At 46.3% G+C, this 123,431-nt stretch overlaps 7 protein-coding genes and 1 long non-coding RNA gene across 15 annotated transcripts; 5 read left to right on the forward strand and 3 right to left on the reverse strand.

Moving 5' to 3' along the window:
* Positions 1 to 450: 450 nt before the first annotated feature.
* HNRNPLL (heterogeneous nuclear ribonucleoprotein L like) lies at positions 451 to 32,194 on the reverse strand. Its single transcript, XM_033054703.1, has 13 exons — positions 31,879 to 32,194; positions 22,992 to 23,110; positions 22,641 to 22,878; positions 14,111 to 14,196; positions 12,296 to 12,392; positions 12,128 to 12,200; positions 8,177 to 8,248; positions 7,042 to 7,259; positions 6,755 to 6,876; positions 5,928 to 6,129; positions 5,012 to 5,069; positions 4,797 to 4,895; positions 451 to 3,675 (listed from the first exon to the last, which is right to left on the reverse strand). Exons 1-13 carry the CDS (start codon positions 32,080 to 32,082, stop codon positions 3,620 to 3,622), a joined length of 1,644 nt encoding a protein of 547 aa, XP_032910594.1. The 5' UTR covers positions 32,083 to 32,194; the 3' UTR covers positions 451 to 3,619.
* Positions 32,195 to 34,559: 2,365 nt separating this feature from the next.
* Positions 34,560 to 41,272, forward strand: LOC116993759. Its single transcript, XR_004417354.1, has 5 exons — positions 34,560 to 36,333; positions 36,617 to 36,838; positions 37,439 to 37,513; positions 39,825 to 39,928; positions 40,210 to 41,272. It is a non-coding gene; the product is annotated as an uncharacterized LOC116993759 (long non-coding RNA).
* A 4,668-nt stretch (positions 41,273 to 45,940) lies between these two features.
* On the forward strand, positions 45,941 to 59,896 carry GALM (galactose mutarotase). 2 transcript variants are annotated; one of them, XM_033054747.2, is made up of 8 exons: positions 45,941 to 46,250; positions 46,720 to 46,874; positions 49,594 to 49,800; positions 51,102 to 51,183; positions 52,126 to 52,267; positions 52,360 to 52,534; positions 53,012 to 53,122; positions 59,716 to 59,896. In XM_033054747.2, exons 1-7 carry the CDS (start codon positions 46,055 to 46,057, stop codon positions 53,087 to 53,089), a joined length of 1,035 nt encoding a protein of 344 aa, XP_032910638.1. In that variant the 5' UTR covers positions 45,941 to 46,054; the 3' UTR covers positions 53,090 to 53,122; positions 59,716 to 59,896. The 2 variants fall into 2 exon arrangements, with proteins under 2 accessions (XP_032910638.1, XP_032910637.1); XM_033054746.1 differs by lacking the exon at positions 59,716 to 59,896 and adding an exon at positions 55,792 to 56,214 and having other exon boundaries at positions 45,942 to 46,250.
* On the reverse strand, positions 54,092 to 61,737 carry LOC116993758 (serine/arginine-rich splicing factor 7). The gene is made up of 9 exons (XM_033054749.1): positions 61,665 to 61,737; positions 61,160 to 61,340; positions 60,853 to 61,029; positions 59,890 to 59,964; positions 59,701 to 59,802; positions 59,281 to 59,334; positions 57,325 to 57,369; positions 56,710 to 56,745; positions 54,092 to 55,829 (listed from the first exon to the last, which is right to left on the reverse strand). The coding sequence occupies exons 1-9, from the start codon at positions 61,690 to 61,692 to the stop codon at positions 55,775 to 55,777; spliced, it is 753 nt and encodes a 250-aa protein (XP_032910640.1). The 5' UTR covers positions 61,693 to 61,737; the 3' UTR covers positions 54,092 to 55,774.
* A 63-nt stretch (positions 61,738 to 61,800) lies between these two features.
* GEMIN6 (gem nuclear organelle associated protein 6) lies at positions 61,801 to 66,834 on the forward strand. Of its 3 annotated transcripts, none has more exons than XM_033053978.2 (3): positions 61,801 to 62,044; positions 63,324 to 63,466; positions 65,883 to 66,834. In XM_033053978.2, exons 2-3 carry the CDS (start codon positions 63,342 to 63,344, stop codon positions 66,274 to 66,276), a joined length of 519 nt encoding a protein of 172 aa, XP_032909869.1. In that variant the 5' UTR covers positions 61,801 to 62,044; positions 63,324 to 63,341; the 3' UTR covers positions 66,277 to 66,834. The 3 variants fall into 3 exon arrangements, with proteins under 3 accessions (XP_032909869.1, XP_032909867.1, XP_032909868.1); XM_033053976.2 differs by lacking the exon at positions 61,801 to 62,044 and adding an exon at positions 62,069 to 62,155; XM_033053977.2 differs by lacking the exon at positions 61,801 to 62,044 and adding an exon at positions 62,367 to 62,742.
* Positions 66,835 to 67,575: 741 nt separating this feature from the next.
* LOC116993432 (serine/arginine-rich splicing factor 7-like) lies at positions 67,576 to 73,854 on the forward strand. 2 transcript variants are annotated; one of them, XM_033053974.1, is made up of 9 exons: positions 67,576 to 67,684; positions 68,035 to 68,215; positions 68,356 to 68,532; positions 69,488 to 69,562; positions 69,685 to 69,786; positions 70,295 to 70,348; positions 71,571 to 71,615; positions 72,223 to 72,258; positions 72,899 to 73,854. In XM_033053974.1, exons 1-9 carry the CDS (start codon positions 67,663 to 67,665, stop codon positions 72,921 to 72,923), a joined length of 717 nt encoding a protein of 238 aa, XP_032909865.1. In that variant the 5' UTR covers positions 67,576 to 67,662; the 3' UTR covers positions 72,924 to 73,854. The 2 variants fall into 2 exon arrangements, with proteins under 2 accessions (XP_032909865.1, XP_032909866.1); XM_033053975.1 differs by lacking the exon at positions 71,571 to 71,615.
* A 1,118-nt stretch (positions 73,855 to 74,972) lies between these two features.
* On the reverse strand, positions 74,973 to 90,432 carry DHX57 (DExH-box helicase 57). Of its 4 annotated transcripts, none has more exons than XM_033053969.2 (24): positions 90,375 to 90,432; positions 88,897 to 89,081; positions 88,034 to 88,186; positions 87,596 to 87,760; positions 86,439 to 87,241; positions 84,880 to 85,076; positions 84,638 to 84,759; positions 84,179 to 84,374; positions 83,337 to 83,461; positions 82,134 to 82,267; positions 81,903 to 81,957; positions 81,413 to 81,609; positions 80,855 to 80,971; positions 80,457 to 80,553; positions 79,817 to 79,990; positions 78,763 to 78,963; positions 78,038 to 78,314; positions 77,412 to 77,507; positions 77,230 to 77,313; positions 76,972 to 77,109; positions 76,461 to 76,535; positions 75,914 to 76,048; positions 75,347 to 75,547; positions 74,973 to 75,254 (listed from the first exon to the last, which is right to left on the reverse strand). In XM_033053969.2, the coding sequence occupies exons 2-24, from the start codon at positions 89,070 to 89,072 to the stop codon at positions 75,111 to 75,113; spliced, it is 4,062 nt and encodes a 1,353-aa protein (XP_032909860.1). In that variant the 5' UTR covers positions 89,073 to 89,081; positions 90,375 to 90,432; the 3' UTR covers positions 74,973 to 75,110. The 4 variants fall into 4 exon arrangements, with proteins under 4 accessions (XP_032909860.1, XP_032909862.1, XP_032909863.1 ...); XM_033053971.2 differs by lacking the exon at positions 90,375 to 90,432 and adding an exon at positions 89,445 to 90,217; XM_033053972.2 differs by lacking the exon at positions 90,375 to 90,432 and having other exon boundaries at positions 84,880 to 85,067; positions 88,897 to 89,271.
* Positions 90,433 to 97,835: 7,403 nt separating this feature from the next.
* ARHGEF33 (Rho guanine nucleotide exchange factor 33) lies at positions 97,836 to 120,651 on the forward strand. The gene is made up of 16 exons (XM_042779139.1): positions 97,836 to 97,857; positions 101,128 to 101,177; positions 106,587 to 106,751; positions 108,349 to 108,470; positions 109,312 to 109,454; positions 110,457 to 110,516; positions 110,967 to 110,978; positions 111,119 to 111,331; positions 111,946 to 112,075; positions 112,802 to 112,934; positions 113,716 to 113,799; positions 114,545 to 114,628; positions 115,347 to 115,495; positions 116,399 to 116,557; positions 118,205 to 118,966; positions 120,513 to 120,651. Exons 1-16 carry the CDS (start codon positions 97,836 to 97,838, stop codon positions 120,649 to 120,651), a joined length of 2,427 nt encoding a protein of 808 aa, XP_042635073.1.
* The last annotated feature ends 2,780 nt before the right edge of the window (positions 120,652 to 123,431 follow it).

A 123,431-nucleotide genomic window follows, 5' to 3' on the forward strand; every position in this document is an offset into this window, starting at 1 on the left:
CTGGTTCTAAGGAACCCAAATGGCACCCTAGAAACATCACATTATCACAGGAGTGAGCACATCTGATCACCCCTCCCCACAAGTGTCAATATTAATGGTGCAACTGAGAAGATATTTGAATTTTACAACAAATCAATCATGCAGCACACTTCTCTCTGACTGTTAGACATAAAAACAGACATAAAGTAGATATGAAACCCTGGAATGGCTCAAAAACCCACTGGTAGCTACAGATGTGGGAATGCAAGGTATTTTCAAAAAGAGAAACACACAAAAGAATCCCAAATATGTTTAAACACATCCTTGGGATGAAAAAAATAATTGAGCAAGAAGTGTTCATGTTCCCAGACTTTGATGCATTATTTAACAGAAGAGCCTGAATGTCTCCTGCTAAGCCACCAGCACATTCAAACAACTTTAAGAGCTGTTCACAAGAAAACACACAGCAGGAAAAGGAGCAAGTCGCATTTAATTACAACAAAAGGGTTTCAGCCAGTAACAAGCCAGCTTGCCCCAAACATTATCCTTTTCTAAAAGGATAGTGACCCCACATCCAGTTGTATCATGACACCCAAACACATCCCCAATGGTTTCTTTTAAAACCTCTTTTTCATCACCCTAGCAATACACTCTATCTTGCTGTGGTGGTATAGAAAGTCAAAAAACAACTCTTCACATTTCTTGCATACAACGAAAAATAAATATAAACAAGAATCAGAGTACCATGAGAAGAGGAACATATCTCAACCTCAATACATCTTTACCCCCAATGAAAGGTGATCAACTGGAAAAACAAACAAAACATCACTAACAAACAAAACCTAACAAAACAAACAGTGGGACAGACATGAAGATAATACATTGTGAATGACAGCTGCTTACACACAGGGAATGTGCATAGCAATGTTCAATGTTTTGCTTGTATGACTTATGAAACGAGACAGGAAAAAAAACCCTGCGTTAAGAGACCTTGAAGGTTTAATTTTAATCTAACAGCTATGGCAGAACCACTGCCAAATGAGAGACAAATTTCACTCCCTCTGGAGCAACTAATTGTTCACCTGCCCCACTGCTTGGGCTCTGTTCTAAAGAGCAAGATTAAAGGCGAACACAGAGCTCGTGTATGGAAGAAGACCAACCTCATTCCTTCCTGAGGACAAGCATCCACTCTTGTAGGCCCAAGAGAAAACACTGCTTTCTTTTAACAATTTTTGTTTAACAACAAAATACCAACAAGGAATCTTTCCTATTCTCATGAATAAGATGATTATTTTGTGGAGAAAGAAGCTTGCACAATTATTCAGTCTCCTTTTCTGCCCCACATGGCACAGGGGGCATATGGCCTTCCAGCTGCTATCAAGTCAGTCCTCTATAGTATACTCAGAACCATGCTCCATTTGATCTGGGAAGACACAGGAAAGATGCTTTTCACCTGAACATCTTAGGCACTGAATGCTGTGATCCACTGAGGATACCAAAACATTAAAGTGCATTTCTTTTTCTTTTTTTTAGATGAAACCTGAATGTTTTAAGGGTCACTCATCCCACACTGCAATTTGAAAACAGACTATTTTTAATGCTCAACTATAAACAACTTCTGGAACTACATTAATACAACCAGCAATGGAAATTATGACCGAAGAAACGGGATTCCACAGAACATTCAAGTTGATAAAAGAGAAATAACAGACTGGGAGATCTTTTACAATTAAAACACTAAGCAGCACAGAGCATTTCACTAGCAGCAAGATATGGCACGGGGACTTTTGTGCTGGAGCTGTCTGGAAGCAATTTCTGGGGAAAGAGCACTGAGGCTGAAAGTCTCAGCAGTGTCCCTAAAATGGAAGTCTCTTTGCCACCTCACAGACAGGAGGCCAGCATTATTCCAAACCCTGTGCTGAAAGAGCTGCCAAAGAGCAGCTGGTTTTCAGCTCCCAGTTCAGACAAATTAAAAGCCTGATGTGACTACCTAAAACACTCATTACCTGAAGCATGAACAAAATGGAGGTAGACAGGGCAAAAATGAATAATTGCAGATGAGAAAACCTGAAGGACAACTGACACATTTTTTCCCTTGTATGATAAGGAATATTTGCCTTGAAATTAAGAATGGGGAAAATCCAATCTCTAAAGAAAAGATGTGCAACGCCCACAGCCTGTAAACATCCTACAACATAACCTCTCAAGGTCAAGCACTCTGCACAAATCATCTTGCATAAAGGATGGATATAGATAACATCCATAAAGACACAAAAAAGAACTTGTAGGATAAAGCATAAAATAGCTGATAAAGTAACTTCTCTGCAATAACTAAGAACAGAACTGAAAGAAGCCCTCAACAATCCACTGCAAATTCAGATAGGGGATCACCCACAGAGCCTAGGACAACAGCTCCCAGACTCCACTGCTTGGATTCCCATTTCTGGGGGCTTAGCCCAAAAAACACACAACTCCAGTTCCAGAAGGCAGGTTTCAAAGTACTGGGAAAGAACAAATCATCTTCTCCAAAGTGAAAGATTTCTCATCTCATTAATTTCACATTGCAGAGTAAGTTATTTTACCTGAATCCCACTGAGATTACCTCATCATTACAGACAAGCCAAGAATATTCACCCAATGAATTCTTTCAGGGTCGTAACAGATGTTTAAGATTATTTAGACAAAAGAAAACATTGAATTAACTGTCCAGTTAAGGGACATGAAAGGATATGGTGGGGGCTTTCTTTTTGTTTTAACAATTTTTACCACATTGGTTTCTATTGCGATGCATGTTGTCATCCCCCCATAACTTTTACAATTTAGTATGTCATAACCACTGCTTTAAAAAAAAGAGTCAAAAGGATATGCTAAACACCAAAGATTTAAGTTTAAATCATGGAAAATGAGGATGAACACATTGATACAGGCTTGCAATTTTAATTTTTAAAAGGCCCCTACGGTGGGACTAGCTGTAGATGGCATCATGCTAATGCAAATGGAAAATCAGTTTTTTAAAAAAAAAAACAAAACCACTTTAAGTATGAATTAATACCATACACATGTACATACTTAATAATTTTCTATGTTAGCTCAGTTTGAACGATAAATCAAGTCTACACTACTAAAAGTTCAGTATGTGCAACATTAACCCGATCAAAGCATTTTATAAATACAAGCTTCTTTTTAGTATTGCAACATACTTCACTACTTAACATACTGAAAAACAAGTTCTACATTTAAAATTCTGCTGTAATAGTTCTATCTGCCAATTAAGACTACAAATGGAAAAATACTTGCTAATCTTTAACATTTTGAAAATGCAAATATATTTCATTTTTTTTGAAAAGAAACAATCTTGTTTACCCTACTGGTGCTTCTTTAGACATTTGAAGATACTACACTAACAAAATACAAACTTTGTAGTAAGCTTACAACATGTACTTCTCAGAGGCAAAAATAAAAAAAATCTGGTTTGTATTTATGAAGGAACATCCATTTATTATAAAACAAGACAAAAGATATTAGAATTAAGTTGAAACAAGGCAACATTAGAACAACCACTTTAGAGCTTTGTGAACGAAGTGTAGTTTTTAACTTGCAAATCCAGGTGAACGTAGCTTTTAACATGCTGTCCTCTTGTCTATAAATGGGATGAAGTAGAGAAGCAAAGCTTCAAGGTGTAAGGGTTGGAGCCATCTGTGAGGAGACAACACAGAACACATCGTGGGCACAGCTCTCCTGCTGATCTACCTTCCACAACCTGGCAAGTTCACCAGTTCCATACATTTCACAATCACACCTCCACTAGGGTTTGCCTTTTTCACATGGAAAAAAAAAGCTTTCCTGCTGTTACCACCTCTTCAAACTGAGACAAAACTGAAATTGTGAAGAGTGTGTTATCCATACTACCTTCAAAAACATTCTGCCCCTGAGGTCCACTATTAAGAAGGTGGACCAAAGGAGTGGGGGAATAGAAAAGATTTAAACTGTTAACATTTCACAAGGAGATAAACTCATAACAGTTAGGAGGAGGTAGTTTAAAATCATATTAGACACTGGCCTGGATTCAAAATTATGTCTGGGAAAACCTGGAAAAATTCCATTTAATCCACTAAACTGTTTTAATTGTTCAGCACAGACCTGGCCTGTTGTGTACTTGTTTAACAAGTGAATTCACTCCACTCTATTCTTGCTAGTTTGGAGCTAAATTCAGCTTGGCTTCACAATTTCTGCTGGTTTCAAAGGAAACGTGCTACAGAAGCAGCAAATGGAGAGCAATGAGCTGAGTAACTTAGAGAATCCTCTGTTCAAGACATTGCAGAGTTCTCTACATTTATTGTGAAAGAATCATAGAAGGGTTTGGTTGGAAGGGATCATCTCTTTGTATCATCCAGTTCCAACCTCCTGCCATGGGCAAGGATGCCACACACTAGACCAGGTTGCTCAGAGCCCCATCCAGCCTGGCCTTGAACACTTCCAGGGATGGGGCATCCACAGCTTCTCTGGGCAACCTGTGCCAGTGCCTCACCAGCCTGACAGTCAAGAACATCTTCCTAACATTTAAAACCCTTACTCCTTGTCCTACCACTATTTGCTCCTGTCAGAAGTCACTCTCCCTCTTTTTTATCGGCCCACTTTAATGTACTGGAAGGCCACCATAAGGTCATCCTGGAGCCTGCTCTTCTCCAGGCTAAACAACCCCAGCCTTTCCTAACAAGAGAGGAGCCCTCTGATCATTTTCATGGCTACCAGAACCCTAAAGTCCTTCTCCATTAAAAAAAAAAAATCTAGCAGTAAAATTAAGAAAGTTTACTTACTTGGGACTCTTATCTGGTAGTGATTAAGTACAGTGAGAGCTTCCACTGCATCTGTCTTACATTCCCATTCCAACAGACCAGACAGTGTTTTGGCAGAAGCTGTCAAAATGAGAAATAAAAATGGGAAGGATGGGATCAGTAACATCTCCTGACAGTGCATACTCAGATCAAAACTGGAATCAAGTAACTTCCCAAACTGGGGAAATTTTACTTACGTTTTGGGTCAAACACTTTGTATTTAATAAAGCTGAGAACTTCATGATCCTCACATAACTGTCACAAAAATAAAATTAAGAGGTAAAACTCTAGCAAAGTGCACATAAATTAGCAAAAATTCCAAGTTCCTGGAAGAGACACATAAAAATGAATATTCTGACTTTTTAAGACAGTTTGCAAGAATTTATGGCAAATAATTAAAAAAATATGTTTAGATTGGTAATTCTTTAGAATACTATTCTGTAGTGTGTAAAACAAGGCTCTTGTATCTGTGATATCACTAATATCCCCAAAAACATATTTAAATAATAACAAGTTCTACTTTTTGACATTCCTACTCCAATACAGTAGCTCTGAAGTTGTGCACACAAGGACACCACTTGGGAACCAGTGTTCACTTTCAGACAGTTGGAAAAATATATTTTACTGAACTGAAAAAGAACACACTGAACTGTCAGCAATCTTACCACTGCCTCCACTTAGAGAGGCCCACTACTGCATCCAGAGTTCATTTAGGATACAACTGTGCCAAAGGTCCCAGGTGCATGCTTGTCTCCATTCCAAAACATCCTAGCAGTCATTACAGGAGTCAGTAAATCCTTTGTGAGTTGTAGTCCTAACTTTAATGTATTTGGCTTTGTGTCTTTTCCCTCTCCCCCAAAAATCCTCCACATTAAGCTCAACTTTATTTTCAAGATTTTGTTTCTCGGATTAGAAAATATAAATTAATAAAATTGGGACAGTAACTCCAGAATTGTGAACATATCCAGAGGGGCTACAAATGTATTTTAAGGAACAGCTGTCTTCCAGTGGCTCTGCTATAACCCTCCCAGTTACTAATTTTTAAAAGCAGCACCATGAAAAGCCAGGACAGAGCCCAGAGAGTGCTGGATGTCAGGCACTCCAAGTGCTTACCTTTACAAACGTTTCCTCAGTCACACACAGGGGAACATTGTAATAATGCAGCACACAGGAGGGTGGTTGGATGATGTTCTTGGATGCTTGGCCAGCACTGGTGAAGCGATTGTTCTTACTCATGGCAAAATCCTTGTAACTACTCGTGCCATCCTCCAGTTCAAATATCTGGCTTGGAACTACTGAGTGCTGCTTGGAAACACTGGAATTTAAGGATAAAGTTTCTTAAATAATTAAGGCTATCCTACTTTGCAGATTATTATCTAACTAGAAAAGAGCTGATATTTCTTTAAAATAATTTGAAATAAATACAGTAACAACAAGATGGTTTGGATTTGACACCTTCCTTAAAAAAATGCAGAAAGAATGGATAAGACACGTTAGGGAATGCAGCTTATTAGTGGCCAATCCATGTATTGACAACATGCTTTATGAATGTAAATAAATAAAATTATAAATAGTAATAAATGTTAGAGTGGTTGGGGTTGAAAGGGACCTTAAAGATGCTCTCCTTCCAGCCATGGGCAGGAGCAGCTTCTACTAGAGCACGTTGCTCAAATCCCCACCCAACCTGGCCTTGAACTCTTCCAGGGATGGGGCATCCTCAGCTTCTCTGGGCAATCTGTGCCAATGCCTCACCACCCTCACAGGAAAGAATTTCTTAATATCTAACATAAATTCACCCTCCTTCAGCTGAACCCAAAATAAACAGGCACAATTGGAAATCGTAACTCCAACAAAGTTAACAGAGTAATTTGATATTGTCCCTTTGAAACCTCATTCCATCTGCCCACTGGTGGGCTATTAATCTGATAAAACATATTTACCAGACATTAAGTCTCTTTCCAAATAACTTGACATTATTGAGATGTGTGACTGCTCTTTCAACAGCGTACTCATCACCCATTTCAACCAGTGCTGTGCCCGGAATAGTCTTCATAAATTTCACCTAAGACGGATAAGGTAAAAAAAAAATTACATTGCAATAAAGATCTCAACCAATAGTTTTTTATAAAACATTAGGATATATTTTTAGACTATCTCAGAAAGGCTTTTTTCAAAGCATTTGTAAGAACCATAGCTGTTTCCAAGTTTCTAATAAATTATGCCTTACCTTCTCAATGTTTCCATACAAGCAGAACAGGTTGAATACCCTTGAACAGTTCATCTTGAGCTGATGCAACCCACTAACCATGACAACTGACCCAGAAGGATTTCCACCATGCATGTAAGAGGAGGATGCCTGTGGCAACGGATAAGCAACGAGTTCTGGAGTGTCCCGAGATCCCATTCGGTACCGGCTTGGCAAGGGCAACAAAGGACCATGGGAGCCTAAGGAGATGAGAGACCATGTTTTTATGTTGTTTGAGATAATCTTCACTACTTAATCATGCATCAAAGCCCACATACATAATGCATATTTAAAGGAGGGGTAGAAGGCTACAGCAATTGCTGAAAAAAGATATCCCAGTAATTACAAAAATCATTATCTTCCCTGCAGTGTGCAAAACATTTGAACATAAAGTTATCAGAGGAAATTATTAAAATCAACATTCAGAAATATTCCCATCTAGTTACAGAGCCACATGACACTGAGAAAGCATATTATAAGTCAGGAAAACAAATCAAAAGGAGTGAGACAGAGGTCAGGAGATGACACAGCTCTTTTTCCCAGAGACATGAGATTAAGTCAGAAGCCTGCCTTTCTACAAAAAGGTCATTTGGAAGTAGCAGGAATACTTAAACCCCACACTAATGCAGATAAAGTGACAAGGTTCACTGAAATAGACAATTTCCTTTTTTTTTTTTTCTTTTAGTGATGAGACACTACTAGTAAGCAATACCTCTGTTCATAGAAAATGTCAGTATTACAGACCAAGGGGAGGATCCCTGTGTTTCTGAGATAAAAATATTGTGAAATTCACATAAGCCAAGTAGAAGTTTTCTAGAAGAAAACTGCTTTCCCAATCCAGATATCTTTTTCTACCCATTGCCAGGGTGATGGCAACTGAAAGGAAACTTCTTCTAAAGAAAAACCTGTAGAGCTGAATGCTTTGGGTGACAGGAGGAGGTGAGGCAATGAGTGCACGTGGATTTCACTGAACCAGCAGTGTCGCAGAAGGCAGACTGACAGCACTGCAGGTGAACTGCTCATGCTGAAGGGAACCACGGCCAAGCATTGATTAAATATTTAGAACTCCACAGAGCATGTAAGAAATCATAACCAGCTGTCATCCCACGTTACTTACCATAGCCATCATGTCTAAAGGATGATGGGTGCTCTCCCAAAATAGCTTGTCTCTGCCGGCCCTTCCCTCTGTCTAACGTGGGAAGGGAAAGAAACCAGTTTAGTATGCACAACCAGGCACTTGATTTCTCCAGTTAAGACACAAAGCTTCTAGTTAAGAAGTGAAAAAGTAATTTGAGTCCTTGTTAATTTTATAAACAATTTCTCATTCACTCTATGTCTAAAAACACAAGCTGTAGCCCTGGGACACCAAAATTAAAAGACTACCATCTGTATAACAAATTGCACTTAAGTTGACTGGGGGCAGTGGCCAATGAGGAGATGCAGACATTTAAAGTTTATGGAGATACCCAATAGTTCTCCTAAACATACACCACACATTAGTATAGAAAACACCATACAGCAGGATTTACCCATGTGTCTCTTAAAACAAATTTGAAATGCAGTACTTTTGAAAGACAGTACCTGAATCATAATATTAGCTTCAACAGCAACACATTTTCAAAGTGGGCTTCTTTCAAGAAGTTTCAGCAAAAGCCAACAACAACCTGTATTACATGGTTTCATAATCAGTAAACAGAGAGCATTACATATGTGTACATATATATTTACAGAACACCTACTGATTTATGGGCGTGCTGAAAGGATTGCACATTGTGGCATTATCAGCAGCACATAACAGTTCAACTGAAGGAAAGCATCACTGAGTAATGCACTTAAACAACAGTCAATCCTTTAAGAAAACCCAGTTCTCTAGGATATAAAGTTAAGCAAGGGGTCTACATTAATGGAGGGAAGCGATGCCTCACAGCCAAAGCTGTTTTTTCCAATCAAGATCCATGCTGCATGACAAAAAAATCTAAACTCCCAGATTTCTTTGTGGCAAGCAACAATTTTCTTACAATTTAAAGAAAAAAAGCCACATTAAAAAGATGGGGCATGGTATTTACCAGTTTACAACAATTGTCAGGAAATTTAAGTATGACTGCTGAAAATAGTAACTCCAGCCCAATGCAGATGGAGCTTTTCCCCCAAAAAACAGGAACTATTTGATTACACAACAGTGGTAGATGAAAACATGTGGCCCTTTCTGCTCAGGATTTTGAGGCCAGGTTCCAAGTCAGATATTTACTTTGGCAGTAAAATCTGAAGAGAGAGCAGTCCTGAGCACTTTCAAATATATAGAAGCAGGATTACTGTTGTCAAGTTTACTTTTCCACTCCCTTTTCATGGTAACAGTACCGGTTCTTGGCTCTAGTAAGCAAATGAGCAGTCAGGTCAAGTGTTTTGAGCATTTAAACTGTATGCAGTAATCATCTTTCAGAAAAATCAGTTTTGTAATTCCAATCTGTGGAAATAAATGCTTTTAAACTGCTCATGATAAAATATACTCAAATAAAGAATTCTGTGAGAAACGTTTGACAAATATTTCCTCCTTGTGGTGGTGCAAGTCTCTCCTTGCTCCATACTTGTTTCTTCTTTGAACAAAGTCCCTGGATTGTGCCAGTACAAATACTTGTGTAAACAAGCATTGAAACATGAGAACTGACCTGTGTTAAAAATAATTCTGAAAGGAAAGGTTCTTTATAATCTTATTTAAGCTTGGGTTCCTTGATTTTTAGTTTTGTTTTTACATCAAGTCCTTGAGTCACTGAGCAAGCTGGTATTAGCAGCAAAAGAAATGCTCCAAATTACAGCTTGAAATTTCTGGCTAAAGGCAAATAGAATACTAAGTCAAGTGGGTTTATTTCACTCAATCTAATGCAATATGAGTTCATAGCAGCAGACACTTGGTAGGAAGTTTACTTTAGTGGAGAAACACTGTGGGCAATTTATTACCATAAAGAACTACAAACAGTTCTTTAAAAAAATCATTAGTAAAATGCATTTCCTTCCTAACATTTGGAAGGCAGGTGTGAAATTCTGAAAGGATTTATTGGCATGTCTGTCCTTGGAATGAAATTCCTTTGGGATAAGATCTTTGCTGCAGTGAGAGCCCTACAGCTCAGGTCACACAATGTTCAAAACCCAACTAATGCTGCTGCAAGACTAAGTTGAAGGACAAATGCACAAACTCTTTCAAAGAAAACCCCAACTCCTGGATTACTTTATGGGTGAAACTGCTCTAGATGCTTGTTTTCTCAAGTGCATTTCACTGTTCATTCAACAATTTATATTCCTGTTGTCCACATAAATGGATGTGGATAATAGTAAATGAAAAATCATGCTACATACAGTATGTAATGATTGAGATAGATATATATATAATACAGGTCCAATTTTTTTCCTTTTGTGTGTACTAGGGTGCTTATATATGGAGAACAGAGACAGTAATAAAAAAAAACAAAAGAGCAGAGTTCTTGAAAAGAGCAAGCCACATCTATCCTGAGTTTTTCATTTTCCACTGTTTGCTCAAGTTTGGGGAAGTTTTAGTTCATACAGTCATACCTATCTGCAGACAAATTATTTAATGCATTTAGATGCACAGTGTTACAAGTCAACCTCCAACACTGCAATGATCAAAAGATACATGAGTCAAATTAATCCACTCAATTTTTCAAATTCAAACCTTTACATTTTTTTCCTTGTTCTTTAGTTTCTTCAGAATGCCTTTGACTCAAGAATTTGAGAAAAAAATTGAATCCAAATAAAATTCATAATCTACAAGCTGCAACCAATACTGTAGCTCCCTTGTTAACTTTTTACAAGAACTTCATTTTGAAAAGCCAAGCTCTAAGTTTTTAGTTGTACAATAGTTTCACAAGCCCAGTGTCTCTGCAGAATTACTGTGAAAGTGAAAATCTCTTAAGACAGCCAAAGCCCTGGTTCTCATGTAGCCTTTGATAAGTAGATACTCTATCTTGGTCACATTGTCTTCACTTTTCTAACTTTACATTGAACACATTATTGTACATAGGTTACTGAACACTGCACTCGAGTTACAGATTTTTGGTTATTTTTAAATAAACACTTTACAGGAGTTAGGCTAGACAGCATTTTGACTGTACATATATAATCATAGTTTCCACTGACATGAGTTAAGCTCTGAGAATTTTTACAGCTGAGTACTTAAGAGACAGTATCCCTGTACCAATTATGAATCTCCCTATTTTATCACTTAAGTATAGCTGAGGGGACTTATTGGTATTGCACTGCTCCAACTATCTGTGTATAAGGATTTAATTTCCCTACTACTAAACAATATTTACACTTTTAAGTCTGAATGCAACTCTCACATACAGCAAGTAATAAAAAGATTACAATGTCAATGATATCAACAAGAGGTTCTTAATTTTGGAGGTTCTCGATTTTTCAGTGGTAATTTTAAGGGAAATAAGACCAGCATACATACAAACTTGAACAGAATGGGTACAGTCTATCATGTTATTCATCCCATACAAATCTGAAGTACTGAAAATGTCCTCCTTTAAAAACTTGTGGTGGTGGTGCATGCAGTATGCAGACAAGGTGAACTGCAAGTCTGAGGTTTTTCAGAGGGTTTTTTTGTTTGTTTGGGTTTTTTTTTTGCTGATGCCGATGTGGTGCATGATGAAGTGTAGAGTCAGCCTGCTGAAGTCCTCTATCCTTCTTAATGCCTTGTCCAACATAGGGAAAAGAATCCTTTCGAAGGAGAAGCAGTGTGCAAGTTTGTAGTTTATAAGTAATAGTCTGTGCCAGGTTTCCTCTCCTCCAAAGAGAGAGAGCTGCTTGGAGAAATGCAAGTCCTTGAGAACTGCGAAGGTGCTTGGAGGTGTGGGCTCCTTGTTGCACTAAGTGGCTCAAGCACACGGCAGTAGGGGGCACTAGGGCTCAGGGTGAATTCCCTGCGGTGGCACAGCCTCCAGCAGCACTGGCCTGCTTTGGAAGGACTGTTGCCACACAGCCTGACCACGTGTGAAGGGCTGGCATTAGTACAGTCAAACAGCTACAGTGAGAATGGATCAGAACCTACCTCGGCGGCCCAGATATGGCTTAGTGTAGTCCCAACTATCGTTGTCATTCCTAATGACATTAAGTCGAGTTGGCTGTTCAAATAAAGTAAAAGTGAAAGAGGTTAAGCCTTGACTATATGCATTTTAAATTTTTTAAGTAAAATTAAAAGAGAAGGTCCAAGCATTACCCTTGCATATTCAATTTTTAGTGTGCAGCATCCTGCATAGATATCTGCTCCATTGAGTGCAGCCTTCGCCTTCTGGGCACAAAATACCGATTCAAACATACACATCATGTTAAGGATCTTTTCCCCAGGTGTCTCATTCATGTCCCTTTTATCTGATAAGTCTTAACTTTTGTAGCCTTCAGGTATTTCACTATTGTATGCACTACAATAACTCCACACAAACTCATCACAGTAGTTACTTTACAGAAAAAAACCCTAAGTGTACATCCTTTTTAGCTCATTAGCCAAAAAACCCACATAATTAAAAGTGAGATTTTGAGTGAACAAATAATCATCTTGCCTCAAAAAATACAACAGGCAGATGCATGTAGCAGGCTCCAAAACCTAAGTTATTTCATATGCTCCCCATCTTCCAAGACTAATTCTGTGATTAGCAGAAAAATGTGCCTGAGCCTTGGCACATCACAACCCATGATCTCACCCATACACAAAAATAAATGGTGTCAGAAAGGCTGAGCTCTGCAGCAGAACAGACCTTTTGCACCACGTCTTGATATCAGTTATTGACATTTTAGAGTAAGTCCAAAACAACAGAATGTGCCTTGGTTTTACCAAATTCCTGCAACACAACTTCTTCCAAAGTGACTCTGGTTCACTGTGGAACTTAAAAATTAGGAAAGTTAAGCTTCCCAGATCTATAAGATTTCAGATAAAGCTTGTCTTGAAGCTTACTTTCCTTGCCACCCCAAACTGTTTACCTTGCTGCTGCATTTCTTCATTCACATTTGTGAGTTTTCTTTCAATTGCTGGCTGGTTTCATTTTCAATAAAACGCATGTTACAGAACTTAATTCAAAGGACATAAGGATGGTGGTTTCTGAGCGTGTGCAGGATCCTCCCCACAACTTCCCTAATCTCTTATAAGATGAAGAATAACCCTCAACTGTGCAAGTCATCTGATCCTGACAATTCCATTTACGACAAACTTAGCACATATAGTAAGTCAAATTACTGTCTGTTAGGACATACAGTTTAAGTTTTCTACATAGATAAATAGCAATTAGCTTGATTTAATAGAAGGTGTTCCCTTTGCCTGGAAAATCAGCAATGCAGCCATCACATTGGTAGCATCTGAAATCACAAAATAATGCCAAATAATTTGGCAAATTTTGTCCAGGTAACAGCTAAAAATTGGATGTTAATACAGCTTTAGGAAGAGGGCGGTTAGAGTTTCATAAATTAAGGTTTAATCATATCAGACTTTGGTCTTCACAAACCACAGCAACACACAACAATTTTAAACATTCAACCCAAGAACAACTTAAGGCTGCAAATAGAGTAAACAGCGGGATAAGAGAGCAGGGAATTTCTTCAACACACAATGCCCAAGAATTAAGGTCAAGGATGCCTAAGCTGGGGTTTGCTTTATAATGTCAAAATACTAAGACAAGCAGAACATACCGGGACTATTTTAGAAGAGTCTGAAGAAGACAAACTGCACCTCTGCAAACCCTTACCCATTTCTTGAGTACCAACACAGGCAGAAGCCAGGAATTCATGTCTGCAGTTATTAGGTCTGAGGGACTATCAATGTGGTTATCAACCACTGCTGATGATGCCATTTTCCTACAAAGATGAAATGTGTAAATACTAGTTTGTCTTACAGACATACAAAAAAATAAAAGTTAACATATCTTAGACAGAAATTAAGAATAATTTTGTCTCAAAATCACATGGTATTTTTCTGACATTTGCATGGTAAACCCATTTGAAGTCAAGAACCTACAGAAAAAAAAATCACACTCTAAAAGGATATTCAACCATGGCTTGTATTCCATTCCTCTTGAATATAACAATGCGCTGAACTTTTCCAACAGGGTTGCACACAGTGTACAAAACATCCTAAGGAAGAAGAAAAAAAAATTTAGTCAGATGTGAAATTTCAATCACTTTTGGACACAGAACATTTTCTTGCAGTGGCATTTCAATGCCAAAGAGCAAAGAAAAGACTTGTTAACTTTCCATTTCTTATATTCCTCTCTACAATTAATACATTCATGATTGGCATATTTATGGACCAATATACTAGAGGAAATAAAATCTGAAAAACTATAGAAGTACTCATACAAATACTGGTTTTAACAAGTATCTTCAACTATGTTAAAACCCAGTAACTGCATCCATGTCTCAAGCTCTGCTACCTTTGAAGCATTGCCCTGCAGTAGTTCTAACACAACAGAGAGAAAAAGTGACACTTGTAGTTGTAACATATTTCACGAGTTCATGTTCTTTTTCAGAGTAACTGGGAATAGTTCAAAATGTAAACTTAGCTCATCAAAATGAGAATTTCAACAGTTTTCATTCACCTGAAGCAAGTGGCTGCTATGCTCCTTCCTTCCTTTTTATCTAAACCAAATACCTTCAAAATGATCATTCCAAGATCTTGGTGTACATCCTCAGGTTTATTTGGGGGTCAAGAGAGAGAAATGCCAAAGGAAGTAGGTATAATATTTGTTATTATGTTTTCCAGAGTAGAGGTGCAATTGGGAGGCAAAGGAGTAGGGGGCATGTGGATTTCTTAAAACTAAAACAAACACAGCCCACACAGCCTGAACCCATAAAAAATAAGACCTATGAGATCATCTACAGCACACTTGGCAGCATAAAAGGCTGCCCTCCATCTCTCCTGTTTGGGAGAAAAGATTCCTAGAAACTTTCCAGCTCCAGGAGGCATTAATTTTCATATGATTTCCTTCACAATTAGTCCCTCAAAAAATTTCTTCACAGCCACTTAATTAAAATAAAAAAAATTGTCTTGCAAAATGTAAGCTCTACTCAAAACCCCATCAGTGTCATTAGCCAGCACACACAGAGCTGCATTTTTAAATTACATTTCATAATTCAGCTACTTTATATTACCAAATCAGTCAAGTGGTTGACAAGACACAGTAATGAGGGCTATTTATTAAAAACTTAAGCACTAGTATAATATACATACTAGAATGTCATAATTCAATTGCCAGGGTACACCACACCTTCCTCATGCACGTACAGAAGGTTTGGAAGTGAGAACTAAGAGGAACAGCAGAGGTATGGCTGAACAGACAGCAGTGACTGCAGCAGCACAAGCCACTTTGGGAAAGTCTCTTTGAACAGACAAATCCCTGAGATGAAGTTCTGCCCACAGGTAAGGAAATGAGGAAACTGAACTTCAAAGACCTGTACATGACATCTTGGGCAAAACTTTTCAAAACACCAACACCCCCTATCAAACAAGGATTAAAAGCAGCTAGGAATTAAATACAGTTAATATGCCCTTTGCTGTTACATCCCTCAAAAATTAAAAAAAAAAAATAAATAAAAAGTTCTGTGAGAGAAACTGGTCAACAATTGCAATGGAAGAAATAGACTACAGCAGAACTATAGAATAATTTTGTTTCTGCCACAAGACGCCTTTAAACAGACCAAAATCTCTCCAAAACACTATCTTGTTTGTCAAGTGAAGCTCTTAATAACTACCAAACAGTTTAGTGAAGTTATTCAGACTTGCCACTTCAAACTGGTTGCAATTTTTCATCTATTTTTTCTAACGGTAGTTCAAATTTAAGAAGAGAAGAGTTGAAGAGGAAGAAGTAGTATTGAGGTCTGTGTCATTTTTTTTTTTTTTTTGAGAGGGAGGGATGTTTGGTTGATTTTTATTTTCTTTCATTGGGGGTGGGTTTTTTTAATAATGCAGACTTTATCTGAGGCATTATTAAATTAACTATTTCTTAACCCACTGGACAAGTGCAAAATTTGTATTTTTCCCACCACATTTTTAGCTGTTATGGGCACAGCTGCTCTCCCCAGTTGCTGTGACTACGCTGCCTTCAATGAGCTCTGCAGCTTCCAAGTACAGTAATTTCACGAATACAAGCCGCAGCAATTTGACAAAAATTTTGGTGGAAACCCGGAAGTGCGGCTAATAGTCAGGGGCGGCTAATATGTGAATAATTTTCTGACATTTACAACCCCAGATGTGCCAGCCAGGGTGCCGAGCCAAGCACCTGCCAGTAAAAGCCGGCATTCGGCGATTGTTACAGTGTTATTGTGTTGCCCTGGCTCCCTGCAGGCAGCACGGGGGGCAGGGAGAGAGGCGGGAGAGCTCTCTTCCTCCCTCCTCTGCCGCAGCCCAGGGGAGGACGGGGTGGGGGGGGCGCGCCGCCATTGCCGCAGTTCGGGGAGGACGGGGGGGGTGGGGGGGCGCGCCGCCATTGCCGCGGCCCGGGGAGGATGGGGGGGGGGGCGCGCCGCCATTGCCGCGGCCCGGGGAGGACGAGGGGGGGGCGCGCCGCCATTGCCACGGCCCGGGGAGGCGGGGGGAAGTGCGCACAGCCATTGCCGCGGCCCGGGGAGCCGACGGGAGCCCCGCGCAGCCATTGCCGTGGCTCGGGGAGGAGGCGGGGTGCTTTGTCCGCGCCCGCCGCCGGCGCCACGGGCGCGGGAAAGCTCCATCCCTGCCCGCCGCCGGCGCCACAGGCGCGGGAAAGCTCCGTCCCCGCCCGCCGCCGCTGCCGTAGGAGCGGGGGAAGCTCCGTCCCTGCCTGCCACCGCAGGGCAGCGCCGACCCAGGGTGACCGAGCCCAGTGGCAGCGGCGGCTGGCCTGGCCCCGTCAGCGGCCCCTAGCGGGCCGAGCCTGCACAGCCTTAGCTCAGCCAGTAAACCCCGCCCTCCCGCGGTTCTGTTACTAATTGCACGCGGGTCCTCGCTGCGAACGACAGAGCGGCTTATATTCGGGTGCGGTTTATTTATGGACAAAAACCGAAATATTTGCCAACACCCAGAGATGCGGCTTATACTCAGTGTGGCTTGTATTCGTGAATTTACTGTAATTCTGGAAATCTGCCTGCTTCTAGCACTCATTTGTATATGCTAAAGAAACAGCTGGGGGCAGTGGGAAAGAAGAGGCTGGGGAGAGTTGTTTGTTTTTAAAAGGGAGCTACTGTGCCAGAGGCTTCATCCTCAGAATTCCCATGGAACTCTCCTAGCCCAGAACCAGGCTTCTGCTCCCAGCTTCTTCAAGCATCCACCTTCAGCTCAGCAGTTCATGCAAGGCAAATTTAAAGCGCATGAATGAAACAGAGTTTCCAAAATTTGTATTAAAGTATTCTTTGCACATGACTGTAACTGAGTCAGTGGATTTGTTCACACAGCTCAGAGCAGGTTTGTTTTTAAACACTGAAAAGCAACTCATACTATGGCATGCTTTTCTATTAAAAAAATTGACAGGAGAAACAAAATTCATCACTCACTGATGAATCAACAGACAAAAAGCTATCAATACTCACAGGGCAGAGAAGCAGAAAGCAAAGTGGAACTGACTACTTGAGGTAAATCAGGATTACTAACTTGCAGTCAATTTGCTCTCATAATATACAGCACATTAAATGAAACTTAATGATCCCATGAAGTTACTTGGTTCCACACACCCCAAATACTTTGACTGATCCATATCATCCCACATACCTAAGAAAAAGTGATACATACTTGTATCACAGTACACAATTTTAAATACAGTAATTTCACGACTATAAGGCGCACCCTTTTGACTAAAATTTTCCCCTGAACCCGGAAATGCGCCTTATAGTCCGGTGCGCCTTATCGGATCTACAAAGTTGCAACATTTGCGACCCCGGAAGCGTGAGTCACAAGGGGGCGCGGTACTGCGGGAGCGCCAAGTCGCGAGGCGGGGGCGGGAGTGGGTGGCCATGGCCGGCAGGAGCCGCGCGGGGAGGGAGGGGGGGAGTCAGTGCTGGTGCCGGCACGGGGGAAACAAGGAACCACCGACCGCGGGGGGAGCGAAGCGCCGCCGGGTGTGGGAAAGCGGCGGTGCAGCCCCTGCGGCCGCGGGGAAGAAGCGAGAAGCGGCGGTGCCGCCGAGCTGAGCGAGGGACGGGTGTCAGGGCAGCCATGCCGCCTAGTCGAGCAGGGACGGGCACCGGGGCAGCTGCGCCGCCATGCCGAGTGGGGACAGGCATCGGGACGGCTGTGCGGCGGTGCCGAGCGGGGACAGGGGCCGGGGCGGCCGCGCAGCTGTGCTGAGCGGGGACAGAGGCTGGGGCGGCCGCGCGGCTGTGCTGAGCAGGGATGGGCACCGGGGCGGCCGTGCGGCTGTGCCGAGCGGGGATGGGCGCCGGGGCAGCTGCGCTGCCTTGCTGAGCAGGGACAAGCACCAGGGCGGCTACACTGCCGAGCCGAGTGGGGACGGGTGCCGGGGCAGCTGCACTGCCATGCCCGGAGAGGACAGACGCCATGGTGCCCACGTTACCGTGCCCCGAGAGGATGGGCGCTGGGGCGGCTGCACCACCGAGCCGAGCGGGGACGGGCACTGGGACGGCTGCGATGCCTTGCTGAGCGGGGACAGGCGCCGGGACAGCTGCACCGCCATGCCGAGTGGGGACAGGCGGCCGGGCGGCTGCACCGCCGTGCCGAGCGGGGACAGGCGCCGGGGCAGCTGCACTGCCGTGCCGAGCGGGGACAGGCGCCGGGACGGCTGCACTGTTGTGCCCGGAGAGGACAGACGCCATGGCGCCCACGCCACCGTGCCCCGAGAGGACGGGCGCCGGGGCGGCTGCACCGCCGAGCGGGGAAGGGCGAAAGGGCGGACGCGCCGCCTTGCCGAGCGGGGACAGGCACCGGGGCAGCTGCACCGCCGTGCTGAGCAGGGACAGGCGCTGGGGCGGCCGCACTGCCATGCCGGGAGAGGACAGACGCCATGGCGCCCACGCCACCGTGCCCCGAGAGGACGGGCTCCAGGGAGGCTGTGCCGCCGAGCCGAGCGGGGACGGGCACTGGGGCGGCTGCACCGCCAAGCCGAGCGGGGACGGGCACTGGGGCGGCTGTGATGCCTTGCTGAACGGGGACAGGCGCCGGGGTGGCCGCGCAACTGTGCCGAACGGGAACAGGCACCGAGACAGCTGCGCCGCCTTGCCGAGCAGGGACAGGCGGCCGGGCGGCTGCACCGCCGTGCCGAGTGGGGACAGGCGCCGGGACGGCTGCACCACCGAGCCGAGCGGGGAAGGGCGAAAGGGCGGACACGCCGCCTTGCCGAGCGGGGACAGGCGGTCGGGCGGCTGCACCGCCCTGCCGAGTGGGGACAGGCGCCGGGACGGCTGCACCGCCGAGCCGAGCGGGGAAGGGCGAAAGGGCGGACACGCCGCCTTGCCGAGCGGGGACAGGCGCCGGGACGGTCGCGCAGCTGTGCCGGGCGGGGACAGGCACCGGGACGGCTGCACTGCCGAGCCGAGTGGGGACGGGCACCGGGACGGCCGCACCGCCGTGCCCGGAGAGGACAGACGCCATGGCGCCCACGCCACCGTGCCCTGAGAGGACGGGCGCTGGGGCGGCTGCACCACCGAGCTGAGCGGGGACGGGCGCTGGGGCGGCTGCACCGACGAGCCGAGCGGGGAAGGGCGAAAGGGCGGACGCGCCGCCTTGCCGAGCGGGGACAGGCACCGGGGCAGCTGCACCGCCGTGCTGAGCAGGGACAGGCGCTGGGGCGGCCGCACTGCCGTGCCCGGAGAGGACAGACGCCATGGCGCCCACGCCACCGTGCCCCGAGAGGACGGGCTCCAGGGAGGCTGTGCCGCCGAGCCGAGCAGGGACGGGCACTGGGGCGGCTGCACCGCCAAGCCGAGCGGGGACGGGCACTGGGGCGGCTGTGATGCCTTGCTGAACGGGGACAGGCGCCGGGGTGGCCGCGCAGCTGTGCCGAACGGGGACAGGCACCGAGACAGCTGCGCCGCCTTGCCGAGCAGGGACAGGCGGCCGGGCGGCCGCACCGCCGTGCCGAGTGGGGACAGGCGTCGGGACGGCTGCACCGCCGAGCCGAGCGGGGAAGGGCGAAAGGGCGGACACGCCGCCATGCCGAGCGGGGACAGGCGCCGGGACGGTCGCGCAGCTGTGCTGAGCGGGGACAGGGGCCGGGGCGGCCGCGCGGCTGTGCCGAGCGGGGATGGGCACTGGGGCGGCCGCGCGGCTGTGCCGAGCAGGGATGGGCGCCGGGGCAGCTGCGCTGCCTTGCTGAGCAGGGACAAGCACCGGGGCAGCTACACTGCCGAGCCGAGTGGGGACGGGTGCCGGGGCAGCTGCACTGCCGTGCCCGGAGAGGACAGACGCCATGGTGCCCACGTCACCGTGCCCCGAGAGGATGGGCGCTGGGGTGGCTGCACCACCGAGCCGAGCGGGGACGGGCGCTGGGACGGCTGCGATGCCTTGCTGAGCGGGGACAGGCGCCGGGACGGCTGCACCGCCGTGCCGAGTGGGGACAGGCGGCCGGGCGGCTGCACCGCCGTGCTGAGCGGGGACAGGCGCCGGGGCAGCTGCACTGCCGTGCCGAGCGGGGACAGGCGCCGGGACGGCTGCACTGCTGTGCCCGGAGAGGACAGACGCCATGGCGCCCACGCCACCGTGCCCCGAGAGGACGGGCGCTGGGGCGGCTGCACCGCCGAGCGGTGAAGGGCAAAAGGGCGGACGCGCCACCTTGCCGAGCGGGGACAGGCACCGGGGCAGCTGCACCGCCGTGCTGAGCAGGGACAGGCGCTGGGGCGGCCGCACTGCCGTGCCCGGAGAGGACAGACGCCATGGCGCCCACGCCACCGTGCCCCGAGAGGACGGGCTCCAGGGAGGCTGTGCCGCCAAGCCGAGCGGGGACGGGCACTGAGGCGGCTGTGATGCCTTGCTGAACGGGGACAGGCGCCGGGGTGGCCACGCAGCTGTGCTGAACGGGGACAGGCACCGAGACAGCTGCGCCGCCTTGCCGAGCAGGGACAGGCGGCCGGGACGGCTGCACCGCCGAGCCGAGCGGGGAAGGGCGAAAGGGCGGACATGCCGCCCTGCCGAGCGGGGACAGGCGGCCGGGCGGCTGCACCGCCGTGCCGAGTGGGGACAGGCGCCGGGACGGCTGCACCGCCGAGCCGAGCGGGGAAGGGCGAAAGGGCGGACACGCCGCGTGGCCGAGCGGGGACAGGCGCCGGGACGGTCGCGCAGCTGTGCCGGGCGGGGACAGGCACCGGGACGGCTGCACTACCGAGCCGAGTGGGGACGGGCACCGGGATGGCCGCACCGCCGTGCCCGGAGAGGACAGCCGCCATCGCGCCCACGCCACCGTGCCCCGAGAGGACGGGCACCAGGGAGGCTGTGCCGCCGAGCCGAGCGGGGACGGGCGCTGGGGCGGCTGCACTGCCTTGCCGAGCGGGGACGGGCGCCGGGGTGGCTCTGCGGAGCCTCGAGGGGGAACAGCACGGCAGGAGCGTCAAGCCGAGCGCAGGAACGGCACGGCAGGAGCACCGAACCGAGTGAGGGAACGGCACAGTGGCTCCGCAGAGCCGCGAGGGGAAACAGCATCGCGGCAGCACGGAGCCGTGAGGAAGAGGCGGCCCCGCGGCTGCGCCAAGCCACGCCTGCCGGCACCAGGGGCAGGCGGGAGTGCCAGGGCCCACTGCACGAGGAGGGCGCCTGGGGCTGCCTTTGAAAGCCTACACTCTGTGAAAAATGTTTCTAAATTGTGCTCCTTCCAGTAAACTCCACGATCTCGGGTTTCCGTTACTAATTCATTACTTTGTTGCGCATGTCTCGTATCTTTGCGGCAAAAAAAAAGTGCGCCTTATAGTCCGGTGCGCCTTATCTGATCTACAAAGTTGCAAATTTTGCCGACTCCCGGGGGGTGCGCCTTATAGTCCGGTGCACCTTATGGTCATGAAATTACTGTATTTTCCTGAAATACTTCCGTGCAGTTTAACATCTCTGTAGCTATAAAATCTCCCATGAAAAACATAAGCATTTAATGCATGATAAAACATAAATTCTTAAATAACAACAAAAAAAACCTGCTGTATCTTAAAAAAATATGTACACGTGCCATTAAAAGATGGCAATAAATTATGCAACTGTATAAATAGTACAACTTGCAATACTAAAAAGGAAAAGATATTGGCCCAAATTGAAGTGAGGGAGATTCCACCAAACTGGAGTTGATCATTAGAAGAGAAAGGTTTCACCTTTCCACAAAGGAAATACTTAAGAAATAAAATACCCTTCCCTGCTGGAAAAATCACATGCTCTTTAACATACTCAGAGCCTAAAGCAGCCTCAGGAACAATCTTAATGTTGTGGCAACACATTTGGAAATATTCCAGAAGCATGCAGCAACTGAAACATTTCAAAATCCCTCACTACCAAAGTCTTCAAATGTATTGCAAAACATCTGTACAAGACTGAATCGTCTTGAAAAACCTTTATTTAAGAACATGCATGTTACCTATGTGAAGATACAAAAAAATGAATAAAAGAAGAAGAGGAAACGTACCACTGTAATTGGGTAGAGAGGATTCTGAATAGACAACAGGAGAACTTTATTCCCTCCGGATGGGTCATCAGTGTTCCCTGGCCGGGTGATCCTCTTGCTTGTGGAGTAGTTGAAGAAGGCCTGCTGCCCAGCAATGTACACAGGTTCATCTGCTGCAAATGTCACACACTTCTTTGCACTCTCCACGTTCTCAAACTCCACCAGAGCCTGGCGCTTGAACGGCATCATCATCACATAGCTGGTGAGGGAAACATCACACTCAGGTCTCCTGCTCACTCAGAACAACTCCCAGGACCCATCATGGTGATTTATGACATATTTTTTTCCAAACCATGCCTAACTAGGACCTACCATATGGTTCCAAACTTCTCAAGAGCTTCCACGAGATCTGCTTCCACCACGGATTCACACAGCCCTCGGACATGGACCACAGGAGAAACAGAGACTTTGTGATGACTTCCTCCGGCCTCCTAGCAACAAAATGACATTTTAAAATTCAACAGAGAGCAAGGAACACTCCTATCATTAACTAAAATTAAATACTGGGTAGACACTACACTGGGTCCAGAAGCAGCCATCCAAATTCACAATCTAAGCATGTGTTAAATTATTTAACTTTTCTTTCCAAACGGATTGCCAAGTTCAGTTGCTGAAGTCTACTTAAAATAAAAAGTTTTTCAGATTTAATTAATCTGTTTGCACACACAGGATTTTTCTTGTATTTAAAAAAAAAAAGGAGCCATTTAGCACTGATTGAATTGCAGGAGGTCTTACACACACCCTATTCATTAGGAGCATAAAAAAAAAAAAATTAGGACATGTCCAATAGCTAAAATATTTCTGACACTCTGCTTGCTGGTATTTTTTGAGACAGTCTGAGAGAATAAAAAAGCAAGAACAAATGAGGACTATCCATAAACTCAATGCAAATTGAGTATTTTTCCAATGTTCCACAATGCAAGAATATGCCACCTCTGGATTATGGTAGAAATAAACCCAAGCTCCCTTCTGATTCTGAACATACATGTTTTTAAAACTCACAATTTCTGTAAATATGGAGTTCTTTTCACCCTAAGGCTGACTACTATTAATTGATCCAGACATCATACATCAGTACACAGAATTCCCACCATAAATATTATTCAGAGCGACTTTCAGACAGGCTCAGTTCTGTTCAGCTGAAGAATCAGCTCATCTTTGAGAAATCATCTTTGTTGAAATCAGCTCATCTTTCCACAAAAACCCTGAAGTAAAGCTGAAATTTACCTTAAATATTCTAGGACAAGGAGGGGGAAAAAAAAGAAAAAAAAAAAAAAAGAGGTAACCCAATAATGGGAGATGATACAGAAAATATTAGAGATAATAAAGGGCACACTAAAATATACTGCAAATACCCGGCATACAAATTTCATATTTGCAACAGCAGTATGAAGTTGATGTATTCAAATTTAGGGACTACATCAATGTGTTCCATCTAACAGATCAAGTATTGTTGATTTTTCACTTTTCCTTAAACAGCAGCACAACATCTTCTAGAACTTGAGAGAGATTCTCATTTGTAGCACAAAGGAGCATTGAGCTCCAATAATTAAGTACCCACAATGATTGCTCCTACTGTTAGGCATTCCTCTCTTCTCTGTCCATTTGAACTACAGATGCCAGGAAAAAACACATTCCAGATAAGTACAATTTGAGTCTTGTGTGCTTAACTGCTGTGTTCCATGCACAGTTCTCACTAAACAATTACAGATTTTTTTCTTTAAATCATGGATTTGACGATTCTGTTTGAATCAAAAGCCTGCACTTCAGGCTTCCTCAGATGTCAGAACAATCTGCTGTGTAGTATTTTAAGCCTTTATTTGTTTGCAATATGAAAGCACTTTAAGTGGCAACACATTTCTTTGAATAAGAACTGTGGCAATGCTGGGAAAACACCACTGATGATATTTGCATAAGTTACCTTGTATCCTGAATCAATCAGTCCCAGTGTCGGGCAGGAGCAGTGATCAAAGTAGTCACGAAAGGTTAATACTTTGAACTGCAAATGCTTAGGCAATTGTAGAAGGAACAGAACTGCAGAAAGATTTTATTTTCAGCTTATATGTTCTTAACCCACATACACACTTTTCAAAGCTGAAAAAAGCACCTGAGGAAATCTTCAAGAGAAAACTAACAATAGCTACCACTATTTCCTACAAACCGTATTATCTTAAGATGCTGAGATAACAGGCACCTTTACTTTATTTACAATCTACAGAACAATCAAAAACTATCACATCAATTATTCATTGCCCTGCATACTTGCTACTATATTAAGATCCCAGTCAGTGCCTGGGGATGCATTTCCTTTTAGGTTTCTTTAATACACTTGAGAAATCCCATCTAATAATATTTCTGTCTCATCACATGCTGAATACAAGCAATGATTTGCTCATTGAAGCAGACTCACCACAAGGAATAGTTACTAGCAACTTAGTACTTGCTACTCACTACCTTTTTGACCTAATATCTCCATAAATCACATCAAGCTTTTCAGAGAATGGATACTCAGAAGAGTATTTTGCTCTCCCTCCCCTTCCCAGCTCAAACTTCTGGTTTAATTTCAGTTCATCTTTCTTTGTTATGCACATCACTTTGTATTTTTATCTACTAGCAGGCATTAGTAGATACACATCTTTCTCTCAAAAATTAAGACTTTTACACTTGTATCTTCAAATCCATTATCCATGAGTTACATTTACATGTACAGGTACCTCTGCAGAATATAAAAAAATACAAATTTTGCTTTCTGTTGTCATTAAAGCAACGTTTGGCTTTCCAATCCTGTGGATGATACAATTCCTCCAAAGCCATCTTCCCCTGGCCCCTGGAACTTGCTATAATAGATAAGGTATCCTAGATACCAAGGTTGAGCCAAATTCCTTAAGAATTTGGTCACTCTCCTAACACTTTGGAAGATAATTGGTTAGAAATTAATATGTGTAATTGGTCAGTTTACCTTTAGAACTTCTCACTTAGATTGGGTGCTGTTCTTTGTATAAACTTTTATTGGTTGTAGTTTGAATCCTCCCTGAACCTATAAATATGGCTGTCTGCCCTTTGTTCTGAGAGAATCCCTGCTTGACCGCCCTTCGCATGAAATACAGACTCTTGTGGAACTCGTCAAGTAAGGTCTCCGGTCTTTCTCTGCTGGCTAAATGTGAGCTTTTCTGAGAGACTGTTACATGTTAGCACTCTCTGGTCCTGGCAAATACCACCAGGGACCAAAAAAGAAAAGCCACATGATCCCAATTTCCTTCTCCCAAAACATCATACAGAAGGTGTTATTTTAGCAATGTTTAGCAAGAGATTTAGAAAGAACCAAAACCTGCCTTTATAGTAACCTGTGCAGAAGCTTGGGAAACACGGAATAAAAAAACCAAAACAGTCCCCCCAAAACAAACAACAGAAAAACAACCCACTCACTCCCCAAAAAAACTCAAACACAAACGAGTGATATCTCAGCCCCCTGCCAAGAACTTAAGGACTTACCTACAGAGAATTTCAGAACCACTTTTGTACACATAAAACCACTGAGGTGGCCAGATCAGAGCGTTTCTGCTTTACTCCAAATAGTTTCTAGCCAGCAGCAGTGAACAGCAGCATATGAACCAAGCACAAATCAGTCCTGAGCCAGGAAGCCTCAAATTAACATTCACAGAGCACATGGGTTGGTGAAAGATGTGCCACAGGTGTGTATTTGGGTGCAAGAAAAATCCTCAAAAAGGCAGACACATATTATTGTCAAAGAAGTTTTGCAGCTGCAAAGCTGCAGTATCAAGCAAATCTATAATGATCCTGGATTTCCTCTAGAAGGAGAAATAAAACCACCAGACCACATGAGAAATCAAACGTGTCTGCAGAGTGTAAAGTGTACAGCTGAGGTCAGAACATCACAGCTCATCCAACTGCTGCTGGAATTTCTCTGCAGAGATGAACAATGCAGGATTTTGACCAAGATCTCACGGCCACTGTATCCTGAAAGCTACATGTGCTACAGTTGGCACACACACAAAGGTTACATCAAAGCATCTGCTCACACACTGACTAACAACCACCAGTATTTCCCTGCCTACAAAGGAGTCTTTCAGTAACTCAGCTCCCACGAGAGCACAAAAGCCCCATGCAGAACTCCAACACCACACTTGCACTCCACAAAAGCCAGGAGAACAGAGTAGCTAATGTTATGGCTGTACCATTTTTATATATATACATATTTTTAGGGGGTTTGAAAGCTCAATAATGATTTCTTGAAGAATCATTAGGCTGGACAGAAAATGCAGTTAATTTAAATAGATAATGGAACAGACTTCCTGCTCAAGACCAGTAACAAGGACAGAAAAGGTTTCCCTTGAGAAAGAAACCAAGGATCATAAAAATGCTTGCCCTGAAACAAAACTGAGGCACAAAGGGAAGCACTGACATATCCAAGCAGTGAAGTACAAACAAGTGACTTCACATACCTAAGACTGCAACAAAAGCAGCTTCAAAGAACAGCTGTGGCATTTTAACATCCATCTTTTTGGTGACCTATATACCTCTAGATAACATTTGAAACGTAGCAATGGTTTCTTGCCAACTAATTACAGTTTGCCATTCCAAAAAGGAAGAAAGTCATCATGGGCTGTAGGACGGTGCCTCTCTTGCTCATCAAACCCAGACTAAAATTTTCTCACCAATCATTTGCACTAAAGTGTGTCCTTTATCCTTTCTCCAGTCAGCATACTCATATTAGTGCTATTAATTTGTACTACCTTTTTTTAAGCTTCTTTGTCTTTTCACTATTTACCTCCTCCATCTCTTTTTTCCTTGCTGCAAAAGGATGGCACTTCTTCATATTCCCTCTGCCAAGTACCTAAATATACTCTTATTTAGTTTCTCACTGCTCAGATTATCTTATTCACTCTCAATTTTCTCCTCTCTCTGCATCCCTCTTAACAAGTCTGAAATTGGTTTTACAGATAAAACAGAATGGGTGGTGGGTGGGGGGCAGTGTCTCAGAAGAACCAAGCAAAGACAAACCCAAGGTTCCACAGCAGTGCAAGCATGTACCAGTTTTGTATATCCTGGATCTGTGCTTTTTTTACTGTTGTTGGTTGGTTTAGGGGCCTGGGGGGCAGGGCTACACAGAAGAAGGGGGGTAAGATTAATCACACCCCATACTCTGGAAGGTTACCTGGCAATTTAGTTTTGTTTTGGATGAGTAGTTTAGGTATCCTTTCTGTTTAATGTATTTCTACCACTGTGTCCTTTCAATGATTTCAACAGAAAGAATATCTGCACCATGACCCCTTCTGCTAACTCTGAATTGGACCTGAAACGGTCAGGTATTTGGACCATATGATTGTCCCAAGTCCCTTCCAACTGAAATAGTCTACTCTGTTTTCCTCTCTGCTCATGACAATCTGAATAGCCTTAAAATATATATATACAAATAAATAAATTTTAAAAAACAACCAAGAAAACACCATTAAAAAACAAAACCCTACACAATACAACATCATCAGGAGATTCTGCCTGACATACTGGAAGAAGAACCAGCCTGAAGGTAATGTTTTGGGTTTGGTTTTTTTTTTTTGAAGGAGGACAAAGGATGCAAGATGATTTACATGATGATTTACATTTACTCAAAACCAGCTGCTAGGATGGACTTCATTTAAGAAATGGATGTCACTGCAAAATAGGTCAAGATCTGAACTCATTGCATTTAGCTGCTGTTACCACACTGCCCATATCAAACATGAAGCAACTGAGTTGCAAGAAGAGCTGTTTTCCATTTAGCACCCAGGAAGTTTACACGGAGTGGCTGAGAAGTTGCAAGATCACATCCCCGTTTTACCTTGCAGCAGCTCATAGCTCTGTTTGTGTATTCAGACACCACATCTCACTTCCCCAGCTGTAAGAATGGGGCTAATAGATGTTCCTGACTTCACAAGAACGCATAGCAATAAGTATGTCAGAGACATACTTATTGGAAGTGCATGCTACAGGTTGTATAAATATGACATTAATCCATAAAACTGACATTTAAGGGAGGGAGAGGGGATGGAGCTGAAAGGCCCTCAAAATTCCCTTAAAAACAGCTCTCAGCCCACATTATCCCAGTGTCCTGAGCCTCTGCTACACTGCAATCCTGATTCCTCTGACAGGGCTTCACCACCACTCAACACTGCTTCAGTAAAGGTCATTCTTCCAAATCACACTCTCTCCCACTGAATACTTCTGTAGGAGCACATCCTGCTCCTTCCCTAGTCAACAGTCTGGTCTGTTCCTGGCTTTCCAGCCTGGAGATGAGCCATGAAGGAGAGGGTGCACCTCTGGTTTACAAGAAGCATCCACACAAGTGGGAAATGGAGGAAAACGAAGACCAAAATAAATGTTGGATTCCTTCTGGATCTCACATAGAGATTTCTAGGCAGCCTGTTCAAAAAATCAGACCAAATCAACAAACAACAACAAAATACATCAACTAAAACAAAACAACAACCACAAAAAATACGTAAGCACGAAGGACTTCTTCAGCCAAATGCAACAATCCCAGAAGAGGAAACTGCCCCAATAATAAATACAGCCCAAGAGGGTGACCCCACCAACCTGCCAGAAGAGTCCTAGCACAAAAGAGCTTTTATACAGGGGTATATAATCCATAAGAGCATAATAGTGTACTGATATTCCAGGGCATGAGTGAGGGAAAAAATAAATTCAAAATTAAATTAAATTAAATTTAAAGGGGAAAAAAAAAAACCCACAAAAATCCCAACAAATAAGGTTGCCAGACTCCTATCACTCTTTACCCCCGATCATCAGTTCACCACCATTTCCCATTTCTCCTCCTAATTCCCCACTCGCTACAGCTCCTCCTGTTTATTTTTCTGCTCTCTTCTGAGCAATCCAGGACACTTGCACTTCTTCCCTCCTCTCAGCCTGCCCTCATCTTGTATGTCTGAACCACATACAACTTTTATAACCTGAGAACATTTCCCTGCAGAGGAATGAGGAAGATACGTCACAGAATAAGTACGTTTCCTGCACATTTTTGTATCTGTTACAGAAAAAAACCCCATGAAAATTCAATTAACTGACTCTACTTAATAGAAGTCGGCATTTCACTATTAAAAGTTTTACATAAAATTACTAACAAAAGCACTCAATCGTTCACTTTTCATATCTCCACTTGATGTTACAGCTTATGCCTAAGAAACCAGTTTGATCTCCAGCATAATGACAACTTCTGCCTCTCCAACAGTGAATCTGTGAATAGCTTTGCCAATAAATTGCCAATGACACTGCCACAGATGCAGCCAGCGGCCAAAACCCCTCATGTTCTCGACTTGCTACACATTTGTTTCAGTTTCTTTACTCACAAGCCTCAGCACATGCCATACTCGAGATCCAAAAGGTGAAGTTACACACCCCAAGCTCTCATTACCGTGAAGGGTAAACTTGGATAAACTGAGACATCATGAAGACACTGAGCCAGACCCCAGATAGAAAGAAAAAGGGAAATTAAGAGTTGATTTCATAAAAGTACTGCAGAAAAGAGGAAAGGCAGAAAAGTAGAATCTCCTTTCTACTTGAAGCACTCCCTGCATGGCGTTCAGCTCTCCTACATGACAAACTTTCCAGATAACTTAAGCAAGTGTAAGGAGTTCTTTCAGCACTGGCCTTTAAGACAGAGCACATTACTAATTCTTGACTGCAGCAGAGATGATGAGATGATGAGAAACTTGAGAGTTTAAACAGTTCTCTCCGGAAATGTATTTTGTTAGTTTACCAGGAAACTTTTGTAACAATGTGCTGGTTTGGGCTGGGGTAAAGTTAATTTTCTCCATAGTAGTATGGGCTATATTTTGGATATGTGCTCGAAACAGTGTTGATAATAGAGAGATTTTCCTTCCTGCTGAGCAAGAACCAGGATTTTCTCTGCTTTTCCTGTGGCTCCACATGTGAGCACAGCTGAGACAGTGACCCCAAGTGACCTAAGGAACATCCCAGACCCTATGAAATCCTATTTATATGCTCGGTCAGCACATAAAGTGGAGGAAGAAGAAGGGAGAGTAGGATTTTCCTCACTTGGACCCTTTTGATTCCTTCCCCCATTAGCCTGGGCAGGAGTCAGCTCTGCAGTGCTTGCTTACAGCAGAGGGTTAAACCACGACAATAAATTTAGCAGGCACCTTCTCTTTCAATGGATTTAACTGATGGAGAAATGGCAACAGCAAATGCTCCCTCATTAACTCATCCCAGCGATAAGCAAGTTCATTTTAACAAATCACAAAACATGTATTCCAAATTCCAAGCTTTGACATTCAATCAATGTTTTCTTGATTTGGCTTATTCAAGTAGGAAACAGAAAGAGCCATCAAGGAGAAAAATGGTTCTAATCAGATGGACAATTAGTTAGACAAGGAATCAAACAGTAGACAGAAAAGTATCGTTACCTCAAGTTTATGGGTCAAGGACTGACTACCTTGATACTTAGATGCAAATTCACGATGAAAAGATACATAGCAAAAAAAAAAAAAAAAAAAAAAAAAAGAAGAAGAAGGAAAAAAAGAAGTTAACCATCGTGCCTATAGCAGTGTTCGTGAGGAAGAAAGCAGAATTTGCCATTTCTTTTAAAAGGAGGCGATGGTTTAAGATCAGCCTTATCGCGGAATGGGGCCAGACACAAAGGTAGAACGGAGGATGAAAGAAACCCTCGGCCGCGGTTTGAGCCCCCGCCGCCCTCCCCCTCTCGGTGTTTCTATAGTTACGCTCAGCAACAGGGCCGGCACTAAACTTGCAATGGCGATAGCCCGAAAGGCACGCAGCTGCCGAGAGCTCCCAGACCCGCATCCATCACGCCGTGCATCCCTCACACCGTGCATCCCTCGGGCTGCGGGCTCAGCCCGTGCCCGAGGCCGGGCAGGAACCCGCGCCCGCCGGCGGCGGGGAGCGCGGAGCGGAGCGCGGAGCCAGCCCGGAGCCCCCGCCATTCCCACCCCGCCGGAAGCGCCTCCATGCCTGGGAAGCGGGCGGACGGCCCGACCACGGCAAGGCCTCGCGGCCGAGAGAAGCCCCCCGCCCTCCCCGGGGAGCAGCGGCGGGGGGGCCGGGCCTCGCCCGCGGTAGGGGCGGGGCGGGCCGGGCCGGGCCCCCTCCCCCCGCGGCAGCCTGAGGGGACCCGCCCCCCGCCCGCCGGCCCCGCGTCCCTCACCCCGCCCGAGAAGCCGCCGGCGCTGCCGCGCGACGCGGGGGGCTTGTCCCGCCGGCCCTCGCTCTCCTCCGCGCCGCTGTACTCGATCTCGCCTTCCTCGGCAGCGGCGCTGGGCTTCAGCCGCTTGGCCTGGCTCTCGTAGGCGCCGTCTTCCTCCTCCTCCTCCTCCTCCTCGTACCGCTCTCCGGACGACGGCGACGACATGTCCGCGGGAGGGAAGGGGCGGCCGGCGGGGGAGACGATGCGGGAGCGGGAACGGAGCCGGCGGCGGCACCGAGCCCGAGCGATGCTCTGTGCCCCGGCCCCCGCACACGGCCCGCCCCGCGCCGGCACACGGCCCCGCCTCCCCGCCCGCCGCCGGCGCCGCCATTGGCTCCGAGCCGAGGTGGGAACGGGTGCGCCACGACGATTGGTCAGTACACGTGTCCATCAGAAAACAGCGCGATTCGATTGGACGGGGAGCGCGCCCGTCACCGCACTGTGGGGCCGCCTCGGTCCCGCCCCCCCGCCGCGGTGCCTGAGTGAGGGCTCGGTCGAGGGGAGGCGGCGGGAGATGCGCTGAGGGTCCCGCAGCGCCCGCCCTGCGCCCCCGGCCCCCGGGCATTGTCCTTGCCGATCACCACCTCCGGCCGTCCCGGCCGCCTTTGTCTCCTTCCTAGACAGAGCCACCGGCTGATGGGGCAGCGGGGTCCGCCAGGAGCGGCGCGGCTGGCGTGTCCCGGCTGCGAGGGCCACGGCAGCCGTGAGGTACCAAGGTCACAGAGGCCTCGGTGAGCCGTGAGCCCGCTCCGCAGCACCCACACCTGGCCCTCGGCCCCGAGCAGAAGTTGGTGCTGGTTCACGTGGCCGATGGGGTCCGGTGTCCAGCGGGTGAGAACCAGCAGCGCCCTCAGCGCGGTCCGGGCGGGCTGAGACGTGTCTGGGCAGCTGGCGCTGAGGTGCACGCAGGTCCCACAAATGGTGGGGCTGCTCTGGTTCAGGGCGATGCTGGTGAAGATGGCTACAAGAGCCCGTGCCTGTCTGCACAGTCATGGAACCGTGGAACAGCCCAGGCTGGAAAGGAGTTGGAAAGATCATTGGTCCAACTTTAGTGGGAGGGAGCCCAAATGAGGTTATCGAGCACCCTGAAACCTCCCGCGACAGGGACTCTATAATTACATCCCTGTGTTCCAGTCGTTGGTTGCTCTCACATAAGAAGATTTATGTTGTGCCTTGTCTGCATGCAAGTCCTTTGTAAGGAGAGCCTCCACCCTCTTTGTAGCACTCTGGAAGAGAGAGATTAGCCCTCTGCCTCGCAGCCTTCTCTCCTCCAGGGAGATAAAGTATAACTCCTTCGGTCTTTCCTGTCAGGGCAGGTCGTCCTCACCACCCACTTTAGTGATATCAGCAACCTGAGTGAAGGTGCTTTCAAATCCATCACCCAAATCCTTGTGAAGATGGACAGTGTGGAGCCCAGTGGTAATTTCAGGGAGTCCCCACTTGCAGCAGGCTGCCAACCTGAATTAAAAACATTGATCATGACCCTCTGAGTGCAGCCTGTTGGCCAATTTTCCGTCCATCTTGCAAACCACCTAACCATCTGTGTCTTGCCACTTAGTTCAAGAGAAAGCTTCCTCTTCAGTGGAAGGAGAGTGAGAACACTCCCAGTGTTGTAAGTGGCTTACAGGACTTTCTAGCTGAATTCGTTTCTGTGGCTGCCAAACCCAGAGGGATGTGGAGTGGACCCCTGCTGGAAGTAGATCAGTGGAGAATGGGTATAGGATTGCTTTTTCAGTTGAGCAGCCAAATAAGAGGGAGGGAAATAATTCAGAAGACAGCCAAAATAAATATTATTTTCTTCTTCATTTGCTGTGTGTGTGGGGAAAAGCTCAACCCCCCACACTTGCATCAGATAAAATGTTGTTCATTCTGAAATGGTGCTTGTAAGCTTTCTAAGCTAGAAAGGAAAGCGAATGGTGTGCTGTTTACTCATTTTCTGTTATCCTGAAACACAGTAATAAAGGCACTCCTCCAAGAAGCTGGAGGAGGTTCATTTCCCATTCTGCCTGGCATGATCTGAATTTGCATCTCTCAACTCATCTCATCATCTCGTCTGTGAACACATACATCTGATTTAACTCAACTTGCTGCATTTCTCACCTGCTTGTTTTCTCTTTGGTCTTTGTTTTTCAGTTTGTGTTTTCCTTTCATTATTTCTTATACTTGTACCTATTTTTATTTTTAACAAAAAAATAAAAAAACCCTTGCAACTCTGAGAGCACACAGCCCACTGGGCTGGAGCTATGCACACATCTCTTGTGGTTGAAACAGTCAATGAGGAACATGCCATCTGTGAGCATGAAGCTTTCCTTTCTTGGCACTTCTTTTCAAACACACCACTGAAATTTCTGCTGTGAACAAAAATGCTAGATAACATTTCTAGTAAATTAGTTTTGTGTGACAGGACTCTGCGATTTTAGCAGACAGTTCCGCCATAACACTGCAAAAAATAACAGCCTGAGAAATCACAGAATGTACCAGAGTCAGAAAATGGCATTGGAACATTGCAATAATCAGATTTTCTTTAATAATTCAATTTTCCTTGCTGCATGTTTTTTAGAATTGCTTTTCTGAAAATGAGGAAATGACATACTGTTTGACCAAATTTTATTTACTCATTGTTCCCTGACACAGAAAAGTTTCACCGTGCTTCTGTGCAGCAGATGGACTCCAGTGTCACTGGGCAGCAGACCCTGCTTTGCTGACTTAGTACAGTATTTAATTATCCTACTGGGGAGAGGTTAAGATATTTTAAATATCTAAGTTGCAGCATTGAGGCTTCCACACTCAGCTGCTGTGAGCAGCCTTGGAGCAGGCATTCCCTCTGTCTGTGCCTCGTGCCCAGGAAAGGAGGGAAGGAATATGGAAATACACCCCAATTATGTAAGTTTGAAACTGAGCATCTGACTCAGCAGAAGGATTTCACTTGTCAGACCTGCTTCTTTTGTATAGAGAGAGAGAAGAAAGATGCTAAAGCTGCCTGAAATAGATCTTTTCATACAATTTTTATTACTTGGAGCTGATAAACAGAATTCATGGTTTCAGTCCACTACCCTCCAATAGGAGTAACAATTAGTGTTATTTGCTTACCACCATGCAGTCAAGTACAACCACATAATTGCAGAAAGAGGAGAAAAATGGCACAAAAAAATTCCCCAAATCTGGGAGAAATTTAAATCACATGGTTATGCTCATAGTTTGGAAGAACATGTTGTTATTAGGACATTTTTGTTTACTCTTCCTTTTGTGCCTTGTCTTTCTTACATCCTTTACAGTAATTTAAATTACATTATTAGTCCACTGTGGCAGAGAATGTGTCTCACAATGCTAAAGCATTACACTCCAGGGCTTTTGTTCCTTCTTTAGGGTTTAGTCTCAGCAGTTTAAGAAAGTAGTCCACTGATCACCCTCCTGTTGAAAGGTAGCACTAGCTCGGTTACAGAGTGATGGTGAAAATACCAGCATACCTGGACAAACTGAACTAGAAATTTTTTGTCAGCCTTTATTTTTTATTATTTTCAGTTTGTCCATGCTCTCCTCTAGACTGGGCAACACTTATTGCTCCTTGACACTCGCTACTCTGCATCAGACTCCAAATAACTCTGAGTGTAATTCTCTAAGTAAACTTGGTCTAGTGAGTACTTCTGAAAAAAAAAAAAAATCCTTTTCCTTTGATTCCAACTGAAAGACATTGTTTTTAAATGCTCCCATGCCAGGGGAAACCCAGCTGCAGTCACCAGAACTGAGTGCCAGATAAAATTGCGTTATCTGTGAAATCAGGTCGTAAGCATTCCAAACGGTCCCTGAAAAAGTACATGGCTGGAACATAACTGGCCCAAAGCTGTCTACACATCGCTCTTCTGCCCCTGCAGCACAGAAAGGCAGCTGCTCACCTCCCATGACAACGCTGCACTTTTCCTGAGGCAATGAAAAATACTCAGAGGAAAACAAGGCAGCTTTACCAGCGGAAGGAAGAGCTGAGAAGCTGCTCTGGGCACGGCCTGGGCTCTCTGAGTGGGAGGAAAGCAAAACCTGAGCACCTCCTGGCTAGCTGGGCACAGCCTGCTAGGGAGGCTGAGCCCCACGAGAAAATGAATCAATGGCTGTAAAACTGAAATCCTTATCACAACAAGTGAGGCACGAGGGGACAAAATCAGTCTGCTTTTGCAACTTTCATCTTGTCATTTTCCATTTTGCGTACTTTTGACTTTGCACGCTTTGTTCTTTTTCTTTGTTAAGTACAGGGTATGTGATTACCCTCTGTAGAAATGATAAAAAGGCAACCTGACGGGTTATTCTGTGGGATTTTTCAGATGTGAATGCAGCAGAGATACAGCTGATAAGAGCCACCACACTTGTTTGCACTAGTGCAGCCACAGCAAAGATAAAAATCTCAGTGTCTCGGCTTTTACCCAGGTATGAGGCCCCTCAGCGGGTGGTGGTTGTTTTTTTACCTTTATGGTTTCTTTGGTTACCAGCATTCCTGCTCGGATGGACAGCGTAACCGTAACCAGACAGTCCAGTCAGTACTTCCTCTCTCTGGGTCATACCACTTTTCTCTGCATAAACACTAAGACAACATTTGTTGCTCAAGACACTGGAGTGGTACTTTCACATCCCCATCTAGGGATGGCTTTGCTTCTTTGGAGCTGTAACTTAAAATCACTGCAGTTCTGAAATGTTTTCCTTTTGCTGGCAGGTCGCTGAATTGTTGGTGTATTTGGAAGAGGTGGATGCCTCCAGTGACCTATGGATGTGCTGCACACATCTGTGCCCTGTGCAAGGTCAAGTGCTCAGAAAGAAGCCCAGACAGCTTCGTTATCCTGCCTGGCTCAGGAAATGTGGACACAGAGCCATGAGGAGTGAGCAGGACATTGGAGTGATGGAGAGAAAAGAGGAGTGACCCACGTGGTTTGCAAGGGTAAGAGGCCCTGGCTGCCTGTCAGTGTAATGCTCTCAGGACTGCTCACACAAAATAACCCTGGGGCAGCTTGTCTTGGTGAGGAAGACAAAAGCCTTCCTGTCCCATGGACACAAACCGTGCCCTTAGCCAGTTCTGACCTTTGCTTACACCCTGAACTACCATCTAAGAGGACAGTTGTATCCAGACACACAGACTGTCCTCCCTATCTTAAAACAGCTGCTCCATTTTAAAGAGATTTTGGAAGCATTTATTTGTTCCTGAGTGTTGCGTCCCCAGAGAAGGAAGCAGTAACAATTCTGTACTTACATTAGGCAACAGTTCCTAAAAATTGTCAGTGCTCAATTAGTAAAGTAGGGGTTGCTTCTCAGAATCACCATTTCGGTAAGCACCTGTAAAGAAGAGCTACCAGAAAGGATGTGATTGACTAAAATAGTAATTTAATTGATGTCTGGTGGTTTGTGTTTTGCTCTTTAATGGTGAAAATTTAACTGAAGCATAAAGCTCATTGTCAAAGCAAGAAAATTTCTGGGAGCCAGGTGCTTTCCTATGAGTTTTTCCTATTTCTAATTTTGATCTCCTTTGTCTCTTTCTGTTCAGGATGGAGCAGCAGCACTGGACTACTTTGCCTGCTGTGGTAGGAACTCAGACTGGTGATGGATTTTGATCTGACAGGTATGCAAGGATGTCTACAGGGTGAGGCTGGGTACAGTACAGAGGTTTCCCCACTTCTGTGCTGGCTGGAGATGCACCACCCTAGAGCACAAACCTGTCTTTGCTTGGGTTCCCAGAGTGGTTTAGTGCACACAGCATGAATGCTTTGTAAGGCCAAAGCAGCTCTGCTTGCTGATGTCCTTGTGCTCAACGTGGTACATGAGGATTGGTTCTATTGATTAGTACTAAAATGTTGTCTCTGCCTATTTTTGCCTATTCCAAAGAAGGTTCTGCTGGCTAAAAACAAACATTTTGTACCATTCCACCTGGTTAGCTGCAATAGCCTTGATGCAAATCCCATGTGATTTCCCTATGGTATTACTTTTGCCACCTCCCTGCGCTCTCTGAGCTTGACACTAAGCACAAGGATTTTGACTGTAACAAAAGGGGGTAAGTTCACCAAGTATTGCTTCTCAAGGAGCAAAAATTAAAATAAAATAAAATAAAATAAAATAAAATAAAATAAAATAAAATAAAATAAAATAAAATAATTCCTACTTGTGCTTTGCCCTAGCTGGCAGCATCTAAACCCATGACAATGACGTGGCTGCTGCTGGCAACCACAGCTGACAGCTCTGTGGTGGGAGTGGAGGATCAGGTTCTGTGAATTAGTGGAAGGTATCTCTGTGCCCTCAGCTTTCTCTCTTGCAATTGCAACAAAATTCACCACCTGAGCTATGCAGGACTACTCATTCACCATCTCCCTGCCTGAGGAAGTGCTGTTTATACAAATAAGGGCTGTGGAGCATCTTTGCTGCCCTTTCAGAGCTCCAGTGACTTGGCTAGGAAGTTGCACTTGATGAAGCATGTCCCTAAGGTGCCATTGACACACTTACTTGGGTGACACTTCAGCTTTTCACACTCCAGGAGCATTCATGCATTGTCCAGCTGCTGCCACATATTTAGACAGGCTACCTGCCATATGGTGATCTAAGATAAGCCCTTTTTATCATATATGGGAGAGCAAACTTTTGAGCTTTTTTTTTTTAATCTTACAATGTCTTTGCTGGAGAAGAGTTGCTGCTGAGAAGAGTCATTATTATGCCAGCAAGAATACTTGTCCAGCACAAACTAGTTTCTCCAGTAAAGAAAAGTTTTTGCAGCATCCCTGAATTTTTAACATAGCTACAACTTTTGCTCTTAGTCTAACAAGGCTTCCTAAAGTACGTGTTCTAAGTTACTAGCAGCTCATTGCAAATGCCAAATGTCAAATAATTAATAACAAAATTGACTCCCAAATTAAAGAAAAATTAGTGATCAAAAAATATTCTCATTAATCATTCTGTAGACCAGTAGAAATCAAAAGTCATGAATTAGCTCTGCCCTGTTCCTCCCCTAAACCATGGCTTAAAAATCAGGCGTCACATTTTTGTGGTTAGATCAGTCTGAATTATTTTGTTCATTTTGTGGTAACTTGAGTCTGTATCTCATAGCTGGATCGTGTTTTCAATTGTGATTTGAAGTCCCCACAACAGCTGTAAATTTCCTGTTTAAGAAAAGCCAAGATTCTCCCACATCTGATCCATTGTGAATAAAGAAATGAATTTTGTTACTTTGCTAAAAGTGCAGGTGTTGGGCACTGTGCATACAGGTGGTATGTTTCAAAGACAGACAATAATCTACAGAATCAACTGTAGAATCTACTGGACTGATTGTCAAATTTTATCTTCACATGTTTTTGAGTTACTTTTTTATTTCCTAAAGCATCTTGCCAGATAAATACTCTTTTTTCCCCTCTTGCATTTTGGATTTTGCATCTTAAATATTGTTTCTACTGCTTTGCTTCAGGGGCAGTTTTAAGTTCTTGGTACACCACAATCCACCAGGACTGAAGCTAAATTTTCTGATACAAAAATAGAAAACAGGCTGAGAGGTTTGTAACAAGGCCATAGGAAGCCCAGCTTTAGTTGCAGCACTATTGTGAAATTCAAGCCTCAAACAGAAGAAACAGGTGGGCATGGCAAAGAATTCTTTATCCAGCATTGCCTGGGAGGAGTGAGGATGTTCATGTAGCTCTTGGTACAGCACTGTGCTTCAGCTGCAGAGCTGTGCAGGCACAAAACCTGTGTGTGTGCGATGTCTAAACTGGGGAGGGGCTGGGGGTAGATCTGCACAGCTACACGTGGGAAGTTCTTATCACCTGCTGCCTGCAAGCCCAGCACATCCCCCTCACACATGAAGGCCCAGTTTTGCCCTGCGGTTTCCCCAAACACCCCCCTCCCTGCATCTCTGTGTAGCTGTTGCTTGAACAGGAACTGTTTTGCCTTCACAGCCTTCAGCAGATGATGCTCTAATCTCCCTTTGGCATCTCCCTGCCAATTGTCAATGCAGCCATGTGCACATCTGAGAGCAAATTTTCTAGGACAGCACTCGGAGGTAAAATGCTTTCCCTATTTGTTTTCTCTCTGCTTTCATCCCAGCTTCTCCTGCTCCCTCATCTGACCCCTTTTTTATATCCTCGCCACCCTTTGCTGGTCTCTGACAGCAAAACCAAGCTGGTACTTGTTGCTGGTGCTGAAACCCTTATATAGGTCAACCCCTGTGAGTCAAGAGTCTGAGCTGCAGTCAACCTGCACCTGCTTCATGATGCAGGAGGATAATCGGGCTTATCACTTCTTGTGCCACTTGCCCCTGCCTCTCTTCTGCTTCCTTGACAGATCCAGAAGTGCCATGTTGTGCCAGAAATCCCTGGTTTCTCAGTCCAGGAGCCCAAAGCAGCTGAAAGACCTTCCCAGAGCCATGAGCACGGGGCTTGTCCTACTGCTGGGAAATGCTTCTGCATGGTGTTCTTTCAAGCAGACATCCAGAGCTGCACTTTAAAATGTCACTCAGAAACGTTCTGTGCCTGCAGACAGAAGGGGGGAGGTGGTGTCTGCCAGCTGTTGGGTTGCTCTGAAAGGCTGTTTTGTCCACTGTGAAACCCCCTTGCCCTCTCCAGAGATGCAGGTCCCTAAAGGAGTTACCACACCAGAGAGAAAAATGTTCACCAATGCAGAGCTGCCTTCCTTGTCACGTTCCTGCTTGGCTTGTTTAGGCATTTTTGAAGCTCCTCTGAACCCCCACCCAGTGTTTTGTAGGGGCCTTAACACCGAAAATCAGTCTCATCATGAGCCTCAGTCCTTCTCCTACCAGCTTTCAGTAACAGTACATGGAAAGCAAATCCAAATCTTTGCCACACCAGAAACCAGAGCTGCAAAGCTGTCCTATTGTTTCATAGCCTACTTTTATTTTTGAGCCTTCAGACCTGTGGCACGTCCTCTGCAAAGGTTAAATTCAAAATTAACTGCACAAGGCGGGAAAGGAGGAAAGTCTGTCTTTCGGCATACTTGAGAGTCCCCAAACCCCTCCAAAACAAAATGGAAGTGTCTCTGGTTCAAGGCAGCCTACACGGCAGCGAGCTGCAGGAGTTGTAAGCTATTATTTTAGTTCCCAAGAAAAGTAATTACTATAGCAACCAACACATCGCTCTTTGGCTGCTGCCGAGACACAAACAACTTGCACACAAAGGCACATCAGAAACGTGCTGTGCAAAATGTGCTCGGGTAGCTCTGTGTTTTCGAGAGCTCTGCAAAATGTGCGTAACAGGCTTCTGAGAAATGACTGCCAGAATAACAGCAAGCAATTGTGCTGTGCCACGATCCCAAAATAACCTAATCAATGGCTCAGTAGCTCAGTATATTTGCCCCTGAAGAGATGAAGAGATGAAGCAAAAAAAAAAAAAAAAAAAAAAAAAGAAAGCAGCAGAGGCTCCATTTTAAGCCTATGTGCCGGGAAGTTCCCAGCAGAGCTGAAGATACATTCAATAAACAGACAATGAAATGGTGAGGGAACGTCTCTGCTTTTGTTCTGCCGCTGATTCCAATTCCCTGCAGGCTTCACGTGCCAGCTCATCCCCTCAGGCTTATACAGAGAGTGTTGGAAACAGGGATTTAATTACAGCCTTGTAATGCTGGAGGGTGTAAGAAGCAATGTCTGCATTCTTTTCTGTGTCTGTGCAGCAGCCAGCCCCCACAGACCACATCTCCAGCTGCAGTGCTGGGCACATCACTGCTGCTGTTGCTGAACGAGAAAGTTTCTTGAGCAATAGCAAACTGTAACCATTGGCCATTGCTTAAGTATTACAGCCTTTGGAATGTCTCTGTCACGTTCAAATTAAAATACCACTGGGTGTGATAACAGCTTAAGAGCTCCTGGCCTCTGCCTTTAAAGCTGTACCACTTCATGGTGCTGAGATAAACACCCTGGGTTCCCCAAAACAAGAAATCTGGTCCAAGCAACCTGGTCCAGGAGTTTTGTCCGAAGTTTCCCCACAGGACACACACGTCACCTGTCTAAAGGAGGGTGAGCAGCATTAACTTCACTCTCCTGCTCCATTGCAGAAAACAGCTGTGTTGCAAATGGAGATTATGGGTCTCGGTAACTCAGAGCAGAGTTGGATCCTATAAGTGAGCAGAACACATCCCTTCAGAAACTTGAATTGCCCTTTAAAATTAATTTCTTTATCAGTTGAGTCCTCAAGTCTTGCTCTCTGTCCAGAATAAACTGAAAATCATAGCTGGATTTAACACAAAGGCAAAAGGAAGGAATTAAATGTTTTGATGTAATTTATTGAAGAAGTGCCTTATGACCAAATAAGATCTCGCAGAGACAGAGTTTTGGTTCATTATAGCCTTTTAAGCAAAGTTACTGTATTTTGGATTAAAGAAAACCATCGGAGGGGAAAAAGCAAAGTATTTTGAAAAAGGCAAATATCTTTTTCCATTCATCAACCAGTGGAATCCATGCCATTGTTTCTTTTATCTCTTGGTTCTAGTCTTATCTACCAGCAGACTCACAGCTTGTTTGCTTGTTTGTAAAGACAAATCCAACGTTCCTCTCCCTTGGAATTTCTGAGCTTCTGAGCCCAGGGAAATAAATTTTGCTCTGTAATTTTTCTCATAACAACTTTATTTTGTCATAGGAGTTGACTGTATGTTAAATGGCTCCCTCCAAAAAAAAAAAAGAAAAAAAAAAGAAAACAAACAACAAAAAAATGATTTTTCACAGTGTGCCCTTTTACCAGCTTTGTGTTGGGGGAAAGACAGGACCACTCACAGACTGACTTCTAGTTTGCCTTTTGTACTGAACAGAAATATCTTGCCTGGTGTGGAGCTGAGACCAGTGGGACCAGGCACATAACCTGCATTCATGTCACACTTTTTCTATACCTGCTGTGACAGAGCAGATAAATCCTTGTTCCTCACAAACATTTTGCATTGTGGCTTGGGTAAGGCTGCTGCATTTTCAGTGAGAGAGGGCAGATGAGTAGAGAACTGGTGCACTGCCCAGCTACTGTGCAGAGCTGCAAGGCAGAGAAGTGAAACCGAAGTCTCAGAGATGAGTAACGAGCTCTTCTGAGCACTCCCAGCCTGTGGAAGTGCCCTGCTGCCAATGCATGCCAGTGTGTTCATGCCCAGTGCTGCAGTTTTCTTCTGGAAAGAGAGAGGAGAAAATGAAAGGAGCTTGCATTTGGCTATTGGTCTAAGCAAAACTCAGTGCCACAGTGAACACAGCCCCAAAACCTCACTTTCTTAAAAATAAGAATGACTAAAGAGCAAATCCAGTGTGGTGAGATGTTGAACATGACTTGCTTCTATCCTACTCTCCCCTTTGCCCACCTCACCCATTCAACAGCAGAGCAGAGGGGCAGGTTGCATGCAAAGGTGAGCCATGAGAAATCCTCAAAGTCATAAAGCAGGACTCTTGGAATTCCTTGCTCAGATCCTGAAGCTGACTTTGCTCCTTACTGTTTCCTGCAGGATTTAGGCTTGTGCAAGCTGGTGTCTTTTCTAGTTTATCTGCCAGCTTGAAAATCATGTGGCTGGTTCACAAACACATTTATCTCTGGTATTGCTTTTGCAATCACACAGCCTTAGATGGCCACTGGGATTCGAGTGGTCTTGCTTCTGTGAAGGGAGGTGAGAAAATCAGTGTTCATGACTGCTACCTCAGACAAAGTGTTGGATCTGGACCTTCTCTGTTGTGAATCAGAAAGAACAGTAATTTCATGATTACAAGCCACACCATTTTGACTAAAATTTTGGTCCGAACCCAAAGTGCAGCTTATAATCAGGTGCGGCTTATATATGGACAAAGAACAAAAAGTTGCTGTTTTAGTTTGGAGGACAGGTGTCTGCTGAGAAAGGCAGGAGCTTCTCTTTGAAATGGAGAATGTAAACCCCCTCCCTCCAAATTATTATAATTTTGAAATCAAGGGGCTTTCAGGCAAAAATATGGGAATTAGGAATAACAGTTCTTTTCTAGGGAAATTAAAATAGAAATACAGTACTACAAAGAAACAAACTCCAAACCCTGACAAAGTCAGAGTACAACCTGACACCCTGTCAGGCAGGGTGTTGATAGCAGTCCCATTAAATGTTGGCTGCATCCTCCTGCAGTGACAGATGTGATTCAGTTGAAGCAGTGCTCCTGTACAAGGTGCAGTTTCCCTCCGGAGGTCCAATGGTGATGTGGAGAAATCCGGTTTTCCTCTGGAGTCCAGTGGAGAAAGGGGCTCCCTTAGTGTCCCAAAACCTCTGTTTTTATCTGGTAAGAAATGTTGGGCTCTTCCCCCTGGCTGGAGCAACTTCCAATGGGATGCAGTAATTTTCTCAGTCACACAGTAGGACTCAATGGGCCATTATCAGGAAATAACTCGCTGGAGGAAGGATGGGTTGTGAAAAGATAAAGAACAATGCCCTGCCTGGTTTCAATGGATGGCCCATTAGCAGAATATCTGCTGTTGAGATAAGGATCACTGCCCCACCCTCAACAGATGGTGATAGAACAGATATCTTTTATCACACTCTGTATTATGACGTATTATAATCAGGTGCAGCTTATGTATGGACAAAGAATGAAAAGTTGCTGGCACCTGGAAGTGCGGCTTATAGTCAGTGCGGTTTATAATTGTGAAATTACTGTAAATCAAAATGGCAGCTCTTCTTGTGTTAAAACCCCCACAACTTAATGAAATCTTGTATTTGCAGAGCAGAAATACTTCCTCTGTCTGGAGAAGTACATTAAGAGAGAGGTGTTGAGGGAGCTGAGGTGCTAAGGAGAGAACTTCTGGGAATAGTCTGCATGTGAAAACACTCCATGAATCAGTTATAAATGAGACTGACCTCTCATCCATCCATCCATCCATCCATCCATCCATCCATCCATCCATCCATCCATCCATCCATCGCCTCCTCACTCTAAAATTTGGGCTGCTCCCTATCCTGTGTCATACAGGAGGTGATATTGATGAGCGGAAGAAAGGTGGGTTTGCTTTAAATGTTGTTTTTGGATAGAGAGCACAGGTTGTGAAGGTGCAGAAGGAAACACAAGAACTGCCAGCTAACAAAGAAATGCAGATTTCCAAACCATCTCTGCCCAGCCCCAGGTGCGAGGTTTTGTTTCTGTGTTGACTTGGAATTTGTAGCTGGTCTTGTCAAAAGATGATGTCTGCATTGGAAATTAATATTTAGCAACCTCTGGTTGACTGTTTGAGGTTTATTGGTGGGAGTTATTGGTTCTTTGAACAAATTTTGAAAATGGGCCCTCACAGAAATACAACCACATCAAATTGTAGTGAGGTGCTCTTGTGCCTTGCACTTGAACCTGGACAAGAGAGGTGGAAAATGTGCAAAATGTGGAAAATTGTGGGTTTTCCCCATAGTCTGAAAATACCTGCAAAGACAGGCAGAAGTCGGTTTTTCAAAAGATGCTGCTTTTTTAGTGCAGTCTGGGTCAGAGCCACAGCTTTGATAATAACAGCACTCCGGCCAGCAAATGCCGTGAGCCTGATTTACAGCACCATCAGCATGGCGCTGCCTGTGCCTCTTGCCGAGAGGCTGATGGAGGGCAGGGGGAGAAAACAGCATTTTGTCATTCCGTGAAAGTCGTGTCGCTGTGATGCAAGTGGGCGACAGGAGCTGCTGCGGGCGACGCTTCGGCCCCCGAACCTGCGAGGTGGTGGCTGCGCTGCCCGGCAGCCTCGCTCCCTCCCCTCGGCATCCTTCCCTCTGCCCCTGGCATCCTTCCCGCTGCCCCCGGCACCCTTCTCGCTGCCCCTGGCATCCTTCCCTCTAACCACGGCATCCTTCCCTCTGCCCCCGGCACCCTTCCCTCTGCCCCCGGCACCCTTCCCTCTGCCCCCGGCATCCTTCCCTCTGTCCCCGGCATCCTTCCCTCTGCCCCTGGCATCCTTCCCGCAGCCCCCTGGCACCCTTCCCGCTGCCCCCGGCCAGCTCCCGGAGGCCGCTGCCCCTCGGTGGCAGCCCCGGGATGCCGGAGCTCCGCTCCGCCGAGCACGGCGCGGCTCCGCCCCGCGCGGGAGGCGGCCGAAGGTTGGTCTGGCTGCCCTTTGGAGCTGGGAGCGCTCCGATCCCGCCGCCATTGCTTCCTGGTCCTGAGTGTCTTTCCCAGGCAAGCCTGCGGCTCCCGCCGGAGGTGCCGGTGGCCGGGTTTTAGGGAGCGATGACAACGGTGAGGAGAGAGGCGTTCGGGCGGATGCCCCCGGAGCAGGGAGGCGGAGAGGTGGAGAAGTTCGTCTTACAGTCGGACAGCGTGAGAGTGGAGATCCTGTCTTTTGGGTGCATCATCACTGCTCTGGAGACAAAAGACAGGGATGGGCAGTTTTCAGATATTGTCCTAGGATTTGACACTTTAGAAGGTATGTTTCTTGGAAAAAAAAATTAAAACCCACAATCAGGCAATTTAACCGGCACTCACTGGTTTATTGCCACACTGCCTAACCTGCTTGTAAGGCCCCCTTCCCCCCCAAATAATGGGCTGAAGAGATAGAGTTCCTGCTGCCTCTCCTGGGCTCGGTGGTGGATGTGGAACAGGGACACTGGTGGCAGTGTGCCACTCTGTTGGGGCAGCTCTGAGTCATTCCTGGACTGGCAATGACAGAGGCCTTTTCTTCTAATCTGCGAAGAATACAAGATCCCATCAGGCTGCGTTAATCAGAGATGCACACAACTAGCGAGCTGTGTATCCTGTGAAACGCTGGGACTGCAGTCACCTGTTTAGTCCTGGAGGGAAGCAGAGAGAGACCCCTCTGAGTCCATAAGCACTCCTGGAGACCACCCATCCTGTTCCAAGGGTTCTGTTTAACCATGTGCTGTTTCTCTGGCCAGGTTACACGAGGAAGCACCCGTTCTTTGGTGCTGTCGTGGGCCGTGTTGCCAACAGGATTGCGAACGGCAGGTTCAACCTGGACGGGAAGGAGTATAAGCTGTTCATCAACAATGGGCCCAACAGCCTGCATGGAGGAGCCAAGGGGTTTGACAAGGTGAAAATCCCAGTGTCTTGCCAGCATACAGCCTGTGGGGCTGTGGCAAAAGTGTGTGATGTATACACCCCTGAACCCTGTAGCATTTTCTGGTGGTTACTGAGTTGAATAAGCTCAGAAAGTGCTGTGAGTGCAAGAACAGGGGGAAGTGAGACAAATCCTGTGAGCTGCTGGGTTGGCTTGTCTATGCCTGAGTTTGCAGGGCTGACTTATGTCATCCTTGGATGCCAAGCAGTTTCCTCTGCTTCTTCTGAGTGACTGCAGCTCTGAGCCTCATGAGCCCAGTTCTGATAGGGTTGTTCTGGGCAAGGTGCTGCTTCTGCAGAGCCTGGGTTTTGGGACATGGCAGTGAGGACCCAGCCTCAGGAGCAATGGAAGTTCCTCAGGCATCAGCTGCACCAACTTGGAGTGTGTCATGAAGTTGTGCCAGTGCCCAAAGAAAGTTTCCTGGGGAACAATGCTCTGTCCATGCAGACTCATTTCTACCTGCGGTTTCATGGCTGTTACCTACCCATAGCTCTTCCCAGAGTCAGAAGGACTTGAGTTTGCAGAAACTTATCATTGCTGCTTGCCTGTGACAGCACTCCCAAATAAGGGGAGAGCAGGGTGGTGCTGCAAGTTCAGTCATTGCATTGCCCCTTTCTGTGCTGCTTTCATCCTGTAACAGCATCCCCCGGGCTCTCACTCTGACTCACAGCAGTGGGGGATTAGTTCAGGCTTGCAAAATGCCCCAAGATCCAGGATCACCGTCTCTCCTTCCCAGCCCTCCCCTATGACCTCCTGAGATGAAACAACCTTTCCCTGGCTCCAGGGCATTCAACCTTTTCTCTCTCCTCCCAAGAGCTTTGTGGTAAAAGCAGTGGAGGATCTCTTCTCTTGAAAGCCTTGCTGATAACCCTGCTTGATTGCAGAGCAGGCTCAGAAATCTCTGTTTTCCTGAAGCCTTGGGCTTTGTTGAGTCAAGTGCATTTGTAACCAGCAAGTAGCTGATCCTCCATTTCCCCCAAAGAGCACATGAATATGCTGGTGAAGCTGCTTTAGTGGAGTTAATGGGGTTTCTTTGTGAAGGGAATCCAGGCTGATGGGACAAACGCCAGGGTGCCTGGAAAAAAAGTCAGTGTGAACTGGCACTGGGCTGGGATGAAATGCTCCTCAGCAGCTTTAGAAAATGGGGAGTACTGGGGGCGACTTGGCTGTTGTACCCCCCAAAGAGAACGATTTGATTGGTTTTAAGTTTCTTTACACACCCTGACACCTGTGATCTGGAGCTGAAAACGTGTTTCATTGTGACAGCACTTCCAGGCTGTCTTCTGCAGACAGGGGATGTGTTCTTTTCTTCTGCTTCTTCACCTTGCTTGCTGAAGTCTCACCAGCTTGCTGAGAACAAGGCAGTGACATCTAGCCAGAGCTTTGTGTCCTCTGGCCCATAGGGCCTGCTTGGACACCTGCCCAAGACTGTCTGTCTCCAGGAAACAATTACTGTTCAGTGATGATGAGCTCTAACTGGTCAGCCCTAACAAAAAACACACACTGCCTTTGGCTGTAATTATCTTGGTCGTTTTCTGAGCTCTCCCTGATCTTGCAGACATCAATGCTGTGGTCAGTGTGTGGTCTGATGAAAGCAGCTGGCAGCTGCACTTGCAGGGCAGCAGTACGTGACCACACTGCTGGAGGACTTCAGAAAATAACTCTCTTATCTTAAAAAAGAAATAGTGATATCTGTATGCTTCCTGGACTTTAATAGCTTTTTTTCAAAGAACTTGAAACTCGTATTTTAAAAACCGCAGCATCCTTACAGCCATGCGAGCTGCAGCCAGAATGCACGCTGTGCAGGAGGGCCTGCTCTGCAGCCAGGTATATTTGGTGCTCTTAGGTTCTGTATTTGGTGAAAATGCTGGCTTTTGGGCTTTTGACCATGCCCCATATTGGTGATCTCTGTAGGACACGAGAGGGATCATCTCAACAGCGTTATCTGACCCCTGTGCCTAAATCTGTCCACTTTGATTAGACAGTAACTATTCCTTAGGGAAATGTGAAGCTCCAGGAGCCTCTTGTTGCACATCCATCCTCTCAGCATGAGGCCCATGGCCAGGGCCAAACAGCCTGTCTAGGCAGCTGCATACAGTGTGCTGGCTTGCTTCCCTTGACAGCATGTTTGGCTCCAAGTTGAGCACTGGTGCTGGTCCTCTGGCAGGGACAAGAACTGAAGAGGTCCCAGCTCTCTGGATGTGTCTGACAGCACATCTGGTACCATTTAACCCAACCCCAGCCCCTGGGCAAGAGCTCCCAGTGCGTTCTTACACTGTCCTAGAAGCCAGGGCCTGATGAGCAGAGGGAAGGAGGGCAGCTTGTTGAAGTGGTGCTGCTCATGAGAAGATCCATGGAAAGGGGGATAAATCCAGCTGCAGGGCAAAAATCAATGCGGACTCCCAGGCATGGCATGACACAGGCTGGAACAGATCCCCCAACAGACTTGATTCATTTCCAAATTGCCTCGTTTGTTTGGCTGCTCAGTGGAAAGCTTGTTCCCTGCTGGTGGTCCTGGCTGACCAAGCACAGGCGGGTGCTTGTGTTTTCTTTGGAAGGGTGATTGAAAAAGCCTTTGTTTCAGTGCAACATCCCTTGCATGCCTTCTCTCCCTGTTTTTAGCCCAGCCTGGGGCAGGAGGGAAGGGCACCGTGTTCCCATTCCTGTCCCACTGACTCCATGCTCCTTGCAGGTTCTCTGGAGCCCCCAGGTGCTCCCAAATGGTGTCCGCTTCTTCCGGCTCAGCCCCAACGGTGAGGAAGGCTACCCTGGTGACCTCAAAGTCTGGGTGACCTACACCCTCAGTGGCAGGGAGCTGGCCATCAACTACCAGGCCCAGACCAGCAAGACAACCCCCATCAGCCTGACAAACCACTCATACTTCAACCTGGCAGGGCAGGTAAGTGTGAGGAGATGGCCCCCATGGAGACAACACTGTGCAGGGGGAGAAAGCCTGGGGACCCATGGGATGATCACTGGGACCAACGTGGTGGTCTTGGGGTCAAAACACATCATGATTTTGGGGACACAGCAGTGGAGGTTGTCTCTGTGCATCGTGGGCAGCGTGCAGGAACAGGACTGAATCATGTGGACCTCAGCTGAGGACACACCTCAGTGCTTCTTGAGCAGAGACATCCAGTTGAGCACGTTGGTTCTCCTTTTGTCTGTAACTGGGCAGTTTTGCTCTCTTCTGGTCCCTTGGGAAAATTACAGAGGAGGTGCAGAGCTGGCATGCCCCAGTGGTGGCCTGGAATTTCTTAGCTGTATTCTGTTGGCATTTCTGAGAGGGTGGTGCAGTTGAGATCAGGGCCTGGAGTGGCAGCACCAAAGTACCCTGGTCAAAAGGGGCAGAAGAGACATCATGGAAAGGGGATGTGAGATTACCAGGATTGCAGACTAGCAAGGTTGGAGCAGTAGGATGCAGAGGGCTCCCACACACCCACACAGACCTGGAAGAAAAGGATCTGAGAAATAAAGTGTTTCTGGGCAGAGCAATAGGCTAATACAGTGCAGTCACACTTGGATGTGAGACAAAAGCCCTTAAAAGTGTTTGTGAGAGACAACCCTCTGACAGGAGCAGCCCAGGCTGCTGCCCTGAGAATGGCTGTGCAATTTTTGGGTGTACCCTCTGCTGGTGCTCCCAGAGGTGCAGTAATACCAACACCTGCAGTGTGCAACTCAGGAGTGTTCCAGAGGAACAGGAGACCTTTGGGCATGAATTGCTGCTCAGATTAGATAGCAGCCTGAAGGCTCAGCTTTGAGCCTGCTCGCCTTCCAGCTCAGCAGGCTCCCTGCCAGCATTCCTGAGGCTGTGGAAGACAAGGAGGGGCAAACCCCCACAGCAGTTTTGATGAGACAGGAGGATGGGTTGCATTTCCCCTTGCTTGCTTCCTTCCCCTTCTCCCTGCTGCTGTGTGCTCAGTACCCAGCATGTTTTGGCTAGTCAGTCTGCAGGCTGGTAGCACTCGATGAGGTACAAGTACAGATTGATGGTCTCATCCCTGTGGGCCCATGAAGGTTTTGCCTGTGCCAGTACCTTTGTCCTGTGCCCAAGGTCAAGGTGGAATGAGGGCTGGGAGGTGCTCCAGGCAGTACCTGATCAGCTGGGGCACCACTGTGGGCTGTCACTTCACAGCTGTGCTTAGGGCTGCTTGAACAGTCACTGCAACAGGAATCCCAGCATTTCCCATCCTCCTGCAGGGCTCCAGGGATGTCTATGACCACGAGATCTCCATTGAAGCAGATTCCTACCTGCCTGTGGACGACACCAAGATCCCTACTGGTAGGTGGTGCAGCATTTGCATCACCAGGTGGAAGTGATCTTTCTGAGCAATGCTGGTGGGTGTGGGCAGCAGCACTGCCTGGCAAGGGGGACACACCAGCACCCAGGGGACCCCAAGCACGGTGGGGCCCTCACCTTTGAGTGCAGTCCTGCTGAACCTGAGCAGGGTGGGCAGAGCCAGGTGTTGGTAACCAGGTCCAGCCCCAAGGAGCAGGCAGGAGCAGCAGGAAATGGGGCCAGAGGCACATGGGATGTGCGGCTGTTATGTGAGTCCATCCACAAGACAAGCTCCCTGTGGCACTTGGAGGAGTGGATGCTCTGGTCCAGGTGACTTCTGCTCAGTTTGGTGTATCATGCTTGTGCACAAACAGGGGAAGTGCTTAAGGCCATACCAAACCCAGTGCCTTGCTTCTCCCTGCTGCTTTCACTATGGAGCTGTTTCACATCTTAGTTGTGGCCAGCTTGCTACCCCTGCATTTTGCAGTTCCCTCTTGTGTGGGTAGCCTTAGTCCTGGAGTGAAGATAAGATTTGTGCAATTGTTAAAGACAGACCCCTTGTGTACAACGCTTGCTGCATTTTATGTAAGTGCCTGAATTGGAACTGTTTCAATTTTTTTCCAAGGTGTTAATTTTGCCCTCCATGCAAAACCCCTCACCTTTGGTCTGGGGTGACTGTTTTGCACTGTGTTTAATATGTCCTGGGGTTGTTTGTGCTGCTTTATCAGAGGACATGGTATGCCCACAGCAGGTCTTATCGAGGACTAGGTAGAAAATGCTGATTTTGTACATATACAAACTTCTGTGAATTTTATTGCTCCTTGTATGTGCTTTGCCCCTACTGAGAACAGCAGCATCCCCAGGAGCTGCCAGCTGTGCTGGGGGACAAGGTAGAGCTTGCTGGCAGGTGGGTGAGTGACTGAACCTGCTGCTCTCCTTGCCTAGGGGAGGTGGCTGCCGTTCAGGGCACTGGATTCGATCTCCGGCAGCCTGTGGAGCTGGGCAAGCACTTGCAGAAGTTTCATCTGGATGGCTTCGACCACAACTTCTGCCTGCATCAGGGGCAGGACCGATGCCTCGTGGCCAGGTAGGCTGAGAGCTCAGCAGGATCCCCACCCCTGCAGCCAGGGGGTGCCCACTCAGCCATTCCCATGTCATACCCCACTGGCATCTCCGCAGGGTTTTCCACCCAGCCAGTGGCAGGACCATGGAGGTTCACACCACCCAGCCTGGCATTCAGTTTTACACTGGGAACAACCTGGATGGCTCCCTGAAGGGCAAAGGTGCTGCCACGTACCCCAAGCACTCAGCTTTCTGCCTGGAAACCCAGAACTGGCCTGATGCTGTTAACAAGGTGAGCTGTCCATTCTCCCCCCATGGGTTACTTGGGTCCTGTGGCAGGGGGACTTACCCCCACCACCCTCCATTCTCTGGGGCACTAAATGTAGGAACAGTCTGCTTGTCAAGGGGACACTACAGTCACCAAAAGTAAGGCAGGCACAGGTCACAGTGGCTTTAGACAGGGGGCAGTCAGCGCAGCAGGGACTGGCCCTGTGCAGCCCAGCTTCCCAAAGGTGTGGGGTCTAGAGCAGATGACCCCTCTGGGGCTTGCCACATCCTCTTATGTCTGAATCATTCCTCATGGCCTGAATTCAGCCAGCAGTTGAGGTGGGACTCACCCACTCAGCCCGCTGGCAAGTGGCGGGTGCTGCTGGAAATGGCTGGGGGGAGCTGTGGGAATATGCCTTGGGAAGAACAAAGGGATGCAGCCGTGCTTTCTGGTCCCACGGAATGCGCTCACAGGCACTGATGTACTGCTGCCTCTTCCCAGCCTCACTTCCCCAATGTTCTGCTCCATCCTGGTGAGGAGTACAACCACACCACGTGGCTCGTGTTCAACACTGCTTGAGGAGAAGGGTGCTGACTCCCACCACTGAGAGGGGTAAGTGCCTCCAGCAGCTGAGCCAGAAATACTGCCAGGTGCCAAACAGAGCTTTCCAACTACCCTGGGTGATGCATCTGATCTGGGAGCCTTTTTCCTCCTCTGTCATTTTCAGCTGTGGTTTCTGCTGGCTTCAACTCCTGTTACCACCTCTGTTGTTGTCTGGTCTGTGCAAAGTTCTCACACTCTGTCCAGCCTCTCACCCTGGGCATTGGGTTTTGTTTTGGAGTTAAAATGCCAGGGGCATAGCATGTCACAGCTCCAACTACAGCAGGGGAATATCTGGTAATATACACGTGGAGCATGTGGGAAGGCTGATGCAGTTGTGATTGTTATATCTGCTATTTCCATCAAAGTCCTCTCTCTAGGTGGTGTGCAGTGCTTGTGCAGCATAGCTTTGAGGAGGATGGTGTGCTGGGATTATCCCAGCTGGCTGCTCTGGATAAACTCCTCTGTTCTGCCTTGATTGTTGAAGTGAAATGGGCACACCCATTTAGTCCTGAATATACAGCTGGATGAGAAAACCCATCATCCTAACACTGTATTTCCACATGAAATCTCCAAAACCCTGTATCAGGGAACTCTCTGATGAAAACCTCCATGTTTTTCAGGGGAGCCCCATTTTACCTGAGAGTGGGGTTTGCCCACCATACTGGAGACCTCAGATACACTTCCCCTTGTGCCCCACCCCCAGCCAGCCTGTGGAATTTGTGGTGAAATCCTACCACTCTCAGGCCAGAGCTCAATTTTGGACAGCACAGCTGCACAGAAGCCATCTCTGTGACCGTTCTCCCTCTGCCCCTTACAAGTGCTGGCTGTCCTTCGGAGTGTCTGTCTGCACCAGCACAGCCCTGCTCCTTGCTCAGGCTCTCACATCTAGAGGAACCCCAGCCCCCCTCGAGAAACCCTGAGCTCTTCTGCTTGGTCTTCCAGTGTCTCTGGGTACTGAAAAACAGGTACCAGTAGAGCTGTCGTGTCAGTCTGCAGGTTTATTGTGGAGCAGGTTTTCCTTGGGAGTACAGAAAAGAAAAGGTGATGAAATTCCAGAGCAGTAGCATACGTGTGCCTCTCACCAGGTTCACAATGCACAACCAGTAAAATATTCCAAACAGGTTTCACAGGCTTCAGGCATTTGGGCTCAATCACTGCAAGGTAACATTTGTGTCAGCTCTGCTCTCCCACTGTGGCAGCCGTGGGATTTGGTGGCTGTGGCTAGAATCCACCTGGAACACCAAAGGCCATGGTGAGCCCCAGCGAGGATCCAGGCACAGAGAGGACCAGGCATAAAGGCCAGAGGATGCTGCAGCAGAACAGCACCTTCAGGATCTGGACTGCTGACTCATCCACTGGAAAAGCTCCCTGCAGTCATTATGAACAGGAAGTTTCTTGAAAACCATGAGTTACCCCAGGTGTAACAAAGTTCATCTTGTAACTTTATTTAAGCTGTGGTTTACACAGTGGAAGCAAACTGCCATGACAGATTTCATCAGAAGCCCGAACAGGCCTGGTTTTCCATTTCAGTGCTTACTTGCTGCTGAAACTGGCCTCTGCTCGATAGTCAATTCCAGCAAAAAGAAAAAAATGCTTTTTCTTCCCTCTGCCCACCAGGTTTTTGTTCACAGTCCCTTGCTGTGATCAGTGTTGAAGTGCTTTATCACGCAATTCCTTTACACAGAATGAGGACAATTTGACACACCTATACACAAATAATGACTCCTGCAGGTTGTATTCGCTGTAAGAAACTGGCACTGTTCAACAAAGCCATCTCCAGCATATGGGCTGCTTTACAACCATACCAGTTTCTGTGAAGCAGGTTAGAACTCCTGAGGGCAGCTGAGAATCTTTCATTTTAAGGATCTTCCCTCAAAGAAGGATAACACACCTTGAGATATTTTAAAAATTTTTCTTTATATCAACAGCCTAAGGAACTAAAACATGCAACAAGTGAAAGTAGCAATTGTCAAGTTATTAATGATTTCTATTACCTTTAGAGTTTTCTGCAGATGTTATTTGCTTAAAAGATGTGTTTTGGAGGAAAGTTTATCTTTACATTTTTGGGGCATCTGGTATCAACAGTCAAAATCAGAGAATGAGCTTTGTGAATAAACAGACCAGGCAGAAAAATGAATGCCCACTAAATATCAAGTAATGAAAACGGCATATGCAAATTTTTATCCATCTGCAGACAGAGATGGATTTTAAATTCCATTTCAGGGAGAGCAGGAATGATCCTTCCACCAAAGACCATTCAGTAGATGTGAAAGGTGACTACCTTGAGAAGACACCAGCTGGGATTAGTGATTCCCATTTTAGACATTTTTCATCCACATTACAGGGCACACAGCTAAAATTACCCAAACGTTAACAGAAGCAGCAGGGTTACTACAGAGGAGTTTTAGTTAAAAATACACATTTTATTTCAATGTGCCAATAAAAAAGTCCCACATTTTCATATCACAGGAAGTTAATTCAAACAATAAAAAGAGACCTGTGCTAGTCTATTGGTGTGACTAACTCCAAAGACCCAGATCATGCCAAATTTTAGTTGATATACTCTTCTATCTACATTCTTACATTTACAAAGACACCACAAAATCCCTTATAATAATGTAAGCAAAATAACTTTCTTCCTAAAAGATTAACATCATAATTTTAATCCATTCTTTCAGGACTTGCACTTCGTTGAGGGCTTCCTGATGGTGAACGGCTGAAAGGAAAAGAATCCACAATTAACATTTCAGTAGCTGCTTGGGAATCACAAACACAGAAAAAAGCAACAGGACTATACCCAGACTCTGGTTCCCTTTAAGCACTTTTTAAAAATAAAATAATGAATCACTATTGACAAAAGTTAACAAGTTGATGATCTGGAGATAATACATTTCTTCTTTACTGTTATTTTTAAAATGAGATCACTGTAAGGCCATCTTAAAGATGACCTCCAAAGGCGTAAGATACTTCTTCACTGTTCTGATACAGCAGCTTGTCAACCTACCATGGTGATCACTCAGCATTTATGAGGACTTATTTGGGCCCTTGTGATTGTTTGACACTAAAATTGTAAAAATGAACAATTAAAGAATTCTAATTAGGGAAAAAATGCTGCTGATTCTGTCAGTACACATATTCTACACATTACTCTGTGCAACAAACAGAGAAAACTATTTACTGACTTACTGTGAAAGAAAAAAATAATCTAAAAGCAGTGAACATAACAGGCTTGATTTTCCATTCCTGACTGCTGTGCCAGGTTACTCCACTCTACCTTCCTCAATGTCAATGCAGCTTTTAATGAGACTGACGGCTGATTTCCTACATTTATTCCATGCTTTAAGCTCACCAGTCTCTGTGCAATTAAACTGTCAGCGAACCAAAAGGAACAAGGCAGCAAAGACAAGACACTGCTACGTAACCCTGAAGATTTATCACTTCATAGAAAGCCACAACATCATTGCTGTGAAAGAGATCTCAGCAAAATACCCTTCCAGTATTTTCCTACAAGCAGCAAACTCCTCAGCAGAGACCAGTGCAGACACTAAAATGCCAGCTCTACAGGGTCTATGCTATTAGTAGGGAGACCAACGTACCTTCTCTTTGGAGATGGTGACCGGGACTTTGACCGGCTGTCAAAACAGAACAGCATCAATGCAGCTTACACGACAAATTCAACTTTGATTTTTAAAAAACCCAGCCTATCAGAAAGTCAATTACAGAAGTCTAGCCAGAAGGTCTTTCCAATGGTAGTTTTCAGATCAACTTTTACTCTGACAGGGATTCTCCATTCATTTAGTGTGGAGATGTATTTTAAGCAACTTCCTTCAGCAGACAAACAGAAAAACAAGGGGTGGTACTAAGGCGAGGCTTTGAGAAAAGCAACATCACCACATTTGTTTTATGAAAAGCATTAATAAAGCTCAAGCTCTTTATCTGATGGACAGAAAAATTTAACAGAACTGAGCACAAAGGCACAAAAAAATTAGTACTACGTTGGAAAACTACCAAGTGTTAATGAAAACCTAGAGACAGGTAAGGAACACATTCCAAAGGAAATGTTTCCAGAGGAAATGTTATAATTTCTGCCATATCACAAAGAGATTAGCTGGGGACCCATGTTTGGGGGATATTTTTCTGAAGGACCAGGCTCTGTTACATGCAAACCTAAATTTGAGATGCTACTGCAGGGTCAATATGTGCATGCTCACCTCTTAGCCGGTGAGCCAGACTTTGATCTGCCATGAGATCTAGACCTGCAATAAGAAAAAGCACAGCTCAGCAGAGAAACTGAGAGCATGCAGGTTCTCAGGTTTGGGACTGCAGGATTCACATTTATGTATGAGTGCTGTCATGCTGAACACACAGAATCCTGCAGGTTTCCAGGGTTTTGCCTGTTAAGTTTCCAAAGCAGTCTTTTTACATGGATGCTGCACGTGTTGCTCTGTACTTTGGTCTCTAGCTGATGAAGCCACTCTAAACCTGCAGGTTTTATTAGACTTGAGCAATATCTGCCACTGCAGTTGCAGACAGCTCATTCCTACAAGCATCTTCTCTGTGAAGTTCATATTTTATATCCACTTGCTTCAACTAGGTTTTTTTTTTAATATTTGAACTTAATCGTTATGAAAAAAGTGTGGAAAATGTCCACCTTTGATACTGCTGCACCACAGGAACACTAATACTGCCTGAAAGCCTTGCTGAAATTTTGAGGTCCCCCAAGGCAGTGCTCTGCATTCCACATCCAAGGCTTTCCACAACAATTTCCAGATGTGTGTTGTGACACTGTTGAAACAGCAAATGTCATGTACTCATTTAGTCTGTCTCCCTCATGAACCCAGAGCCTGTCTCTGGGTGCAATGCATTCTTCTGTAAAGAAATAATCTGTCAATTGCATAAGCCAAATTCTTTTGCCCCTTCCATCTAGTTGTACATCTGTAATTTCCCATGCCTCAGGCACTTAATCCCTACTTATAATGGAAAGTGTCACACATTAGTCAGAAATGACACTACAAGTGTCCTTTACCCTGCAGAAAACCATCCTGGTGCCAAAAGAGAAAGCAATGGTGGTAAAATCAAGATGTTTTCCTCTTTGAGGATCTGTTGACTGTAGCTGTTTCCTGCTCATCACTGAGAATGAACAGTGATAAGCCATGATTAAGTCATGTTGGAACAACCAGTATTAATATTCAACATGGTTTACCCACAGGTGTACCCAGTCAGAAAGGCACTGTTCTACTGCCTTGGGCAGCCTTCTTCTCCTTTCACCAGCTTCTGGACTATCTGTGTGAGTTTCTGCTCTTAATTAAGCCAACTGGTCTTGATCTCTCCTTTCCCTTAAAATTCCCATCATTGCTTGCTGTCCATCCTCAAAAAATGCCTTCAGCCATGGGCTTCTCCACCTGCTCCCTTTAGCTGAAGCTATCATGTATTTTCCTTTCTTTCTTCATGGTTGACTGTTCCTTGTTTCCAAGAGCAGCCATTAAAACCAGCACAGCAGGCACAGGGATGGGCTAGGCCATAAACAATTCCAAATCCAGAGCAGAATTTCCATTTACTCTTGTTCTTGTTGAGGACACCCAGACAGCCAGGACAAGACTCTGTGAAGCTCCATGAAGGACAAGGCTCACAAACTTACTACCAAGTGTAAAGGAACAAACACTTTCATTGGTACAAAGTAATTCTGACAGGTGTTTATCTCAAATTAAAATCAGCTCCTGCAGATTGACACTATTCAACAGAGCTGCAATTGCAGCTCTAACACATAGGAGACACCAGCAAGCCTTTCAAGACTTGCCTGGCTGCAGACAATAAAGCATTAAAATACTACTGGAAGGGCATCCTGCATTCTCTGAAAAACAGTGGGAAGAACCCACAATCTTGTGTGTACTACACAAAGAAAAATAATCTTTTGAGATTAATTCTACATTTGGTAGCTCTTAACGCAACCTGATCAAACCAGTATTTGTGATGACTGGGGATCTAGATGTTAGTGGTGTGCAAAAGAGTAAGAGAAAGAATGATCTTCTGCACTGCTTTATAAAACTAGAAACACCTAAGTTAGTGGAGGGAAAACACGTATTTTTCTGGAAAAAAAAAAGTTCCAGTTGTTAAAGAGTCTAAACAGACTTTTAAGCAACTTTTACCAAGTGTGTACAGTCACATACCTGCTTCTGGGCCATGTAACAGATCTGGATCTAGATCTGGATCGTGATCTAGACCTGAAATTAAAAAATTGAGACAAATTAAAAGGAAGTCAACTCAAACAGAAGTGATGACAATTACAGCACTATATAAATGAATGTGTACATGTGAACTAAAACCTACATGATCATTAGACATTTTAGACAAAGAAATTAAATTGTGGGAGATGCCACTGTCTCAAGGTAAGGTCTCAAAACTCATTTGCAGGGCTGTGAATTTAACTAGGATTATCAGGAACGTTTTTAAGCATGCTGACTTCTAGAAGTCAACAACTTTTGAAGTGTTTTTGGAATCTAAAACAAGAAAACACCAACAAAAATAAACCACACAGCCTTTTAAAATTATAAGGCTGATTTACCTGATCACCTGATTTATTGATTTACCTTGATCTCTTCAAGGAACCCGACCGGGAGCGGCGAGGAGACACGGACCTGGACCTACGAGGAGACACAGACCGGGACCTACGATAGGAAGCTGACCTGGACCTGCAAAGAAAGCAATGCCAAGAGTTGGTCAAGTGTAGCTTTTTCTGTGCAAAAGGCAAGAGGAATAAAAGACCAACTCAAACATACCTCCTACCACGGCTGCGACTGCGTGACCGGGAATACCTTCTTCCTCGGGACCTCGAGCGGGATCTAGACCGGGACCTGGGTTTAGGTTAGAAAAAACAGGTATCAGCAGACAGCTGCAGCACCCAGCACATGTGAGGCCCTGCTGAAGTCAAAACTTTTTTCAGACAACTAAAGAACTAGCATCTGTCAGTTGGAAAAATGTCTGGGCCTACTTGTCTTGAGCATTTTTACTACCTAGAAAAATGTTAAAAGCTGAATTACATTGCAGAATTACATTAGAATAGAAAACACTGTAATGCGTATTTAAAATAAACCTTGCAAGTTTGCAGGTCGACCCTCTTTGGCCCAAGGTCTAGCAGATCTAGACGATCTAGAAGTATCTATAGGCGAGCGCTGCATCTAGGTAGGTGTTCTCTTCAATCTAACGACGATCAAACTGACAGCCCAATGAGCCAGGGTGAGGCTTGATTGACGCAAGAAGATTTTTCTAGGTGGGAATGTGGTCAATCTGGTGTTCCTCTTTCTAAACCGGAGGGGGGCCCCAATTGAAAGCCAAATTTACTGTTACGGCGGTCACCGTCTCAAATTTTCTGCCCTTAAAGAATAAGGTGAAGCTACGTGTAGATGGCTCGAGGGGATCTGGCCTCTTATGCTGATCACCTCAAGGTCTAGGAGGATCTTAAGTGTCGGATTTGCAAGGCGCCTCAGCATGAAATCTTAAGGCTCGTGACATTCTGAATCAAGGCGACTGACTCAAACGAAGAAACCTGAAAGGTTTTGACCAGGTTGATTATTAAGATATTAACATTTGATAGAAATAGCAACAAATTGTAATATACACCTATACATTTATTCTAGAGTTTAAGTTTAAAGAAAACCGGTGTAACATTGTGTTCTTTGCTAACAAGAACTACATAAAAGCGAGCTGGCGAAGCAAGGCGGCCGCCCCGGCCCCGCACGTACCTGCTCCTCCTTCGCCGGCTATAGCGGTGACAGTCATAGGCATAGTGGCCTTTCTCACCACACTCGTAGCATCTGTCGTTGGGGTCGAAGGGGCGCCGGGCAGGGGGCCGGTCATAGCGGGAGCGCCGCGGCATCCCTGTGGATACTTCCACTCGGACCCTGGAGCCGCAGATCACCCTGCAACGAGTCCACCAAGGCTCTGGGTAAAAACTTGCAGTCCATGACAGAACTACAAAAGCACAGGGACCAGAGAAATAAACCCCGGTTCTCTCTCAGCAGTTTCAGCAAAAGTGAAATGGACACGTACTTCCCGTCAAGACCACGGACAGCATCTTCAGCATCCCGGGGGTCTTCGAACTCCACGAAGGCGAACCCCGGCGGGTTCCGGGCGATCCACACAGTTCTCAGCGGCCCGTAGTAGCTGAAGGCTCTCTCCAGCTCGCCTTTGCCGGCGCCCGTGCCCAGGTTGCCCACGTACACCTTGGTCTCTGCGGAGCGGAGCGGGCTCAGCGCGGGGCCGGGAGCGGGCTCGGGCTCAGCCCCGCCTTCCCCCGGCCGCCGCCATCTTGTCCGCGCGGCCCCTTCCCGCCTACACCGCGAGCGCCGCGCGCCCGGCCGCGCTCCCTCCCCCACGGCCGCTGACGCAAAATGGCGGCGGCGACAACGGCGGCAGCGGCCGCGCTGCCTCTCTCCCCTCCCCACCGGCGCCCGCCGGCCGCCAAGCTTCCCGCGGGAATCGCCTCTCTCCCAGACCCGTCTTGCCTCCCCTCCCGCGCAGCCGCCCGCCGCCTGCGGCCCCCGGGAGCTCTCACCGCCTCCATAGCGGCCGTAACGCGACATCCCGACGGCTCCGCCGCCTGCGCGCACGCGCCGCCGCACGCGCCTGCCCCCTGCCCTGCGCCCCCGCCTCCCCCGCCCCGCGCGGAGGCGCGCATGCGCGCGGGGCGGTGGCGCGCGCCGTGGGGGCGGGCTCCTCGACGGGAGTTGGGGCCTGAATAGGAATTGGCGGGCTGGGTGGGAGTGCTTGGGAGAGCCTTTCCCTGGGAAAGCGACTCCCGGTCCTGCTGCTGGAGCTGCTGATGATCATCTGCCCGGTGGGAGTAAGGACAGCAGGGCCTTTCTGTGCTGGCATCTCCTGAGTGGGAGCTATCCTTGGACGCGTCCAGTACTGGAGGTGATATCCCATCCGCCGGTGCGTAGTCGCCGCTGGAGCGCAGTGCTTGTTCGTAGAGTGAAAACAATTCGATTACCCTCCCTGCTGTCTAATAGATGAGCTGAAAGAGAGCGGCAGCTGAATGCAATGGTACGAGCCATTCATGCACGATCCCCGTAGTAATGAAGAGGCTGAACTGAGACTCCCTAAAAGAAAGGGAGAAAATATAAATTGCCCCTTTAAGCCTGCAAAATATGCCTATCTCATTTTATACCCTTTATATTTTTTGTGTTAGTCGCAAAACCACTGCTCGCTTTCCCAAATTACTGGCAAATGACGGAGTTGGTGACTAGCAGCGCGTCGGGCTCATCCCTGGGAAGCGCTGCGGAAATGGAGCAGCTGCGGGCGGGGGCGGGCGCTGGGATCCAGCCTCTCCCCCTCACGGCGGCACGGAAAGCTTGCTAAAAGCAGCTCGACAACCGGGGAGCAAAAATATCTCGTTTTTACGTAGCAGATGCACAGAGCGCAAATCCCGCTCCAGAGGGCAGCGGGGCGGCAGCGCCACACGCCCCGGCTCCTTGTTTGGCAGCGTGGCCTGACGCTGGCAGACCTCTGTGTGGTTTGTAACACTCCGTGTGCCAGCCTTCGGCTCCCCGTGCCGGGGGAAGCGCTCGGCAGCGGTGCCAGGAAGCGGGGGCAGCTCCCGGGGCCCTCGGCGGGAGCGGGAACCGGGCCCGGTGAGCGGGAGAGCGGGATGGGGACCGGGGGCCCTGGGGCTCCTGCCCCCGCCGAGCTGGGCTGTGCAGGCTCTCCCTGCCGGGAAGGCATTCCCGGGGAACAAAACGACCTCCAGCCCTTTGTGCTCCCCGAACCGCGCTGCGCCCATGGCTCTGCGAGACCGCTTGGGAATGGTGGGATGGGAATGCCGGACGGGGGAACAGCGCTTGCTGGTGCTGCAGGGGATGAGGAGAAAGGCGCTGAACTTTCACCTCCAGGGTTTTGTAAGCAGGCAGAGCAATAGATGGAGTGTTGAATGCAACGGGAAAGCGTAAGGTTACAGCGGGGTAAGAGAGCAGTGGGGTTTGAGGCTTTGCTGTGTGCCTTTAAAAACAAGAGGACTCCGTGGGGAATTACAGAACTCCAGATTTATGCAAACTACTTGTGCGAATGTCTGCTATTAAAAAAAAAAAAAAAAGAAAAAAGGCAAAATTTTGCTTAAGACAAATCTTTACATGGAGGCAAACCCAGTTCTGACGTGAAGAGCAAAGCAAAAAGATGAAAAGATTGACTGCATCTGCTGCTTAATCTGGTTTTCTAGGTCCTGGATGTAGGAAATATGAATGATTGGCAGAGAAAAAGCCCTCTGGACTGGGAAACATATGTGAACAAATTGGTGAAAGTTGCAGTTGAGAAACATGAATATGAAGGATGGGTTTTAACAGTTGACCCAGTTTCTGCCACGTAAGTACCAAAGCTTTTATTTCTGTAAAACTAATAAAAAGCAGGATTTTTAGGAGGAGAAAAGATCCCAAGGCTGAAGCAAACTTTTTTGGAGCAAAAATGGCATGTTATCTTGTTAAGTTGCAGCTTCTGCTGATGGCTGCAGCCTCCTTATCTTCTGGTTTGTACTTCCTGTGCACCTCATCTCTGGCTGGGAAACTAAAAAGTCCTTGATTTAGAATAAGCACTGCTTAGCAACAACCAAAATATCAGTGTGCTAGGAACGTTATTCTCACTGTAAATTCAAAATTCAGCACTGTGCCAGCTTCTAGGAAAATTGCTAAGGAAATCAACTCTCTACCAGCTGAATGCATGTGTTCAAGGTGAAAGTTCACAGCTTGCAGCCAAGGTTTCAGCAAATCCAGCTACCCATGCTAAGCAAGTAAAGCTAAGTGAACAGCGTACTAAATCACACAGTATTATAATTCCAAATGTCTTACTTTCACTTAAAACTTACATATTAAACTATACTACTACCTCTCAACAATCCATGTGCTAAGGATCACTTTTAATAATATACCAAACCCTGCTTTACGAAGAGTGCAGGAGTGTTTGCAGTGCTTTAGGTGTTGAAATTCTTAGCCTTTGTCCAGAGTTCTTGCATTGATGCCTGGCTTTCCACTCCAGCCAGAGACCCAGGAATGCAGAGAGGCTTCTTTGGAGAGCAAGCAGGGAAAATCAGGGGCACTGGACAGAAAGTGGTACCACACATCTCTGGTATCCCAAGTGAGTAACTTGAAAACAGGGTTTGAAAAGGAGAATGTGCCAGGGAATGGGCAGAAATTTGTCTCCTTGCTGCCAGAGGTCTTTCATGCTGTATTGGATGCCAGTTTGTCCCACATGAACACAAGATGGAGGCTGAAAACAAAAACATTGAGCTTCTGATGTGTTTCAGAATGGGTTGTTGCTTCACTTCTGGAGTAGCTCCAATAAGATCCTGAAGTTTCCTGTCATTTTGGTGAGAAAGGTGCATGCAGCTGTGAGTGATTCTGGTGATGGTCCAGGCTGAAATCAAGGCATATCTCACTGGATGCATCCCAAAAAGTCATTACTTCCACTGATGGTGGCTATAATAGGCTAGTAAAGTGCTGGCATTGAGTTCTAGAATTTTGCTTCCTATATGAGGAGGAAAATGGTTTCTGATGCTCTTTGTTGATATATGAGGAAGAGATCCTAGAAATACAAGGAGCTGCCTTCCTAGTTGCATTTTAGGACTTCTGGGTGATGCGCGGAAAGCACTCTATAACTCACAGAAATAAGTTATAAGAGTAGGTATGTATTTATTCAGCACTGGGTGCATGGGGGATCGCTCCTCCAAAAGCATGCACACTTTTGTCGACCTGTGCCTCGCCTTTTATTCTCTACAAACTAGGAATATACAATTCGCCTAATACATATTCATTGCCTATCCCCGCTTCATATGGAAATTAGTTTCACGCCTCTTTTCGACTGCGCATTGTTCCTTTTTGGGTTGCTCTGGTGGTCTTCGAGGGTCTTAGATGAAGTAAGGAGTCTTCCTCCCAGTTTGAACTTTTCACTTTGTATTCCTGCGCATGCTCTCTTCTTAGTCCTTTGGTCCATTTCCGGACTTCAGTATCAGTTTTCTCTTCCCAGGGACCCCCTCATCCTGTGGGTCTTTGTTCTTCTATTTTAATCTGCCAACTTCATCCTGCAGCTTGGCTGCTCTTCCTGTTTTGCAAGCACCATAAATTATAGCTGACACTATAGTTTCGTCAGTCCCCTTTTCAATCAAAATCTTTCTAAATATTTAATTCTTAAATCTGAATTTCTCTATTTCATGGGATGCAAGTGCCCGTGGGAAAAGACCAAGCTTCTACAATGTGAGCCTGAGCTCACAGTGTGTTTGCAGTGTGTTCCTGTTGTATTTCCATTTCACAGACTGGCAACGGTCATAAAAAAAAATTCTTTTGGCAATGATCAATAAATGCTACTATTCTTTCATTAAAAGTTTCTGGTGGTGTTAGTTGCCTTCAGCATTCAAAGTGCTGTATGTATGAAGGTATCACTGTTTCTGAATGTTTAAATGTTTTAGGTTCTTCAGCAGCGTTGGGAATGCTGCACAAAAATATTTAGATTTCCAGACTTGACATTTTATTTTTTCAAAACGAAGTGTAGGTTAGTGTTCTTCACAGCGTCTAGAATAGTTTCAAATTCAAGACCAGCAAGTGCCTGCAGAGCCCCACATTTTTAGTATTTTAAGGGTATAGCACCATGCGTTTCAAAGGAAAATACTGGGTGCTGGATATTGCCTAAATACCTGTGTTAGGCTGATGCTAATGAGCTCTTACCTCCAAAACCCTGGAGGCTGCTTCTTCAGTTAAGAACAGGAACTTACACAATCTTCTTTCCTTGACAGCATTGTCCTTGCAACATTCCCAGAGAACGAGAAGGGGTCCATATCATTCATCATGGGCCACGCCATCCAGGAGGTGGAAATACTGCAGGAAGGGGACAGTGACATGAAGCAGCGCCTCGCTCGCATCTCCGCGCCCGAGGAGAGCCAAGCCTACAGCCCGGAGGAGCTGGAGAAGAGGAAGAAAGCCTTGAAGAGCTGGCTGGAGACAAACCACATCCCGGTGGACGAGCAGGGGGAGCAGGGCAGGGCGCTGAGCGTGGCGGGGGTGCTGACCATCGAGCCCCCATACGGCCCTGAGCAGTGCAGCAGTGCCAACGAGATCATCCTGTCCCGTGTGCAGGGCCTGCTGCAGCGCTTCCTGCAGCAGCAGGAGCTGCCTGCTCAGCAGCCCTAGGAACTGCCCTGTGCTTGGAACTCTCTGTGGTCACTATTTGCAGAAATGCTGCTGTTTTGGTACTTTTGCCTTGAATTTTTGTATGTAAAGGAGAAGTGTAAACAAGCAGAAACGTTTTTTCATGCGCTGTTTTTATTAGAAACAAGCTGTTCGATAATGCTGATGTATTAAACTGATTTATCAACTTGTCAGTTTAGAATTTTTGTAACATTATTGTAAAAGATGATATGTAATACGTTTACTGTTTTGCTTACCAGATTTTTTTTTTTTTTATAAATGAAGAGAATTATGACACTTGGACTTCCCAAACCAAATTTTAAAAAAATGTTCAGAAAGCTGTTTTGTTGCTTTTGTGGCTGGTTGTTTGTTTGTTTGTTTTCCCATTACTGTTCTCTCGGTTTAGAACATAAATCACAATGTATGTCCAAGTTTCTAAAATTATTAGGGAATGTTAGCAGGCAAATAGCAGATTTAAAAACCATTACCTAAAGATATTAATTATTTTAGAGCAGCAGTGCCTGGAAAACCTGTGTTCTGTGAAAGGAAAATTTGTTGCAATTCAGTTAAGTTTGTGTTTCTTAGTGCTCTGTTTCTAGTTTATGCCAACACATGATGTAGGAATCATTATGTGATTATTCTTGAGATTATTAATGCAGTGAGGAATATTTAGAGCCCTCATTTGTATCAGTGTATTTGGAGATAAGCACATTGGTGTGCTCAAATGCAGCTGGAAAGTCTGCCTTTGTTCCTAAAAGGCTCTCCTCATTCCTGCTGGGATTTACCTAAAATTACTTTGAATCTGTCAGGTTTGTGTTGATTTTTTCTTTAAAAATATCTACTGCACATCCATTCTTGGGTGTGTCTCCCTGGAAAGGTAGGGAGACGCCAACAGGACAGCTCCAGCTGCATGCCACGAATCAGGGGATAAACCAGGGCCTGAACTCCCGAGGCTGGCTGGGATGGATCCAAGGTGCGTGAGCCGTCACAAGAGCTTTGCAGCAATTGGGGAATGCCTTGTTCCAAGGAAGGCACCAATCCTGGACGTGGGATAAGCTGATGGCGTCAGCTCCCTCACCTTAGCGCAGGGTTGTGCAACAGAACTAGTGGCTCCCTACTGGTCCGTCCCCTCAGAGCCGGACAGGAGCTGTCACTGCGGGCTAGCGGGGGCCAGCGCGGGCCCAGAGGAGCCAGGGGCGGCCGTGCCCCGCCCGTCCCCTCCAGCCCGCGGGGCCGCCATGGCCGCCGCGCGGGGGCCGCCTCTCGCGAGAGCCGCGCGCGCCGAGCTGCGGGCCCGCCCCGCCCCGCCCCCCGCGCGGCGCGCAGGCGCAGCGGCTCTACCTGTATATAAGGGTCGCGCCTGCCCGGACTCGCGTTGTCATCGGGAGGATGTCGCGGTACGGGCGATACGGTAGGGCTGGCAAGGAGCTTGGTGGGGTCTCAGACTCGCGTGGGGGATTCCGTGGTGGGGAGGGCGGCGAGGGGAAGATGGCGGAGACGGCGGCGTTGGCGCCGCTCCGGCGGTGGGAGAAGGCGCCCGTTCCCTCCGGCGGCCGCGGAGAGGGGCGGTGGCAGTGGGGAGGGGAGGCCAGGGCTGCCGGGCGCGGCGGCGGGATCGATGCGGGGCGGGCGAGGCCCATCCCGGCGGGAGCGCTCTAAGATGGACGCGGTGTCAAAGATGGCGGCGGGGAGGGGGCGGGGGAGGGGCGGCCGCGTGCCCGGCGCGCGCGGCACTGATATGGCGGCCGCGTGTCCCCGCAGAGACCAAGGTGTACGTGGGCAACCTGGGCACGGGCGCCGGCAAGGGCGAGCTGGAGAGAGCCTTCAGCTACTATGGGCCGCTGAGAACTGTGTGGATCGCCCGGAACCCGCCGGGGTTCGCCTTCGTGGAGTTCGAAGACCCCCGGGATGCTGAAGATGCTGTGCTTGGCCTCGATGGGAAGTACGTGCATGCCTGGAATTTCTTTGAGGGCCGCAAACCTCCATGTCCCTACCCCACACCAGTCGTGGATGTTTCATGCTCGTTGCTAGGGCGCATCAAAAGAAAATACTACTTTGGCTTATAGCTGCTGTGTCTTGCAGGATAATATGCGGCTCCAGGGTCCGAGTGGAAGTATCCACAGGGATGCCGAGGCGCTCCCGCTATGACCGGCCCCCTGCCCGGCGCCCCTTCGACCCCAACGACAGATGCTACGAGTGTGGTGAGAAAGGCCACTATGCCTATGACTGTCACCGTTATAGCCGGCGAAGGAGGAGCAGGTACGTGCGGGGCCGGGGCGGCCGTCTTGCTTCGCCAGCTCGCTTTTATGTAGTTCTTGTTAGCAAAGAACACAATGTTACACCGGTTTTAACGCTAATTGTCGTAAGTCAACAGGTGTATATCACAATTTTTTTTTGCTAATACATATAAAATGTTAATATCTTAATAATCAACCTGGTCAAAACCTTTCAGGTTTCTTCGTTTGAGTCAGTCGCCTTGATTCAGAATGTCACGAGCCTTAAGATTTCATGCTGAGGCGCCTTGCAAATCCGACACTTAAGATCCTCCTAGACCTTGAGGTGATCAGCATAAGAGGCCAGATCCCCTCGAGCCATCTACACGTAGCTTCACCTTATTCTTTAAGGGCAGAAAATTTGAGACGGTGACCGCCGTAACAGTAAATTTGGCTTTCAATTGGGGCCCCCCTCCGGTTTAGAAAGAGGAACACCAGATTGACCACATTCCCACCTAGAAAAATCTTCTTGCGTCAATCAAGCCTCACCCTGGCTCATTGGGCTGTCAGTTTGATCGTCGTTAGATTGAAGAGAACACCTACCTAGATGCAGCGCTCGCCTATAGATACTTCTAGATCGTCTAGATCTGCTAGACCTTGGGCCAAAGAGGGTCGACCTGCAAACTTGCAAGGTTTATTTTAAATACGCATTACAGTGTTTTCTATTCTAATGTAATTCTGCAATGTAATTCAGCTTTTAACATTTTTCTAGGTAGTAAAAATGCTCAAGACAAGTAGGCCCAGACATTTTTCCAACTGACAGATGCTAGTGGTGTGGTTTTGTTGTTTTCTTTGGTTTCAATTTTGGATTTTCTTTTTTTATTTTATTTTTTAATTCTCTTTTTAGTTGTCTGAAAAAAAGTTTTGACTTCAGCAGGGCCTCACATGTGCTGGGTGCTGCAGCTGTCTGCTGATACCTGTTTTTTCTAACCTAAACCCAGGTCCCGGTCTAGATCCCGCTCGAGGTCTCGAGGAAGAAGGTATTCCCGGTCACGCAGTCGCAGCCGTGGTAGGAGGTAGGGCTCTGCCTTTTCTGTTTTCATTCCCACTGCTTCCTCTGGGGACCCCTCCTTCCTGTCCTGTAATTGTTGTGAAAAGTACCTTGCAGTGATGGGTTGGTTTTCACTTTGTTTTGCAGGTCCAGGTCAGCTTCGTACCGCAGGTCCCGGTCGATGTCTCCTCGTAGATACAGATCCTTCTCACCCCGCAGGTCCCGCTCTGGTTCTCTAAGAAGGTCAAGGTATGTGGTTGCTGTTAAACCCACAGCATTGTTGAAGGGAGCAGAACTTGGAGCTGAAATATCAAGTGTCTATATATAGCATATATAATCAGTAATTTTGTTTTGCAGTCCATGTGTTGGTAGGAACCTTTGTGGTGTTATGTGCTTAAGTGCTAGAATACTTTGTTAAAAGATTAAGTATATAATTCTGGAACTGCTGTTCCTGAGATTTTATTTTTCCTTTCTAAAGTTGTACCAAAGTTACAGGCTTGCTCTGTGGTTAAGGCTTCCGCATTCAGCCTCACGTGTACAGGCCGTAATTGCTTAGTCCAGTAAGACAGTGGGATTCATTTTACATGCATGGCTTTACTGACCAAAGGTGCTACAACCTTCTAATGATAAAAATTACTTCTGCAAAACCAGCAGTTCAACAAAGTTCTCAGTCTTCTGAGATATTTAGCATAACTGTTTTTTATCTCACCTGTATGAAGCATGTGATAGTAGAGCTTGCTTTTTTTTTTTCCCCAAGATCTAGGTCCAGATCACGCTCCAGGTCCCGCTCTGTTGTATGGCCTCGAAGCAGGTGAGCCACTTGTTCTAATTCAAACCAGTAATGGTTTGGTTGTAGTGGTGTATTGGGGTGGTTTTTTTTGTTGTTTTCTTCTCTTGGGGAATTTGTCTGGAAGCACTTAAAAGGCTGTCCAGCAGAGCAATATTTGCACTTAATAATTTATGCCTTTTCACAGACAAAAGTAGTGATTTACAATTTAAGGTCTGTGGAGAGAATTTTTAAAAACAAGTTAATTCTTAGGTATGTGGTAAACTGAAGATAGTTTTGTGTGCTGTGCTGCCTTTTACTTAGCAGTGGAAGAGATCCTCATGCTGCTGAGTACCAGTTCTGGGTGGTTGTGACAATTCCCATCTTCAGTGACATTTTATGGGGGTGAAATGGGACAGACAGTGGCTCACGATAGTGACCAGGAAGGTTTCAAAGCAGTGCCACATAACATCTTGCTTAGCATGTGCCAGCAGTGTCGTTGTAGTATTTCTCTGAGTTAACAGGCCAAGTAAAGGTGAATCTTGATTACCCTTCAAAAACTGTTCTGAGCAAAAATACAGTATTTTGCTTTTTTGGCCAAGCTTGTTGAACAGAGTATTCTGATGTTGAGTCATAGCCTCAATTCTGACACTCTAGGAGGACATATTTTTAAAGTAACAACAAATATTTGAGTTCATAAAATAATGTAATAAATGTGGAGGAAATTCTCACTGCTCAAGTAGACTTTAATTCCTGAGATAAACAGGGAATACTTTACTCACTAGTAGCCAGATACTGGTGCAAAATCTGTATTATGCTTGAATAAAATTGGCATTGGGAACTTGAGCTGAAGAATGCACTAGCTCTTCAGCACACACATCCTTGTGGCTTATTCCAGGCTCTTAATGTGCTGTTAAAATACTTTCTAAGATGACACTTGAAACTATTCTTCCCTTTCTAGAAGGGATGCTTGCAGGTAGGAACAAAGTGTGGGAGTCTGGTCTGGTGTTTTGTGGAACTGGCAGCTGAAGCTTTGCTGGGGAGCTTCCTGTGCTTGCATTTGTGCTTTCTGATGAGTGAGGTCTCTGCAGTAGGAACTGAAGGATTCCCTTGGGAGGTCCCAGGGAAGGCCTGCAGCACCAGAGCCTTCCCTCCGTGGTTGGTGCTGCTGTGTGGGGTGAATTTGCTGTTGCTGGTGTAGCTAACTCTCGATGTGTTTGCATGCCCACTGGCTGCTTTGCTGAGCTTTATTTTTCTCCTGTTGTAGGTCTGAGTCTCATGGTAGATCTAAATCTGGCTTACCTGCTAAAAGGTGAGCGTTCATACAAGTTACCACTCAGTTGGTTTTTGTTTTGGTTGGTGGGGTTCTTTGGTTTTCTCCTCATGATTCAAAATGTCCGCTTGGACCAGTATTTCAGTTGCAGGGTTCTTTTTTTTTTTTTTTTTTTTACTTTTCATAGCTGTTTTCAAAAACATTTTTCATACATTATGGGGCTTTTTTTAACAGCTCATTTTTTGTGGGACAGTAAGCAATTATTCCAGGCTTTTGCATACAGATGTTCTTCACTCATTATCACAAAAAAAAATATTTTTGACAGGATCTGGGGCATATTTTCTCCTATTCTTCTCAAATGTCTGTAGCTCTCTCTAACTCTGCTCAATTCACTGTTCCTGCTTTGCAGGGTTACTGTGATTTACAGCAGCTTTGAAGCTGTGTGTTGCTCAGAGGGCTCTGGCTTCCAGTGTTTTTTCCTTCTCACCTGCAGCTTGCTTAAAGTAACTGGGTACACTTGCTACCAGCAGTGTCAATGCATTTAACATCATCAAATTTTTCTGGTTTTAAATGGTCAGAAGTGGCTACTGAGAGTACCCCAGTGTACCAACCACACTGATTGATTTGTTTGTTTGTTTTTAAACAGCCGCTCAAAGTCCAGATCACCATCTCCAAAGAGAAGGTAGGAATGTCTTAAAAATGTCTGTCCTGTGGTTCCTTAGCACTTCAGCTGGAGCAGTTCCTAGAGAAATTAACTTGGGCAAGGATAAAAGCTCAGGTTTTTTACTTGCCTAAATCTGTGAGCTATGAGAAGATGAATTGTTCATGGGCATTTCCTGCTGCTGGTAGTCAGAATGTAATGATGATAACTCATAAGGAAACCTGCTTTAATGAAAGGTTGCTGAGGAATTTAGAATCTGGGGAACAAGTGAGTAATGTAAGGTGTGGAGCAAGCCATGAAAGCTGTGTAGGATTAAATTCCTTCTGGTGACTCCTGCAGGCTCAGGAATTGCACTGCTGCCAAGCTGTGCTATGCTCCATGCAGGAAGAAGTTTTCCTGTGTCACCAGAGAAGTATGTGCTGGAATTGAGATTTCTGAGCACGCTTGATGTCTCAGCTCTCTTAATTAACCTTCAGCTTTCAAGCTTAAAGCAGTTGTGTTGTTAAAGTGTAAAATACAGCACTTATTATATTATTTGAGAACTGTAAATTAAAACAGGGGCAGAACTTCAGAGGAAGCCTGGGGTAGCGTGCACAGTTCCTGTTGGTTTTGCTGTAGGAGGTGTTCTTTATTAATGGTTTGTCTTTTTTTTTCCTTCTAGTCATTCACCATCAGGAAGCCCTTGAAGAAATGAAAGTCCTAAAAGAATGGGTTCAAATTTAAGAAGTTTAGTAAAAAAAATTATTTTGTTTACATTATAAGGGATTTTGTGACGTAAGGGCTTAGTCCTAGAAGTCAGTTTCTATTGACTAGCAATTGGCATGAACATCTTTATCTTCTAAAAGTCCTGTTAGCAGACTAATAGAAAACTCTTCTGTTGTGTTTGTGTTCTGTGATCTGAAAATACTGGGCGCTTTTTTTTTTTTATTGGTGCATTGAAATAAACCGCATTTCTAACTAAGAAACCAATTGTGCTAACCCTGCTGTTCATATTTGGGATGGGGAAGCAGGCAGTGTCCCCCTGGTGAAAAACAGCATGGAGGTTGGGTCAGGCACATGTGTGCCATGTGCATCCCTGCAGAGCACCAGCTCGAGGGAAAAGATGCCAGAGCCAGGTGGCTGTTCTGTATATACTGTATGTATCTACCTTTTTTAGGAAATTTGAAGGGTTTGTGGAGAGGACAGGTCCTAAGCACAACCTGCAGGACATGTTCAAGTAGCAGGATCTGGGGGGAAGTGGGAGCTCAAGTTCCCCCTGTCTGACCCTGTCTGCCTACTTCCATCCTGGCAGTGAAGTGTGCCCAGGGACGGGCCTTGCTGCTGTGCTGATCCGTGGTTGCTTTGGGAAACCAGACTGTCCCATCTCACCATGGATCAAGTACTGAATTAATAAAATAGCGCAGGATCTTTGCCAGTTTGATTTATCTCTGCAGCTGATAATGGCTGTTATCAGAAGAGCAAGGAAAGGGGAGTGCCAGGTAATTTTAGCAATGTTAAGAAAGACAGCACCCTGCTTTCCTGGAGTTGCTGAACATCTGCCTGCCCAAGGGGAGAATAAATTGCTCATCTTTATGTGCCTGTGCATGGTTTTGCTTTATTAAACTATCTGTACCTCGATGTGTGAATTTTCTTACACCCATCCTTCTTCCCTCCTCCCAGTGCCAGGTCATGGAGGTGGATGGAGCCAGCTCGGGCTAATCCATCCCAGCAGCACTGCAGTGGCCCTTCTCTGCACGGGGATGTTGGCCTTGGTCTTCCTGTCCTCTTCCTCCCAGGAGGATGTGTTGGTGTGAAACTCCTACACATTAATTGTTTATATGTTTTTTTTAAAAACCAAACTTCTCCAAACTGTTCCTCCCTCCACTCATCATTCCTCAGGTTGAAGGTTGCAGATCAGCCTGGTGCTGGAGGCAGTGCTCACTCTGGTTTTACTGTGAAATGTGACACCCCCATCCTGTCACTTCAGGCACTTGGTATTGCAGCAGCTTGGCTGTAGCAATGCTCAGCACTGCAATTAAGCAAGGCCAAAGGGAGGGAAGAATAATTCATTATTGCTACAGCATTTTACCACACACGGGAACAGCACAGGCCCCAGAGCAGCAGCTTGGCTAAAAGCTTCCAACAGTGGGACTTTGTTCCAGCTGTGCAGGGTGGCAGGAGGACTGCCCCATACCAGAACACATGTCATGCACTACAGCAGTCCCATCTCAGCTGTTTTACTTCTTCCCAGTGCAGGAGGGCAGGAAAAGCTTCTCTCTCAGGGAAAATGTCCATCCAGACTGTCCTGGAGTTTTATGTTGGCACCAGAGCAATCTGCACTGGTCCAACACCACACTGACCGATCCAGTACATCTCACCACTGGCCATCGTCTGAATTTCAGAACCTCTTCACATAAAATAAACCTCTTGCTCATTTGTACAAGGGCTTTGGGTTGAAATGTAAACAGAGGATCCCTGGTCAGCCAGAACTGCCTCAGTAGCATCTTGGTCAAAATACATAAGTGAGTTTAAACCAATTGAGAGCGGCTCCCTCTATCATAGCCATGACTATTACTAGAAGTTTGTGTGACCAGAAAACATGACTGCCACAATCCAGTTCCATTAAAAAAGCACTCTGAGGTTTCTATTCCTTCTGGAAGAGCAGCCATTTTCCCAGTTCCCAGAGTCTACTGTAAGCCACATTAATTTCAACAAGCAAGCAAACCAAAGGGAAAAAAGAAGTAAAACAAAAACTCAACAGTACAATTGCCAACCTTTTCTTCCAGAGGTCACTGCTGCGTTTTGAACCAATAAATACATCAGGACACTGATGTTATTAGGTCTGTTCTCCAGCAGTGGCCATGGGTGATACTTTACAGAAAGCTGTTCTGATGTCACTGTGTGGTCACAAGCTTGACAATCATCCCAATGATGCGAGAGCCTCGGGGGCACACGCACAAATCCATGCTGGGATTCTTGATTTTATCCTGCAGCAGCTGGTCCAGCTCACAGCGCAGCTCCTTCACCAGCTCGGCCACCTAACACACATGGTGAAACACAGAGACAAGGGTCAGGCTCATCGCCAGCTCAGCTCTGCAGCTCTCCCAGCACTGCCCCTCCTGCTCCTCACCTGGTGAGAGGCAGCCACAAACCGTATCCAGCCGTCATCCAGGGAAATGACAAAGTCGCCCTTGAGCAGCTGGATGTGCACCTGGCCGCCCCCGAGCAGCACCAGCGGGTACACGGACACCATGCTGCAGTCCCGGATGAACACGCGGCTTGTCTTGATCTTCTCGTGGTACACCAGGTACGGGCTCTCAAAGTGCCTGGTCTGGGACAGGGACACAGCAGCCTGGTCAGAGTGACACTGCCCCTCCTGCCTCTGCCACACTCCTCTGCCTCTTCTACTGCTGCAGTGAGCAGCTGCTGTGCTTACAAGTGCACCTGTGGCACTAACAGACCCTCCTTGACCCCTAAGAACTGCCAGCAACTGTTTGGAGTTTAACTCTGTGTGCAAGAGGACACTCCTAACTCAGGAATGCACCATTATTTACAATCCTAGCACAGGACTGCGCAAGCATTAAGACTTTTTATTTTAAACATCAACAGGGAGCCTCACTGTAATGTTAAATACTCAAGCAAAGGTGATTTCTTTTATAAAAAACCAGCGTGCTTTGCAGAAAGAAAGCATCCTGACCTGATAATTCACAGATGAAGGATGAATATGAACATAACCATCATTTTTAGTAACAAACTTCAGCTCTTCTGCTTTTGGTTGCATTTTGACTGCTCCTGTACTGGTCTTTTGGTATTTACCCTCTGGCTTTTTCACCTGTATGGTAAAAAAAAAAAGGTTATAAAAATCTTCTGCACCAGAAAACCTTTTAAGTTTTTCAAAAACAAATTCTGTAGTAGCAACACAACAAGCCACTGGAGACAGGTATTACACTCCAGGTACTGTCTAATCCTGATGTCCTTTGTAAACTCAGTCTTCTAAAAAGGTGTAATCTTAAGTGGCTTCTTAACATTTGCAGATGGCTTCTGTGTGACACTGCAATCAACCTGTAGGAACAGCAGCAGTCTCAGGAAATAGAAACTGGAGCTCTGCTCCAATCTCTGACACCACAAGCAGCAAACCTTGGCAGTCTAAGCCAGGCTCAAGGCTGCCACACTGAGCCCAAATGAAAGCATGCTGTGTGGATATGCTAGACAGAAAAAGGAAAAATGAAAAAGCATTCTTTTACCTGGACAACATTGGGATACAGTGCAGCACACAACATAGCTGAGATCAGCTTGATGTTCTCTGCATTCGAATTTGCCTGTGAAATCAATAGGGGACCATTAGGGATCCTACAATTCAGTGTGTAAAGGTAAAGCCCTGCTCCAGGAATCACTGAATTCCTGAAACTGGTTCACTTTTATAAGTGCACTCTTGTGCTTGATAGAGGAGGACAAGTCACAGCTCCTGCAGCCTCAGGCTGGTCCTGGGCTGTGTTTCCCCCCAGTACCAAAGGAACACATTGGCCACCACTTTCCTGGTGCCCAGCTGACTTGTTCTCTGACACCTGGCTACAAAGTGGTTTGCACCTTAGAGATAGGAAGCCCAAGTTGTCCCAAAGCACAGAAGATCCTACAACTACCAAACCCTGATCATCACGTAACCTCAGGACATCTCTGGCCCCAGCCTTTCTGGAGAACATCCACATGAAAAACTGCAGCTGCATTTTGAAGCACTGATGAAATGCTGTGAATTACCTCCTCTCCTGTGGCATCCAACACGCCATCACCTCCTTGGGACCACTTCTTCTCAATATCCCTGGCTCTCAATCCCTCCTTCACAAAGCCAATGTCAGAAAGCAGCTCTGCAAACTGCCTCTTCAGGCTGGCAATTTCCTACAACAGACAGAGCGCTGTGACAGCTGCCACGCCCAGCAGGAAGAATCTGCCCCAGTGGCTCGTTTCTGCCACTGGGATTCTGCCAGCCCCTGTGCCAGGTCACAAACCCTGACTTACCTGAAGAACTCTTCCTGACAGGAAGTTCTCCCTGCAGTAGTTGTAGCTTGCTTGAGAGCCCTCTTTGATACTTAAACGCCATCCCTGATTGAGAGGATGGGAGGATGTTTTAATGAAACATTTCTGCTTGAATTTCAAACACATTACAAAACCCCAAGAGAGGTTACTGCATTTTAACTCACCTTATAGGCCTGGAGAAGAGCCAGGTAGTCACTGTTTCCTACTGCAAACTCCAGCTTCTTTTTGTTTGCTTCTTCCCTTTTATCCCAAGGTGACACCTAGACAGGCAGTAAGAGGTTAGTGTGCTCTTCCCCTCACCACTTGGACGAGCCATTCTAGAGCTACATGCCACATTCTCTTAGGTATTTTCACAGCAGCTCACAGGTCAGAATGCAAATTTTCCCTGTGGATAACAGAAAATATGAGGCATTCAAAAGAGCACCTGATTAAAAATGCCAAACTGACAGTGAAGACACAAACTGAGATCCATCAGCTCCCTCATTATCACCGTTTCACAATTTATAGTACTAGTAATTTTCACACCAAATTCAGACAAAATGTGTGCACCTCCTAGCTACAAATCAAAAATAATATTCACTGTTTCTACTGTATACAAATACTACTCTTGATGCTACCACATGGTTTTGATCTTCTGCTTATAACTGGACTGCTTTAACAAGCACTGCATTAACACATAAACAATGTAGGTTGAAAAGAAAAATGAAAACACTCAAGTGTAGTGTGCTGCAAGTCACAACAACATTTTGCTGCTGCACAAAAACACAGCCCTTGGGTCAATAATACTTACAAAAGGTGACTTAAAGGCCAAGCTGGCTGCTATGGTGAGCGCAGGATCCAGGCAGCGGAAAATGGTGCCGAACAGCATGAGTTTGCCAATCCTGACATCCACAGGCAGTGAAGCCAAGTGATATCCCAAAGGGGTGAGCTTTTCGTCAGGAGTCAGCGCTCCCAGGTCCCGCAGTCGCACCTTTGATGCCTGCAAAGACTCAGTCCTAGGGGGCTCGATCAGTCGTGATAAGACAGAGTGAAGACTCTGCTCAGAAAACATCTCCAGGATCTTAATTCTTAAGAGGAGGGGAGGGAAAGTTAAAAAGAAAAAACAAAGAAAGAAAAAAAGCAGCTTAGTTCCATACACAGGATTAAAAAAGCAAGCTTTTGTAAAAACAGAATGAAAAAAGCCAACAACAAACATGCTTTCAAGAGCACACTCCCTGGAAGAGGGCTGGTAACACAAAGCAGTAGTCAGGGAGCAATCTGGAGTAGTGAGTCTGTAAGTACAGATTTCTATTTAGCACACTAGGGTTTGAAACAAAGTTTTTACTGCAAAACTGTCATTTGTGCTGCTTGGTTTCCTTTCAGTACAAAGGAGTGCACAGCATTCAGCAGGGATAGGAGGGCCTCTTCCTTTAACGTTTGCATGATGATGGTGCTTAGTGTGGGTTGTGGCAGGTGCTCCCTGCAGCACAGGAAGGACATTCTGCACTGGCTTTTTCAAGAAACACAACAGCTCACCTCAGACAGAGCTGCTCCAAGGGCACTCTCTGTATTTCTGGCAGCTGCTGTTTTACAAGCTGATGGTTGTAGTGGTGGCTGCTGAAGAGATGGAAGCAGACGCCCGAGGCCACACGTCCTGCTCGCCCTTTCCTCTGCAGAGCGTTGGCCTTGGACACAAAGGTGTCCTCCAGACTCTCCATTCCCTTGCCTGGGTCGTATCTACAGGAGAGCAAGAGACAGGCTTGTACTCACAGAGCCACAGAATGGTTTGGCTTGGAAGGGACCTTAAAGATCATCCCATTCCAACTTCCCCCTGCCACATGCAGGGACAGGCTCGGTAGGATCATATTTACAGGAAAATGGACATGTACCAAATGAACCAGCCTAAATTTTCTGAATAAGGTCATCTCTGTGGGCAAAAAAGCTGATGTTGCAAGAAGAAAGAGCAGAAAGTGGCTGACAAACAAAGGGGTGTCAATCAAAGTAAAATGATGCTTATATCAACCCATTAGATGAAGAAAACTACATGCTTGCCTTGTGGACAATACAGAGCTACCAATCAAATAATGTGTGACTGTGTAATCCAAAGTAAAATACAAGTAAATATAAACAATGTTTAGAAGCAAAATAAACAGCTTTTGCTTGGTTCACATTGAATTGTGCAGAGTCTTCTCTCCTCAAGGTTCCACTCGACCAAGCTGCTCAGAGCCCTTTCCAGCCTGGCCTTAAACCCTTCCAGGCATGGGGCAGCCACAGCTTCTCTGTAAAATAAGTTCCTCATCCAAATTTCTTCCAAATATCCAATCTAAACCTGCCCTCTTTCAGACTGAAGCCATTTTACCCCTCGTCCTAATACCTGCCCTTGTAAGGAGTGCACAGAGAACAGGCTGGAGGTTGAGCAGCCAGACGCTGCCAATTTCTGTATGGATACAATTCCCACCCCTGCTCTTGGAGCTGAGTTTATACTGGTTTTCTTCACCTCAGACCAAGTTTCCTTCCAGTTTTTCCCAGCTCTTTGGAAAACTCAAGGCTTAAAACAGTTCACAAAACCCCAAGGAATTAATGCCAGTACCTTTTCTCTTTCATTTTTCCAGAGTCAATCACATAGACCACATCATCAATGGTGACAGATGTCTCTGCAATGTTGGTAGAGATGATTATTTTGGTAACTCCTGCAGGAGGCCTGAGGAACACAGACTGCTGCTCTTCACTGGACAGTGAGGAATGAAGTGGATAAACCACACACCTGCAAGGACAACAGGACAACATGCTCAGAGCATCTCCAGCCTCCTCCTTGAGAACAATCTGCCTGCACACTTTTGCCTCATTAGACACTGTCCAGAGAGTCACTTCTCCTTGTAACCATCCAAGACTAAACACAACCACAACTAAATGTATCTCATCAAACATTCTGATACAAATCAACAGCTGAGATTTCAGCAGCCTGGATCATGCAGAACACAAAATGGAAATCAATCCTCGCTGGGGTCTCTGGGAACTTCAACACTTCCTGAGCTTCCTGACCTTTCTCAGCTGAGGAGAAAAACAAAAGGAGCAAGCCAACAAGATAGTATAAAAGGAATCACCCTGACCGGAGTCAGCTCACACATTTAACAAAGCCTATTTATCCCTGGGTAAAGGCAGGCTTTGTGCAGGAAATGACTCTTTATTTATGGGTAAAGACTGACTGTTTTGGAGCTTTTCTGCCTCACCTCTTGCTGTGCCTGTTATTAAAAAGAGCATTAGTCTGAAGCTGCTCATAAAGCATCTTGATTTCTGTTAGTCCAGGCAAAAATATCAACACTGCACCTATATATGTAGATAAAAAAATAAAAAAATCAGTCAACAGAAAGGATAGCACAATATTTCATTAATGTGCAATTATTGTACCAAAAAAAGCACACAGGCTGTAACAATCCTTCACAAAGCAGACAATTTTCTCACCTTCTCCCCTCCAACATATATCACAAGCTTTGTAACTCAACTAGAATTCTTTTTTCAAAAATAGTCAGTAGCTACAGAAACTCTGCATGCAAATCATTAGTGTTGGGCTGTCCAAGAAGCTCCCAAGAATCTTCTTTCATTTTTCTCCCAAGGACAAAGAAATTACCTGGGGGGTATGAATGTCTGCCAGCAACTATCCATTCCAGCAAGGCTTCAATTAATTCCAGATTAACTTTGTCCAAGTCCATGACAGACATTGTTTTCAACACTGCCTTGCTAACCCCTGGGAAAAAGAAACAAAACATGCAGTAAATCCAAGTCTTGTAAAAAACATCTGTAGATGCATGGGACCAGTTACAGCTTTGTTTAAAGAGCACCTGGCCTAGACCTGAAGAGGGCAGATCCAGGCTGTGCCTCAAGCAAAGCTGCTCCAGCAAGAACAGATACAGAGAGCAAAGTGGAACTAACAAGGCATCTGAAAAGGAATGGAAAGAGACAGCAGCTGAAAATTGTCCATTTTCAGATGCTAAGTAGTTTCAGCCAAGATGTTTGCTGTAGTATAAGAGAACAATAGGTTCTCTTTTATTTTTTTAAACTGGCAGGAAGTTTCTCATCTAGAACTTCACAAGTGCAAAGCTCTGAATTATAGATAAGCATTCAGCTTACAGGGCTAATATCCCACATTGTCCATGTGCCAATTCATTAAACTTAAGAAGGAACTCACCTTTATATCGTGTAAGGAGCTGCTTCAGAGTCAATTTCTGGTCTGGGTCTGAATCTCTGACCACGGTGTCACTAGCTTCCAGAAGGCCAGCACGCCTCAGGTCCTCCTCTACTTCTTCAAATGCAGTTCTTTTGTGTCTGTCATTCTGTTCTTGCTTTACCTTCCTCCTGTAGGGACTGCTGTCCTCTAAAACATACCTGGACAGCAGAAGAACATTTGGTGGTGCGGAAAGAAGCCCAACAGTCTCCTTCTAATAATTAACTACAGAGACAGGGTATCCAAAATACTTTTTTGTAAGTCTGAGAGGAACTTTGTATAAACCATAGATAAAATGAAGGTCAAGGTGCTTTTGTAGAGGTCCAAGGTGATGGGGGAGATCTGAGAGGATTTACTTTTTAAACAAATGCACAGAATTACTGCAGTCTCAAGGTCAAAACTGCAACCTCAGCCTCACCACTCAAATACATCTGAGAATGCGCAAATTTCACACCTTGTCATTGCAATCACATCTTCCAGAAAAAACTGGTCCACAGGAAACGTTCGTCCTGAAAGGAAACATGAGACTAAATCTATCTGTACATGCCACACAGCATGGAGAAAAGAGGAAAAAGTCCAAGATTGTTGTAATTTTATACAGGTTATTATGGCATACACTAGTTTCAGTGAAATAGTGAGAACAAATCTCTTACAACGAATGATAATAAAAATGCATGGTTTTCACCTGGTATGTTAATGATTGGACAGGAGTGGAAGTACTGAGAGAAAAGCTCAGCATTCAGGGTGGCACTCATCAGTATAATGCGCAGGTCTGGCCTCTGAACCATTATATCCTTCAAAACCAGCAGCAGGAAGTCACTGGAATAAACAGGCAAAAGAGCATTTGAATGTCTTCAGTGTTAACTTTCAGACTATTGTTCTCAACTTTCCTGGTGTTTTCCAACAGCACAGCAACACCATCACAGAAGCATGAGCTTGGAATGGTCTAGTGAAAGGCAATCTGCAAATTTGACTCTTTTCTGGAGTGTCAGGATTACTTAGCAAAACCATTTAAACAACAAAAAGTTTTCTAAATTACTTCCATTAATGACAACACAAGAACATCACATAAGAAATTAAAGTAACAGATGAGTCCTTTTTGCTCCTCTTCTTCACTGGAAGAGATACTAAAACTTACCCACTCTTCCCTGCTCACTGTATTTTTCCCTACATATTTATAGTCTTTATGGCTATGACTAGAATACTGGCTTGAAGTGATTTTAAATAAGAAGGAATTTTTGAGAGACACAAGCCTTTTAAGTGGCTAAAATACCGCCTGAGCTACAGAATATTGGTAAGAGAAACCTCCTAGAAACCCACTGCACTGCAGTGTTTGACAAAGAAAACAAAGAAAATTATGCTTGCCACTTGATTTACAGACACACTGACAGACATTATCTTTTGCATGTGATCAGCAGGTAAGTAGGGTAACACTGCAGGAGGCTGGAGCAAAATAGGAGAAGACTGTCTAGTAAAATCTACAGACTGGAAGGAAATGTGAGCATGTGTTGAAGCCCATACCAGGAGAAAAAAATTCCCCAAAAGGCATGTGAAGAATTATGGTATTTGATAAAAAGTTGAAACAAGGAAACTGTAAGAAACAGACAGTTCTGGTTAAAACGCTACTTAACCCTCCAGCGCCAAACAAAATCTCTTTGCAACACTGCTGCAATGTGAGGGCACACTGGAGGCACAGCAACTTATGAGACATGTGCTTTCTCACAAGCTGCTGCAGCACCATTTCCTACTGCTCAAAGGCAAGAACCTAAACCCAGACTCCTTCCACCATCCCATATTCATGCCACACCATCAGCTACTTGCACTTTAGCCACATTTATCCTTCTGACTACGTTTCTTCATTTTGCTTACAGGATAAGAGATTATTTACCTTTCTTCTGTTCTTTCGTGAACTTCATCAACAATAACATGAGTGACTCCCTGCAAAGTCAGATCTCCTTCCAGCCTTCTCAACAGCACACCAGTAGTGCAGTACAAAAGCCTGGTAGCTGAGGACTTGAAGGGTAAGACAAAGCATTCAGTTGACTCTGGGCAAATTAACACAGTGCAAAGAGAATATCTGCTGCTGTAAAGCATTTGGTTTCAGCTCAGTGCCAGGTCTGACTGAGAGGGAACAAGCAACCCCTGCTGGAGATGGATTTTAATTTCTTGACTGACACTGACAACACCTGATTCTTACCAAGGAGAATTGCTAACTATCAAAAAATACAAACTGCTTTTCCTGTGGATATTGTTTTCTGACAAACAACTCAGATCTCTGCTCTTAGAAAGATTTGGTAAGTCTTTTTAGCATACTTCTTGGAAAAAGCAATCAGCTGCAACACAGACAAAACTTCACTTCCAACACAGTAGTTTCTGTCTGGCTGTAGCTGTAGCCTTCAGTCTCCACTTGGGAGACACATGGGAATGGTAACAGGCAGAAAAGCAGCCAGTAGCCTTCCAAAGGACAGCAGGATTACTCACACTCTCAAACCCCTTCACCTCACTCAACAGAAAGCAAGGCACAGCACTGCACTATCATTCTGCAAAGTGAACTGTGCAACCTGAGATGAAATAAAATCTAGAACATATTTAATATTTTATAAAATACAGACGACACAAACTTGCTTATCTCACTGCACGGTAGATACAGGCAGAGATTCTGTACACTAGAGAAGCACTAAGCACATTTTAATAGGAATCAACGAAAACCAGCAAGCAGAGTAGAGGTACCTTTACACTTTCCAGACGGATCTGATATCCAACAGTGAGTCCAATCCTTTCTGTTCTTTCCTTGGCTACACGTTCAGCCACAGAAATGGCAGAGATCCTGCGAGGCTGAGTGCAGATGATGTTTGCAACTTTGCTTGGAGAGCCTTGCAATGAAGCATCCAAGATAAACTGAGGAATCTGAGTGGTTTTCCCACATCTGCACAATGAAATCAGGAATTAGTTATTAAAAACTCACAAGTCCAACACCTTCCACCCACATAAACTGACTGCATTCTGCTGGAAATTTGCTTTGTTTCATTAGTGTGATCCTTCACATGAAGTCCACCTAGGACTGCTGTCACTGGCCACACTGGTCACAGATGAGCCACCACCCCAACCTTTCCAGAACATGGATCATATTTCATGTTGTTCTGTGTATACCTTGATACATAAAGTCTGTATGTGCACTCACACTCTTACCCTGTCATGCCACTCACAACAAGAACTTGGTGACTCTCAAGCAAACCCAGAATATTTTCTCTCTCTTGCCACGCAGGGAGCTTCTGTCTTTCATACAGCATGGACTGAAAGTGCCTGGAAGACTGATGGACAAAAACAGACAGCATAGCAGTAAGAACACCACCGGGATGGAACAGAACCCTTGTCTCTTAAATATTTATTTCTCTAAAGTAAGAAACAAAACTATGTTCTGCACATTGTACCTTTTTCTGTCGAAACTGTGCGCAGATTTTAACGTTTTCATTATACAGAGACTTTGCCTGCGCATCATATTTTTTGGAAAGCTTCTTTTTCAAGTTCACATAACTCTCATTCTCCACGACAACTTGTCCAGGCTCTTCTTCCTCCTCCTCCTCTTCTGCCACCAACTCTTCTTCCTGAGGCTCTGACACTGTTGAAGCTTGAGACAGAGAGTGCATAGTTAAGTATTGTTATTACTAAGGGACAGGCAATGCAGGAAATAAAGACACGTTCCAGCAGCATTACCAACAAAGAACTTTATTACTCTGGGCCTGAGGGTCTGCAGGACTGCTTCTAATGTGCATTTAGTTCAACACCACCAGCAAACCTCCCCTCACCTCACCAGATCACCCAGAGCTTCTCCAGCCCCATCCCACGTGTCCCTACCCCTGCACCAGGGGCTGGGGGCCACACAGAGAGCCAGGATGGTTAAGTGGTTTGCCTTCCTGAACATTTTCCATGTGCCTCAGCTCACCTTTCCAATACACAACCTTTTCTATGCAGCACAAAATGCTTTGATGGTAGCACCAGCTTATATGTTAGCATAGTTTTAATTAATTAATTGTTAAGCCACTGCCAAGTACCTTTAAACCAAAGCTGAAACTGGACCAGGTACTTCAGTGCCTCTGCCTATCAGCAGGGTTTGCTCAGACTGTCAGCAAGCCCTTGAAAGTTTTAAGGTTGCTTTTACCAAAAAAGGGTATTTTATAGCATAAGGAATATTTTCTAACTAAAAAAAACTTTTTTTGAATCTCAGCTTGGAACAAAGCTGTTTTTCTGCAGAGGTGTTTAAAAAATTGAATACTTTGTCTTACTGTAGCAAAAACACAGCTAGACACCATTTAAGTGCTCTACAACTCGATGCAGTTGTTCTTGAAAACTGTCTTGAAAAAAGCTTGCCTTAGATAAAAGTAGTTTTGGAATTGAGAGCTCAAAAGTCCCCCTGCTACAAGTGACACAGCCTCAACTCTCACCCTGTGAAATCAAGCTGCTTGCATCAGTATAAATAGAAAGGGATTGTATCTTGAACAACATTCTATAACCACTTGCCACATTTGCTCAGCCTTAAATCCACCTTTGTAAGTAAATTTTGAGGAGCTGTTGGTAATTTTAAGGGATCTAAAAAAAGAGGTTTCTGAATTGATGAGTTGCAGATGCAGCAAAGCTTGCAAACAACTTTCCCTGCTCCCTTCCAAGCACATTTCTCTGGTCCATTCTGGTAAGCTCACACCTCTCAAGGCTTTCCATGGATTGTGTGGCAATGGGCATCACACTCTGCCAAACCAAACTCTGCTCCTTGAACTCATTCTGGCCAGCACAAAGCCTCTCTGCTGCAGCTTGATTACAGAAGGAACTTCCTAAGGCACAGACAGATCATGGATCTGGCTCACCACATGACTTTAATTTCCAGAAATAGATTTGTAACAGATGGCTGAACTGGGGGCTCTGCCTCATCTCTCTTCTTTCTTTTAAATCTTTCTGCTGTTCTTAGCCCAGAAACCATAAAGGAGATTTGGTGTACCTTCAGCTTGTTGATTTGAAGCAGGTGCACTCTCTGTCTGTGGCCTTACAGGAGGTGCTGCCAGCAGGGACACAGGAGGAACACTGAACTTGTGCTGAGTATTGGTCAGTAACTCACTGATCTCGTGTTCATCTTCTAAGCAAGTCACCAAGGTGTACACCACTGGCTCATGAGACTCTGCAGCTGCCAAGGCCTTTCCAAAGAGGAATTCAGCGATGTGCAGACGACAAGCAAGAGGTAGATTCTCATCAGTGGAGTAAAAAGCCACAAGAGGTGCCTGAAGAGGATACTTGTTCTCATCAGGAAATCTTACTTCAAGTTCATATATGTGACCATCACTATGTCTGAGATGAGCATCATCTACAGAGTTCTTGGAAGTGTTTAGTGGATGGTTTGGAGGGAATTCATGTCTAAATCTGCATTTTGAACCAAATCTGCAGCTTCCTTGGCAGTAAAATTTACATATTTCCTTTGAAGTCTCTTTTGCTGTGTCCTTTGTACTGTTTTGTTTAGATTTTCTGAGCCTGTGGGCTAGGTAGTCCAATTCCAAACTAAAAGTCCAAACACGATTTTTAATCCTTTCTACAAATTTTTCTCCATAAATTGACCGGAGGGCAAAAGCTTCTTCTTGTCTCTGCTCTAAACATTCCTCTTGGCTGGCTTCAGCAGCTGCTGCAGAAACCTGCATCTTCTCTCCATACCTTTCAGAGAAGCACTGCAATAGCAAATACTCCAATGATGCCCCAATATTACCATTGCAGGATCTCAGCACCGCCCTACAACGCTCACAGTCAAAACCATACCTGCACCAAAACAGAGAAAAGAGGGCAGCAGGTGAGTGAGAGGCTCGTATGAAGCAAAAGAACCACAGACCTGCTTGATTAGGCTCACAGTAAGGGAGCATGCAAGGCACTGCCTCACACCTCAGAATGTAGCACTCAATACTTTCAGGGTTAAACTTCCCCACTCAACTACAGAAATTAAACTCTTCAGAAAAAGCTGTCACACATAAAATGCTCCCAAATGAAACAAAAGTATTGAACAAATATCCACATCTGTGCAAAATGGATGAAGAGCACTTACAAGGAGGGCTTACAGAGTACTGAGACCAGTGATCTACCTCTTCATGATACAAATTATTCACTAAAAAGCATCACCTGGAGAGTTTGTGCACAGCAAATGAAGACACTTCACTGTCTACAATTCTGTGCTCAGCTGGCTCAGCGGACAACCTTGGCATTACATCAGAAGCTTCCTGTTCTGTTGACCAGCACTGCTCATCATCGAGGTAATCGGGCTCGTCATCATCTTTTCCAGCTACACTGATAAAAAGAGTTATCAAGTTAAAATGAAACAAAATTGAACTGTTGAGTAGACATAAAACTCTGCAGTTCTAAATACTTCATTTAAATGAAAGACTTGGCTACCCCTTTCCCAGAGTTAATATTGTAGAAGAGCAAAGCAGAATCAAAACCATAGGATTTGAGATACAATTAAAAGTTAAGGAAAAAAATATTGTTTCCATTTCTAACAGTATGCTTGCTAAAGCATGCTGATGTAGAAAAGCTGGAAGCAGTGCCTCCATTTAAACTAACTCTGATTCAGGTGCCAGCTCCTGCCCTTGTAGCTCTTGAAGAAGCTCTTTCACTCTTCTCTGGTTCTCTGATGTCATGTGTATGGTCTGCAGAGGCATTTTTGCTTCAGGTCTCTGTTTCACTTGACCTCCTCTTCTGGCAGGGGCACTTGATCTGAAAATTAAAATATGACAAAACCATGAGTTATTTGCCTGCCTCAAATGTTCATGACTGAATTGCGATGTTAGGGCCCAAACTTGTAATTCAAAACAGGAAAATCAAAAAAAGAGATATCTATCACCCAAGGATTATTCATCTAGATTCACCCATATGTGACCAGGATTTGTGTGTCTTTATCTGCACACACATGTGCATGTATGTACTGTATCTTATGTCACATCCAAAATTATTTACTGAACACTTTGCTAGATAAAGCTGTTCTCAGACTACAACACAACCACATATTTCTAAGCTAGGTGGGTCAGAACACACACATATTAAACTAATACTAAACTAATTCTAAGCTGCTGATTTTTCATGGCCCAGCTTCTGTTTTGTATTACACAAATATTTATATCCTGTGTTTATTAGTATGTTCTGACCAAAACTGTCCTGAAATTACCTTATGACAAAGAAAAAAAATCAAAGGTTCTAATCTTTAAAAAATAAAACACCTTCCTAGATATCAAATTTATAAAAAATTAATCAAAAAATACATGTAAAAACTGCTTCACATTTCATCACCCTTTCACTATTCTTTACATTCAAACATGTCCGAAAACCAGGCCCAAACGTCTATGTATGACAACACCCAAAAAAGTATCCCAAACACCCCAAGTATTCCAGACAGCTCTATGCCAATCCTTCTAAATTAACAGAAATACCTGGATTCTAGCCTTGGTTCCTCAAAGAGACAAAAATCATCTCCATCATCCCAGATTTTGGTTGAACATTTCCTACTTCCACCAAGTTGAGATTTATTGGAATGGCCACTGCTGCCTCCTCGTTTTCCACCACCTCCTCTATTGGGCTTTCCTCTTTTTCTCCCTGCCCAACTCATGTTTCCTTGCTGACGAAGAGGAAAAAAACAGCTCTTAGTTGTGAAGGTGATTAAGCACACTGTGTCTGAGCATACATTATTTGTGTTTCTGTGACAAGGTGCTCTCTCAAACCACTGTTGATTATCTGCATGTTGGTGTGCCCGGATGCACCTGGAGCAAAAATAGAATTATTCTGTAACATTGTTTAGTAAGTTCTGTGGCTTTAGAAAATAGAATAAAATTACTATTATGAAGAAGAATAATATAATAAATTATATATAAATTATATATTTTAAGTTATAAATAAATATTATTATAAGGAATATTAAATAACATTCCTTAGCCAAAAGGTGCAAGTTTGACAAAACTCTCTGGCAAAAGCATGAGCCTACCAGCAGTGCTGGTAGGAACTGGGAATCCCAGTTCTGCCACTCAGAACCTTCTTGGATCCGTGAAGCCTACAGGACAAACCCCAAGGAAAATTTCACAGAAGAAAGCACTTTTTAACCCAGCATCTCGCAGGGCTGAGACTAAAAGAGCTAAAGCCGAGGATACAATGGTTTTTTCCACGTTATCTCACTCTGGGCTCCGTTCCGCAGGGAGCTGCCCGGGCTACTGAGCCTGGAGAGGGGAATGAGCGGATTTGCCTTGGGAAGCAGGCAGCCTCCCTTCCCAGAGCAGCGTCCGCCCATTAGGGCTGAGCAGCTGTCATACACACATCCAACATTAACACATCCTCCACTGCACCTCCTGCCAGTGGGAAGCTATGGCAGGAGAGGTGACTCCGGCAGGGGCTTATTCCCTGGATCTTTGCACTGCCACCTCCACAGCCAGGACAAGTGATGTGGCCGCCCACAAGCAACAGCCCAAACGAGAGCTTGGAAAGAAGCAAATTCCCTTTTTTGTCGCCGCTGGAGCTCCAGCGGGGCTGGACGGGAGCTCACGGCCAAGCTGACCCCGCTCGGGGCAGTCTGGCAAAAGTGAGGGAGGGAGTGAGGGGGGAGTGAGGGAGTGAGGAGGGAGACCGTAGCAGGTGCCCCCAGGCCGCTGTCACACACGGTTCTGTCTGTGCCCCTCGGCTCAGAGCACAGAGCCCCGGGCACGGAGCAGCTCCGACCCTCCCTGCACCCCCTCACGGGTGTCCGGGGACCCTCAATCCTCTCCCAGCCCCGCAGTCCCCGGACCCCATCCCCTCCCTGCCCCCTCCCCTCAGCCGCCCTCGCACAGCCCTGCCCGCGCACTCCCTTCCTCCCCAGCCCCGCTCCCCGCGGAATCGTGCCGCCTTTGGGAGCTCCACCAGCCCCCTCCCTCAGCGTTCCCACCTCTCTGCCCGGCACCTCCCGGACTCCCCGACCCGGATCCAGCGGCGTTTTCCTTCCGGGCCGCGGCCGCTCCGCCCGCCCCGCCCCGCTCACCTCACACCGCGCCCGGCGCTGCCGGAGCCACGCGTGGCTGTAAAAGCTGCTGTGTGTTTGAATATCTGTGTGTGTGTGGCTGCCATAGTGACACGGGCTTGTTTCGCAGCGGGCATGCCGGTTTTAAAAGTGTCTCTCGTATTGCCGAGTAAAGACGAGAAGGATGGTTGAAAATCCTGGTGGGTGCTCACTGTACCAGCCCCACAAGTTACTGAGGGAGCTGGGGGGGCTCGGCCAGGAGAGCAGGAGGCTCGGGGGGATTTTATCACTCTTTACAATTCCCCGACAGGGGCAGCCAGGTGGGAGAAAAGGAGGCTCGGGGGTTGATTTCATTACTCTGTACAATTCCCCGACAGGGGCAGCCAGGTCAGCCTCTTCCCCCAGGCTACAAGTGACAGGACGAGAGGAAGTAGCTTCGAGTGGTGCCAGGGAAGGTTTAGATTGTGTGCTAGGAAAAGTGTTAATGGAAAAGGTGGCCAGGCATTGGAATGACACAGGGAATCACCATCCTTGGAAGTGTTAACCCTGGGATGTGGCACTTGGGGATGGTTGGGTTGCTGGTGGGCCTGGCAGTGTTGGGTTAATGGCCGTGATCTGGGAGGTCTTTGATACAAAGCTGAGTGTGTGGGATTAAAAGGGAGGAAGGCCATATCAGTTTCAGAGTGAGGGTGACATAAGTGACAAAGAGACCCCAGAGCTGTGTCCCTGAGGTGGGGAAGGCCTCTCTGCACACAGATCCCTGCACACACAGGGTCGCCCATGACCCTGCAGCACATCCTGTCGGGTCTTGGCTCTGGGAATGCAGACTCCACAGCCCCTCCAGGTGACCTGTACCAGTTTGGAGTTTAAAGCAAAAAACTACCATAAAGGAAAAAAAAAATTTTACACACTAGTTTGGGTGTATAAGAACCACCACAGCCACCACTCTGATGGTCCATTTGGGTCTGGTCTGTCCCATAAAAGCTCCCCACCACCCCCAGAAGGGGAAGAATGGTTCATAGGGATGCTGCTGACTCACACTCCATGGCACCAAAAGGTGCCTGCTCCAGCAGGGCTTATGTGCTCCATGGACCCACCTGTGGGAACAGCCTGTCCACAGGAGATGGAGTCAGCTCCGGGAGAAGTGGCTCTCTACAGCAGAAGAAATGCATTGCATGATCTCATGGGATTTTGCCTCTCAGATGCTTTCTTGTCTTGAAGTGAAAATACTTATATTCTCATACATATATACACTATTCTCATTTCCCAGAGGGGCCTGCAAAAGGACACCTGAGTTTGTGCTTGAGGGGAACAGTTGATTTTGTTCAATTTTCTTGCATTTTGCTTCTGAAATAGCCAACTCAAAAAACAAGAACCAACCAAACAAACAAAACAAAAACACAAAAGACAAACAAACAACAACATAAACAACCCCCCCCAAAAAAAACCCCAAAAAACCAAAAAAACCAGAAAAAATGCTGTGTCCTCTGTCCATAGTCCTTGACTTCAGTGGTAGTAGCACCTTCCAGAGAGCTTCTGTTAATTTAGGAGCCTGTCCTTTCAGTTTCTTTTCTAGGCTCCACATTTATCTACACTGTGCAGCAATTATACTGATTTAGGTTGTGCAGTTTCACATTTCAGGTTTTCTGTCTGGAGAGTATCTCAGAAGCAGATCTTTGTGTTTCAGGGAGAAATTATTCTGCCTTTTGTGACTGTGCCTCCTCCTTTATGTCTCCCTGTTTTTACTGGCCCAAGCACTGCCCTGACAGCCCTGCCCCTGGGTTAATTGCATTCTCCACATGCTTTCTTGAGGCTCTTTGGAGCAAAAAGGGCAGATCCTTCTTAGGGGAGAAAGGGAGCAGGTGTGGAGGGCAGCTGCTCCCCATCATCCAAGCCCTTATATATTTTTACTCAAAAATTTTCATCATGTTGCAAGAAACAGAAAATACTGAAGTGCTGATTGTTGCTGCTCCCCTGCCATGGCTACTTTGGCAACCTTGCGCTTGGCCCCTGTGCCTTCTTGGCCCTGGCATTCCTAGGAAAGCCAGGGTGTCAGCAGGTAGGGAGGAGCTGATCCCATTTCCCTGTCCCCAACTGGAGGTGGTCTTTTTTGGATGCCACAGGAGATACTTAAGATCCTCTGAGCCTGGCAAAGCAGCACAGCCAACACATGGCCCCACATGGCCCCGCTGCCGGCACTTCCCAGGGCTCCTCACCCTCCCTCCCCAGCCCTGTGCAATGCTAATTAAAAAGTCAGAAAGTCTGCGTCGCCTTCTTCCAAGTGCACAGTCCTGGTTTTTGCATGGGCACGCGAGGATGTGACCTGAAGATTATATAATTAGAAGGCTTTTGTTATGCTTGCATTTCGAATCAGTGATTAGCATGTGACAGTCCCATCCTGGGAAACGTCAAGCCTCCATTGCTCTCCTCTCTCTCTCTTCTTTCTTGCACAGCGCTAATTCCCAACTCTAGCAACCACCAGTGCTGAAGGATCTTCAACTAGCCTGGGGTAAGTTTAAAATGTACTGGGCTTGAGATGAAGAGTGGGGTTAATTATGCCATTTTTCATATTATTGGAAAAAGCTAAAGCCTTAACTGTTTATACTGTATGTTCAGCTCATAAAATTATATTTAAAGTGTTTTGCATCTTCAGTGCCCACAGGTACTTTCAGCTGTTTTCTTCTAAGATTCTGAATGGAGATCTAGCTTCTTAATGTGCTGGATAATCTTGTTAGGCTGCATTTATAGTGAGGTCTCTAAAATAGTTTTAAAAGGCCTTTTTTTTTGCTCTCACAATTTACAAGCTAAATTGAAGTATCATGCCGAATTGACTTATTTGGATGACAACTGCATTAGAGTTAGTTGGAGAAAAAGTGCAAGAGTGATGAGAGTAAATAATTGATTTTTTTGTTCTCTTTAGAGGACTGGGGGTTGTTCTCCAAGTGGGATATATAAAACAGCCAGCAATCTCAGCCAGCAGCATTGAGACAGTCACCAGGAAGATCCCAAGCATTTATGTAGGAACACTGTGGATGCTTAACAACTGAAGCAGCAAAAGTGCACATGGATTCCCCTGCACTGTTACCCATGTCATGATTTCAGAAGCAGAATGGGACAGGAAGCCAGACAAATAGTAACTGTTGTGCTCCAAGGCTAGGCTGTGAACGCTTTACTGCTTGCATGCTGAAGCTTGGTGTAGTCCCTCAGTCTTTTTGACTTGTGATCCTCTGCACAGCTGATTCTCTCCCCCAGCTGTGCAATTCCATGTGGGGAGCACTGGGAGGGGAGCATGGCCACACAGATGCAGTTCAGGATGCAGGACCTGCCCCCCTTCTCTGCATCCTGGCTTTGTGCAGGAACCCCACTCCTGTGCTGCCTCAAGGGCACAACTCACTGGGACCCCATCCATCCATCCATCCATCCATCCATCCATCCATCCATCCATCCATCCATCCATCCATCCATCCCTCCTCCCTCAGGGATCTCATGAAGTGGGTGCTGGCCCAGGCTCTGTTAACAGGTTGGTTGCTGTGCTGGGAGGGAGAGGCTGCAGTGCCAGCTGCTCGTGCAAGGCACCAGGGCAGGATTGTTTGCTGGTCACCAGTGGCCAGCAGCATAGCAATCACTAGCAGAAGTTCTTTGGTTCCAGCAGATTTAGCTGCTGGAGGGGAGCCAAAAGGGGAAAATACATCTTTTTGCCGTGATGGAGGAATCTGGTGGCTTTAACACATTCAAATTATTCTCTGGGCTTTGCTCTGGAGATATTATTCTGGCCGGATGAGAGCTGCAGGAGTGTAAATGAGTTTTAGTGTTCAGCTCTGAAGAAACAAGCACATCTTTTGTCATTTCTTGTCCTTAAAGCGGGGAACCTGGGCTTGAATGGCAGGCCAAGATAGCCTGGGAATGGCTACATGTAACTACGGATCCTGGCCAGTGGGGAGCTTGCAGAGGAACAATAACATCTCCTTGTTGATGAGGGAACTACCCGGTGGTGGGCTGGCATGTCAGGCACTCCTTGGATTTGCCACAGGTGGAGGCCTGGCAGTAGTTTAGGAAAGGAGCCTCATGGAGGGCTTGCGCTTGCTGCTGATGTGCGCATGGATTCATGTATGTGTGTGCAGGGAGGGACTTGCTCAGGACTGGGACAAAAACATGAAGGGGAGAATCCTCTGCAGCTTTTAACTGCCTCAGGGGGGCTGTAAAGAAGATGGAGTCCAGAAGGTGCATAGTGAAAGGCAGTGGGTACAAGCTGCAGCTAAGGGAAACCTTGCCTGGATGTAAGGAAAAATATTCTTTTCCAAGGTAATGGAGGGTCCAGAGTGGCTGTAAAGACTCCAGAAAGGAAAATATCCAGACTTGAGCTGGACAGAGTCCTGAGGAAGTTTGGCATTACTCTTGATTTGAGCAGGAAGTTGAACTGGGGCCATACAAGGGCTCCTGCTCACCTGGACTCTGCTGTGAGTTTAGGACTTGTCCACTGCCAGCAGAGGCATGATTTGACCAAGCAGCCCCCATCCAGGGTCTTAGGGCCAAATACCAATCCTATTTTCCAACCCATTTTTGCACCCTTTAGGCACAAGCCAGACGCTGTTAAGGCAGCTCAGGCTCCCTGAAATCTTGGTCCCTGGTGAGGACAGTGTTAGCAGCTTCCCCTCCCACAGCTGGGGGGAACAGAGGAGAAACCTTCACTCTAAACCAGGGCAAGGTTCATGTTCTCTTCCAGTGATGAGGAAGGACTGATTAGTTTTGTTTCTTATATTCAGCAATTCAGAAGAACCAGGGAGAGAGAGGCAATGGTACATATTCACCGAGTACAGCAGTGAGCCCTAATTTCTGGAAAGTAGCCAATTATTTAATGTAACAAAGAACCAAGCAGTAACTCAGGAAATTGTAACTCAGGCTACAGATAGAGGACACACAAAGACAGTTACTCTGATAAAACAGGTAAGATTTTCTGGACCCACTTAACCAAGGTCAACCTACTTTGCAGCGCAGTCAGATAGCAAAACTCCTGGTTTGCCTGGAGCAGGAGGGGATGGCGGCATCCCCAGTGTCCCAGTTTCAAAGACTCACTCCTGAGTTCTGCAGAGGACACAGACTGTGCTTAAATGTGTCCTTAATAGAATAGGCAAAAATATGCTAAAAGGAAATTAATTAATTCCTGGAATAATGCTGTTTTCTTTGTTTTCAGTGAAAACAGAGGAGGTTCATATTTCTTTCATATCTGTTTTGTCTTTCCTACTTGTTCCTCTTCCCCCAGCATTGCAAAAGCAATGCTGAATTTTAAAACCAGTTCTCTGTTAAGCGCACTAGTCCTAGTTCAACAGCCCAATAACAAAAGTCTCTGGAATTTTCTATGGTGCTGACTAATTTAAACTGGGAGCAAAGTTTTAACAACTTTGCTACTGAAGTTGAATTTATAAATCTATTTTGCTCAGAGACACACACTTAAATACATTGTCCTCAAAACTTTTGGAGAGATTTAGCTAGCTACTTTAAAAGCAACTCGCATTCTTGTCATTCTGTGGAATACCTAATACCAGAAAAAGAATTTGTTTTCTTTTTTCTTTAATGTTTCTGAAGAGGGCTAGTGCACAGGGCATAGAGTGAGAGGCTGAGTGAGCTGGATTTGTCTAGCTTCGGGAAAGGAAGGCTGTGAGACTTCTTCAGCCACTTAGACCTAGACTAGGTATGGCCCTAAGAAACCTGGTCTAACTTTGGGGTTAGCCCTGCTTTGAGTCAGGCAACTCCAGAGGTCCCTGCCCACCTAAACTCTGTAACAACTCTAAGTCTTCAGAACAGCAACAAAAAACGCCAACTGTTACACTATCAGCTGATCAAAAACATGTAAGATTTATCTCACTGTGGAAGCTTTCCCAGCCTATTTGTACAAAACCCACTGCAAAGGTCCCTCCACCTTTGCTCAGGTTTTCCACGTGCCTCACCAAGGCATCCTCTGTCCTGAGAAGTCAATGGGTCTTCTTAGCAAGATATCTTATAAACATCTCTCTTACAAATAATTTTTCATTAACCCTCAATCTTAAGATGATGCTTAACCCCAAGTCCCTCCAGCACTGTGCTGGAAGCCTTTGAGTCCACACCATTGCCTTCCAGCAAGAGGCCAGCTGGTATCCTGTGGCACTGATAGTGCCACCACCCTCATGTCCTGGGAATTCCACACTCAAAAGCTCTCAGGTTTAATGTGTGGTGCCCAAAGCTACATTCCTGACTGCACCAGAAGCACCTGCTTCTGCTCTGATTTCCAGTAGCCACACAGGACTCCTGCATATTTTGCAGTTCTCCCATCTATTTAATGCTATGTGCCTTTCCCTGTGCCTGCTTCCCTGAACACATCCCTCCAGACTTTTCTGGACCACCTTGGAGAGCTGTGCCAACAGAGCTCTGTGCCATAATTAAGCTGGCCCCTCCAGTCCTGTTAGTAAAGCCAAGGATGACTCACATCAGCCTTCTGCATAGCTGCGTCCAACAGACATGGAGGTAGGAAGTTACATCTGGTTTCCTAGTAAGGCTGGACAAAAGCAGATTTGAATGGGAAAGTATGGATGTGGGGCAGGGCCCATGTTGATAAGAGAAGTGTGAGGTGGTACAATCCATTTTTCTGTATCTCTGCCCATGTCATTAATCAGGCATCAGAGCCCTAATCCCAGTATGAGGTTGGTGATGAGGTGCTTTACCACAGGATTGGCTTGGGCACAGCACCATGCCCTGTTGTCCCTGGCTCCCTGTTCCTAGTGGGCCACACCTGTGCACATCAGTGCCTTGCAGCACTCCTGTGTCTCCCAGTTGGGGAGGCAATGGACAGAGAAAGCAGGTATAGCCATACAAGTGCCTCCTAAAGTGCTGGCAGAATTGTGCAGCAGCATTTCTGTGGCCCAAACACAGGTCTGAAGCACAATTTGGGTGACTGCTTGTGTAGCAAAAAGCTGCCTCTTTGATGCAGAACACCTGTGCCAGATGTTTGTGTGCTGTTCTAACTATAGCATATTTTGATTCAGTGTTCAGAAAACAGTCTCTGTGGGATTACACAGAATATTTTAGTCACCTGTCCATGGCAGCACAAATGGCCTTGGGCTGGGAGGGAAGTGTTTGTACCAGCATCCACTCTGTGGAGGCACTGGAACCCAAACAGATATTTAGGATGCTTCATTCTCTCTCAAATCCCTCCTCCTTTCTCTGTTGTCTGAACTTGGAGCAGCTCTGCTCAATAAACCCTTTCTGCATCTTTCTGCACTCAGGGTTCAGATGAGCTGACCCACCCCAGGGCTCACATGTGGGCAGCTCTAAGCCATGGGATGTTCCCAGTGACCAGCCAGAGCCCTCCAGAGTGAGGACAGGAGTCCCTGCGAGGACGCACAGCCCATAGCAGCCATGGACACAAACAAACACGAAGGTAAAGCAACCTCTTATTTCACTTCTTGCTAGTATGAAATACAGCAAGAGAGAAATGTGCTCTCATAGGACCTGTCTGCTGGCCACTAGCCAGGCCCCTGAGAGCACCTCTCAGCCATGGCAGCTGTGGGCAAATGTTCCGTACTTTCAGTTTCTTAGAAATACCTGAGGGTTGATGTTTTTATCTTATTTTAGAACCACCTCCCTCTCCTCTCTGGGAAACACTGCTGTGGCACATGTAATGTCCAGTGTGGGGAGTCATTCCTTTTCTTGCCTCGTGCCCCACTTCTGCCTTAAGATGTAGAGAGACTTCTGACTGTCCAAAGTTGTGTTTTACATGAGGGTGCTTTAATGAGGATCTGCTTCTCTCCCCCATGTGCTTTTTAGAGAAAGGTTCTTGTTCGTATCAGTGCCACAACCCAGATATCCGCACCAATCCCAATCTTGCAAGCACCAAGATGTATTCAGGCCACATTGCTTGCATGCAGTCAATCCTTGCTAAGGTTGGCTGCGTTCTAGAAAGTCTGCAAAGCTCAAATCCAGGGTTTTAGTGGTTGCTGACTTCTTTCACAGGAATGTGGTACTTGATTTCCACCCCAAACCCCCTGCATTGTGCTTTGCCTTGCCACCTCAGGGGCACTGTGTCCATATGGTGAGGAGCTCTTGGAACAATGAGCAGGGGAAGTAGCTCTAGGAGTGTCCACAGCTGTCAGCTCAGGAGAGAGACTAGACCACCTCTTTCCATCTTAAAAAGTGCTTGGTGATGCCAGTATTCATGGCATAATTAACAGAAAAGTTAATTTCTCTATTATTATTATAATTATTCCAATTTGATGAAATTAGGTCTATGTACCTAGGCCTTTCCACTACAGCAGGCTGGAAAGGAAATTAACTCAGAGTTTTTTTCCAATTAATTGGTATGTCCTCATGGGCTGCAGGTGTTCACTGCAGAAACTGAGAGATAACCATGAAATCCCTTGTTTCCCATGAGCCTCCTCTGCTTCAGCTCTTTGCAGTGACTTTATAGAAATTATCTGAGTTTTGACTGGGTGTGTTCAGAGAGTGCTCAAGGCAAAGGTTAGAGGTAAAGTCACAGTAGCAGTGATCCTCTCCCCAGTTCTGGTCTTGCTCAGGAGCAGTTCCTCACTTTTTATATATCCAAGGACATTACAGACTGATCCACAATCAAATCCACATGAAAGATCCCTACAGATTTTTGCAGGACATGGGTCAGGCCCTCTGTGTTATGTATCAGATTGAAAGACACTCAAAGAAAATTTGAGGAGGCTGTTCCTTCCTGTGCTATGCTTCTACCTCATACCTCCAGTCCTTCACAGAGCTCAGCATTCAATTCACCCACCCATGTTGTAAAAACAGCATCTCCTTGTCCTCCCAGCACCTGGTTTGTGCTGTACTGTTACTTCAGAAACATGTTCTCTTGCTCTCTTTGAGTCAATCCTTACTATCCCACAGCAAGAGCCCAGCTGGCATGGGCCTCAGTTTCCATGATTCAGGAGAGTCACTGTGCACACAGCCTCAGCTCCAGGCATCATGAGGAAGGTTCAGGCCAAAGGTTGGTTCCTAATTCCTGTGGTTGCAGAGAAAAATCTGGAAAAAAAGCAGCAGAAAGACCAAAGCTGAAGATGAAAATAACCTGTAAATTAAAAGTTGAAATGTGGGACTTGGTGCAGGCTGGCTGATGAGTTCTGACGCCAAACAGCTGGCATAGTCATAGGTACTTCTCCCAATTGGCCTGCTGCTTCTTGTTTTCTCTAGGAGGAAGCATGAGAGGATATTCCCCAGAGGGTCAGTGTCTGACCCAGCTACTCAGCCCCACAGCCGAGAGAGCCACCAGCACAGGCAGGAAGTGGCACATAGGCAGAGAGGAGCACAGCCTCTCTGCCTTTCCCTTCTACAAGTCGTTGGGGAATTTGCTCAAGTTCCTCTGAATCAGGACAAATCCTAGAGACCGGAACAGGGCCATTTCATAGGTGTCCTTGCTGATAACCCACATTCCCCCTCAGGGGTAAAGAAATCAGAATGGAGCTATACCTTGTATAGCTCTGACTTCCAGGCTTCAACTTTCCACTGGCTGGCTGTGCAGAGTCCTTCCTGCGTGCATTTCCAGCCTCTGCAGGACTGAATTTCTGTGATCTTAAAGGCCCAGGCTGGAAAAGCACCAAGAATCTGCAGCCAGCATGGAAAGGAGTTTGGCTTCCGCTGGAGTTGGGCACAGGGTTACTGGTTGTGTCTGTGACTTAACAGCAGAGATGAGTGAGGCAAATCCTTGGAGGTAAGAGAAAATCCATCTTGTGAAGTGACATTCCCAAGGGGAGGCAATCCAGATGAGGAACAGAGTAGCATGGTGTTTTCTGGGAGTGAGATCCAGCCAGGGAGCTGATGGAGGGAATAACACGAGGGCCATTGGACTGCAATTCCCTCAAAGTGCAATGGCAGCACAACCAGCAGTGATTTCTGTTGGACAACTGAAGGTTTCTGCACAAGACAGTTGGACTACATGATTTTAAAAAGGTCCCTTCCAACTCAAATGATTCCATGATTCCAGAATTAATGCCTAGAGATAATGTCTCTGCAGTGTCCAAAATACTTCTGCAAAATAGATATAATCTCCTCCATCAGCTAAGTCTGTTTCAGCTACATTAAGTTATACAAGATCAAGTGGGATCACCATACCACAAACCCCCAGGAATGATGAAACCAATAAAAAGGTGTAATTCTGGGAGGTTAGAAAAGACATTATTATTGCTTGGACTGCAAAATATAATATAATATAAATATAAAAATATAATTTAAAATATACAGAAAAGGTATTTTGCCTTTTGTGAAGATTATAGAAATCTGTAAAGATATAGTAGAGGAAAGAATTGACTGTTTCAGTAGAGAAACAGATCAGTAATGCTTTAGAACAAAAAAACCCCTGTTACCTAAGGCTGGTACACAGAACTAAACTAAAAGCGCAATTTAGTCCTAATTGAACATAGAAGCTTTCTCACTTCCTTGCATGGATCAATTCTGACCAGACACAGGACAGAAAATAAGGTGAATTTAACATCTGAATTTAGGTGAGTCATTCCTATTTTATAATTGCAGATCATTTTACAAATGATATGGTGTTCAGACCTCCTAAAGTGAGACTTGAGTCCTTTAAAACTGATTTGTTCCTCAAGAGGGACTTCAAACCCTTTGTTCCAGTTATTTATAGCAGCCATTATAAGTCATTTTAATTGACTGAAGTTCTTTGTTCCCACAGGAGGGACTGAAAGTGTGCCTGTGAGTACCCCTGCAACACAGATTTCCCAGGTAAAGATGAGCAAAATGCCCTAAATAACTCCAAGAATTTAAAGAGTTACTATATAAACAGTAGTTAAAAAGCTAAATTAAGCTAAAGGAAAAATGTAGGCATTTACAAGGAACATGGCAACCAAAATGTGCACATTGTATGAATAAATATTACACATCTTGGGCCTCATCTGAAAAGACTTTTCAGTGAAATTTCTCTGCTCACAACCAGTTGTATTTAGACAGGTGATTTGTGAGCTCAGCTAATTAAGCAACTGACATAATTAGCCCCATCATTAGAGAATGTCCATTCACTGGGCAGGGGGGAGATTTCATGACTGAGCTTTGATGAACTTTCAGCAAACCTGATGAACTGTCCCAGAAGCAAGGATCTGTTGAGTGACATGGGGCAGGGGTGTCTTATGCAGCAGGGGCCCAAGTCTTCTGTGGGGCTTTGGGTTATCCTGGCACCCTCCCAGCTCCTCAGGGTGCTCTTGCCTGATAATCCAGAGCAGCCAGAGTGTGCTGAATCTTTCTGCATGTCTTTGTCTGGCCTCCCAGCCAGGAGCTTGGAAACCCTGGTGATCGGTTCCTCCTGAGCTCTGTGCCCTGTCTTTGGGCTAACATTTTTGCTGCAATTGGACACCACAGATGCTGTAAGGTTGTCTGCTACCACAGCCCAGAGAGTATCTATCCTGTAAGATGTAGTTTCAGCCTTTCCACAGTGATGTTTCCTACGCATTTCCAGTCTGCAGGAAATGTGATAGAGTTTTAAGCACTTTAATCCCTGGTCTGGTTCAATATGGAACCATAATCTGAGAGAGGAAACATCCCCCTGAAGTGGAAATCCAGACTATCTGAGACCTTGTCACCATTGCAACACTAACGTCCATAATTGCTTGCAAGTGCACCATGGCAAGTGTAAAAGGCACTGCTTTCCATGAACTGCCCAGCACTTCTGTCACCTCATCCTCTTTTCCCATCCAGACAGCTCCAAGGGCCCAGCACAGTGGATCCAACACGCGTGGGATCATGTGCTGGAAACACCATGCGCACACATTGCTTTCCAGCTGACACGTGGGTACCTTAATGAATCCTTAAATGTCAGTCCCCAGCTGGCTCTTCCCTTCTGCTTCAGCAAAGGCCCTGTGGACAATGCAGTTACCAAAAGGGACTGCACAGATGTGGAATAAGGGCTGATGAGTACTTGCAGCCCCCTTTAAGCACCTTCATTGTTCTCTTCTGTGCTTTCTCTGCTGCTCTGACTGTACTCCTACCATCCTTGCCTAGGAATATATATGCTGGATATACTCCTAGGACCAGCTTCTTTACCACTGTGAATTGCTGCAGCTCTGCTGCTTTCCTGCTGTGAGGCACTGCAAGCCTTCCTAATGCTTGGCTGTAGGAGTGCTGCCCTTAAGCACAGGAATTAGTAACTGTTCTAAAAATTAGTTGTTTCCTGGTAAAAGTATGTGTCATGCAACTCAGAAAAATCAGATCCAGGGCTTGTGTCAAATGCTGGACTTTGTGCCAGATTGGTTTCAAGCAGTGTCCTCAGGCAGCCCTCTTTTGAGAGACACAAAGTTTATTTACTTGTTCAGACCAGCCCTAAAAAATGTGCAGTGATGGACAGTAGATAAGCTGGGGGAAGCACCACAGACAGTACTCCTTCATGGCCACAAAAGGTTTTGCTATTTTCAAGGATATATTTATAATAGCAGAATTGTTCTGTGCAGTATTTCTTTATCATGAGCCTGTTTTCTACTGGTTTGACAGCCTTCAGCTCAAGGTCCCAGACAGCAGATCCTGTGTTCTAGTGCTCAGCTCAGGTCCTGTTCCAGTGTAAGGACTTAGGCAGCTGCCAAGGATGGCAGATGCAAATGTGGAAGGCAGAGCCCTGGAGAGCTTGGCCAGTGCTGGGGGAAACCTGTGGGGACACAGCTACTCAGAGAAACAAGGGCTCCCTCTCATCCTTTCAGGGGCAGCCAGGACAGTGATCCAGCTCACCAAGGCTCTGCTGCCCTCTTTCCATCCCACTCCTTCCTTCCATAAACCATTCCCATCTGCTGTGCACAAACATCTTCCCTGGGCTGCCTCAAAGCCTGAACAAAACTTAAGGCTGCAAGGACAGTTGTTATCTTTTACAAATGTCTCAAATTGCTGGCACCCACTAAGAGAGAGGGGGGAGACTCTGCAATTTTGCTGCCTTGGGTCTGGGAAGCAGCCATCAGTCCTGTGCACCCCTTGTGAACAGCATGGTTTTTCCACACAGGGCTGAAAAACATCAGAGCAGCAGGTGAAATAGGAGTTATGGGGCCCAAGAAAGACATAACCTACCACAGGCACATGGCACTGGATGCCTCACTGCTTTGCTTTGTCAGGTTTGAGGGACACACTCCAAAGGCAGATGGGCGCTGAAATCTGTACCTGGTACTAAATTATTTAAGTGCCTAAATGCTTTTTTGAACAGCTCTTGGACAGGTTTGAAGGACTCCCTACGACTGTGCAGATTCATTTATCCTCTAGGCATTAGTTCAGTTTAAGTTATTGTTTGTTAAATTCCACAACTTAAGTGTTAAATTACATCTTTACTCCCATGAACAAGTGAGCTGGGGCAACACATTACAGTTTAACTGTTGCTGTATTACAAAATCTGTCTTTTTTGGTATGTGTTGCACTTAGAAACTTTAGAAACACAGAGTTGACTTGACTTTCCAGAGGGTCACAAACCTGTGAAGTACCTCTCTGGTCCTGTAGGTATATACCATCCCTGTGGAGACAGAACCCTGTAACTTGGGCAAGACATGGACAGGGCCTGGTACTTCAATGGCTTCCATCTGTTTTAACAGTTTATGGGATTTAAAGGATGGTTTTTTTCTACAGCTTGCTTTTAGAAATGAGCTCAAACTAAAATCCATAGCTACACACCATGCTTGGCAAGATTTTAAAGATAACATACTGTTCCTGTACCACTTCACTTATTTTGGATCAACCCTGCATCCAATGCAACAAGAATGTAATTCCTCTCTATGCTAACCCTGACCTGCTCAGGGTTTCAGCACTTCTTGTTCCATCATACAAGCTCTGTGGCTGGTCGGTGTTTCTGACTGCATTCATCCCTCAAGCAGCAACACAAGGATGCATTTCAGGGTCTGAAGGAGTCACTGCAGGCTGCATGGGGCTGAGGAAGGCAGGACAGACTCAGGCTGGGCTCTGGAGCACTGAGATGGACACACAAAGAAAATAAGCTAGCACTGTCACCACAAAAGCAGATTGGCCAACAGCGAATCCCAAAATAATAGGGCACTGTCTGCTCTTGGATGCAGAGGATATTTTGTCCAGCCTCCAATCCAAATCTTCCCTTTTGTTGGCTGACCTCTGCTTTCATGTGTTTCAGTGCACATGGATACCAAAGTCTCTACAGTGGTCCATTTTTGCTGATGTCTTGCAGTTTCTTACTCTGAAAACTCAAGACCAGCAATGATTCCCATCCCTATACTCTTCAAAGGATGTGAAGAGTAGTTTGCTCCCCTTCTGGAAGCATCTGAGGAGGACATGGCCAGGCTTGAGGGCAGAAACATTTCATTTTCAGCTTATTCTCCCCAGACCATGTTATCTCCAGGGCCAGCTTCCAGGACTGCTCCACTGCTAGCAAGACTTGGGGCTGTGATACCTCTATCCCAAAGTAGATCTCTAAAATGGATAGCATAGATTAGAATGGAACAGCATATTCCAGTTGGAAGGGACAGATCTAGCAAATCAACCCTTTCACTTGGAGGGCACTGTGTGATGCCCAGCCCTGATGCAGGCTGACAGACAGGCTGTGCCTTGACCATATCAGCTCAGGGGGCAAATGTGTCAAGCACAGGGATGAGCAGGGATGGGAATATTAACATTTTGCACAGTCACAGTATTTTATAACCCCCCCTCCCCCTTCTACAGGCACATATATTAGGATGTCTGATGATGCCACAACCATTTGGGCTGAGATGTCAGAAGCAGTGTGGTCACTGTCTGCCCTAAGCAGCCCCTCTAACCCTTCAGGCTACATTCACAGGTCACACAGGGTGACACTGTGACCAGGAGGGGTGGGGGAAAGGGTTGTGCCGAGGAGTCTGGAGCTCCAGCTGGCTTGGGGACTCAGGGTTGCTATCCTGATAAGGGAAGATGTCCTCAGCCTACTGCTCCCCTCTGTACTGTCCCAGTACCCATGGTTCCTGTCAGTCCCGCTCCTCCTACCCAGGCACTCTGGAAATGTGTGTCCAGCCAGATCAGAGTGGGGGCTGTGGGGTGAGCGCTGGGGTAGGAGCGGGGATGGCAGGCAGACATCCTCTGTAAAGACACTGCCAGTCTTGACCAGAGGAGGCTGGTGCATGCCGTTGCCCCGAGGTATCGGAAGCCATCTCTGCTCCATTTGCAGGACTCAAGCGCCTGAGTTCCCGGGGTGGCTCTCCACTTACCACCAGTGCTCCCGTTTTGGACTCAGTTTATAACCAGATGTTAGGCCGAATTTCTGTGGTAAAGGTAAAAACCTCTGTGCGAAGCGCCTTGGGCCGCGACCTCGCTGTGGGCTTTGTGCAGGCAGGACGAGTGTCTCGCTCCCAGCAGTGGGGGCAGAGCTCAGGGTCACCATCCCGAGCTGCTCCCAGGAGGGTGCTCCCTGCTTAGCCCTCCTCCAGCCGCTGATCCCCCCTCACTGCCCACCTCCACAGCTGCCTTGTCTGCTTGCTCTGCCAGCCTGGCTTGCCCCAGTCCATCTCTTGCTTCACCCAGCTATCACTGGCTGCCTCCAGCTCAGGTAGTGAGCTCTTCCAGCAGCACCAGGGCCTCTAGGGACAGAAAACAGAGAGAGTGGGCACAGTGTCACTGTATGCTAAGGGAAAACCTCCTGTTCCCTCCCCAGCACAAGTTAGAGCTGCCTCCTTCCATGGAAAGGGCCCGTGGCAAAGGACAGAGCTTCTCCACAGCCCTTGGAGAGCAAGGGGTTAGATCTGTGTGGGGAGAGTACCAGCCCCACGAGCACATGTGGACTTGCTCAAAACCAGACACATTCTTGATTGCTGAGTTGCTTTGGAGATTAATAATCTGGCTGCTGTTATTGCAAACCTTCTTGGCCTTGTTCAGGCTGTCCTCTCCTACTACAGGCTGACAGGCTGCAAACTGCCGGGGAGCCTGGAAAAACCCAAAAAAATTTTTTAAAAAAGTCCAAAAAAGGGGTACATTGATTGCCCAAGACAAACACCTCCTACTCTGTACTGAGGCTGTAGCAGGGGCCAAACCTCTCCCCATGTTTCCCAGCCATGAAAGGAGGAGGAGAAAGAGAACAGCACCTTACAGGATGGGTTACACTGAGCCTTTGTGACCCTCGGGGACACAAACACCTGAGCCTGGGAGGAGGGACTGAACCCACCGTGTTTGTGGTTGCTGTAGTTGCAGGCACTGGCCTCTGAGCTGAAGGCGGGTTTCACAGAAGCAATGCAGGAGCTGTCACGCATCCAGCATGGAGAGTATGCCCTGGAAGAGAAGGTCAAGAGCTGCCGCTGTGCCATGGAAGAGAAGGTGGCTGAGATGAAGAATTCCCTCAACACGTTCAAGGTAGGAGTGTGACCCGTGGGGAGGCTGCATACATTCCATGTGAGCTTGTGTGGTGGAGGGAAGCACTTCCCTGCCTCCATCAATTCTTCCTTATTGCAAAGAAAAGGAGTGGGCAATTGTTTTGATACAATTACAAGTACTGTCAGGTACTTCCTTCGGCTCTGAGTCTCCCCTGACTGCTCCCACTCAAAAGTAACCCATACTCTGGCCTATTTAGCTTTCTTGACTATCCATGGGGCCAAGAGTTACCTGGGCTGCACATGCCATGGATTTATGGCTGTTCATAGGCTACTGCTGGGCCACTGTCCCACACCTCTCCTGGGTCAGGCCTCCTGCATTTCCTGCAGGAACCAAAGGCACTGGGGAGCAGCAAGTTAACACAAAACCCTAAAGCCTTTTGAAGTCGCATTTCCACGTAGCTGGGAGGAAGTGCTGCCTGGTTTGATCTGACCCAAGAGGATAAAGACAAAGGGCTGGAGAGACAGCCTAGCAAGAAGGCTTGGTGTACACTTTAGACCAGCCAGCATCTCCATGCAGAAAGTGGATGATGAGGCAGGGAGAGGAACTCTTTTATTGGTTTTTTTGCAAATTTTCCCCATGGGGTTTTGCTGAGTCAATAATACCTTGTGAAGTTAAAGAGGGCTGCTTACTGAAAAAGCCCATTACTAACCCTGTGGCAGGGAGACAGATGGCACCAGGCTAAAAGAGCCCTTGGTGCCAGATGAGCAAAGGAGACAACAAAAATGGCAAGGGCATATGGGTTAGGTCTCAGAGCAGCCAGACACATGGTTACCTAGGACATTGTCACAGGGGAAAAGGGGATTTAAAATGCAGATACAAAGAATTATGTAAGCAACAGAAGGGGCAAAGGCTGCTTTCCCTCTGCCTCATGCCCATGTTGGCTATTCTAACACTGAGCTCCCAGTGAAACCACCTCCTTGCTTGGGGAAAATCCTTTGGTTTACATGAAACTCTTGAGTATTTCTGCTCAATCCTGCTGCTCATGATCATGAAACCTGCAGGAACTTAATACATCAGAGCTCTACATCTGAGTAAGGCTTGGGTGAAACTGCTTGAGGGAGGATGGACAGGAAGGATTTGGAGTGCCTCCAAATTTCCTTAGGAAACCAGGCTAAAAGGGCAGATCCATGGTTTGATTGTCAAAAGCTTATACAAGTGAGCGCTCACACTGGGATCTGAACCAAGTACAACATGTAAATACATATGCTGGGAAACTGCAGAGGGAAATGTGCTCCCTAAGGTCCACCTCGAAATGCCATTAAGGGCAGGAGCCCTCCCGGTGCTCTCAGCTGGTGGTGGATGGTGCCCTGAGTCTCATCTCCCACCAGTGCCTTGATCATGTGGCACCACACTGGCTTGGGTGAGTTGCCTGTAGAATTAAGGATCACCACATTGTGCCATGTTGTGCATGGGCTGTGTGACACATCCTGGATTTCCAAAGGAAGAGTGTCTAATCACAGAGCCTCTCCCCACAGCACCCTGAAGCACCTTTTGTGCAAACCAGCCAGCATTCAGAGCTGTGCCACCTAGGGCTGATGGGCACCCTGGGAATGCTGTGCTTTTGCCTGTTTCTCAGGAGGAGCTCAGCGATGCAAAGTCAATGATTGAAGAAATCAGTGCCAAGCAGGAGGAAATGCAACAGAAAATTGAGCAGCTGCAGCAAGAGAAGCGGCGGGAATCACGGAAAATGAAAGCTAAGTAAGGGTCCAAACTCCAGGGTGCTGAAAATGCTAATCAGCAGTGGTGTCCATTTTGTTCCTTTCTGTATAGCATAATTTCTTAATTTTTCTCCTGGCTAGACAGGTGTATCAACCCTGTTTATGACCAGAAATGCTTCAGTCACCCCAAGCTTTTAGACACACACCCCACAGGGCAAAGACAGAAGAAAAATGTTAATGCCTCACTGTGATTCCAACAGCAAAACAGCCCCCAGCAGCTCCTTGGAGAACCAGGGCTTGGAGGAACAGAGATCCACTAAAGACATGCTGGGGCTGTTGAAAATCAGAAGCCTCCACCATTCAGACAACAGCATTGCAATTTCCCCTTCCAAGTTTGCAGGACTCAATGGGCTCCTGATGGTGCAGTCATACTCTACTTTCCTATCACCAGTCTTTTCTCCTCTGAGCAGAGTCAGAGAATGTTTGCACACTGCTGGACCACGCTGATGCTGTGATGAAGCAGATGGTTGTCCAGCTTGGTCCTAATTAGCCTCCTTCTGAAAACAAAGTTTTGATCATGAGTCTATACAGCTGCCTTGATGCAAACACTTTGCAAATCTAGGCTAGCCCCTCAGCTAATTAAGCTATTTAATTAGATGAAATATGCTCTGCAAAAGAATAGATCTGAAATAACCTTCTCCTATAGCCACTGGAAGTTATTTCCAGAACATAATTCATGAATTGCCAATTCCATCAAAGCTAGCTCCTCCTGGTCTCTGCTTAGTTGCCCTATTTCTGAAGTGTTGGCCCCAAATGTAGTGTACGAGCTTCACCTGTTGCATTCAGGCTTTCCAACCACCTTGTTCTTTGTATTTGTGCAGAAGAGCACAGAAGGATGACCACGGGTCACAGACAGTGCCAACACCTCTCCAGGGTAGCCCATTTCGATCCATCAACCTCCCAGAACCTGTGCTGATTAATGAAGATTTTACAAGTCTTTTACACAATGTGACTTATGAAAAAGGTAGGAAACAGAATAGACAAATGCAGTGTCTTCCTCAGGGAAAAAAAAATCAGAAAAAGATCACTGGGGTAACCTGGGTTCAGGAAGTGTTTTTTTTGTGAGCACTGTCCCAACAGCCATTTTTTGCCTCCTTCAAGGAGAGGGATGCAGGCTGGATCTTCATTTTTGTAGTGTCAGTGGCACAGATACAGAACCACATGGGGGCTCTTGATAAAAATGCTGGTTTTGTTTCTGTGTGAGGGAGGAGGGCACAGCAAGGAGGATCACACTTTGAGGAGGAAAATACTGTCAACTGCCAAACACTTGGAAGCTGGAATCAAAGAAAAGGTCATGGACCAGAGCCCTTCATTCTACAATTAAGTCTGGGGGTCTAAACTAGTCTATCATTCTCTTGCTGTTTAGATAGAAAAATAATAAAGACATATTCATTTAAAATGTCAAAGAAGACAGAGATTAGATGAAAACCATGTGCTGTTTTCTACTCTTTTTTGCTCAGAACCTGCTAGTCATGGCCCTCCTCTGCTCTGTGCTCTGAGGTGGTGTGCTAGCCCTCTCCCTCACATCCCTCTTGCACAGCCACCATTCTCACCCACTTCTCCCACTGCTCTTTTCTTTCCAGTCTCCTCCCTCTGCTCTTTAACAAGCTCCTTACACTTAAAATGGCAGCCTGTCTCTGTGTCAGGTCTCCATCCTCTTTGTTCTATGTGGAACACCTTCCACCCAACATACACCTGCACGCCAGGAGAAGCCAAGACTGCTCACATTCCTCTGCAGTCACACAGCACTGAGCACAGCAGGGACCCCACATTACCTGCCTGAAAGTGCCACTGAAACACAGACTGTGACAGGAGCACAGCAGTAAAGATCCTCCCTACTGGAGAGTCCAACAGGGGTGTTTTCATAGCAAAACTGTGAAAGAATGGAGGATTTAACTCTACTAACAGGGCCTGGCAGGAAGAAGCAAGCTCTACAGTTGCTAAAGTTCCCTTTGTTCTTCAACAGTATCTGACACCAGGATCATGCCCATGGGAGAAGGAGGCGTGAAAGTCATAGCAGGCCCAGGTAAGAAAATACCAAATATCAAAAGACTGCAGGACCATGATTCAGTTAGCATGCTTGCTTTACTGCACTAAAGAAATGCTTCCAGGGAAGGCATTTCACAGGGATGTCTTTCACTCTGCCCTGTACCTCCATTTCCCTACTTGCAGCTGAGATATGAGGGCAAACGTGTGTCCCTGAAAGTGCCAAGGATTTGGCAGAGAAAGCCTTTCTGCTGCTGCTTTCCCAGGTTCCAAGTGATTTTGCAGAAAGGAAGAGTTGAGGCTTCCTGATGTGACAAAGAATAGTGAGAGCACCACTTCTCCCACTTGGGAAGAGATGGTGTTTCTTCTTCTCTAACGCATGTCTAATTTTGGATCTTATTTGGCTTGAAAATAAACGCTGGAAGAGTGCAAACCTTGTTCTGCTGAACAGCCCACCAACTGCACTTCCTTTGTAAATTAACTCTACAAGGCTACAGCCCATGTGAAGCACAATGAATGCTCCAAATTCACCTTCCAGTGCTTCAAATGGATGGAAACACAGCTTAGCTGCCTGCTGCAGCATAACCTGAGAGAAAGATGCTGAAATGTCAGAGTCCATAGACCCGTTTGTCATTGCAGGAGCAGCCATAGAGACAGACGACAGCCTCAAGCCTTCCCTGGCAACAGAGGGGCAGTCAAAAATGCATCTGCCATCAACAGTATGGAAGCAGCCCAAGGACACCAAGGACTGGGGAGATGAATACATTTCCAAAGAGCAACCAGAGAGAGGGAAAGACATGGGCCAAAGCAGATACAGCTCAGCAGACAATATAATATGTGAACCCTCTTTGGCTGGTAAGGAGTAGAAAATTCTAGCTAGACAGGCTCAAAGCTGTATCCATGCCTAGTAAGAGCTGGCTGGTGATCAGCATCCATGGAGGCCAGTTTCTGCTGCTAGGGGGGAAATCTCTGAGGGCCTCACACTCCAAGACCTCTGGCCTTTGTATTTGCTGGGCTGTGTGACTGACAGAACCACTCTGTACCCAGGACAGCCCCTCTCCTTTCCAAGACCTGTCAGGTTCAGAGTACTGAAGGGATTGTAGCAGTGTAGTTGCTTAAGTGGGTGAAAAATACAACTTCATGTTCTGCAGGGATTCTTCAGGATGGGAAACCCTGATATGAGTTGTTTTGCCTTTGATTACTTGTTTTGTTATTAGTAGAAAAAATTTCATAGGGAAAAACACACTTGCTTTAGATCTTTCTTAGCAAACTGTGGCTCTAGTCATAACTGGGGCGTGCTGTAGCATCAGGCTGGAATTTTACATTTTGGGTAAAGAAGACACAAAAAGATGAGACATTGATATAATTTTTAAACAAGTTTCTCCTTTCATTATCACTTCACCAGTCTAACATGCAGCTATCTTTGAGGTATTTTCTCATTTTTAAACTTAACCATTATCTTCTGGAAGCCAAGAGGCAGAACATCGCCTTGGAGCTGCTGGAGTCAGAAAGGAAGTACGTCATCAACCTTTCCCTGATCCTGAAGATCAAGGCCACACTGCAAGGGCCAGATGTGAAAAGAAGCACCAAAGAGAGAAGGTATTTAATGTAATGGGCTCTCTGTCTTTTGGGGAGTTTTCTTCAGTGAATATTACTTCTGCATTATCTCCTCACACACTTTTCTTACATCCACACCAAGATCTTTGAATAATTAGTTTATTTCTAGTTGAAAACTGGAGGCACTGGGAGGTTTTTGCAGTCATTAAAGACATTCCTGCCTGTCCCTTGCATCTTGTTCACCATCTTCATTCTGATTCTGGGCAAGATCAGCGTGAAGTGGCAGAAGGGCAGTAGCACATTTTGACCAGCTCTGCATCAATGGGTTGTCTGGTGAAAGGGCCTGACAAATGGACAATACAGAAAGCTGGGGAGTTCTCCTCCAAGCTCTCAGTGGGATGGCTCAGGACCATGGTCCTGCATCATCAGCCACAGCAGCACTGCCTGGGGCTTTTTAGTGCTGCTAATCCTGATCAGCTACTCAATGCATTGCAAGGAAAGCCTAAGGAGCTTTCAAAACACTTTACTAATAGCCAGCTGGACAGGGTACTTGCATGTACACAGAAGCCAAAACAGGACCCCCTGATGCAGCCAGGGCTCCAACCAGAGGAGTAAAAAACACCTGTGCTATAGTAGCAGTAATAGGTGTAGTCAGTCTTATATGTGCAAGGCTGTGCTGACCACTCAGGAATGCCCACTTCAGCAGTATTCACTTTCTAGGGATGAGGTTTTTCTCTGTGCAACCAGTCTGATTTGGTCTCCTGTCAGCTTTTTCCCCAACTCTCTGCGGTTCCTGGTGCAGCAGCATGTGGATTTACTGCACGCACTCCAGGAGCGAGTCCTCAGCTGGCCACGACAAGGGATCCTAGGAGACATCTTCCTGAAGCTGACAAATGATGAGGTATGCTAAAGACCTCATCATTTTGTTAAAGACCAGAATCTTGTCATGATTTTGTTCAACATTTCATGAATCTTGTCAACATTTTGAGGCATAGATGGGCCAAGACACCTTGAACAGAGGGGCTGTGCTATGCAGCTGTGGCCTGAAGGGTAAGGCCTTTCAGCAAGCCCCCTTGAGCACAGTCCTGGGGTATGGCAGCCCCTTTGTTCTTCAGGGATCCCACATGAAAGACCCACCTGTGGGCAAACAGCCTCGTAGCACAGCTCCATAAACTACATGAGACCCAGACCTGCTTGCAGGAGCCACACATGAGCCTTGGCAGCTTGAATGGCTGTATTTCCAGTGAGGGTGTGAAAATAGAGTAATTCTGATGCTCCCCTGCCCCAAAAGACCTTGCTCAAAGTTCTTGCAGGCAGAGGCCCACGTGGTCTGTTGCACCCACTTCTGTTGCCCTGGTGAGCAGCAAGGATGTGTAAAAACTCATCTAATACTTCAGAAATTTTAAGAATCTTAGATAAGAAGAGCTTCTTACTGCCCAGCCTCTCTACCTCTCCCCACCCTCGGTAAAGCTTTACACACTGGGCTCAACAGCTGAACACATTTTATGTGTTCATAATAAACAGACTTTCCTGAGAAGTTCTAAGCAATTAAGGAATGAAACAGCAGCTCTGCTGCACTGGTGACCTTCCAGCAGTGATGGTGGGAAATCAACAGTTTGGCTGGCTCTGTGACCAAAATCTCTGTTAAGTTTGTTTGTTCTTTTCTCTTTCTCTTTTGTAAGAATAATTTTCTGGACTACTACGTTGCTTACCTGAGGGACTTGCCAGAATGCATCTCTCTGATTCACGTGGTGATCCTGAAGGAGGTAAATTTCCTGCCTGCTTCCCAGACACGTAATGGCAACATGCAAGCCTGGATCTCTTCCTGTTCTGCTTACCCGTGATAGGACTTTCCTGCCAATCCACTTGTTCTGTTTCCTGGAGGTTGCTGTGGCTGAGAGGCACAGCTTTAACACCTTCCTCACTCTCTGAAACCAAAACTGTTTTTCTATTGTGCCTTGAAACAATGTCTCAGGTTAAACCTCCCAAAAGCTTGCCTATGTGCATGCTATCCAGATCTTTTCCAGGAACTGTCTCCTGGAAAATTGAGGATTCATCCAAACAGAGTGATCAAGTTCTTTATAGAGAAAAGAGTCTTCACTTTCAGCTTCAGCTATTTGGCCCTGGTTCTTGGTTTAAACTTGGGAAGTTAAATATAAAGGTAGTTTAAAGTGCAATAACTGAACCACATTTGCTTGCTTCTGAGACATTTTAATTTAGAAGTCAATCTCATTTTGTTCAATTAATTTGAGCCTAAACTAAGAACTTCATTCTGAACAACAGTGTCTTCTAGGGGTTTCATTGAAACTTAACTAGTGCACTTTCCACATGCCCCCCTAATTAATTAGGCTGAGTGCCCCTTGTAGATAATCCCCAACCTAAATGCCTGGTGTGCCCCTGTAAACTGTTGTAGCTCCTTACAGCATAACTTCTCATTAAACCACAGAACCATCTGGAAGGAGATGTGCTTTATGGGTGGAAAAGACTCTTAAGTCGCTTTCTCTATTTCAGGTAGAAGAAGAAATCAAGTCTGATCTCTACATTCTGTTCTTTCATATAGTCCAGCGAATCCCTGAATACCTTATTCACCTACAGGTAGGGCCCCAGGATGGAAACTGTGCTCTTGAACTCTTTTCATATTAGGTGACTTTGAACTCAGAGCTGGTATTTGGGCCTGCACACGTACAGGGTCCTGACAAACCCAGTGGGTTCTTTGAAGGAAAAAAAAAATTGAAAGGAAAAGCCAGTTAACAATAGGTTAAGTTTCATCTTTTTCACATGAGGCTTGCTTATATTTTCCACTTTCTCAAACTGACCTGACAGAAACAGCTTTTGTCCCCTGGGAAGCCAAAGGCTCTGCTGTCTGCTGCTCTGGGAAAACGGGAAGCCAGAGATGGGACACATCTGAGAGAGCTCTTAGGGCCCAACAACCTGTCCTACAGAGAGATGGCTGATAAAAAGAGTTCTGTTCAGAGAGGGCTTATCTGAATTGTACTGAAACATTTCAGACAAGGCAAATACACAGAAAGCAAGCCCTAGAAAATAAAAACATTGGCTTATTCACCCAAAGCTAAACTCAATCTGTATCACCCACACATCCCTTGACTACATTACAGCGGTTCCTTGTGCATTTGAACTGGGCTAGTGGGAGGCAAGCTCCATCCCAGTCCCTCAGAAACTCACGGTGCCTAGTAAACTCCCCCAGGGCAGTGCCACGAGCACTCCAGAGCCCTAACCCATGGTTCCAATAGTGCCTCCTCCCCAGAAAGGGTTAGGACAGCCTCCAAACAGCCTGCTCTCCTCTGTGCCTCAGAATGTCCTGAAGTTCACGGAGCAAGAGCACCCTGACTATTACCTGCTGCTGGTGTGTGTGCAGCGCCTCCGGGTTTTCATCTCACACTACAGCCTCCTCTTCCAATGCAATGAAGACCTGCTGATACAGAAGAGGAAAAAGCTGAAGAAGTAAGCACAACATCAGCTCATTCTCTCTGTCCCCAGGGAAGGGAGGGGTGGGGGAAGCCTGGCAAACAGGGGGTTTAGGTCCCTGTTTAGGCAAGGTCAACAGGCTCATTGCTCTGTTGAAATAAAACAAAGCCCTTTGCATCTGAATGCTGGAGAAGAACAACTATTGGCACTTGCGTCCAAACTGAGGTCAGATTTGGGGTGGGCCCTTCTACTGAGCTCTGAGAGGGAAAGAAAAATCACTTCTAAATGCTTCGAAACGTAGCAGCCACAAGTTTCATGGGATCATTTGATTCCTTAAGATGGTGGCAAAGTCACTCCCCAGTGGGAAATCACACAGGGATTTAGCTCTGGCAGCTCAGCTCCAGGCCCTGGTGAGGGTGAGGGCTGCTTCCCTTATAGGCTGAGGCTCCAAAAGAATGGTTGTTACCTTATTTTACTGGGGGAATAGGTGGGAGAAATGAAAGCTTCTCATAACCTGTTTAACTATGACAGAAATTAGAGAATGTGAATGTAAATTCTCAAGTTGCAGTTCACAACAATTCCTTGAAATCAAGGCTTTTTACTAAAGTCAGAATCTGGTTGCCTTGGCTCCTTGTGATGATTTACTTGAGAAGTAGGACAAGATCAAATTTCAAGGAAACCTTCCAAGTATAGAGGGTGGTAAAGGGCTGGAGCAGATTGCTGGGGAGGGACTGCTATCAGGAGAGGTGTTGGAAACGCCACAGAAAGCAGGATGCCCTGCTGGCTGGAGCAGACTAGGTGGAACAGGCTCTTCCTTGGGTGGGCAGAGTTGAATGGGAATATTAAGGTCCCTCCCAGTCCTGTTTTCTGTGATTCTACATGCTCGTGCTCATTCCCTGCCTTATTTCTTAGCCCGACGATGGATTTCTCCTCCCTCAGGTCATCCCTGGTGAAGCTGTACAAAGGTCTCACCTCCCAGTGTACAAGCCAAGAGGTTTCTCCAACACCCAGTGCAGCATCAATGCGGGACAGTGGGATCCACACTGAAGAGGCCATACAGTCATTCCCAGCAGCACCTTCCTCTGGCACAACCACCCCGTAAGCCTGTTGTCCTCATAGGCAGCTTTCAAAGTAGGCTGAAAACTCTCTCCTCACCCACACCATGCCAGTGACACCAGGCAGCTACAGGCTGTCATTCCCAAAACCACTCCCTGTATATGGATAGGGAGATGAAGGGCTGGCTTCATCCTGCTATCCCCTACCATGTGGTTTACAAGCAGGGAATGCTTCAGAGCTCTGCCCAGGGCTGCCTGCTGAGGCAGTATGTCAGGGAGGACATGAATTTGTTTAGGCCTGACAGTGGGGTGCACAGTAACACTGCATTATTCACTGTCAACATTACAAGGGCTGGGAAACAGGACCAAGGTTTCAGTGCAGGAAAAAAAATCACTTTTCCACACAGCACATAACTGAACGATGTGATTCACTATCACAAGATACAAGTACAAAATGGGTTCAAAAAGACAGAAGACTAAGTCAAGACAGACAGGGGGAAATCTTCACAGAATCACAAAATATTCTGAGTTGGAAAGGACAAGAATCATTGAGTCCAACTCCTGGCCCTGCACCATCTTCAAGAGTCACACCAAGTGTCTGACAGCACTGTCCAAACACCTCTTGGACTCTGTCAGGCTTGGTGCTGTGACCATTGCCCTGGGGAGCCTGTTCAGTGTCCAACCACCCTCTGGGTGAAAAACCTTTTCCTAATATCCAACTAAACCTCCCCTGACACAACTCCAAGCCATTCTCTCAGGTCCTGTCACCAGTCATCAGAGAGATCAGTGCCTGCCCCTCTGCTCTCCCTCATAAGGAAGCTGCAAACTGCAGTGAGGTCTCCCCCCAGTCTCCTCCAGGCTGAACAGACAAGTGCCCTCAGCCACTCCTCATAAGGTTCCCCCTTTGGCTATTTCCAGCCTGAGAGGTGCCAAATGAGATGATCAGAGAAGCACACTAGACTTACCTTTATTCTTATGCCAGCAATTTATGGCTATTGTGCTTTCTTATCTCGTTTGGTACTAACAAGAGTTTGGCTGCCTAATTCCCAGTTCATTGTGTTAGCAGTGTTACAGATCAGTCCTTAGCCTCCTTCTCCCCCACTGCCCAAACCAATCTCCCTCCTCTCACAGACAGAGAGGAGGCCTGTTGCTCCAGGCCTCCATCTTGGTAGCCTCAGCTCGTACCACCCCACATTCATCCTGAACTGAAGACTGAGCTGAACACAAGGAGGGTAGGAGCCCTCCAAGTATTCCTGACACATTTTGGGGATAGAGTCACCTTATCAAAGAGAGAAACTCAGTCCACCTGAAAAGACAACCAGACCACAGGAAAGTGAGACATAGCTCCTACATTCCAGAGAGAGAAGTTAAAATCAAAAAGGCAGATGAACAGGAGAGAGATGGAGCAGTTGGCTTCTCATCTCAGTTTCTAGTCATTTCATGCTGTTGAGTACAGAAGTCAGCATAGGCAGTTCTGTTTATCCAAGTTTGGTCCTCCTAACCAGCCAGGCAATTTCTCTAAGAGACACCTCTGTTACTGTTCTCCAAGACAAGGAGAGTACCTTTTGGCCATAAAATCAACACAATAGGGCTGAGGGAGTGAGGGGGTGGGGTGTCATGCTGCCTCTGTCATCCTTTAGTATTCCACTTCCGTCTGTTTTTTTGTTTTGTTTTGGTTTTTGTTTTCAAGGCATTTGATGCCGCAGATGAAGAAACCCCAGCCAACTGTGATGGAGAACATCCAGGCTGTAAAGCCCCCTGACTGGGAGATGGAAAGCAGAAAACACGAGAGGCCAGAGAACATCCTTGCCTCCTCTCAGCTGACAGAGCAGGAGCTCAAGGCCTTGACAGCCCCCTTGCAATCCATCCCCGAAATGGAGTACGAAGCGCCGCCGGCTGACGCAGTAGGGAACACTGAGAGAGCCATCAGAACCTCTGTGGAACTGCTGCAGGATGCCAGGAACTTTGCACCAAGCTACGAAGAGTTTGACTACCCTGGGGAGGTTTTCACCATGCCAGGCCCCTACGAAGACGACACCTTCCAAAATCTCGCTCTCTTTGAGAACTGCTCCCCCGCCTCTTCTGAGTCCAGCTTGGATATTTGCTTCCTTAGGCCTGTGAACTTCACATCAGAACCGGAGAGGACAGACCATGCCTTGCAGCCGCTGCCTAAGAGCTGCACTCCCGTGAGCAGCAGCACCTACAAGCGTGAGATGTTCCACAGCAAAGGGAAGCAGCTGAGCAGGTCACTGAAGGAGCTGCCGCGGAGCGCCGAGGGCGTGAGCACCAGACTCTACAGCACACGGAGCAGCAGTGGGAGCCGTCTGCAGCAGAAGCAGGACAGAAATGTTCAGCCTCACATGATCTCAGCCTCATCCCGAAGCTCCCAAAGGAGCTACTTCCCCCCACAGAGAGGAGCGGGTGAAAAACCGAGCTTTTTGGAAGTAAGGAGGCTTAAATAGAAGGAGGAAAAAAAAATGGCACATGGTGGTGCAGCAGCAGCAGGAGAAAGATCTGAGATACAGTTAGAGTAGAACACGCCAAAACTGCTTTCAAGCCCACACATTCCAAGTCTTCAACTGCATGTACATGCCCAAGGGAGGGACAAGACAGCTTGTTTTCACACACATCTTCCCCAGGGACAAGCACAGGGTTGAGGTGAACACCTGGCTGAGCCAGAACACCCTTGAGACAAGGTAGCCTCTTGTGTGTCTCCACCTGTCACTGAGCTTCCCCTCCAGGTGAATGTTCTGAGCAGGTCACAAAGTTTACACAAAGCTGTTCAAAATTAGTGCTGTGGTTGGCACCCAATTAAACAGGTGCCTTTCCACCTGCTGAGGAGTGCTGGGTAAGTCATGCCAGTGTAAACCAGCATGACTTGGCCAAGTTCTGCCCATTTACACCAGCAGGGATCTGATCCATAGGTTTTGTTTCACCTGTACCTGTTGCCTGGATTGTACAGACCCATGCCAAAGTCTGTGTGACAACAGCCAGAGCCCAGCAACTGTGTCCCTCAGATGGGACATGGCAAACAGCACTGTAACCCTTCAGGTCCTGCAGAAGCAATGTTTCTGTAGTTTGCAGTGACTGTTCAGAGTCAGCTTTGGGCTGTCACAACCAAGGAAGTAGAGGCCAAGGGTGTTCTGAGGTGCTTAGATTGGGGGCTGTAGATGCAGATGATGATGGGAGGTAGGTTCCAACAGCCTAACTGAAAAGGCAGCAAGGAAACTTAAAAAAAAAGGCTAGTGAGTGAAGGAGGTGGTAGATGGTTGAACAGGAGAGATGAGGCAGAGGGAGAAGAGCCATGGGGACACAGCCACCCCAGAGAAAGTGCTCTTTGGCACTCACCTGCACACAACTATGGCCCACAGCAGGGTGCAGATGTGGAGCTTGTCCAGAACTGCAGGACATGTTCTCCCCCACAATGCAAAGGAAATCACCATGGCAGTGGTGAGCAGAATTGGAAAAAAGGGTCTTGTTCAGAGTCTTGCTGAGAGGAGCTTGGTACTCTTCTGAATGAGGGCCGGATCATTTAGTGGCACAATTACCACAAGGTGTGTGTGCTAATGAAGCCTTTTGCGCCACAGATATAAAACCGTATGGCAGCAGAGACAGCAGAAGAGTCTTTCACACCTTATCACAGCTCCAAAGCCTGATGCCTCCCTGCCTAGGGGAGAAAGGAGAGGGTGGGAAGTTCTTCCAACTGCCCAAGCTGGCTTCCTACCTCACTGCCAAAAGAAGCCAGAGAGCTTCTCTTAAACAAAAAGCTTAGCAAGAAAGGCTCCAGTTCCCTCTAACAATGCTTATCCTTCTATTCCTCTGTCACTGCCTCAGCCTTAGAGCCAGCAACAAGCTCTCTGCAGAGGTACCAGTGTTGTTTCGAGCCTTGTCAGCACCTCCTCACCCACCAGGTCCCTCCTAGCACAGAAAGAGAAATAGAGAGAAGGGAACAAGAATGTGAGGTTGCAAATGCTGGTTAAATTGTCTTTTCCCTTTTAGGAGCTCCATGCAGAAGACAACACCAGGTTCTGCCAGAAGGATGACAATGAGCAAACATCCTTCAGCGACCACAACCCGCGGCACGAGCCCAAGGGGGGGTTCCGGAGCTCCTTCCGCAAGCTCTTCAAAAAGAAATAAGCAGCCCCAGGAAAGGCAGGCCACAGCCAAAGCACAGCAGTGCTTCCCCAGGTCCCTGAGGGTGGAGACAGACAGCAAGGCCCCAGGATCCCCCTGAGTAACACAGAGGGTGGAGGGTGGGGGAGAGGAGACTCACAACTGCCTTACAAATGCATTCTGCTCTTTCTAGCACAGGGCAGGGCCAGGCTTTGGGTTGCAGTGGAGCTCAACCAGCAGGTCCAATAAGCACAGGAACTTGCTAGCTTTCATCCCTACCTGACTGAACTTCCTTCAGTTTTGGAAAGCTCTGGCCAAACCCTAATATCTTCTCCTCCCCCTCATCCCCCAAAACTGCTTGATTTGCCATACATCTTTGCTCTTCCAAACTCAAGGCAGGTCTTATTTGGGCTCACCCACGACAGAAAGGTTACTTTTGCAGCCCTGGCATCCTGGCCAGAAGTCTAAAATTCCCTTCTTTCCTCTACTTTCCAAAAATCCACCATCAAAGACGTATTCCAGGAGGCCAGCTCGCATTACCCAGGTGGCTTGAGAAAGTCTAAGAAGCATCAGCTGAAGCACCTGAACATTGCATTGCCTAATCAGCAACATCCTTTCTTTTGGACTTCCACCACTCCCCAAAATCCTATTTCACCTTTAATGTGAATGCTGTTTTCCTGAATTGTGTCCTGCTGTAGGAATCACTGCTTCTGCTCTCGGAATCTCCTGTGTCTCCAGGCAGGGCCCAGGGCCTGCCACAAGAGAGACTCTGCCCAACCTTATCCCCAGTGTGGATCAATGCAGGCACTGGTAGTGCCAAACAGTCTCCTGGCTCCTGGTCTGTAACACACCTGGAATACGCTTTGCTCACTCTTTGGCTGACACCCTCATGAGCCCCATCATGTGCAGCTTTGGAAAGGTTCTTCCAGCTAAAAATGGAGGCACCAGGGCAGGAAAGTCGATGGTGCACCATGTTCAGAGTCACAGCCCTCCTTCCTGTGCAAGGACAGATCAATGAGGCCACACACAGGCCACCCTCCTCACACCTGGACAGGACAAACCCTCAGGAACTCTGATCTCTGCAGAAGGCTGGAGGAAACTCTGCTGTGGTACCCGTGTCACACACCAGCAGCGAGAGCACCACTGGCACAGTAGCATTACCAGTGCAGTGCTGGTGAGCTCTGCCGTCACCTGGGGCTGGGATATTCTGAGGGCACTTTTAAGAGCAACTGTAGTTTTATCACCTTGTTTTGACAAGCCTGGGACACTGGTCTGTCTAAAGGACAGCTTCACCTTAAAAAGCTGTGAACTGTCTCCATGGGGCCGACAGCAATGCCTTGGGGGAAATACTGTGAGACTTGGGGCTTGGGACTCCCCGCATCAGTGCAAGGGGGGCTGATTTGGAGGCCAAGGGAAGAGCACCCACCATGCTGCATGGCTCTCCTGGCCATGGCAGCAGGACAGGGGAGCCCAGAGCACTGTCTGTGGATGCAGTGGCCAATAATTGCTGCAGATGCAGGGTCCAGAGCTCTCCAATGTTGACTGACCTGCATCTACCACCTGCTTTTCCTCCTCTGCTGGAGGCAAAGGGGTGTGTGTGAAAAGGGCTATCTAGACAAAGTCCATCCTTTACTACAATCAAGGTTTTCCCAACATTTCAAAAATGTGACCAAGCAAAACCCCAAAGATTAAAATGTTTTAGTTGGTCCCTCTCCCATAGATTTTAATGAAACAAATATCCACTTCTCCTCCTTACAAAAAGGAAAGAAATACCATACTTTCTTCCCCTAGCTTTTGGAAACTACTCTGGAAGATTTTTGTTATAATGTAAGGCTTTTAATGGCAAAAAACTCCCCTTCCATCTCCTTCCTTTTCTCTCACATCCTCAAAAACTTACAAATTCCCTGTCCCTTTCCAGTCAGGACTGCTCCAAGCTGACCAGCCACTGAATCACAAAAACAGTTCCTAGGACTTGGCAGCTTTTAGTCAGACTGTGCAAGGCCAGGATAGAAATTATGCAGGAAGAGCCAGATACTTGTAACTGAAGCATTGGCAAAGCCTGTTTGTTCTGCACAGGAATCAGTTCCAGACAGAACTGTTTGTCCATGGAACCAGAGCTGTATCACTATGGACAAGCATCCAATGTAATGCACTGATGCTGTCAAGGGCTCTGAATCTTGTGGTTTTGGTCTCATGTATGTAATGACACTTTTATCCTCGACAAAACAAACCTGCTTTTCATATTTGCCAGGCAGATACCAGGACAGAAACAGGACAAAGTAAAAATACCTACCTGTTAACATCTCCTGGGTGAGGAAATCCTTCCAAAGTGGCAGACCCTTGCTTGTAAAATGCATGTGGATTTCAGCTTCTATTTTAGTGATTTAAGGCAGTCAGAACTGATGGTTATTTCTTTCTGATTCTCTATGGTTCTTACTTCCAGGCCTATACTTACCACTTGAGATGTCCTTGTACCTGCTCAGAATCTGCAAATGTAAATAATATGAATGAATGATGCTCAGCACCACACACGCACAACCTGTTGCAGGATCCATTTCAAGTCCATCTTTAGTGTACGTGTGCTCTGGATTATTTTTCTTCTTATGCCAAATAAACGTTGCCTTTAAATAACACTGTTGCCTCTTGCACTGAATCAGCCAGAAGGTTGCATCCATTAAAAGAAGAAACAGAGGTTTCTCTGGTCCCTTTCTGAGGCAACACTACTTACACAATCCTGTGTCCCTACAAGTCCAGCCATGCAAGCTGAACTGTTGCCTACACGAGGTTCTAAGACTCTTATTCAG

The sequence above is a fragment of the Catharus ustulatus genome, chromosome 3 (genome assembly GCF_009819885.2).
Source record: "Catharus ustulatus isolate bCatUst1 chromosome 3, bCatUst1.pri.v2, whole genome shotgun sequence".
In the NCBI taxonomy this organism is placed as follows: domain Eukaryota; kingdom Metazoa; phylum Chordata; class Aves; order Passeriformes; family Turdidae; genus Catharus; species Catharus ustulatus.

Bases quoted from the DNA above. Each gene is read 5' to 3' on its own strand.
- HNRNPLL (XM_033054703.1), bottom strand. From the start codon at position 32,082: ATGTCGTCGCCGTCGTCCGGAGAGCGGTACGAGGAGGAGGAGGAGGAG. The intron at 14,197-22,640 runs GTACGTTTCCTC...CTTCTTCCTTAG, and splicing joins CTCTCTACCCAATTACAGTG to GATGTTTTGTACACTGTGTG. The intron at 12,201-12,295 runs GTAATGCTTGGA...TTATTTGAACAG, and splicing joins TAAAAATTGAATATGCAAGG to CCAACTCGACTTAATGTCAT.
- GALM (XM_033054747.2), top strand. From the start codon at position 46,055: ATGACAACGGTGAGGAGAGAGGCGTTCGGGCGGATGCCCCCGGAGCAG. The intron at 46,251-46,719 runs GTATGTTTCTTG...TTCTCTGGCCAG, and splicing joins AGGATTTGACACTTTAGAAG to GTTACACGAGGAAGCACCCG. The intron at 51,184-52,125 runs GTAGGTGGTGCA...CTCCTTGCCTAG, and splicing joins CGACACCAAGATCCCTACTG to GGGAGGTGGCTGCCGTTCAG.
- LOC116993758 (XM_033054749.1), bottom strand. From the start codon at position 61,692: ATGTCGCGTTACGGCCGCTATGGAGGCG. The intron at 59,803-59,889 runs GTATGTTTGAGT...CTTTCTTTGCAG, and splicing joins AGTCGCAGCCGTGGTAGGAG to GTCCAGGTCAGCTTCCTATC. The intron at 57,370-59,280 runs GTATGTGACTGT...TTCTTATTGCAG, and splicing joins GTTACATGGCCCAGAAGCAG to GTCTAGATCTCATGGCAGAT.
- GEMIN6 (XM_033053976.2), top strand. The intron at 63,467-65,882 runs GTAAGTACCAAA...TTTCCTTGACAG, and splicing joins GTTGACCCAGTTTCTGCCAC to CATTGTCCTTGCAACATTCC.
- LOC116993432 (XM_033053974.1), top strand. From the start codon at position 67,663: ATGTCGCGGTACGGGCGATACG. The intron at 69,563-69,684 runs GTAGGGCTCTGC...TTTGTTTTGCAG, and splicing joins AGTCGCAGCCGTGGTAGGAG to GTCCAGGTCAGCTTCGTACC. The intron at 72,259-72,898 runs GTAGGAATGTCT...TTTTCCTTCTAG, and splicing joins TCACCATCTCCAAAGAGAAG to TCATTCACCATCAGGAAGCC.
- DHX57 (XM_033053969.2), bottom strand. From the start codon at position 89,072: ATGAGTTGGGCAGGGAGAAAAAGAGGAAAGCCCAATAGAGGAGGTGGT. The intron at 78,315-78,762 runs GTGAGCTGTTGT...CCTCCTCTTAAG, and splicing joins TTGGAGCAGCTCTGTCTGAG to AATTAAGATCCTGGAGATGT. The intron at 77,508-78,037 runs GTAAGTATTATT...CTGCCTGTCTAG, and splicing joins TGGCCTTTAAGTCACCTTTT to GTGTCACCTTGGGATAAAAG.
- ARHGEF33 (XM_042779139.1), top strand. From the start codon at position 97,836: ATGGACACAAACAAACACGAAG. The intron at 116,558-118,204 runs GTAAGCCTGTTG...TTTGTTTTCAAG, and splicing joins TCCTCTGGCACAACCACCCC to GCATTTGATGCCGCAGATGA. The intron at 118,967-120,512 runs GCTTAAATAGAA...TTTTCCCTTTTA, and splicing joins AGCTTTTTGGAAGTAAGGAG to GGAGCTCCATGCAGAAGACA.